The sequence below is a fragment of the Haliotis rufescens genome, unplaced genomic scaffold, assembly GCF_023055435.1.
Source record: "Haliotis rufescens isolate VD_foot unplaced genomic scaffold, xgHalRufe1.0.p SCAF_19, whole genome shotgun sequence".
NCBI lineage: Eukaryota > Metazoa > Mollusca > Gastropoda > Lepetellida > Haliotidae > Haliotis > Haliotis rufescens.
Genome location: NW_025963879.1, coordinates 13,267,737 through 13,399,102, shown reverse-complemented (window position 1 = coordinate 13,399,102; position 131,366 = coordinate 13,267,737). Strand labels below are relative to the sequence as shown.

General features: G+C 40.2%; 10 protein-coding genes across 16 annotated transcripts; all 10 read left to right on the top strand.

Annotated features, from left to right (window-relative positions):
- The first annotated feature begins 3,153 nt into the window (after positions 1-3,153).
- On the top strand, positions 3,154-19,072 carry LOC124138888 (monomeric sarcosine oxidase-like). Of its 2 annotated transcripts, XM_046505777.2 has the most exons (10): positions 3,154-3,381; positions 5,488-5,554; positions 9,720-9,776; positions 11,477-11,608; positions 13,256-13,469; positions 14,553-14,719; positions 16,410-16,596; positions 17,035-17,168; positions 17,766-17,941; positions 17,984-19,072. In XM_046505777.2, exons 1-9 carry the CDS (start codon positions 3,252-3,254, stop codon positions 17,920-17,922), a joined length of 1,245 nt encoding a protein of 414 aa, XP_046361733.2. In that variant the 5' UTR covers positions 3,154-3,251; the 3' UTR covers positions 17,923-17,941; positions 17,984-19,072. The 2 variants fall into 2 exon arrangements, with proteins under 2 accessions (XP_046361733.2, XP_046361732.2); XM_046505776.2 differs by having other exon boundaries at positions 3,155-3,381; positions 17,766-19,072.
- Positions 19,073-19,987: 915 nt separating this feature from the next.
- LOC124138887 (monomeric sarcosine oxidase-like) lies at positions 19,988-30,366 on the top strand. The gene is made up of 9 exons (XM_046505774.2): positions 19,988-20,236; positions 21,568-21,634; positions 22,094-22,150; positions 22,841-22,972; positions 23,086-23,299; positions 25,643-25,809; positions 27,230-27,416; positions 28,432-28,565; positions 29,022-30,366. The coding sequence occupies exons 1-9, from the start codon at positions 20,137-20,139 to the stop codon at positions 29,176-29,178; spliced, it is 1,215 nt and encodes a 404-aa protein (XP_046361730.2). The 5' UTR covers positions 19,988-20,136; the 3' UTR covers positions 29,179-30,366.
- Positions 30,367-33,842: 3,476 nt separating this feature from the next.
- On the top strand, positions 33,843-36,426 carry LOC124138973 (fucolectin-4-like). The gene is made up of 3 exons (XM_046505905.2): positions 33,843-34,083; positions 35,720-35,941; positions 36,124-36,426. Exons 1-3 carry the CDS (start codon positions 33,843-33,845, stop codon positions 36,357-36,359), a joined length of 699 nt encoding a protein of 232 aa, XP_046361861.1. The 3' UTR covers positions 36,360-36,426.
- Positions 36,427-39,998: 3,572 nt separating this feature from the next.
- On the top strand, positions 39,999-55,289 carry LOC124138891 (monomeric sarcosine oxidase-like). 3 transcript variants are annotated; one of them, XM_046505781.2, is made up of 9 exons: positions 39,999-40,293; positions 41,044-41,110; positions 46,556-46,612; positions 47,360-47,491; positions 47,655-47,868; positions 48,229-48,395; positions 50,342-50,528; positions 51,662-51,795; positions 52,536-55,285. In XM_046505781.2, the coding sequence occupies exons 1-9, from the start codon at positions 40,194-40,196 to the stop codon at positions 52,690-52,692; spliced, it is 1,215 nt and encodes a 404-aa protein (XP_046361737.2). In that variant the 5' UTR covers positions 39,999-40,193; the 3' UTR covers positions 52,693-55,285. The 3 variants fall into 3 exon arrangements, with proteins under 3 accessions (XP_046361737.2, XP_048254855.1, XP_048254853.1); XM_048398896.1 differs by lacking the exon at positions 47,360-47,491 and having other exon boundaries at positions 40,000-40,293; positions 52,536-55,286; XM_048398898.1 differs by lacking the exons at positions 46,556-46,612; positions 47,360-47,491 and having other exon boundaries at positions 52,536-55,289.
- Positions 55,290-58,929: 3,640 nt separating this feature from the next.
- On the top strand, positions 58,930-69,943 carry LOC124138889 (monomeric sarcosine oxidase-like). Of its 2 annotated transcripts, XM_046505778.2 has the most exons (10): positions 58,930-59,195; positions 59,348-59,428; positions 59,677-59,743; positions 61,161-61,217; positions 62,324-62,455; positions 62,587-62,800; positions 63,144-63,310; positions 64,917-65,103; positions 66,288-66,421; positions 67,284-69,943. In XM_046505778.2, the coding sequence occupies exons 1-10, from the start codon at positions 59,096-59,098 to the stop codon at positions 67,438-67,440; spliced, it is 1,296 nt and encodes a 431-aa protein (XP_046361734.2). In that variant the 5' UTR covers positions 58,930-59,095; the 3' UTR covers positions 67,441-69,943. The 2 variants fall into 2 exon arrangements, with proteins under 2 accessions (XP_046361734.2, XP_046361735.2); XM_046505779.2 differs by lacking the exon at positions 59,348-59,428 and having other exon boundaries at positions 58,934-59,195.
- Positions 69,944-70,886: 943 nt separating this feature from the next.
- Positions 70,887-79,702, top strand: LOC124130161 (monomeric sarcosine oxidase-like). The gene is made up of 9 exons (XM_046493474.2): positions 70,887-71,388; positions 72,629-72,695; positions 74,138-74,194; positions 74,887-75,018; positions 75,178-75,391; positions 75,781-75,947; positions 77,842-78,028; positions 78,120-78,253; positions 79,270-79,702. Exons 1-9 carry the CDS (start codon positions 71,289-71,291, stop codon positions 79,424-79,426), a joined length of 1,215 nt encoding a protein of 404 aa, XP_046349430.2. The 5' UTR covers positions 70,887-71,288; the 3' UTR covers positions 79,427-79,702.
- Positions 79,703-80,895: 1,193 nt separating this feature from the next.
- LOC124138974 (fucolectin-4-like) lies at positions 80,896-85,682 on the top strand. Its single transcript, XM_046505907.2, has 4 exons — positions 80,896-81,328; positions 81,585-81,818; positions 84,547-84,768; positions 85,154-85,682. Exons 1-4 carry the CDS (start codon positions 81,268-81,270, stop codon positions 85,393-85,395), a joined length of 759 nt encoding a protein of 252 aa, XP_046361863.2. The 5' UTR covers positions 80,896-81,267; the 3' UTR covers positions 85,396-85,682.
- A 2,452-nt stretch (positions 85,683-88,134) lies between these two features.
- LOC124138895 (tripartite motif-containing protein 2-like) lies at positions 88,135-92,852 on the top strand. The gene is made up of 3 exons (XM_046505786.2): positions 88,135-88,156; positions 89,790-90,082; positions 90,976-92,852. The coding sequence occupies exons 2-3, from the start codon at positions 89,791-89,793 to the stop codon at positions 92,622-92,624; spliced, it is 1,941 nt and encodes a 646-aa protein (XP_046361742.2). The 5' UTR covers positions 88,135-88,156; position 89,790; the 3' UTR covers positions 92,625-92,852.
- Positions 92,853-95,270: 2,418 nt separating this feature from the next.
- On the top strand, positions 95,271-99,968 carry LOC124138896 (protein wech-like). Its single transcript, XM_046505788.2, has 3 exons — positions 95,271-95,315; positions 97,759-98,050; positions 98,203-99,968. The coding sequence occupies exons 2-3, from the start codon at positions 97,759-97,761 to the stop codon at positions 99,849-99,851; spliced, it is 1,941 nt and encodes a 646-aa protein (XP_046361744.2). The 5' UTR covers positions 95,271-95,315; the 3' UTR covers positions 99,852-99,968.
- A 4,425-nt stretch (positions 99,969-104,393) lies between these two features.
- On the top strand, positions 104,394-121,088 carry LOC124138892 (tripartite motif-containing protein 2-like). Of its 3 annotated transcripts, XM_046505782.2 has the most exons (6): positions 104,394-104,892; positions 114,115-114,406; positions 114,966-115,097; positions 116,482-116,637; positions 116,931-117,047; positions 119,006-121,088. In XM_046505782.2, exons 1-6 carry the CDS (start codon positions 104,749-104,751, stop codon positions 120,649-120,651), a joined length of 2,487 nt encoding a protein of 828 aa, XP_046361738.2. In that variant the 5' UTR covers positions 104,394-104,748; the 3' UTR covers positions 120,652-121,088. The 3 variants fall into 3 exon arrangements, with proteins under 3 accessions (XP_046361738.2, XP_046361739.1, XP_046361740.1); XM_046505783.2 differs by lacking the exon at positions 116,482-116,637; XM_046505784.2 differs by lacking the exons at positions 116,482-116,637; positions 116,931-117,047.
- The last annotated feature ends 10,278 nt before the right edge of the window (positions 121,089-131,366 follow it).

Genomic DNA, 131,366 nt, shown 5'->3' with positions numbered 1-131,366 from the left:
GTTGTCCGCTTAGGATCCGCTTATAGCGAGTTATAACTATGATCCTTTGACTCAGTATTATCCACATCAAAGGGCAAACACCTACGGCTTTCCTTCCACGTTAAATTGACACGCCATGAAATAACGAAAATACTACCTAAAGTGGCTTTGAGCGAAACACACACACAATCACTTATTCACTCTTCGCACGTATGATTTTTTCTAAATTGATTTGCATTAGCTTATGCCCACATTATGCACGCTCATATAACCTGCAGAATGCCTGCCAGAGCACAGCCGTGACAGCATAAGTTAAAATGTATTATTGCGTTAGATACGAAACCAGTTCAGCCTGCTTGTAGTTAAAGGGAGGCTACACTTGATATAATCCCCGGACGTTGTCCATTTCCAGACAAGGTGTTTGCGTGTTGCGATTGGAGACCTAGTTCTTAATTTATCTTAGCCGGTCCACCCTTATACTAATAGCGCACGTGGTATGTGCCATATGAGAGGTACTACCGTAACACATATTGACGGTTAACCAGTACAGCTTTCACCTTAATCGGTAACGGCCACGCTGGTGTATAGGTGATATATATTTTCGCCTAAACAATGATGTATCTATTGTCATCTCCTGAAATATATGTTATTGTCATCTCCTGAAAGATATGTTCCCGGATTCTGTGATACATCTGGGATGCCAACGACTGCTTATATTGTAATGATAAACCATTCGATAGTCGTCCGAAGCGCGGCTGTGAGATAACCTCGTTCAATCTAGGGCGCTTTATTTAAAGTGTTTCCTTGACGATTAAATAAAATGAGTTTGTCAACGATGCGATGTTACACTGGGTCGAGACTCGTAGAATATCTCATCGTTGTGTTCTGACGTAGACATTATCGAACAGGCAGTTTTTCGTGGCTTTCTTCCCGTCACCTTTCATGGTGAAGAAATGTTGATATCCTAAACTAACAATACCTATGTGAAGTTGCTATCAGACACGCACTTTTGCTTATATTATCTTCGGCAGTTTCTGACTGAAACATTCCTGATTAAGAAGTATTTTTGTATGTCACATTAATGGAACTATATCTTTTTAAGATTTGTTGACATGCCGAGAGACACTGAAAATCCCAAGAGTCCCAAGGAGATGACTAAAATGGCTGACGAGCTGGCGTAGCTTCGAACAAGTTTAAAGGACCAAGATGTCTGGATTTAGAATCAGGAAAAGGAAGCTCCAAAATCTGTCATGATGGTTTCAGGCAGACGTCTGGGCAGATTTAGGGGGCGGCTAGAGAAAGCAAGCGATCCGTCGGTCTCAGACTGGATTGCAGATGTCAGAAGCCATGCCGACGCCAGAAAAAAAGACCAAGCAAGAGATGGGAGCACATATTGTGGATAATTTGGCAGGAAAGGCCAAACAGGAGATCCTTGGTAGAGGAGATGACCCGAATGACAACCCTGAGGAAATCCTGAAATTCCTGCTTAAGGTACTTGGAGATGATGATCAACTTCCCTATCCCCTGCACGAAGGGGCTGATGACATCGTCATCTGTTCTTTTAACATGGTTGAACTGGTCGATCGCATGGTTGAGTTGGATCAAACACTCAAAGCAACAACAGACACCCTAAAGGGTCGCTTTGCAGAGACTGTTAAACAAAGGAGGACAAAAGAGGGTACTGAGAAGATTAAACATCGAGATCCCAAGTTTGACCTTCTTCGATTTAGTTAGGGACCCAAAGGATGAAAGCAAAAGATTGAGAAAGCAAGAAGTTACAGGAGTTTTGGGTTCTAATGTCCTCAGGGATATGAAATTAAGCACTCCTACAGAAAACTTCCCTAAAGACTGGCAGACCGTTTTGCCCCTCTACGAAGACGTCTGTGCAGGGAGAAAGAACAATGATGTAGGTAGAGTCAGGGAAGGGGGCAGAGCACCTGTACTACTCCGCGCACAATCCATCATTGAGGGGAGCTGTAGGCAGATCAAAGAGTCTTGTAAGCTATTGTGGATGAACTTGATGCGGACTCATTGCTAAAGGTTTAGCCATCGGCCCATCATTTGTGAAAGTATCAAGTTTAGGTTGCATCCCAGTACAAGTCACCAACTTCAGCAACAGCATCTTGTATCTCAAGCCAAGAACCCAAGCCAAGCCACACTTAAGCATGCTTCCTTGGAGCCACAGTTCGAAATTGTCAACATCAGCAACAATGAAATTTAAGTCAGGAATGTCAAGGAGGACCTGGTAAAAAAGGAAATATCAAAAATCTTATTGAAAAGATGGATCTAGGAAAGAACATCAGTGACCACCAGTGTCATGAAAAGTTGTCTGAAGTTATTTTCAAACATCACAACACCTTTAGCTCAAGTGATGAAGACATTGGATTTTGCGATGCAGTTCAGCAAAGATCGTAACCCTGGATGAAATCCCAGTCAAGGCCATAGACGGATTCCTCCCCAGCAATGGGAAGAAGTCCGGAAATATATCGCAAAAGCACTAGTTAATGGCATCACAAGGGTATCTTCAAGTCCTTATGCATCACCAGTGGTCCTGGTTCGCGAGAGAAATGGAAAGCTGAGGAATTGCTGTGACTACCGCGCTTTAAATGCGAAGACACGCAAAGATGCCTATCCTCTGCCCGGGATTGATGAAGCATTAGATGTTTTGAAGGGTGCTGAGAACCTGACTGCAGACTGGATCTGGCGCGTGGTTTCAACTAGATTCCAGTTGCTGAGGGAGACATCGAAAAGACTGCCCTCAGGATAGGTACTAGCGGACTATATGAAAATACCAGGATGCCCTTTGGACTAACCGGTGCACCAGCAACATTCATTCGCCTCGTGGACAAGATCTTCAGTATTAATATAATACATGGACCCAGAGAACGACTTTGTCCAGCTTTTACACCTACAAAACATGTGTTAGTTTCGGATATTCAGAAGTATACGACTGTGTTTGAATGAGGGTGCAACAGGGAAGCCCTTTCAAAAGGAGAGTTATCGCACTTCAGGACACAAATACCACCCATTAATGCCTTCAGTGAGATTGAAACATTCTGACTATTTGTGGCTGAAACAAAGATTGTTTAAATGGCTGGAATTATATTTGGCTGGACTGTCAGTTTGCTCGAGTCTAGTGTCCCTTTAAGCGCTCGCTTTCCGCTACCTAACATACCAGGCCAGATCAATGATGCCTTCATTACGTTAACGGGTCATTGCAGCTCGCGCAGGTCCGTGGCTATGACTTGACCCCGAGGCAACATACTTATCATATGTTTGTGTCGGCCTACATTGTGTCCAGCATGGCGGACAAGACAACTCCTTACTTTGACACTATCGTCGTCGGATGCGGAGGAATCGGTAGCGCAGCAGTATTTTGGTTGTCAAAGACATCCTCCTCAGGTATGCATCCTATAGAATGCTGTGCACATTTTACCTGTGACGCCAAACATATATGTACTCTAACAGTAGGTATTAATATAGTAGAGGTTGCTATCTAGGTCAAGACGAGTCATTCCTGTATAGGTCGATAAAATACCTGGAATACTTTGCACAGCAATGGCAGGAATCATTCTTCGTGTGGATATCTAGTGTGTAGCCGAGAGCCGCGATGGGGTCAAACAGTCTTACATGACCTCACATTACGGCCGAGAACACAACCTTCATAAATCATATTCAGACTGTGGGGGATGATTACCGTCGTATTTTTCTGAGATTTAAAAAAAAAAAAAAAATTCCGTAGGTTTGTGACTGAACAGTTTATATCGATGTACTCCGTGATAATTTCCCGAGCTATACACGTACTAGTCATAATTTTATTACAACAACTTGAGTTAATAACAGGCCGGTAACCAGTTCACTTCATGTTTCCACGGTATGGAGCTGACATGTTGACATGGTGTGTGCATGGGCTATATTTCTATATGCACATGCACTTTTAATCCGGAACAGAGCGTGAAATGTAATCGGTGAGATGGCCCGAGTGAGATGTGCAGACATCCGGCAAACCATACTGACTGCGGATAATCATACATCGAGGAAAGAAATGTGTGTATCTCTGTATAGATTTCGCGAATGGCTTTGTTATCATGTTGCGTCCTAGATATTCGGTATTCTATTCTCAACGTCGTCACTGCCATAACTGAGTCGTAATTACCTCTGTGAAGACTGGCATGTGGACACAGTAGGGTGGGTTCAAGTAGCTAGGTATATGACTAAGGGTGCAGAATAATTGCCAGTTGGGGGAGCGCCTATTCAGGTCAGGTTAACCAGCTGGCTGTCGGGGGCGGTCGGGTAGCCTAGTGGTTAAAACGTTGGCTCATCACGCCGAAGAACCGGGTTCTATTCCCGACATGGGTACAATGTGTGAAGCCAATTTCTGGTGTCCCCCACCGTGTTATTGCGTCAATATTGCTAAAAGCGGCGTAAAATCAAACTCACTCACTCCAAGTTCACTAACTCACTCCAAGTCCAGGGCAAAGACATTGCCTCTTCGTCTGCCCTTTGTTGTCAGTTACTATGATAATATCTATACTGTACATGTCTGGTATTCAGACTGCACCTGTGTGTACATCCGCGTGTAGGATACACCTGCTTGCTGGTCATGACTTACTTGCAGAGTTGGAATCACGGCTCGACTTATTACCATTATTGATTGTATTTGTTGATGTCGAAGTTCGTCTTAACTCTGAGCTGATTGCCGTCGACATACAGTCTGACAATTATATGCCGGTTTCTGTTAATATATTTTATATTCAAGTCGTTGCTTGACGAAACTAAACTAAAGATGACGTTATTGTCTCAATATCGGTGCAGAACAGTCAACATGATTGTATCTGAAAGAAATCGCCCTTCAATTGCCAGCAATATAGTGACTATACTGTCGATACAACCTCTAATAGTAGTGGGGGGCACGGGTGGCGCCGCATTTCACTGTGCAGAGTTACGTCCCTTGGGAACGCCAGGAACCTTTGGTTGTGGGTTCGAATTCCGGTTCGCCCCAATGATGTTTCTAGGTTTGTCAGTACCATACCCGTTTTCGTTGGTTTATCCAAACTGATGAACGCCTGAGACCTGCATCATTTCTGGCTTGCCTCCCAAATTAAACTTACAACAGTGATACAACTGCAATACTGTCTACGGCGTTAAACCAAACTCACTCACTCATTCGTTCTAACAGTGTTAGCAGCATTGCATTATTCCCCTACACGCAGACATACATTTTTAAGTTGCCCCAGTGATCACTCAATGTGTTTACGAAAAGGGTAAGCATGTCGTATTCTATCGGTAGCACCCGCCACTGGCATAATATGCATAAATGGTAAGCGTTTGTTTGTTGCCACCGCAAGAACATCTTGCATGTTTCTACCTACCTTGTCCAATATATATTGAGACATCTGTCAGGTCGTTTTGAAATTAGAATAAAAACTTGGAGTGGATTTATGATGGATTAAGATTTTGAAGTTTGGATTGGGAGGTTAAAACATTTGCATTCCGATTGTATTTCAGTTTTGGGTTTGGAACAGTTTGAACTTGGACATGAGAGAGGCGGTTCACAGGATGTTTCTCGAGTTATGTGAGTACAAGATCTCTAACTTATTTCAGCTCTGTATTGCTTTACTTCATATGTACTCTCTCCCAAAAATATAGGGGATAAAGAAATATAAATGCAATGATCAGTCGTCGGAAGAAAGATCAGCTTTGAAAAATGACTGAAAGAGATAGAACGGTTTCGGAACCAAAACCTAATGCCCCAACACGCCCCGGATATTGCAATGTTGACCATGCAATTCCTCTGGGCACGTAGGCAGAGTGTCATTCTCGATTTTGACACGTCAGTCAAAGATCTTCAAATCGCTATGATTTTCATAATCAACAGAATCGCGTAAGCTCTTGCTTCACGGACAGACAGTTTATTCAGTAATTTTGCCATCAGGGCCCATAGTACAATGCAGATTGGATATTAAGATTTGTCACGTTACATACATGATTAGATTTTAAATCAATATACATATTCCTTGTTATAAAGACATGTTTTAAGAATACAGAAACAGCATGAATCCTATCAGGATTTTCAGAGGTTAGTAGATTTATCATTAACTGACGGTCGTTAAAAATACCTTGCAACATGGGGAGAAATTTGTACCTTAAATTAGAATACGTTTCACATATTAGTAAGACATGGTATTTATCCTCTACTTCTCCGGATGAACAGTTTGTACAAATAGAGTTCACAATATCACTGTCTTTGGACCTGCGACATATATTTACATTAAAATTTACTATAAGCTCTGATTAAACTTTTATCATTTAAACAAGTTAAATATCTTTCAGTTTGTAACAATGATTTTATTGGTAATTGCTAAGATAAAGTGATTCAGAAATACTTTGGTGCCACTGTTGAAAAAAAATAACTGTGGATCTCCCACATCTTTGGAAATCCGTACATATTAAAAGCCACTAACAAATAATAGATATCTCACATCTGAAACCTAATTATTTTTTTCCATTATCATCAAGCACCTTTAACATTTTGTAACACTGATATGGGTATCTATCAGGCATAATTCAGGCATCATTCTAAGTAACTTAATCCAATACTTAATTACCCTTAATTGGCTGGCCACAAAAATTATTACTACGGCCTGTTTCACCAAGGATTGACAAACTTACCAACACCTAGAAAACATTTGAAATATGAAGTGTAAACTTTTTCAACTGCAGCATAATACTTAGCACCCCATATTCCAGAACCACACAAAAGTATAGGCATAATTTTGCCTCCTTAAATGGTACATGCGGTGAAAAAAGATACACGACTATTTTTCCTGAATAAATTATAAAGAGGCATACTGGTTTTCAACGCTCATTGCTTACATGCCATAGACCATGACAAGCTAGAAAACATAAGTCCTAAGTATGTATAGTAAGTGACTACACTCAAGGCAGACGAACCAAGAAACCACTTTTCATGTTTTGCAACAATACCACCTTTCCTAAAAACTACAACTACTGGTTTTATTCAGATTTACTTCAAGGCTCCATTTTGAACAGTAACTCTGACATTTGACTGTTTTTGCAAACCGTTTACAGAATAGGAAAAAAGTACAACATCATCAGCAAAGAGAAGGAGCATAATGTCCATTATTTCTTGTATAACAAATATCCCATGTTGAGAACTATTTTGCAGCTCTTAAGCAAGTTCATTTATGAAAAAATATAACAACAACGGACTTAAAACACAACCTTGTCGTACACCGGAGGATGTTGTAAAGCAGTCCGTACGTTCATTATGGACCTTTATACATGCGCTGACTGATGCATACAAGTACAGACATTTTACCATGACCTTGCTTTACTGCAGTATTTGTGATCAGATTGGGGATGCGTCGACTACAAGGTGATGGACGCCTACGAGCAACTGGCATGCTTGAAATTGGTAGAATTCATCGAGAAGTAGCAAACATGTTCAATGTGTCTCAGTCTGTAATTTGCAGACTTTGGATCGGGCTTCTGCAAAAACAAACTGAATGATTGGCCTCGCACAGGGCGCCATAGGTCCCTTAAACAAGGCTTACAAAATCGAGCCCAAAATCAAATCGCTTTTCACTTGTGCCAGACCACCGCTGATCAAGCTACTGACCAGACGATTAGAAAATGTCAGCATGAAACCAATATATCCGCATGCTCGACGACCACTCGTTGTACCTTTTAACACATCGACAAATCCTAACCAGACGCCAATGGTGTTTAGAGCGTAGACACAGGGGGAACTAGCGATGGTCTCGTGTAATAAGAAAGAAAATATATGGATGTCAACTTCTTTATTATGAGGAACAAAACGTTTCGGAGTATATGTTTACTCCTTCATATATTCTCACTTCTAAATGCCCTTCAAACACCTGTCTCGTGTAATGTTCACAGTTGATTCACTCTGCACTTTCTGGAGGCGTGCTAACGAACGTCATGTGAAGTCAACGCAGGGCAGCAAATTTGGGACTGTGCTGATATGGGACGGGATCACTATGACGGACAGAACGCCACTGCATATTGTCCATGGAAGGGTCACTCAGCGAGAGATAGCCAGTATGCTCAATGTGTCTTCTGGAACAGATTTCTGCAGAAAGAACATGCAATGATCGGCCCCGCACAAGGCCATCAAAAGTCAGCAACAAGTCCAGGATGGATTAATCAGAAACCAGGCTTTAAGAAATCGAGCCCAATCAGCCAATCAAATAGCTGTTCACTTGCGCTAAGCCACCAGAGTTCAAGTAGCAGACCAGACAATTAGAAATGATTTGCATGCACCTAATCAACAGCTCGTCAACGTAAGACAACAAGAGAGAATTGGGGGTGTATCTGTAATGATATGGGGCAGGATCACTATGACTGCCAGAACGCCACTGCATACTGTCCATGGATGGGTCGCTTGACAGTTCTACTGAGGCAACATACTGTCGCCAAAAGTGGTGCCGTTTGCGCGATAAACAGGTCCACCTTTTGTCTTCCAATACGACAATGATCGTGCCCACCGTGCAATATCGTAACTGACTATCTCCAGCAGCAAAACATCACCAGAATGCAAAGGCCAGATCTCCCAGTCCTGACTTTTCCCAAACAGAGCACATCTGGGACATCCGCTCCGAACTGGAGTGGATAAGACTCCCTCTAATTTTCATTGGGAGATTGATTCGGACCTTGCCACGCCCTACAAACGAATTTGTGACCAATCATTGGACATTACCCATAACTGATCAAGTCATCTCAAACGTTCTTTTTTTACTATACCCCTGTCGTCTTTCTTGGTTGTTTGCACCCTCACAACACACCGCCAACATCCATTATCATCACTCGAGACGTCTTTGTATTTCTGTAACCATCTGTTATTCTCGAACATACCCTACTTATTTGATAGTAAGTTCCGGGGAAAGCAACCAATGCGAGTGGGTATGCTTGAAGGCAAACAACTAGAACCAAACCAGGTCAATTTGACTATAACAAAATGGAGCCAAGGTGAGTTTGACAGTCAGCGAATCGGAATCGAGAAAAAGTGATATGATTTGAAAGAAACAAATCAGAGCCAGTATGCACATATAACTTAAACGAACTCAGTCAAATTATGACCATAACTAAAGGTAGTCATCAAGTTGTACGAAATAGCTGCAAGATCTGAAGTAAGACGGGCATTAATGAGCGACATTGTTCACTTTCCAACACAAGTCAGTACAAAATCTTGATTGGAGGCATGTAGCAAAAACATTTTGAGTAGGCAGTGTAGTACCCTGTGTTTTTCTTATTCCTTCAACCTAATCGTTTGTAGAAGGAGCTCTCGATGTTTACCATTCAGACCTCTTCACAGTGGACGTCGCGGTTCCTGATTGGGAGTTAAAACTGTTATTTGGTGTATATCCTTTATCTACATTTATTGTAATGCACCTCCCTGAAAATCAATACAGCAGACTTAACGGCTAATTTGACACTCCTTTCCACCCGGAGCAGAAAATATACCTAGTCGTAACAGTCGAACAGTAGAAAATCATGATTCATTCCGTAAACCTATTCAGACGACCATGAAATGCGAATATATCAGCATAACAATGTACAGCTGTCACAAACCACATTGTTCCACAAATAAAATACATATTTTACCATGAATCAGTACAAAGGTATTTATGTGCGAACAGATGTTTCACTGTAAATGCAATGTTGTGACTAATTGGTTTATTATGTTTTATTTATAGTCGCCATGGTTACCACGATGAAACATACAGTCGCCTCATCCCTCATGCCTACAGCGCGTAAGTTACATGTGTTATTTAATTCAATAATCACAGGTTTGTGGAGATTGTATACAAAACAAGCATGGACCAATTATCTGGAATTGAAACTTGCAACAAGAAGGATTTCGCAACACACACGAGTGAGTCAGAATTTAGGGTCACATATGAACTATTGCAGCAATATCCTTGTTCAAAGAAGTCACGTCGGCATCATTTCGAATTCAAAGAAAATGTGACCAATAAATGTATTATGGTTGTGTTAGATTAAAAACTGTGGTCAAAGGAAACAAAATAACGTGTAACATATCACATATTTGTATTTAAATGTAGTATGAAAACATTAAAACAACAAACTATTTTACCACGATACAAGACAAACCCGCCTTTCAAAATAGAGATTTATGACGATGCTGAGTATGAATCTGAGGCCACACATTTGTAAATGTAGATTTTGTGAAAATGAATTTTCCTTTCTGAATTTTCTTTTTTCATCCCGCCGATATACTGATAGCATCGTGCAACAAGATACTATTTTTAAAACAAGTACCTTTTATTAATAGTCTTGCATTAATGTTTAAAAAACAAACAAGATTTGCGTTTAGAAACGACAAAAGGCTCTATTTGTTTGCAAGGATAATTGTTTTTAGCGATCCGATCAATACATTATTGACACTCCCTGTACCCTGACATCAAGTGATGAACTATTGTATACATTATTGTTATGAGAGAAGGGATGTTTGTCACTCTTCTGACATATTTTTTCGACCTCGAATCTAAACTTCAAACTACTGGCACATGGGCAGGCACAAAGCACTTCAACTGGTAGTTGTGTAAGTACCTTCATTGCCCGTGACATAAACAATGTACAACATCAAGACACGACTGGATTTCGGTTTGCGAGGGATATGAGAGATATGTGTACACGTTGCTTACGAACTTGAATATTTAGCAAGTAATGTTAAGCTCTAAAGTAAGTCCACAATGCAAGTATACGATTTCTTCTTTGAACATTTATAATATGGATTAGATCTTAAAATGGAAATATGATCTGTTGTTTAGTGATTGGCTTGAAAACCTGCTTGACTAGGCGTTGTTATGGTTCAAAATTAACCTGGAACTGATGATGGATAAAAAGATCTGAGAGAGACATCCTCCAAGACAGGCTATTCCTGAATGGTTGTGAACGTCATTTGTGTATTATTAAATAGTTTGAGGTAGTGGTCCATCACAATATGCAATGATATTTGGATCATTTCATTTAGTATCATATCAGGTCAAGACTTTTTCTTGTTCAGCCTTGTGACTTTGTACTCCTGAAATACTGAAGTTGTCATAAATGTAACATGGGAGTTTTGTTGTTTCTTTACTTGATATGATGTATAGCTGCAGTGTTTCGCTTGATTCTTCAGGTTCGCATTGCTTAAAGCAACAGCTGTGTTGCAGGCTCTCCTCCCTCAAAATCATTTTAATTTTTTTAATACCCCGACCTCTAGTGGAGGAGAATTCTAAAATAAATCCCACATATTTTCCTGTACAAAATCCGTAATGTAAGTTAAGAAAGTGTGGCCTTAAGCACAGAAAAATAAATTGGATTATGGTGGTAATTTGAAAATAATACATAACTACATCACTTGACAAACCTGACAATAGTGTAAAACCACTTTCACACACTCACTCAGTATAGGGGCACAAACATGTAACCATGATGCTCACTTCAGATGGGAAGACCTGGAAAGAGAAAGTGGGCTGAACATCATCCATAAAACAGGAGGCTTGCAGCTGGCGAGGAGAGGAGAAGGCGATCACGTGCTACAGACGTATATGGCCGCCATGACCCGAGATAACATCAAGTATGACATCAGATATCAGGAAAAAACATGTAAACACGTGTATTAGAGGAACAAGTACATTTGTCTATCCGGGGGTATCATTATGTAAAAGTATATAATTCTCAGACGCTACCTTGTGCGATGGCAAGTTTGGTAGTGCAGTAGAAAGTGTGTACACTCGTCATGCCTTAGACCTGTGTTTGATCCCACATACTAGCATACGATTGATGTGTATAATTATCAGATACATATCTTGGATTACTATACTTATCAGATACATATCTTAGATTACTATACGTATCAGATACATACCTTTGGTTACAATCCTTATGAGAAACATTTTTTTATATTATTGTTGGGCGGTTAAGGGAGGATTTTATCAAAATTGTGCACCTTGTACTAAAGGCACCAAACATGGCAAACTTATACATTAAACCATTCCGAATACTTCTGGATAGGGAGCCCGTTCAGCAGCGCCCCCTGGTGGTAGAAAGTCTACGTCTAGCTAAAATCTCTCAGGATGCCAATCCATATATAATAATTATCTGGTCAATTTGAGTGATTTATTTAGGAATTATTTCAACAATGCGAAATACAATACAAATCTAGTATGCAGCGCCCCCTGACGGTGGCAAAAACCCAAGATGGCCTAAAAAATGAAATTGTCAAATATCAGTATTATTTTTATTGTCACTATTTCATGCCTTCACCGGTTCATTTGCTTCGGATACGTGTAATGGACATGCATTTCCTGAAGTCACCACTGCCTTTCCGTCACTAGCCGACTCCCTGTCAGATATTTCTGAAAGCACAATGCAGGGTTTGTGGTTCTCATGTATGACAGAACTCGTTGGATGACCCATGAAGCAAGAAGATCTCGGCCAAATGAAAAGATTTCATTCAAACAGAAAGTCCTAAAGCAGCACACCGCAAACACATGCATTGAACTGATATTCCAGGTCATATGTAAGTATGAAGTGAGTTGATATCATAGGGTTCGGGTTCATGGCATTAATGTCAGTATTACGTATACATATCTAAAATAATGGATACAGTTCACTTTATTTTATTAATGAGAAGATGCATTTATTAAATTGTTCTCTAAAACACAGCATTTTAAAAATACAAGGTAGAATATTTCTAAGTAAGCCATTTAACATCTTGGATTTTTGTCTCCACCAGGGGAAGCTGCTTATTGAATTTGAATTATATACAGCAATATTGCAATTAATTATGACTAATTTTTCATGATAATATGTATATTGACCCCATTTGTATGAGATATTGAGTATAGATTGATATCATTACAGATTTCAGCCATGTTGACGGCCATCTTGGATTCTCTACTACCAAGGGGCACTGTTGGATCCAGAAATGTTCGGAATGGCACAAACTTTGATAAGTTTGGTGCTTTTCACCCAAAGTTTCGCCTACACCGATCCACGATAACTATACATGTCAGATATATGTTTTGGATCAATATACTTATCAGATGCATGTTTTAACACATCTTGAACTTTAAACCCATAGACCTTTCCCAATGGATAACAACAAAATGAGTGACATATGTATATGTCATCTACATTTAGCTAAATTGCATTACATTTATTTAAATACTACAGCTTCACGGCGAAACTGTAGTTCATGCTCAAACTTTATGGTTATCAGATTTGATCGCCTGACAAATACGGAGTTGATGCGGCGTTTTCCTCAGTTCAATCTGGCGTCAAACGTTGAGGGATTTCACGTGAAGGATTCTGGGATAGTCGACGCCGCTCTGGCAAACGCAGCTCACATTCAGTTAGCCCGGGGTAATGGGGCAACTATCATAGACAGGTGCCCCGTCACGAGACTTCACAGGGCTAATAACGGTAACGTCGTGGTAAGTATCATCATTGTAATTGCTATGGCTCCGTCGTCTAAGGCGCTGCAATTCGCTGTGAAGATCTACGTCACTTAAGCGTGCCAAAAATCTATGATCATGGGTTCGAATCCCTGATATACCCGATTATGTTTATAGGTTTGTCAGCACCATACCCATGCTCGTGGGTTTCACCAAAGTGGTAAATTTCTGACATCTGCAACACTTTGGACATTATTTTCCTCTCACGTCAAGCTGACACGGTCTGATATAACTGAAATACTGTCCAAATGGCGTTAAAACTCACACATTCATTCATTGTAAGTGCGACCTTGACCTTAACGTATCAACGACAGTTTTAAGTTAAACTCAACTCAGTGGTCTGTATATCCTGCGTCACGTGCACGTCACAGTTGACTGTGTTCGCACTTTGAATTAGATGACACCGAAAAGCAAAAGATACTTCATCGAAAATAAATGTGAACTTGCAGTGATAAATTTGTCCTTTCATGACTACAAAACTGAATCAAGATGATTTCTCTGTTGGAATGTGCATCTCGCTTAGTATGATGATTGGTCAGCGTAATTGTCTCTTCAGCTTTTTGTAATAATGTAATTCACACACCCTTGTTATAAAAGTAATGTCATTTTGGAGAGACATTTACATAGGTCAGAGTTGGACTGTTTGCCAATCTACTTCCACAATATTTAGGTCTGCTTATCTTAATCAGCTGTCACAAGCAACGCTTTGGGGAATAAGTATTATTTCATACCAAAACGGTGTCATTGGGTGTACGGGAATTACGAAATGAACGTTCGCGCACACCTTTCGACTGAACATATCAAATTCTATCCATCGAGCGTTCATTCCAGGCGCTGCTTATTCCCCAACGGGGCCTACAGAATCTTACATCACACTATTATTTAGCGTCTCAATGTTTAACTGGACATTTCAAGACTGGTGCCGTATGAAGAATGGAAAATCCCATTGCAACGTATAAGGTCACATGGTATTTTAGATCTTTCAGCCTTAGGGTTATGTTTGATGGCTTCCTTTTAAGCACAGCCATTAGATAAAAGATGACCATGGCACTTGGTTAACAGGTTCACACAACGAAGGGCGTGTTCGAGTGCCGGAAGGTGGTGGTGACGGCAGGGGGGTGGCTCAACTCGGTCGTGGGGACAATCGGCGTCTACGTCCCCGTCACCGTCACACAGGAGCAGGTGACGTACTACGCCACGCCGCATATGAAGGAGTTCACGAAAGACAGGTAGTTACATACCATCACCTACCATCACTGCCATGCTTTAGTTCATGAATTGAATTACGGGTGCTTTTGTTAGATTCATATTATCTTACTTATCTATAAACACACACGGTGGTACATGAGGAATACAAGACATATTCATCACATAATTATAGTTACAGATTAAACTAGGATATATAGGCAATGTGCTATTTCTGTAGAGAACGCTTAACACTTCTCTTCTTAAGATTAACTTAAGATTTCCAAACTTGTAATATATATTAGTTTCTATTAATAGTTGTATGATAATAATGATCGAATTAGGAACACATTATAACCGGTAGTGAAGTATGTAAGTAAATGTGACGACCGCCAACGATCTCGAAGGACGATAGGGACGTTGGGAAACTTAAATTTGACGTTTTGGATCAGTAGTTCGTTGTGCGGCCGGGCGGTCGGGTAGCCAAGTGGTTAAAACGTTCGCTCTTCACGTCGAAGACTCGGGTTCGATTCCCCACAAGGGTACAATGTGTGAAGCCCATTTCTGGTGTCCCCCGGCATGATATTGCTGAAATATTGCGAAAAGCGTAAAACCATAGTCACTCACTCGCAATGCCGCCACGATTTGTAAAAATACATTCATTCTCTCGACGAGGCATTCTGCATGGAGATGTCATCAATGTTATAAAATGTTAAAGCAACTTGATGAAAATGGTAAACATGAATGAGCTTCACAAATTACATACATGTTATTTGCATATGTTTCAGATGAAAAGGTATTTTTATATTTCTTTGAGCAAAGAATTAAGACATTTATTCACACAGCATCCATTATGTATCTCAATTTCTTAGCAATTAGTCTCGTTTAAAATCTTATGAGGCTGAATTATATACCCTCCATGACTGTACAGAAGTCAAACAAAGTCGGATTACAACTCAAATTCAGGAACAACATATTATGTTTTGAATTGTGGAAGTACATAACTCTACTCAGAACCTTATCAGTAACACAATGCTGCCTTCTTAGGGTGAGAGACATAACAGCAATAAGTTTGATTATCTTCCCTAAGAACCTATCAATGCATCCCACACAGTATGTGGCCTTCGCCTCTTGTAGAAATACAAAATACGGGACGTTTTGTGTCTCGGGGCCACCTATCAGTAATGTGAATCATTATTCGCACCTATTGTCACGTTGTTCATATACTTTAGATTTGAATTAAGCTATGGCACAATATCGTGATATATACATGCACTTGTAACTGATCTATATGAACGATGGATCCGAACTAAAAACACCAAAAAGTCAATAACGATACAGCCAAGACTACAGTGACAGTAGCATCAAGATTTGTCAGTTACAGTTCTTGCTACAAGCGTACAACACTTTTAGAGGGTTTTCAGATTTTCTGGTTGTTTGGGATCAGATGACGTATTTTTCCATTATTAGCGATAAAGTAGAATAATTCAATCACCATGAACCAGAATTGTCAAAACACCGAAAATTAAAAAATGCCAGTCACCGTGAAGCAGTATTGTACAATCACGGTGAAGCAGAATTATCCAGTCAACGTAAAACAGAATTATCCCATCAACGTGATTGAAAATTATCCAAAATGTGGGCGCCTACACGGATGTAACGACTGAACACATTTAATACAAATAAATAAGAAACAGGGGAACTGTTCACATCTTTCTTTTTACTTATGTGCAGGTTTCCGGTATGGTGTTTCCACGGGCCCCGTTACGACATTTACGCCCTCCCCATCCATGGCAACACAGGGACAAAGGTCGGCATCGACGCTGGAGGTCACGTGGTCACCGCCGACGCAAGGACGTTTGATCCCGATCCTGTGCGTGAAAAGGCGTGCTCCGATCTCGTCGACGAGATTTGTCCTAAGGTAAATGTATTTTAAATGTCATTTGGGGGATCGAACGTGGCCTTCAGCGTGGCGAGCAAACGCTTTGACAACTGGGCGAACCCACTCGTTCATCATTGATTGCATCTTTCTCTTATACCACCTGTCGTCATTAAGTAGCAGTCCAAATATACATCAACATAAAGGGCGCTGAGTATTGTTATGGTTTAAATGTTTTTCTTTCACAAGGGTGTGCGTGTGCGTGTGCGTGTGCGTGTGCGTGTGCGTGTGCTTATGTATGTATGCGAGTGTAGTGAGGAAATGTACCTTAGTGGTTAAAGCGTTCGCTCGTCAAACCGAAAACCTGGGTTCGCTTCTTGATGGGCTCAATGTGTGAAGACAATTCTATTAATATTGATAAAGGCAAGGTGAAACCAACTCACTTTTGTTGTACTTGACGTTTTAACACATTGTTCATAGTTTGCAGGACCGATCCTAAGCACCAAAACCTGTCTCTACACCATGCCTCCAGACAGACACTTCGTTGTCGACACATGCGCATACAAGGGCTGGTCTGACGTCATCGTTTGTTGTGGAGCTGGACATGCGTACAAGTGAGATATCAACTGTTATCACGTACTATTCATCCGGAGACCTGGGCCATTGTTTTGGGGACACTAATTACTTTATACAAAGAGAAATCAGCATCATCACCATTCTCAATCATCACCACCTCCATCATTCTCAGTCATCACTATCACCATCCTTGTCAATCATCACCATCATCACCATCATTATCGCCATCGCCTTTATCCCAAAACATTTTCTTCTCCTGGTGGATATTTCTGACAATTATTGTCGAATATTTTTTGGAGTTAACTTGTGACATGTATTAACGTTTTATCCAACATTTCCCCCCCTGCGTGAGTGCCTGCGTGTGTGGGCGTGTGTATTTGTGTGTTGTGTGTTTATGTGTGCTTATGTGTGCGTGCATGCGATCGTGCGTGCGTGCATGCTTGCGTGCGTGCGTGCGTGCGTGAGTGTGTGTCGAAAAGCGGTTAAGTTCAAATATCAAATATAATTTTATCAAATTATGTTGGTGCATGTTTATTTCATATTAAAAGCCACTCTGGTGTTTCGTTACGGAGGTATATTTTATATCAATTTCGCAGATGCTTATTTTAATTGTAAATATTGCTTGCTCTTTTCAGATTTGCAAGTATTCTTGGAAAGATCTTGAGCGAACTCGCCGTTGACGGCCGTACCCAGTACGATATCAGTCAGTTCAACATCACCAGAGACGCGATTCAGGATTCCACCTTCAAACCAACGTTTTTCATGGGAGCAGGGGTGGAGGCAAAATTATAATTCTCACCCGATGTGAGGCCAAACTGGGTTTAATGAAATAGGATTCACACAACGAATGGACTTATTAATGAGATGTTCTGATTGATCTTTTTACCTCAAATAGATGGAGCAAATTGTTTTTGATAAATTGATTGGTGATTGTTGTATGAGAATAGGGACGAATAAATCCACAGTCATCTACCTAACACAATCAATACTAAACACGTAGGAGAGAAACACCTCAATGCTGTATATGACGTGGAACTGGTATGGCACTGATAATGACATGATAAAGAAACATCTGTCTGTATCACGTTCCTATGAATGAATAATTATATAGATCTTTCAGTGCGTAGGCAGTGATTGTTTCAGGATGTTCGTGTCTATACAGTGATTGTTTCAGGATGTTCCTGTCTATGCAGTGATTGTTTCAGGATGTTCCTGTTTAAATTGTAATTGCATCAGGGTGTTGCTGTCTAGAACAGTCCAGTAAAAGTTGGGTAAACCCATGAGAGTAAGGATAAGCTGAGAAGGAATTAGTGGAGGTAAATCATTTTATCTGTTGCATAAGATCAAAGATGTTTACGTTTAGAATATGACAATATTTATGCATTGTCCTTAGGAAATGATAAATTGGGCTGACGTGGAAACCATGCATATTTTAGTTCAAGATTTGTTGAAAATTAGTAAACCAATTTATTTGACATGAAACAATTATATTGAGAAGGAAAATGATGTTGAGATGATTAGTTATCTTATTTTTACATAAGGGATGTCAAAGAAAGGGCAAAATATCAACATGGCTTGGGTACAAAATTGTTTAAATTGCAATTTAACAGAGAGTTCACAGCTGATCAAGAAAGTTGAACAGGCAGAGAGGACCAATGGGCAGCAGACGAACTTTGGTGCTGCTCCTTTGAACAGAAAACGAATCTACCGCGAGGTAGAAAATCGCCTCTGTTGGTCAAAGGAACTATTGAACCAGGGACTAAATACTCGCAGCAATTGCTTGGATGCTGTAGGACCATGTCATATGGATAGTGACGTGAAAGAATATACTGTGGATATTTATGTGCTTACTCAGAAACAATAAGTCGAATCTAGGTTCTTGTGACTAAAATGTGTTATTTGTTTTGCCATCCATGTACCTCAATAAATTAGTTTCTCCATACTACTTGGTTCTTTGTTTGGGTAATCCATTTACTTAAGAAGGTCACAGGCAGGACATTAGCAGTGCACTCAACTGTGAACCTTGTTATAAACTGTTGGGGTTATGGGGTTTGGAGAGGATACCGTCCAGACAGTGATTGCAAAATGATGTTCTTGCCTGAACATATTTGTATCAAGATGTTCCTGTCTATAACGTGCTTCCAACAAGATGTTTCAGACAAGGTAATGGTGGCATAGAATGACAATTGTATCCAACAAATGACACCACAGAAGGCTTTAATCCGCTGGAGACAGTTTCGGATTACATTGCACAGTGAAAGAGGCACCAGCACCAGCGACTGAGGTAAGACCGTCCTGGCCCGGTAGTTACACAAGCAAGTCAGTCGTCCCATTATCTGACCCCGACACTACTAAAACCTCTAGGCGTGTTATTAGTTGTGTAAGACAAAATCCATCTGTCCCTTCCCACAATCAGGTTGTCACACGCTAGCCTTGAATGCAGAGGAAGTTTAAATAGCAACACAAACACTACCCAACATACACAGACGCATCCAAAATGCCCCTTAGCCAAGCAAGTAATATATTTACTGACATAACAAGTAAGATTCGTCTGTGAAACGTGAAGCTGCCACACGGCGAAGTACAAGTTCAGAATGTACAACAACCGTAGGTCAAATTAAATTTGGCTTTCGATCTTCAACACAAATCCTGAAATATGTCAGGTATATAGGTCAAGTAACTCCAACCGATGTCAGTGTCTGATCTGTTTTCACACGCTACGCGACATGAATATTCAACCCACCAGCAGAGTTAAAGATAATCTACTCCACTAATAAACATTACAAATTACAAATCCAACTTTCCGCTCTATATTATGCATATTGTGCGTTATATTGCATGGATAGTCACAGAGCTTCAGTTGTCCTATTTGGAGCATTTGACCTAACTGTTGTTGATAATAGAGCTCCATGTAGTCTCACAACAGCACAATTGAGCAGCTGTTGGGTCCGATCACGAGCAGCGTGTACACAGGCTCTCCTCCACTTGTCTCGTATATATTGCACAATGGCTGCATCTAAGCGACAGTATTTTGAGTACATTGTCATTGGCTGTGGAGGGATAGGCAGCGGAGCTCTATACTGGTTGTCAAAGCGTTCCAGCTCAGGTGAGACTTTTTTATTTAGATATTTAGTCGTGCTAGTTTGCTGTATTTGATAGTCAAGCATTTAGTAACTTGACGTTCGTGTACTGCTTTCAAAGTATATTATTACAAGTATTCAAGTATGATATGAATACTTGTTTCTTTGTGTATGTTGGGGGCAAGGGTGGCCCAGTCAACTAAGACTGGGCAGGGTTGCGTCCCTTAGGCTTGTGGAAAACATGAGATCGTGGGTTCGACTAAGTTTCTAGTTATGTCAGCTCCATACCAGTGCTTTTGGCTTTCGATACAGTACAAGACTTGCATCATTTCGGGATTTTCTCCCATGCGAATCTGAAACACAGTGATATAACTGAAATACAGTTCAAAGAGGGGTAAACCAAACCTATCACTCACTGTGATGATACATAGCATTTTTGTACATGAGGTGACATATGAATGACATGACGCTATATTTCTTCACCTTGCCTGATGACACATAAATAAAACTTCGTTTAACAAAATGTAATAAGTTACATCTATACTAAAACGTCAATGCCAGAGAATAATCTGTCTCGATTATCCTCCGAAACGAATTCCAGTGCGCGTCAAAGGCAAAATAGTGGTGAAAAGTATATAAATGTATAACTGAATATCAATAAGTTTTGTTGTGGATTTAGTGATGAAATACTATAATTATTTGAAAATGTAAAACCGAGAAAGTTAAAAAAAACCTTTACGACGGAAAATCTTTCTTTCAGCGATTCTCATTGTTACTGTGGTTTTCAGAGTAAAATCAATCTAAAAATATATAATCCTTAGAATATTTTCTTTTCTTCTCAAATAATATGTTTTATCTCATCTCATTACCTTAAAAAGACCGACAACGGAAGTGCCATTTCAAACAAGTGTGTAAGCTTCCAAACTGATACAAATATAGGTGTACGCCTTCCTTGACTATCGGTCCTGCTGCAATGACAATGACTTCTAACAAGAGGAAGTGATGTATTCTGTTTCAAAATCCTGAGGTAGTACACTGTAAATTTGTCAATGAAAACCTTACAGATCACTAGAGATGACATAACGAACCTTTCATAATTGTTTGCATCTATATTTCTTGGTTGTCTTTTCTCATACTTTTTTGTCTAATATAGAAACGGCAATGATGGCGGGAAACCAAACCAAACCAAAGTATACCCGTTTGGATACACAGGAAAGAACGATCTACTTTAATTCGATGGGAAAACGAAAAACAAAACAGCAAGAATTTATTCAGCTGAAAATGAATTCGAAAAAATGGTTCACTCCTTCACTCACTATTGTAATTATATATTAAGGCGTTGTATTTTTTATTTCAGTCCTTGGTCTCGAGCAGTTTTCTCTCGGTCATGAAAGAGGAGGCTCACAAGACGTATCGAGGATCATGTAAGTTTAGTACATCAGAGAACTGAAATTTACACAAAACTTTACATACATAGATGATGTACTAAATCACAATAATGTTATCATGAGTTACCACTTTGTTTCTAAGCAGTAACTTCAGTAGAGCGAATAATTGAATTTACAATGATAATGTATTCATGCACTGCAATGTCATTATGATTTGCTGCTACGCTTATAATCAATAGCTATAAAATATAGTGTATTCTTCACACTAAACATTAAGTGTTATTATTTTGAATCCCCCACGTCTTATCCCAGAGGCCAGTTGCACGAGGGGATCTCAGTGCAAAGATTATTGTAACTCGATTGACATTGGTTCATATAAGTTTGTATCGCTATTTTGCCTTTTACGCCGAATGGCATCTCTTTCGGCAGATAATCGAGGCGGATTATTCTAGAAATAAAAGGGTCAAAAGGTAAATGTACAGGTTATTGTTACAGCCGCCTGACGTACCATGATGACCGCTACACCCGACTCACCCCCGACACCTTCAAGGCGTAAGTGAGAGCGTGTTGAGTGAGTGAGTGAGTGAGTTAGTTGTGTTTAATGTTGCTTTCAACAGTATTCCAATAAAATCACGGTGTGTTGAAAGAAATCCCAAAGTGACAAAAGTCGCAGACTTATAGATAATTATAATGAACCGCTCAATTATTACTCGCCCGTGAAGAGATCAGCCGTTTAATAACAAGTGGTATTACACAGTGTTCAATACCAACACACCTGCTGATGTACTGTGGGAACATGTTTCACAAACAAATATTGAAAACACCACTTGGCTAATTCAACGACAGTGCGTGTAGAGATGACAGATCAATGAGAGGAGATCATGCACACTCGATGACAAGCAACCCTGTTGCTAGGCTTACGTCACATAGCATTGTTTCGCCGGTGTGTCTTGCAACATTACGTCATAGATATTCTGACGTGACTGTAAACTGTGAGGACAGACGTAAGTCTATGTTAAAGTATGGGAGTTCCAACGTTGTGGAACAGACTCCCGAATTCTAAAGATGGGCCGTTGTATGGTATTAAATTAATACGTGTAAACTTTTCACTCGTTTCATAACATTGGTATTACACGGGAGCAAGTTTATTATTCTATATTTATCAAACTGATCGAATCTGTGATTTCATCAAAGTGTCAGTTGGTCGTGTAAGTAGTAAATGCTGAAATTGTCCAAGAGCAGTTGGCGCCAGATAGAGCGCGAGTCAGGCCAGCAGGTTGTATGGATGACCGGGGGTCTGCAGCTGGCTAGGAAGGGACAGACTGAGGCCATCATGGAGAAGTACGCTGTAGCAATGGACAGGAACAACATCAAGTGAGTTATTATGTGTAGTGGGTGTCATGATAACACTTTCATTTTTGGTTCTATTCCGTCCTTGAGTACGCAGGTGCCTACAATTTGTATAATACTCGTCCTTTCCTCATCAGATACGACAGATTGTCAAACCTGCAACTGATGGCCCGCTACCCCCAGTTCACAATGGGTCCAGATATCGTGGGCTTGTACCAGGAGCAGGCGGGCCTCGTAGATGCTGCTGTGGGGAACGCTGTCCACATTCAGCTGGCCCGGGGAAACGGGGCTACAGTCCTAGAGAACTGCCCTGCTACCAGGCTCACTAGGGCCAACAACGGCAACGTCATTGTACGTACTTTACATGCCAAAAATATCAACGTCATTGAAGTACATTGCATGCTAAACATTAACGTCATTGTACGCACTTTACATGCCCAACATTAACGTCATTGTACGCACTTAACATGCTGAACATCAACGGCATTGTACGTCCTCTACATGCCCAACATCAACGTCATTTTACATTTCTTACATACCCAACACCAATGTCATTGTGCGCACTTTATATGCTCATTATCAACGTCATTGTACGCATTGATATGTCCAACATCAACGTCATTGTACGTCCTTTATATGCCCAACATCAACGCCATTTTACGTTTCTTACATACCCAACATCAACGTTATTGTACACACTTTACATGGTCAATATCAACGTCATTGTACGCACTTTATATGCTCAACATCAACGTCATTGTACGCACTTTATATGCTCAACATCAACGTCATTGTACGCATTGATATGTCCAACATCAACGTCATTGTACGTACTTTACATGCCCAACATCAACGACATTGTACGCACTTTATATGCTCAACATCAACGTCATTGTACGCACTTTATATGCTCAACATCAACGTCATTGTACGCATTGATATGTCCAACATCAACGTCATTGTACGTACTTTACATGCCCAACATCAACGACATTGTACGCACTTTATATGCTCAACATCAACGTTATTGTACGTACTTTACTTTCTCAATAGCAATGCATTGTACGTGCATGCTAAACATTAACGTCATTGTACGCACTTTACATGCCCAACATTAACGTCATTGTACGCACTTAACATGCTGAACATCAACGGCATTGTACGTCCTCTAATGCCCAACATCAACGTCATTATACATTTCTTACATACCCAACACCAATGTCATTGTGCGCACTTTATATGCTCACTATCAACGTCATTGTACGCATTGATATGTCCAACATCAACGTCATTGTACGTACTTTACATGCCCAACATCAACGTCATTGTACGCACTTCACATGCTGCACAGCAACGTCATTGAATTACATTACATGTTGAACATCAACGTTATTATTGTACGTCCTTTATATGCCCAACATCAACGCCATTTTACGTTTCTTACATACCCAACATCAACGTTATTGTACACACTTTACATGGTAAATATCAACGTCATTGTACGCACTTTATATGCTCAACATCAACGTCATTGTACGCACTTTATATGCTCAACATCAACGTCATTGTACGTACTTTACTTTCTCAATAGCAACGTCATTGGACGTACTTTACATGCTCAATAGCAACGTCATTGTACGTACTTTACATGCCAAAATATCAACGTCATTGAAGTACAACATGTGCTCAACATCAACGTCTTTGTACGTACTTTACATGCTCAATAGCAACGTCATTGAAGTACATTGCATGCACAACATCAACTTCATTTAAGTATATTACATGCTAAACATCAATGTCATTGTACCCAGGGTACCTCTTGTCATACAGTCTTGTGGGGAGTGTCTTGTCATTCTGATTCTTTATGCATAGATCTAAATTTGAAACAGAGAAAGCGGCCTCAGTGGTCTCCTTTATTTCTAGTTCAGGTGGGTAAATCAGTGGAACGGAATTAGCTATTTGATGGTTATTGAACGATATTCAGATCATGGGTATACCTGAAGTTAAACTACTTGGCCAAATTACCTTGGTTTGACTTTGCCAATCCGAGCAGAAATTCTGATTCATGTGCATCAAGAAACAGATCAGCAAGAAGGGAGCGCAATCGGTGCCCTTGAGGATGGCAACTTCTTGACTAAATGTCTTTCCCCATATCACATATTGTTTGCTCAGAAAATTTCAGATGGCATTTGCTTTCATTTTTGACAAATTAACCTGAACTCTGAAGATAGATATGTAACTATACCTATGGTCACCACGTTTTGTAAGTAAATAACCATGGATCAAGGAATGAAGTTTTCCCAAAAGTCTGACATGTGGGATAGTGGTGTACGAAGTTGCATGTTGCAAAGTTGTACATGACATGCTCAAAATCAACGCCATTGTACGTACGTTACACGTTGACCGAAAAAGTAATTTCACGTCCTTAACTTGCTAAGCTGTAATGCCATGTATGTACAACTTATCTTGAAGTATACACAGACGAACCGTGACTGACGCCCAAGTGAGCCCTCATATTATAATATCTTCAAACGCATTTGCATATATCATTGTAGACTAAAGCATAAAGACAAACAATTTCAGCTCTTTATCATATAGATATATTTGACCGATATCGGTTGATAAAGTTTCCCATTTCTTGCTGAACAGGAAAATCCAGGTTTTGTGGGTGTTGACTGAGCTTATCATTGTTAGGTTAACACAACGAAGGGCGTATTCGAGTGCCGGAAGGTGATAGTGACGGCAGGGGGGTGGCTCAACTCGGTCCTGGGGACAATCGGCGTCCACGTCCCCGTCACCGTCACACAGGAGCAGGTGACGTACTACGCCACGCCGCACATGAAGGAGTTCACAAAGGAAAAGTGAGTAGAAACACTGAACATGACTTGCTGGATGGTCTCCTTGATATCATTGTCTAGCTTAGAACTCCGAGAGGTAATACTACACTTCTTAATATTGCACAAAACAGAAGCTCTGATTTAAGTAACGAAACGTTATGGGTTTGTAAATTCAGAGCATAAAAAACTAGGAATGAAACATGATCGCTCAAAACTAGGCAGCCCATTCGTTCCTATATGGTCGTATTTAAAAGACAAAATCAAATCCGTCGAGAGTAATGTAGAGGATAAAAAACCCTGTATAAGGGTTATACTCAGGATCTAAAACCCAAGGGGAAGAGGGGCGAGGGACAAAAAGATCTGTGATCGAAGCCTCGAAAAATACTAGAACGCCGATTTTCAATTGTTGTACATTTCCCAACATTTTCTAACATTTCCAAGTGTTCCTTCTGTACGAAAGGCATCAGTGGCTCGGTTGGCAAAAATCAATAATGGTCTGCAATGCGCACATATTGGTTTTGGCACCGAGGATCAGGTAATATACCAAGAAAGCCAATGCAGGTGTGACAGATTACCATGTTGAGGGTAGCAGTAGTGAAGACCTGCCAGAGAAGGAATGTGATCATGATGTTTGCACTACTTCAGCCGAGTGCAGGTTATTAAGATGTTTATACAAATGAACACCAGAGGCGACGAACATAGTTGAACCCTGGAAAAAGCATCATTGGAGATCATTATATGGATATCTTAAATCTCTGAAAACAATAGACGCGATACATTTGGCTTCTAAGTTGTGACACGTACTCAGCATACTGTTATCTTTGCCACCTCTAATTTAAACCTTTCCGAAAATGTCCCCATATTTATTAATTGCACAATGTTTTACACCACACACGACATACATCTTCTCGTTACAATACGCTTGTAGCATGACAACGTATACTTTACGTTCACTTTTAATCCATGTTGATGGTGTTCCAGGAAATTATCACTTTAAAGTATACACTATATCAAGCAAAAATGCGTTTGGTTCTACAAACCAAAGTAAACTATATACATGTGTAACTTATAACCCTAAAGACCACATGCACAAAGTTCTTTTTGTGCTGCAGAAGGTGTAAGAATATGTTAATGTATAGCAGTGACAATTCTGTATATTTGCAGAAAGTATTTGAGTGAAGCCGAATTAATACCAAGTGGATTCTTAAGTATTTGTTTGAATGTTGGCCTTAAATTATTATGCTTAGTTTAACTTTGGTAAACCTTGGGTTTCCCTCAAACTGACATCCTGTTACAATCCACCTCAATGACTCACTCTCAAAAGGATAACGCCTTTGCAACACGCCAGTTTTAAGGAAGTTTGACAAAGTAAATGCATTCGACAAATCCCTCATGGTCCTGATTATGTCATGACTTAACTACAAGTTGAAACACTCTGTGATAGGTACCCCATTTGGATTTTTCACTGCCCCCGTTACGACATCTACGCCCTCCCCATCCACGGAAACACGGGGTCGAAGATCGGGATCGACGCTGGAGGCAACGTGGTAACCGCCGAATCGAGGACATTTGAGCCGAATCCTGCTCGGGAGCGGACCTGTACTGAGCTGTTGGAGGAGATTTGTCCTAAGGTAGATGTCCCACTGCTCAATAACCTTAACTTCAATGATACACTAATGATAACCACATACACAAACATTTCTAAGATGTAATTGCTTGGAACTGGTAATTTAGTTTACATGATTGGGTCCTTTTCACAAGGCGATTGTAGTGTTACGACTATCTATCGCAATTCGAGTATCTCCATGTACTCTTTGCAAAAAGTAGATTATGAAATATAAATGTCAATGCCAAGTATAAGACAAACGCCTCATACATGCGCATGGTGTCATTACTGATTTTGACACTTTCAGGGAAGGTCGATAATCTATGTGGACCCTTTATGTCTGTCAATCTTATTGATTCTGATTCCACACAGTTGTGATTTATCCAATTCATTCAATGTTTGTGTATAAACTAGCGATGCGGCGTCTATAGGCATACTGGAAACAGCGCGCAGTGGCCAATACGTTCTAGTTTCTCAGTCTTTGATTAGCAGACTATGGAACACCCAAAATGGTGACGGTCGACCCCGTTCAGGCATCCCAGGTCAAAGACAAGAGTACAGGATCAATTGATCCGAAACCAGGCTTTACGAAATCGAACCCAAACGGCGAATCAAATTCCTACAAACTTTCATCAGGCTACTGGAGTACGAGCTTTGGGTCAGACGATTAGAAATAGTCTACATGCTGCTCATGTCCATGCTTGACGGCCACGCGTTCTGCTGCACCTTACAAATCGTCTTATTGCCAACAGACGTCAATGGTGTACACAACGTCGAAAGTGGAGTAGTCGTCGCTAGTCTCGTGTTTTCAGATTAGTGCCGATTCACTTTGCCCTTCCTTGATAGGTCAGACTTCTGTATCTGTATGCTTATTGTCATCATTTCTGTATCTCGAAGCCCCGGCATCCCGATGCTGACTCTTTGCACAATGACAGCTGAGTGTATCCAGCTTCCTGCGTTTTCATCATGATTCTGTCTTCAGTTGATAGTTAAACGCATGTATGCTAGTTTGCATGCTGATTTGTGTTTGGTGTTTACAGTTCTTGGGACCAATCCTTCAGACCAAGACCTGCCTCTACACCATGCCTCCAGACAGAAACTTTGTGGTTGACACATGCTCATACAAGGGCTGGTCTGACGTCATCGTTTGTTGTGGAGCTGGACATGCGTACAAGTGAGCACTCCTTGGAATACATCATCTGGCGTGTAGTGACCATATTTAGGATTATATTCAGGCACATTCTGGGTGTAAGACCTGTTCCATATTATTTGTAACTACATTCATAGACTGGCACAGAAAGTTTGATCCACGTGTGTATGACCATAGATAGGAGCGTGAGAAGATGTCAGGATGTTGGATTATTCAATATGGGCTGTCTTTTCTCTTATCCATAGAAGATAAATGCAGTCGGACCCCCTTATCTCGAGATCCTTTATCTATAATGTACCAGATCCCGAACATATTTACGATCCGACTGCCTTTTTATATAAATACATACAATACAATTTCATAACTCGAATTCGAGATAAAACCACATAGCTCTATCTTGAAACTTGGAATCCGTCTTAAAACATGTCCGTCTCCCCTCGTTCATCTTAACCATAACTTCCATGAATGTTCATTTTTCAGATTTGCAAGTCTGCTTGGAAAAGTCCTGAGCGAGCTCGCCGTTGACGGCCGTACCCAGTACGACATCAGTCAATTCAACATCACCAGAGACGCAATTCAGGATCCCACTTTCAAACCAACGTTTTTCATGGGGAGTGGTATGGAGGCGAAACTATAGAGAAGAGGCTGCTTATTTTCCGTTCTTCTCCCACCAGGCTTTCCCGTATAGAGACAGTTAACACGCCCATGTAATTGTAAATAAAATATATAGCGTGTGAATCATATTTTATGGAACGGAACCATCATTCAATAATGGAAACATTCTTGTTGGTCTTTGTTCATAATACGAACATATCATATTTTCAAGCAAAGTATAATGTCTTATGTTTACTTCAGTAGTAATAAATTTTGTAAAATCTTAACTTGTTTGGTATGGATTCAAATGTAAAACATATTGGAACTCATATTTTAGTGAATGCGAAGTCACCTATTCATGTATTCATGGGAAATTTGGTGTGTGTCTGTAATCAGGCAATTCATATTTTGACGTTGACCCTTTGACCTATAAGCATTGATTACTCAGTCATCCCTCTTGTCATTGAGACTGCTGTATATTTCTTTGTCACTCAGATGAGGTGGTATCACAGGTCTCTTATATTTCAAAATGGGATGGGTAAATCAGTGGGAGGGAATGTATTGGCTGTTCGACTAGTATTGAACAATGTCAAACGAATCTGATTCTTATTAAACTTCTTGGACAAATCTCCTTCTTTTGACTTTGCCAATCTGAGCAGAAATTCTGATTAGCAAGGAGGGGAGCACATCTGATGCCCATGGGGATGACTACTTCTGGCCTAAATGACCTCATAGATGTTGTCTACGATGAAGTCCACCATTTCAAATATTGTTTCCTCAGTAAACTCCAGATGACGTTTGCTTTCATTTTTGACAAACAGTCCTGAACCTTTGAGATAGATGTGTAAATGGATATATCGCATTTGGTGACAAATGCCACATGGATCAGGGGGTTAAGTTTTCCTCAAGGTTGCCGTGTCGGAGAGTGGTGTACAAATTCCCATGGGAATTCACATGGTATTAATTCAATTTATTTTAAGTACTTTCTGTTGATATGAAAAAAGTCCTTCCTTGGTGGTACTAAAGATTATGGTTAATCTTTGAGACAAGGATTAGGTGATAGATTTTCTGTCCCAGCGATATATCTCTTTGTTCACATTTGTATGAAGCTTTTGAATCCAGTACAAAAGAGAAACGGACATGCTGTAAGGTTTGAGAGTCAGGCAAAGTGTTGATAATTAAGCAACCGAAAAAAACCTGATGATATTAAAATGTATATTTTTTGTCAGCCTGAAATAGTTTTGTTCTGTATTGTTGAGTTTGCAGAGTATAGATGTATCGTGGCTGTTGCACTACATAGTAATCACATGACAGAGATACACCTATTGGCACGTCTTTGAAGTAGGGATGCGCACCCCACGCCACCTACTCCCATCTGGATCCATCAGTGCCTCGATCAATGAGGGTTTAGGAAACAGTTCAAAAATACTATGTCCGACAAAAACATAATCCTTTAAGTTTTGAGACATGCCTTCAAACACCCGTTTGCTTTCGAGAAACCATTAAAATTTGAATAACATATACTTTCATTTGTCTTTTATGATATAAAATTAGGAATATTTCAAAGGTAAGAGGGATTTCTTTCAAGCGGCAGACAAATTTATATCATGACATTGGCCGGACTTCAGAAGTGTAAGGGGGCACGGGTGGCCCAGTCGTCTAAGGCGCCGCGATTCGCTGTGCAGAGTTGCGTCCATTGGGCACGCCAGAAACCTATGATTGTGGGTTCGAATCCCGGTTCGCCCCGATTATGTTTCTAGGTTTGTCAGCACCATACCCGTGCTCGTGGGTTTCACCGAAGTGGTAAACGTCTTAGACCTGCATCACTTCGGGCTTTCCTTCCACATTCCTCACTCACTCACTCACTCAGAAGTGTAGTCATAGACTTTGTTTCTGAATAGAACAAATTTTAAATTTTGCAAATAGCTTGTAGGTCCACATGTGTGTGAATTAAAATTTATAATGACATCGCAATCATGGTCACGTCTCTTCCGAAAAGAAGCCATCTCAATTTCTCATATCATCCAAAGAGTGTTTATGAAGAAGATGTCACCAGTGATGAAATGCATTACAGTATGGGGGCTTCTTGCAGTAAGTTTGAACGGGTATTAATGTGAAAAGCATATTCAAAAGGATTTTACATTTACATGACACGAATCAAGGATATTCGTTCGCCAATACATGTTTTATTTATCAACAGTTTTGGCCATTTTATAAGAAAAACTGTATACAAATGAAAATTAACAGTGCTTAAGTTGGGTAGGGTTAGGTGAGTCTGTGACGGGTTGGTTATTGTAGAACTAGGGCCAGATTGCTGCGGTAGTTGTATATATGTGCTTCTCTGTATACTCAGTGCTTTGTGTTTAGAATAACGATAGAAGTAAAAACAATTCTTTTTCTACACTCATTTATTTCTGTCAATTCATCAGCCTTCTGCCATGTTAATCGTACCCTGGGACCCCCGTCGAGATTGCAAATCCTTCAACATTAGCTGTGCCCCCAAATCTTTCCAGGAGCCTTAATTAAGCAAAAAGCAGTGCAAAAACTCACAACCAATGGAGTTACAAATACTCAGGAGTTCTAGGAGTGTCATCTGCCACACTAGCGCTTCATATAAAGTGGTGTAATGTTATGCTATTGAAAATAATAACATAATATTTGGCCGTTCGCTTGATCAATCATTACAAATGTATTGACAAAACCCATACCTAGCCACAGGAGACAGGGCGACACGCCCTAAAAGGGTCAAGTAACAATGCCAATATCGGGAGTGACCACCATTTGCACAGGCGAGGCCGCGGCGACGCATTGAAAACAAATGTCAACCAAAGAATAGCCCAACTGAGCATCTGGCCCTGTCGTAGGCGCCGGTCCATCTCATCCCAGACATGCTCTATGGAGTAGAGGTCTAAGGTAACGTACGCCATTCAAACTGCCATACTCCCCTGAGTTGTGATGTCATCCCATACCATTCTAAACTGACGATGTTGAGTAACGCAAGCCTCTCTCAAAAGTTCTCCTGGACATCTGTAGACCCTTGCACGACCATCAGAGATTTCCAGGTGAAACCTGGGCTCATCTGTGAACAGTATACTGTCCCAGTCTCATCTTCTGAACCCGAGATGCTGTCGACACGAAGCCATCCATGCCTGGCCGTGACGTGGAAGCAAAACTGGGCGTATTGCTGGAAGTAGGGGCCGGAAATTGTGCTCCCTGAACCAGTTGCATACGGTTCTGTCATTAATCAACCCAGGAGCTGTCCCAGTTGTTAAAGTGGCAGTTTGGCATCGATTCCATAGATGTACCAAGCGAATATGGTTTTCTTCTTGACGTGACGTGACGTGACACGTGGGCGACCGGCATAAAGCAGGTCGTGAGTGCTGAGATGCTAAAGATAACGTTTCCAAAGAGACTGTGTGTTTTTATGAACTTCGTTTTGCTCCATTCGTGTTTACAGCATACCCACTGCACGCAGTTGTTGATTATAAGCTTTGCGTTGCGAGAGCATTATTCAAGGTTAAACCAAACTGTCTGAGTATCATGCTCCCAACAAACATGCAAACATCCAAATTGTGTGCTGTGCATTAATCACGACCTTAAAGTCGAGCAGATGTATTCATGAATATGAATTGAAAGATGTATTATATGATTTCAGAATAAATTTATTTTTATTGAACTTTATATGAAGCACAGTTACTTTTCCCTGAAGTGTAATAAAGTCATTAGATGTTAAACGAAGCGTGTGTGTATTCTTTGGTACTGTACCGACAATCAACAGTCAGTTGGTCTCCTGCGATGTGTCAGGAAACAAAAACATAAATAGCCTTGATGCAATTATCGTTTATACGAGCCAACACACAGACACTGTTCACAATAGTTCTTCAGAATATACTGAAAATCGAAGAGTAATAACTAGTGCCATTATGTAGCACCGCCAATCATTAGTTCCAGTCATATCAAATCAGTCTATAGTTCTGCTGTCACTAGTTTCTTAATTACATTTTCTATATTGGAAATGTGACATCAGCAAATATCACAAAGGTGCGGCTTCAGACACTGCATTCACAGCAACTCCACCCTCAGAGTATTGCTCCATGGTTAGGAATAACGCTTTTCACAATTCCAGGCAAGCTTTTTTTTCACAGATAGTCACCATACATACGTCGGGTGAGCAGAGTACAAAGTACCATGTATATGAAGTCGTTTGTTTCTGAATCTCTTAAGATGAGAAAATTTACTCAATATTCAGCTTCGGTACTTTTAGGATGGCGATTCATTCACATGGGTAAGTATGACATCATGCTGCAATGGCCTCCCCTTCCTTACCCACAAACTCCTTTTTCAGATACCCCTACGTATCACCATGTGCCAGTCCCTCGTGTTTTTTATGTGTTCACTTGTGACTTGTGTGATGTGCATGCCAATATCCTTCTTTTACAAAACCAGGGGCGGTCGGGTAGCCTAGTGGTTAAAGCGTTCGCTCGTTAACGCCGAAGACCCGGGTTCGATTCCCGACATGGATACAATGTATGGAGCCCATTTCTGGTGTCCCCCGCCGTGATATTGCTGGAATATTGCTAAAAGCGGCGTTAAACCATACTCACTCTCACTCACTCACTTTTACAAAACCACGGATCCTTCGCTGTGCAATGAAAATCTTTCTCCACTTCCACCTGCCTAAGGAATTTATTTTTCATAACGTTTTCAATGGCAGTTTCAGGGGTAGGTATCAACCTGGCTCTGAACAAACCAAGCACACAAATCAGCACTTGGGAGTCCGCTAACGCCAGCCGGGCAGTGGATGGGAACAGCGACCCACACTACCCGAACGGGTCCTGCACTGGCACTAGGCATCAGACACCGTCAGAACCTTATCTGTGGTGGCAAGTGGACCTTGGCTGCTCTCTCTTTGTTTCAGAGGTAGTCATCACAAACAGAAACTTTGCTGGTTGGTCAATTTTCTCACAACTTTTTAAGTTTTCATTTTTATGTTAGTATTCCTGCTATATAAGAGCGTAACCCCTCAATTTATATACTACTAAAAAGAACTTAAGGAACATCCTATTCTCTCATATTACTTTATATAATGTGTCATGGCATAATATATTAACTATAGTAATAGGAAAAAATCCGGTGGTGCTTAACCTTTGATTTATCCAGATTCCTTTCTGTTCCTCTCAAGGTTAACAAAACTTCGCACTGCAGAGAGAACATAGCCCCTCATGAAACTTGCGTTCTTACTAGCATATGTTTTTAATGTGGTGTATACAGTTAAATTCTGTTTCCACAAATACTAAGGAAAAAGGATTTCTTTTCATGGTCAACGCTTCCTTGTCAATAGGCATTCCTTATAACTCAACCACTCAATTTAACAGGAGGGTTTTCGAAATACAGACAATGTCCTCACACAGCTTTGTCTATATCATGAACATGTGTTCATGAATCACTATCAAAAAGTTTTGTTACCAGTTTTTCGCGAAGAGGTGAGCGTAACTGCCCCTCCTGTGGCACCCACCACAAACACATGTAAAAACAGTTCATTGTTAACCTGAGGGAATTGCATCGGACATCATTATTGTCACTGATGCGACAAATTTGGATATATCTGGATACTCCACATGACTAGTTTTTGAAGCTTTACTTGTAAACCTGAACAGACAACTTTTGAGCAAGAATCGTATGGCACTCTTTTAAACCTTCATAGCAAACCCATGCTCGATTGAGCCTCAAAGGCTGTGAAATTTAGACACCAAAGACTGGAGCAGCTGGACAATTTCTTGACTTAAAGGGAAAGTTGAAGTCATCCCCTCTTGTCATACAATTTGTCACGCTGAATCTTTATGCATAGATCTATAGATGAAAAAGAATGAGGTCTCTTTTATTTTATTACTGGTTCAGGTGTTTAAGTCAGAGGAGGGGAATTGGCAAAAGTCAATCAAGTTTATAACAGAAGTAAGTCAGACGGTTTAGTGCGCGAATGAAGTCACGAGTTCCAACCTCTCATATCATCCGAGGAATTCGAATTATATTCAAAGTGCAAGATAATATTTGCATTTGTTCGTATGTGTTGGGAATGTCTGCTTTCTTTTGCTATCCAACGCTAAATACATCACTGATGCACCGAAACACATCATCAGTAGTAATATGGCTGTCTCAATATCGATATTTGTGTTGGTAAATGTAAATTTAAATTTAAATGTAAATTTTGGTAAATGTTGAGCACAGCACATTGAATTCACACCAGGGCGGCAGAGTTACAGAGGGCATAATATAAGCATTATAAGTTAAGCAGATGTTTCTAAACCTTTGTGCATATTAGTTTTAGTTTTAGAGTTTTTTAGAAATTTGATCATAAATCCTATAGGTAATGTCAGAAAATGACATTTATATATCGGAAGTTCTTTGCGAGCCAACACACACAGTTTACGGGCAAACTGCTTCAATAATGTTATTAAAATAGAAATTTATGGGACTGTTTATGCACTCATGTATGAGTAAGTGATCTTAGGAAGTATTAAAGGGTGCTCAGTCTTTGTACTTGCACATTGCATCATTGACATTGAAATCTTTTTTGTCAAACCAAGGTGAACGTCTTCATGATTTCGACATCCTCCTGGCTGACAACGTAACGATGAACGAGGCCCTCGTCTGTCGCCACTACCCGGGCCCGCTGGGGACGGGCCTGACAGAGACTCTACCCTGTCGCTCCCCCCTCAGTGGACGCTACCTGCGGGTACAGATCCCCTGGAATAACAATACAGACATGCTCACGCTGTGCGAAGTCCAAGTCATAGGGGTTCCAAACAGTATGTTGTTGTTTGTTCTTCTAAAGTGAATATGCATTGCGTTTTTGATGTTGTTTTTCTACAGATATGTCCAATGTAACTGTTGTTTTATCTTGCACTTATACGTCATATTGTATCATGTAATTCATTTATGTGTCGATCAAAGGTGATTTCTATAGCAGTGGTTTAATTTCGTCTTCCAGGTATGACATTTAGTCGTAACATCAACACACGAGTCACCTCTAACAAGCTGAGAATGATGACGTCATCGCTCAAAATGTGCGCCCGGGCATGCCAGGAGGGGCTTCAGTGTGTGGGTTTTAATTTCTCCCCCTTGGCTGCCAACATTTCCAACTGCGAGCTGCTGGCCTCGACCATTAATGTCGTCACCGACGCCGACTGGAATCTCTATGTCGCCAACGACTTTTGCAACTGCTGAGGCTGACACTTTTGGAAAAGGATTATCTAATATTTTCGGAAAGCCTTTCTGTCACTACTTGGTTGAGATTGAGACTATTTGAATAATATCCAAATGTCTCTATGCTATACCTGATTTATGTAGCTATCATCATACAAAATAAATGAATGTGATGCCAATACTATTTGTATGACTCAACATACTGCTCCATGACATACAATTCATTGCTACTGATGGAACCACAACAATTGTTTCAGAACACCCAACATGTCCAGTGAACAATTGTTTTTAACTATTTGATATGACAATCGGATGTAGCTAATGTATTTTATTGACCTAAATGACAAAATATATATGTACAAAAGTACATTGATAAATCGAACTGAAAATATGTGAACATGAAAAAAATCAAAAGAGTGATTCGAACAGTTTCCTCAACAGGTAGGTAGTGATGAATAAAATAATTAAATGAAAGAAATGTGCTTTTAAAACGTGTCCTTTAATGATACGTCAAAGGGTAACTTCTTTGTCAACACTCAACTGAAAGTTTGAGTGGCTTTGACACTCGCATCAGACTCTGTGCCGAGAACACACATGTATGTTATTCCAGGGGCATTAATATTCGAGGTACAGTTCTAATCTGAAGTATCTTCATATACAAGATTTACAATATTACTGGTGGGGATACGGAATGCTGGGAGGCCTTTCCACAGAAAATAATTGGCATAATATTTGCTTTTACCGACAGATATCCGTGAAAAGCATGACATCTGAAATATAATTCATTACGCCAGGGAACCAGGAATGTAACAATTACTGCTTTGAAATTTCATATTTTTGCCGTTGACCTTTGTTTAGTTTTCCCATTGTTTCCATTTAGTTTCTTGTCGTCCGTTTGTATGGGGGTTTGATAATGCATACACAATTTAAATTGTTGCACAAAATAACTTCACGTACGAAAACTCCTTGAACGAACGCTATTTATATATTGGCTTGGTTTAAACAAACACTGGATCAACGGACGCACTGAAAGAAAACCAAAAGAACAACGTAGGTTGAAAAAGAAACATCAAAAGAAAATGTGAAAATAGTTTCAAATGCCTTCAAACCCAAATAAAGAAATGCCGAAATAAAATCACGGAGTTTATTGAGGAATTACTGTACTTCTCGACTCTCGACAATCCATCAGCCGGAACAATAGATATTGTTATACAATACTCCTGTTTTGGTAACATGATGTGGAGTCTTCCTACAGGCGAATGTGTACCAGTGATAGTAGATGTATCCTTCTTTAACAACTGTCACGGGACTCTGAGTGAAGAACTTTCACGAAACTTTAAATAAACAACCAGAGCAACTAATAGTATTGACTTTACCTCGTGCCCGGCTATTTGTACTGAGACTAGTTATTTCTAGCCTTTTACTGACTCTCGAGGAAATATTGAATAAAACATTTACCCTAATTTTACACTCACGTCCCATTCTCAGCTCTCGGCTGTCCCTTGTGGATTCTGGGGAAGAATAGGTCCTCAGTAATCAAGGTTTGTCATAAAAGCTGAATGAAGACGGTTGGGGAGGGGCAGGCTCGTTGACTTGGCGTTTCTTCGTGACGTAAAGAAATGGGCTTTCTTAATTATAATCATAACCCACAGACCGCCTTTAATCCCAACCGTACACTGCTTTCTCTGTAAAAATATGTTTTGATGTGCACAACTTCATTCAATCTGATCATGCATTGCAAAGCATTAACACAAATATATGCACAGCTCGACGTGTCATGTCAGACTCATCGTGATCATGAAAATGCCCACCTATATAGGATTCCGGCAGGTGTAAAAATGTTCTCTGGTAGTCACCATGCAGGAATTATTCATACTCGGCAACTATGGTGAACACCCTATCCCCTTCTCTATATTCCTCCATATTTCAATTAGGAACAGGGTCGGGCCCACACTTCAACACAGGTTACATGAGGTGTCTCCTTTCGCTACTGACTTTTTTCGAAATATGACTCACCAAGCAGTAGATGGCTGAAAGCCTTCTAGCGCATAACGTGGCAACCTTAAGTTTGTATTCTCCCCACGGGTCTGAGAATGAGTGGGAACTGATCCATTGAAGGGGTATCAATAATGTACCATTCGAAGCATTAAATTGGTAAATTGAAGCTGATGCGTTATATAAATAGACTTTATACATTGTTGTTATTATTATTTATAGATTAAAATAAAAAATACAGCAAAGGGGGTTTGGGTGATCCTGGCACAGTCAGGCTCATCATCAGCTCAGGTCCCTCTCTACGCAGCCCAGACAGCGAATGGGACTTCTACCAGGAAGTGCTGCCTTGTCAAACACACCCAGAGAATGTGAAGACTCCCCAACACTGCAGCCTTCTGCATTACACAGATTGTCAGAAGGGCTGTATCCCTGGAACAATGGGGAGTAGGACAACTTGGTATTTGGAATGCAAGCGTGAGATTTCGAAAGTGAGGTCTGAATATTTGCCATGTTTTTCCTGAATCTTGTCAATCACATTAGGGTCAAAAGGGACAGAATATTCAATAATATATATGATTTCATTGGACTTATAAAAAAGGACAAGGTTAGGTTTATTAGCCTGGATAGGTCTAATGCTGTATACGGGCCTATTTCAAAGTAATTTTGTATTTATCATTTTCCATGACTCCCTCTACATATTTGGGGTCGTACCATGGGTGGACCTATGTGTCAAAACCACAAACATAGAGAAGACGGTAATAAAATGATCGAGCCATTCCATCATATTGCTTAAGATACTGTGTTTGTGCCAAAGCTGGGCATCCAATGACAATGTGTTGGGCAGTCTCATTTCATTTCTACATTTCACATTTACATTTTGATGCAAAATCACACATTCATGGTTTCGAGTGGGAAGTGATTGGTCTTGACCAGCAAACAGAAAGCCTTTTGTTTCACTTTTCAGGCCACCCGAATCCATAAAAACGATTATCTTTCACGCATTCAAGAAGTAGACTTCAGTTGTTGCGTCCAGTATATTCTTGGGCGTATTCTGTGCCTCCCCCTGGGGCAAGTCCCATCTCCAGTTGGTTGGTTTGTATACCGGAGGGAGGCTGACTGGGCTGTGGAGTTGTAAGATGAATTTCTTCTTGGCGTTCTGTAACCCAGTTTTGAACCAGGGAGGTAAGCCCTAACTGGGTGATGTACGTTTAGCTCAGGGAATAGATCTCCTTAACTAGGCCCACCACCGAGAGGCATACATCATCAGGCCCTTAGTAGTAGTAGTAGAATTAGTAGTAGAAATATTGAGTACCAGGACACCGGAGGTTTAATAACAGCACATACATACACAGAAGAATGCAAAATGCCCTTGTAGCCAAGCATATGATATATTTACTGAGCTAACATTCTCCAGTAAAAAGTGAAGCTTTCACACGGCAAAGTACTCACATTCAGAATTACAACAAGGGTATGCCAAATTATATTTTGCATTAGCTCAACACAAATCCTGAAAAAAAGTCTGCTATGTAGGTCAGGTCAGGTATCTGTAACGATGTCAGGGTTATATATTAAGTTTTCACATATGCTACATGACATGCATGGTCAACGCATTAGCAGAGTTAAAGATAATATATTCCACAAGAAACATTAGCAATCAGAAAAAACAACTTTCCGCTTGACAGTATTGTGCGTCAAATTGCCTGGATAATCAGAGAGCTTTAATTGTCCTATTAGGATCATTTGGCCTGTTCTAATACAGCTCCATGTAGGCTCACTACAGTACAATTGAGCAGCTGTTGGGTCCGACCACGAGAAGCCTGTATACAGGGTCTCCTCCACTTGTCTCGTATATATTGCACAATGGCTGCATCTAAGCGACAGTATTTTGAATACATTGTCATTGGCTGTGGAGGGATAGGCAGCGGAGCTCTATACTGGTTGTCAAAGCGTTCCAGCTCAGGTCAGGGTTTTTCCTTTGAATATTTAGTCTTGCTAGTTTGCCATATTTAATATGCAAGTAACTTGACGTACATGTACTGCTAAGTATATCTTTACATTGTTCAAATGTATTATATAAATAGTTGTTTGTTTTGTGTATGTTTGGGGCAAGGGTGGCACAGCAGCCTAAGACTGTGCAGAGTTGCGTCCCTTAGGCGTACCAGAAACCTATGATCGTGGGTTCGACTTAGGTTCCAGTTTTATCAGCACCATACCCGTGCTCTTGGGTTTCACCACAGTAAAAGACGAGCATCAGTTCGGAATTTTCTCCTGCGCAATCTAACACACCATGACATAAAGAGAAACAGTTCAAAGGCATGTAAACCCAAGTTCTCGCTCATTGTGATCATACAGACTATGATTTTTTTTAAAAAGGAAGTGACATGCATAATTTGAAAATCGTGAGGTAGTAAACTTTTAATGTGTCAATGAAAACCGTGCCAATAACTAGAGATAACGCAACATCTATATTTCTGGGTTGTATTTTCTGAATCCTTATTTTTTTTGTCTAACGTAGAAACAGCAGCAGTGACAGCAAAAAATCTAAAGTATTTCCAATGGGATAGGAAAAATATAGCATTAAATTCGGTGGGAATACAGAAACAAAAACAGCAAGAATACAGTCAGCTGAAAACGGAGACCCACATTGAATTAAAATTCACGCATCTACTCACAATTTTAACATATTAAGGCATTGTATCTTATATTTCAGTCCTTGGTCTCGAGCAGTTTTCTCTCGGTCATGAAAGAGGAGGCTCACAAGACGTATCAAGGATCATGTAAGTTTAGTACATCGGAGCACTGAAATTTACACGAAAACTTTACATACATAGATAATGTACTAAATCACAATAATGTTATCATGAGTTACTACTGTGTTTCCAAGCAGTAACTTAGAAGATACTGCATTCATCATGCTGAACGTCAAATGTTATTATGATCCCCACACCTCCTTCCCCAGATGGCAGTTGTCCAAGGCGGTCTCAGCGTAAATATTATTGTGACTCTTATAACTTGACAATGCACAACTGGGCTATGCACTTTTGGTCGTTTTTTAAGTTATGATTAAATTTAAATTATCAATTTACGTAAAGTAGCAGAGGTTCATGTAATGGCGACAACCACTGACACACATAGAATACATAACGGTAGAACTCTGTCGTGGGTCTCTTTTTAACGTATCACGTTGCTGGGATGAAATCAAAGCTACCCTTTTTATTTGCTGATTATTCTCGGTTTCCCAGTTCCTTAAATTGAAAACACTTACACTACTCACCGTCTTGCTTTCTATAGTAACTCTAATTTGTTAACTGTTAGATATGAGGACACACCCATATATAGTAAACGTCTGAGAGTCTGCCACGCAGTAGTGGAGTCCTGACATAGATGTGAGTATGCGCCACTGAGGAGGCATACCATAGATCTGAGTCCTACGTATGCCCTCCAAAACAGTAGGGGATATTCGAAAATAACAAATTATTACAGAAATACAAAGAGGTGTCGAGTGATGGTAATGGATTGATAAGAAAAAGGAAGAACTAGGCGTAATATGACCATCAACAGAACATGGTTGTTGTGTATCTGGACGACTCATCTGAAAACATTACACAGGCCATCGGCTATTTCCCGAGTTTCTACGCCCGAAAAACCATTTGCGTCTAGCTAGAATGTGTCGATTTGTTAAATGTTGGTGCACACGTGGATGTATTGTAAGTACCTTGAACCCCGGTGGCCTGGCGCAAGTGAACAGTGATTTGATTGGCTGTTTAGGCTTCTTCAAGCCTGGTTAAATGGACCAAGGGCGCCCTGTGAGGGGACGACCATTAACATTTTGTATCAGCAGAAATCTGTTCAAAGGTCTGCAAATCACGTACTGAGACACATTAAACATATTGCCTACCTATCGCTGAGTTCTACCAATTTGAAGCATGCCAAAAACCCTTTGGCGTTCAACACGTTGAAGACGACGCATTCCCAATCTGATCACGAACACTGCATTTAACCAAGAGTAGGGAGTTGAGGTGTTACTGTGGATAATGACAATCTGCATTACTCGTGGCTCAGATGGATCTGACGACCTTCCACTGAAGTGTCAAAATCAAGAAAGAGCCCCAACCCACTTGGAATTGCATGTTTGGTGTGTTTCGGTTGTGTTGGGGCGTTAGGGTTTGGTTTCGAAATCGTTATATCTCTGGCAGTGAGATTTATAAGCTGATATGTCTTCTGACGACCTATCACAACATTTATATGTCACGATCCCAAACGTTTTGCTGAGAGTACATAAGAAGTAATCTTCTGACTGTTTTAGTTAGAGGTCAATATTATGGTTTTATCATTTCGCTTGACCATTATTCATATTTTCACCTCTATTTTTCCTTTTGCGCCCATGGTATCAATCAATCAATCTTTATTGTATGAAAGGCCATTGGCCCATATACACATACAGATAAACAATATCATTTACAGCTGTACAGCGCATTATATAATTATTGGATAACTAATATGAGGTATTGTAATAACAGTGGTAATAACCACAGTGGCAGTAGTAGTATAAAATACAAAAGGAATGGAATAGCATAGCACGACGTTCAATACAAAATAATCTATCAGTAATATACTCATCATGTCATGACAATTTGACAATTTAAATGTATATGCATTTCTAGTAGAAACAAACAGACAAAAATGAAATGTAGATACTCCTGATCTAGATGCGAAAGTTTCAAAACAACTATTTTTTTCTGGACATATCGGATTCACTAAGTAATTTACTACGCACTCGTAGACTTTGATAGATGTATTGTAATATCTTAGTTAATTTTTGACTAGGGATACCATTAAAAGATAGTATTTTGTTCATGGAATAGTGGTTCTTAGTGATATCAGGCATATATTTCAATCTTAGGTTGTCGTAAATTGGACATATAAACAAAAAGTGTAATTCGTTTTCAATATGGTTTTCGCAGAATGGACAAAAACGCATATCCTTAGGAATAGAGGAGAAGCAAACCCTGTTGTACATCAAATCATTTAACCCTAGCCTAAGTTTAATAAATGTGTCTCTAATTTTTCTCTCTGTTATAGTATGCAGGTAAACCTCTGGTGTTAGACAATATTTATATGTATTATAGACGTCGTAGCGTGTACTGTTATCTAGTGACGACCTCCAGTTTTGAGTAAACATATCAATTGCTACCTGCTTAAAAGAGCTAAGAAAATACATTTTGTCTCCAACGCTTTGATTTAGCCAAACATATCCAAATCCGTGAGAGAAGAGTAAATGCTTAATGTTTGATGCCCAGGTTACGTAACCAACACTATCACGATAGACAAGCATTTCGTAGCATTAGGGCCTTTTTGGCTCGTAGGGCGAGATCGTTAACTAGATGTTTAAGATTAAGGTTAAACGGTAAAACAACACCGAGGTATTTATACATGTTTGTAACATTTATAGGGTGGTTATTGAAGAACCATTTATCTCTCGATGCAAGAGGACCGCCTCTCCTAAATACGATAATATTAGTTTTTTCCAAGTTAACAGATAGCTTCCATGTAACAGTGTAACTGTATAGTATATCAATTTGTTTCTGGAGTCCGATAATAGAGTCAGAGACTAGAATCACGTCATCGGCAAAAAGTAATATAAGTAATTCATAAAGGTCAGGGTATAATTGCACTCCGTGTTTACCGTTTTGTTGAACATCGAAGGAAAGCTCATTAATGAAGAATGAAAATAGGAGAGGACTCAAGATACAACCTTGTTTAACTCCCATGGGGCAGTCAAAATAATCGGTGACTCCACTATTATGTCGTACACAAGATTTTACATTTTCATACATTGATTTTAAAATAGTAAACATTTTCCCACCAACACCAGCTGCCCTAAGACAATCCCAAAGTTTACATCGGTCAACAGTGTCGAAAGCTTTTTTAAAATCTACAAACGCAATATAGAGTTTTCGTTTTCGGCATCCGAGATATCTCTGAACAATAGCATAAAGTGAGAAAATATTATCAGCAGGTGAATATGATTTTCTAAAGCCAGCTTGAGTTGGTGGGATTTTGTCAAAAACATTAGCCCAGGTAGTAAGACGACTGTTAAGAATTATAGCATACAGTTTAATCGACAGATAATCGAGACTGGTTACTCTCTGGCTTTGACGTGTACTATGTTATGAAATAAATTAACGTATGACATTAACACCGTACGCGTTTTGCTTATTGCTGCGTTATGGTGATCACAGTGCCACTTGATACAGTACCTGGCATGGTGTCTAGTATAGTTTGAAACCAGTGAAATAACGACATCAACATGCCCCTAAAAAACAGTTTAGAAGAAAATTCATTAAACATTCCTTAACTCGTTTTAAATAGACACTATGTTTATGTGGCGTTTCATCGTATGTACCCTGCTAGATTGACAATATACTGGACCAATGGTTACAAGAAAATTTATAATGACCCTTGTATAATATATCGGCCACCTGGCGGTGACTGTTTTAACGTTGTGACGGTGCATTACTCCAACATATTTCCACACATGAAAGTTTTCAATTTCTAACTGCGACACATTGAGTCAGAAGTCAGTATTGTCAGTGACGAACGATCTCAGTTAAGAGGGAAATAATGACCGATGACTGAGGGATAATTACATATAGCTGTGATAAATTGTCGAGCGCTTGCGAGGTCGAGTTAGAGGTCGAGGTTATATTTCATATGTACTATGTGGTGTAAGTATATGTATCAGTGGAAAAATTATTTCATCATATGTAAGGAGTCGTATCAGGAAATTTTATCATAAATTCTAAGTGTGAAAACTAATTGAATCACTGTCACAATCACCTTAACCATGGTTCTATACACCGTTTTCACGTCGCTTAAGCGCAACAGTTTTTTATATAATGCTAAAATTTCCCGTGCACGCCCGTGTTCTCGATATCTGAGCAGATGACATGTTCAATATGATTGTTGCTCCGCAGGAAGTTGACATATTAGTGATGGAGAAAATAATCGAAAAACCAAAAGTCCAACGGTTATATTGGCTATCTGTTATCTAAATGTGTCTGTGAGGTTCGCAAATTTGACGGCACTGAATATCCACCAAGATCATAGTGAAGCCTGTGTATGGGTTTTCTGGTTAATATAACAACCAGGTAGTTATATGATAACCAACCTCTTGATAACCACCCTCTTGTCCTCCTTGGTCGGTTAGCAAAAGAAAACAACCTGATTACCCAACCATTTATATACTGGCGGAAATGAATAAGGAAACACTCAATTTTGGACACAGTAACATGATATGCTATCATGGGTTCCCAGCCCTGTCTACCAAATACGCGTTGGAAACAATGCACACCAACACATCTTCACATTTAATTCTGACATTTGTTGAATTTAAAACGTACTGACAGTAAAGCTTATTTCCTGATAGTTTTCATTGTTCTCTTATTTGTTTCCATCAGTATACACACAGATAAACTGTCTCTCATTTAACAGAGCAATGTTGGTGCAAAATATAATCGCTTGAGGTCAGACAAAAACTTAAATTGATGAAAATATCTATCTCAGTCATTACGAAATACGAGCTTAAAACGAGCAGCGATAAGTACGATATACCCATTCAAAAAATAAAACCATGTAGAAGTATTCATTGAGTTCTGACTAAGCGCCATTACAGTTCTTTTATTTATATATAATATCGCTGATGTATGTGCTTTTTTAATTGAAAATCAAACGTGATAAAACCAACTACTATGTATAGCTTCTCTTGCTCCTCAGTGTTTATGATTCTTACTAAAAAGAAAGACAAATTCTTGAAAATTGCTTGCTTACTTGATAAAGGTGTTAGGATCTACACAGAAACGTCGCACAAATTGTAATAAAGAAGAACTTGTCTTTTGTCATCACACCAACTTCTAAATGCCACTGAATGAAGTCTTGCTAAAAAGTCATATTCTATAGGAATCCTCGACCAAATAGACTAATTGTTCCTATTGAAGTTACATGAGTTTCTTATCATACAAGTCGGGCTCCAAGGGCTAGACAGCGTGTGTAATTGCATATGTTGAAGTGTTTTCTGACATTGTATGCGCGTACATATCTTTACGTCGTCGACTGGACATACAAGTATACGCTGACGAAATTGCGAATGAATAAGTAGCCACTTCAAGTGCGAGGTGTTAGGAACCTATATAATATATATACAGGTTACTATTGTGTTACAGCCGCCTGACGTACCATGATGACCGCTACACTAGACTCACACCCGACACCTTCAAGGCGTAAGTGAGAGTGTGTTGAGTGAGTGAGAACAGTATTCTGGTTATATCACGGCGTGTTGAAGGAAAGCCCAATGTGATGAAGGTCGCAGAGTTTATAAACTATCGGGTAAAAGACGTGTACACTTTAAATTTGGATTTGATCAAATAACTACAAACGTTATCAAGACGTTACTAGGCTGAAAACAGTCACTGAAAGACTGCAAAATTAAGGTCCACAAACACAACTATGTCCCCGTATCGAATACATCCCCTTGTTTGTTTCATTTTAGCAACCATCAAACATCAGTGTATGGGTTTTTTTGCCCAGCAGTTTAGATCAGTTTAATGAACAAGGCGTCAGTTGCCTCTGCAAGAAGTAATGCTGAATATTGAAATGCTTTAGGCAAAACGTACATAATTAATTTAAGTCAGTGATACACATACACGCAAGCACTGTTGAACAATTAATAAATATACCGTACATATACTGAAAAAACCGTAAGGGATCATGAATATTTTGTGAAATCTGAGCACAAAATTAAAAAAACAACCAAGATATACATGGCCTTTTCTTCTTCAGCATATGTTATATATACAGAGATACACATCCCTAAGTGTATAAAGACACCAACGACTTATAACTTCTCTTTTAAATGTACGACATAATTAGTGCAAATATGTTAGCCACGTTTTAGGATTAGACAGGACCTGGAATGAGCACTCGGTGACTACTTTTAACAACAATACATTTGTATTGTCCAAGTACAGTTGGGACCAGATAGAGCGTGAGTCAGGCCAGCAGATTGTATGGATGACCGGGGGTTTGCAGCTGGCCAGGAAGGGACAAAGCGAGTTCGTCATGGAGAAGTACGCTGCAGCAATGGACAGGAACAACATCAAGTGAGTTATTATGTGTAGTGGATGTCATGATAACACTTATATCTCAAATTTATTTTTGATTTTATTCCGATTTTTTTCTAGTTCTTTTAAATAGAGCAATCTAGCGATTCCCATAAGTACGCCGTGCACAAACTGAATTATATACATTTCATTTCCTCATCAGATACGACAGGTTGTCAAACCTGCAACTGATGGCCCGCTACCCCCAGTTCACTGTGGGTCCAGACATCGTGGGCTTGTACCAGGAGCAGGCAGGCCTCGTAGATGCCGCTGTGGGGAACGCTGTCCACATCCAGCTGGCCCGGGGAAACGGGGCTACAGTCCTGGAGAACTGCCCCGCTACCAGGCTCACTAGGGCCAACAACGGCAACGTCATTGTACGTAATTTACATACCCAACATCAACTTCATTATGATGAGCCGAAAAGTCGTTTCACCTTCTGAACTTGCTCAACTCCAATGAGATTGCATGTACGTTTCAACTTACCTTGAAGTATACGAGAAACTATCTACACAGGCGAACCGTGACTGACGTCCAAGTGGACTTTCATATCATCTTCAATCTTCATATGTCAATTTATGACACATTATACTAAAGCATCGAAACAAACAAATTTCAACTCTTTATCTTACATACATGTTGAAAGTTATCACTGGATTAAGTTTGCCATGTCTATGTTGATCAAGAAAATCCAGGATTTAGTGTTTGTGTATTCTGACTTAACATTTCGTTGTCAGGTTCACACAACGAAGGGCGTATTCGAGTGCCGGAAGGTGGTGGTGACGGCAGGGGGGTGGCTCAACACGATCCTGGGGACAATCGGCGTCCACGTCCCCGTCACCGTCACACAGGAGCAGGTGACGTACTACGCCACGCCGCACATGAAGGAGTTCACCAAGGAAAAGTGAGTAGAAACACTGAACATGACTCCCTGCTATCATTGTCAACCTTAGCACTTCGAGAGGTAATACTACACTTCCTAATATTGCACAAAACAGAAGCTCTGATTTCAGTAACAAACCGTTTTGGATGTTTTACATTATTGTAATAAAAATTATGAATGAATCACTATCGCCCAAATGTAGGCATACCATTCGTATCCGTATGGTCGTATTTCAAAGACAAAATCAAATCTGTCGGCAGTTATGTGGAGTATAAAACACGTCTTCGAGATTATGCTTTGGATAAAAAATCCGAGGGGAAGAGTGGTGAGGGGCAAAAGACCTGAGACCGAAACCTCCTGAAAAACGACAAAAACAAGCGCACGACGAATTTTTGCCAAAAATGGCAGAACATGAAATCACTCAGAAGAGACTGCACATTTACAATTTTCCAGGACAAAAAACCCCAAACCATTACTTATTTAAAATAATACTTTCTGTCATTTCCAAGGCATGTCTCCAAAACCGCTTCATTCTCAAAGTAAGACAGCCGTGGCCGAAATAGCAGAGTCAACAAGAAAACAGTTATAGCACTGCCCCCTGCCATTGGGCACACACGAATATTGTGTGTTCATGTAGCAGAAAATACTATGGAAGTTATTGTTAAATATGATAAAACCTCTCATATAGCCTTAAGAAGAGATATGCACTTGTGTCGCTTTATGTCATCAGAAAAATTATCAAATGTGAAACAAACATTCACAAAAGGCACCAATTTTCGAACTCCATCTCGTGAAGCATCTCTTAGATTAGCTTGCACAGTTTCATTCATGAAACTTCAATAGTTACTGGGGAAAACGTGTCCCCATTGCAGACACTATGCACTATGTAAAATAACATGAATCAAGGGCCGTAACTGTGCATGCTCAAGATCTTCAAACATTTATCAAGGGAGGTAGCTCAGGCAAACAAAACATGTATGGCACCGATTTTCGTCCCCAATGTCGATAAGTATATCTTTGCTAAGCATGCACATTTTCATTCTTGTAACTTCAGTGGTTAGTTTCATCAGTCGTTTCCTTCCATGTTGTGTGCACTAAGTTGAAAAGCATGGAGCAAGGGCCATAACTCCGTAAAAAATAATTTAAAACACCAAATTTTGAACTCATTTGAGATCGCGACGAGTAACATCAGTGTGAAAAATGTCATTTCTCCTACTTAAATACTGTTTGAGAAATATGTCCCAATTGAGAAGCGGACGGAAGGACGGACGAAGGGACACCATTCATTTATTCTCCTCCCCACTTTGTGGCGGGGAATAATAACGGTCTGCAATGCGCACATTTGGGATTTTGCACCGAGGGTCAGGTAATATATTCAGAAAGTTAATGAACCGTATTGAGGGTAGCAGCAGTGAAGACCTGCCAGAGAAGGAATATGATCATGATATTTGCCCTACAAAGATTCTTAAACGGTATATGAAAGAAAACACCAGAGGCAACATCAAAGTTGAACCTGCAAAAAAGGATAATTGGAAATCATTATACAAATATCTGAAATCTTCGAAAATAATAGATGATGTACATTGGGTTTCTGAACAGTGATGCATACTCAGCATAGTGTTTACTTTCCACCGCTAATTCCAACTCTCCAAAATGCCCACAGTTATTCATTGCACGATGTTGCACACCATACAACCATACCTTTTCTCATTACAGTACACCTGTAGCATGACAACGAAAACTTTTATTAACTTTAATCTATGTCGATGATGTTACAGGAAATTATCATCATAAATAATAATAAATAATTATAATAATAACACCAAACCTTAATGTGTTTCGTTCCACCAACCAATGTAAACTATACACAAACGTAACTTATAATCGCTCTCTGCGCTGCAGTTGTTGCATGTCTATGTTAAGGTATATTCGCAAAACGTATTTGGAATTAAATCGTTCTGTGATAGGCACCCGATCTGGCTTTTTCACTGCCCCCGTTACGACATCTACGCCCTCCCCATCCACGGCAACACGGGGTCGAAGATCGGGGTCGACGCTGGAAGCAACGTGGTTACCGCCGACACGAGGACCTTTGAGCCGGATCCTGTTCGAGAGCGAACCTGCACTGAGCTGCTGCAGGAGATTTGTCCGAAGGTAGATGTCCCACTGTACAATAACCTTAACATCAGTGACAAACTAATGATAAACCACACACACAAACATTCCCCAAATGTAACAGCCTGAAACTTGTCATTTAGTTTCCATGCTAGGGACAAGGTAATTGCAGTGCAACGTAAGTCGTGTATCTTCTAACAGCGGTCCGATCGCTTTATTAAATGGGTTCAGCAGTTATGTTGCAACAATCGGAAAGGACAACAAATGACATTTACTACTGACTAAAACATCAATACAAAAATCGTTAATGAAACGGGTCCAGCTGCAGCGCTACTGCTAAACGAACGTCCCTAACTGACACTGAACCGCGGACCTGAAACATCGGTCATGCAGCAGGGTGGAAGGTTTGCAGTCATTACTGCACATTGATGAATGCTCGAATTGATGAACCCCACGTGCACTGCGTCATCTCGGTGTTTTTACTTCAAGTTTCAAGTTCTCTTAGCAGTACAACTATCATAACATTTCCGGCCGGCAAGTATGTCCGTGTCAGCAGAAAGATTGATTTGTGGAACGCGCTCCAAGTACAATTGACTTAACCTACATTTACATTTGGAGATGATACGATATCTGATTTCACAAACTCAGTTACCGCCATGTAATATTCGGCATAAAAGGTAACCATCTCTGTATATAGAATATCCGTAGAGCTTCGAGGAAAGGCGCATTATATGTTTGAGAAGAATATGAATTAATGTTTATAGTGGTCGTTAAAGAGATTATGCCTTAAAAACAAAACAAACACACACTCATGGTTTGTTGTTGTTGTTGTTGTTGTTGTGTGTTGTTTGTTTGTTGTTTAACGCCGCACTCAGCAGTATTCCAGCTATATGACGGCGGTCTGTAAATAATCGAGTCTGGACCAGACAATCCAGTGATTGACAATATGAGCATCTATCCACGCAATTGGGATACGGTGACATGCATCAACCAAGTCTGCGAGCCTGACCACCCGATCCCGTTAGTCGCCTTCTACGACAAGCATAGTCGCCTTTTATGACAAGCATGGGTTGCTGAAGGCCTATTCTACCCCGGATCTTCACGGGTTCTTCAGTTGGTAGTGATACGCCTGTATAATAGTTTTCATGCTGATTTGTTCTTGGTGTTTACAGTTCTTGGGACCAATCCTTCAGACCAAGACCTGTCTGTATGCCATGACTCCAGACAGACACTTCGTGGTCGACACATGCGCATACAAAGGCTGGTCTGACGTCATCGTTTGTTGTGGAGCTGGACATGCGTACAAGTGAGCACTCCTTGAAATGCATCATCTAGCGTGTAGTAACCGACTTATATTCACGCACTCTCTGGGTGTAAGACCTGTTCTGTTTGATTTGTAACCAACTTCATAGACTAGAAGAGCAAGTGTGATCCATGTATAATTATGTGAACTTTGATTGGAGTGTGAAAACATGCATCAATCAATAGCCATCCAATATGTGATAAACGTGATGATATATGTGATTTAGTTTTCAGACAGGTTATAGTACTGCATTTTTTGTATTCATACTTCCTTGTTGGCACACGCCATTTGCAATGCTACAATAGAGGTTATTGTAATTAACGCTGCATCAGCACTCTTGCAGCTATTTGCATGTATATTTACGCGTGTGCGTGTGTGTATGCGCTCATAAATTTAACAGCTTATCTCGAATTCAAGAAACGAATAGCTAGGGCTCACTCGTACGTATACCTTGGAATCGGTCTCAAGAGAAATTCATACATTGTTGTTGTTGTTGTTGTTGTTGTTGTTGTTTAACGCATTCAGCAATATTGCAATTAGGTTTTGAATTTACTTATAAATGATCTACAGCAGTAGGCGTTAGGGAGATCAAGCAGACTTGCATTATCATATATATAGCATTCACAAGTATACAAGAAATGATATGCATCACGAGATCCGATTGGACAAATTCGCAATGACAGATCAGTTACGTTCCCCTCGTTTATCTTTCCCCATTACTTCTGTGGTTGTTCATACTTCAGATTTGCAAGTCTGCTTGGAAAAGTCCTGAGCGACCTCGCCGTTGACGGCCGTACCCAGTACGACATCAGTCAATTCAACATCACCAGAGACGCGATTCAGGATCCCACTTTCAAACTAACGTTTTTCCTGGGACGTGGCACAGAGGCGAAACTATAGACAGAAGGCTGCTCATATCCCGGTCATAACCCACCAGACTTTACCGAACAGGAATAGTTACCACAACCATGTAATTGGGCTCCGTTCCACAAAACTTCCCTTCATTTATTGATAATACATAGCGTTTACATTATATTTTTTAGAACGCAACCTTGACTCAATAACGGAAATGTTGAATTTACTACTTGTTCGTGATATGAACATGTCACATTTTCAAGCAAATGTATAATGCCTAATTTATCTGCAGTAGTAATAAATTCTGAAAAATCGGAACTTGTTTTGTGTGGAATCAAATCTAAAACACGTTGCAACATACTGAAACTCACATTTTGGGAACTATTATTCATGTATCTACGTACAATTTGGTGTGTGTCTGTAGTCGGGGTATTCGGATTTTTATTTTGACCCTGTTGGCCTATAAACTTAGATTACTCTATCATCACTCTTGGCATACAGACTTGTGGATAACTTTGTTTCGCTCATACGAGGCGGTATCACTGGTCTCTTTTATTTCTACCCCATGTGGGAAAACCACGGAAGGTAATGTATTGGCTATTTGACCATTATTGAACGATATCAGATGTACCTGAAGCTTGTTACTAAATTTCTCGGCCCAGTTCCCTTGTTTTGATTTTGCCAATCCGTACATAAAGACATATATAAACAATGAGAGGAACACAAGTTGTGTCCATGGCGATGCCTACCTCTTGCCCAAATGCCCTATCCCCATATTTCTCTTGAAGAGGAAGTCCAGAAATTCAATGTTATTTTCTCGATAGACTTCAGATGACATTTCCTTTCATTATTGACATATTGTTCTGAACCTTTGAACACAGAAATGTAAGTAGCAAAACCCAATGGATCAAGGGATTAAGGTTTTCCTCAAGTACGATGTACATAACTGAAATATCAATTGCTTTGACATGATTTCATTTGGTCCTTTACTGACTTTGCAAACATTCAAGCAAATGATTTTGAAATTTTGATACTTTCGATGAAAATAAGGAATGTCTTACCTTGATTTGGTTTAGGATTATGGTTAATCTTTGAGACAGGACTTAGGTGGTAGATGATCTGGCCCTATCAACATATCTCTTTGTATACATTTGTATGGGGCTTTAGAACCCAATACCAAAGAAGAATGGGCATGTCTCCAGGTTTTAGAGTCAGGCCAAAAGTAGATAGTTAAGCGACCGAATAAAAACCGATAATACTAAAATTGCGTTTTTGGTGAGTCTGAAGTATTATTGTCTAATGTTGCTGAGATTGCAGTGTATAAATGTATCGAGAGTGTTGCTGTCACTATCCAATGACAGGAACACACTACGTAGTAAACAAATGATAGAGAGACACATATTGGCACGTTTTTGAAGTGGGGATGCGCACTTCTCGCCACCTACTCCAATCTGGATTAATCAGTGCCTCGATCAATGAGGTATGAGGAAACAGTTAAAACATACTTCAGTAAACTACGGTTATAACGAACACGCTTATAACGAACTGACGGATATAACGAACTAACTTTTTAGTCCCGACTATTTGCTGTAGTTATGCTGTAAATATGCTTATAACGATATACGGTTATAACGAACTATAATTAGTAGTATCTTTTAGTTCGTTATAACCGTAATTTACTAGCTGCTGCCATTGTCCAAAAAAACATAATTCCTTGGGTTGTGAGGCATACTCCCAAACACCTTCTGGATTTCTAGAATCAATTACGATTTAAATCACTGGCGTTTTGATTTAACTTTTATAATATAACATAAGGCCTATTTGAAAGGAAGAAAAGATTTATTTCATGGGGGAGAGATGATGTCACCCACCAGATGTAAGAAGTGCAGGGTCCTAGCATATTTTATGGATCACTTCAGCAGGCACTGTTAGACTTTGTACATGACAAATGTAGTGAACTGGCTTTTGAACCATCTGATCAGTTCCGGTCTTTGACCGATCTGCTTTTTAATTGAATGAGTTTTCACTTGAAATTGTTTATTTGCGGGTTTAATTAATATAATTAAAGAATGTTTGTTACTCATGTCATTTACATTATTCACTGAATCAGCTGTTTACATGTATAATCCATTCACCAGGAAGCCCACCTTCAAACACTGTGATCCGTGCCATCTGTGGAACTGAGACATTCTCTTACAATGACACATATTTGATACTCCTGATATGTGTGACAAAGCAGTGTTGAGAGACGTTAATCAGACTGGTAATTTGCTTGAGAGTAGTCCTTCTTTATGAGTTCGGGTATTTCGCTTGGACAACAATCTGTGCCCTTATTACATGACAAATGGCATGCAACACATAGCAAGGACCGTAAAAATGATATTCTCTTCTCTAATAGTGCAAGACAAAGCAAATTGTCCTATGTTTTTAACAATACTTTCTTCACTGGAAATGCTAGTTGTTTTGAAATATGCTGTTGAAAAAGGTTTCTTTTTAAAATGTGCATCGGGTTTCATATATTGAATATGAAGTGCTGAATATTTCGTATGTTTGTACACCTACATTTACGAATGTAAGAAAACATGCCAATGTTGAAAAGAAACATACATACAGGATTTGTTGTGTTATTAAACGAGTGACCAAATGATTACCCAGTGTATGATCATTTATGTTACCATGAATTCCCCTATCCATATGCATTGGCCACCTTGTGACGTTTCTCAAATCTTCAAGGGTTAATGAAGAAGATGTCGGCAGTGATGAAATGCATTGCAGTGTGGGGCTTCTTGCAGTTAGTTTAAACGCGGTATTATTGTCAACAAGCATATTCAAAAGGATTTTACAAGTAATTACATGAATTATGTTTTCAAGGATATGTGTATGTCAATTCATGAACTGTCATATTAGAAAAACCTGTATACCTGAAAATAAACTCGGTTGACATAATGGCTGAAGAATTCACTGAAGCAAATAAGTGCAGAAAAAGAAAACCATTTACCTCTATCGATATTCTAAATACAGTGGAACAGCCCGCAGCTCTGTGTGTAGCAGCACAGTGATACAAATACCTTAACTACACGGCACTAGTTCTACAATAACCAGCCCGTCAGACTTTCTAGCTCTGACCCTAGCTTTCTCATGTGGCCCGAGACCCCGTCTAATCGAGACGGCTAATCTATGAACATCAACAGTGCCCTCGTTTCAGTAGCCTTAATTGAGCAGACAGCGGTTTAAAACGTCACAACCAAATGGAGTAAAAAGTATTAAACGCAGTATCTAGCCAAGGAAACCTAAATTTAAAAAGGCCATAGCGACGGGGGAAAGTAACCGTGCTTCATATAAAGTGGTGTTATGTCATTGAAAATAACAACGTAAAATTTGGTCGTTCGTCTCATCAATGCTTTAACATAACATATTCACTGACAAAACCCATACCTGGTATCAGGAGACAGAGCGACATGCCCTGAAAGAGTTGTGGTGTAACGACTCAAACTAACAATGTGAATACCATTTGCATTGATTCAGGTGAGACAACGGCGGCGCATTGAAGACACCAGACGTCTGCCGGGCGCTGTCCTCCTGCAACGTAAAAGTTACGTCTCTGCATTTGCACAAAGAAAATTATCTCGAAGAAAATGAAGCTAAAACATTCTTCTGAACGCCCGTAGACCCTTTCATGACCTTGATATTGTGTTTTGTTTGAACTGTTTGGCAACTTTGTTTGGGGATTTTATCGAAAAAGAAAAAATTGGGTACGAATATTCTTGAAAAAAAAGAAGGAGAAATTACCTGCCACCAAAATGACATTGTTGTGTGGAAGTAAAAAAAATATCTGGTTTTGTAGCTGTAGCTGGAGAAAATATCTAATCTCGATACAAAATCCCAGCAGCCCCAAACCCCTCCCCACCCCCCCACCCCCCTAGCCAAATTGTCGGTCGTATGTACAACAGTTAAGTAACACTTGTTATATATTTCCATATTTCAACAAGTTGTATTCTGTGTTCTTTTTGTGATGAAGCACTGTTTTGTTTACAAAGTGATAGGGCTTATATTGAAATAAAGACACCTAGATCTTGTGACTGTTCGAATACCATGACATACATATTTGTCTGCCATTTAATTGCTTTGTCTGCTTCTTTGCATCATATGACGTGACTTGGTACGTCCAACCACTGGGTAAAACAAACGAACTTATCAACATGTGGATATTTGTCCAATTTAATGTCTAATTTATTAAAATGAGATCAACGTCATGTAGATAGCTAAAAGATATATATGTTAGTTAATAAAAACAGTAGGGCTAACCTTAATTTTGGTATATATAGCTAATATTCCATCTGAGCTTTTGAAGTGTACGTAACTCCCAGGGAGCTGAAAGTGTCCTTGACCGACGTAAAGCCATGGGCATGCACACATCGCAAACTCATGCAAAACCTCATTATAATCATAAACCACAGACTACCTTTAATCTCAACCATACACTATACATTTCTCTATAAAAGTCTGCTTTGATGTGCACAACTTCATTCAATCTGATCATGCGTTGAAACACATTAACATATATAATAGATGCACAGCTCGATACGTCCTGTCAGATTCATCGTGATCATGAAATTGTTCACCTCCATAGGATTCTGGCAGGGTTATGAGACACGATTCGTTAGAAAGACAGCGGTTGGTCGTTTCTTTAGTAGACGGTAATAAAATGATCGAGCCACTCCATCATGTCACTTAAGATACTGTGTTTGTGCCCAAACTTGGCATCCACTGACAATGTGTTGGACACATAATCTACATTTCATATTTACATTTTAATGCAAAATCACACATTGACGGTTTCGAGTGGGAAGTGACTGGTCCTGAGCAGCAAACAGAAAGCCTCCTGTTTCCCTTTTCAGGCAAGCCAACATCATCCAAGCGAAGGACTCTGCAGGGTTGCTTACCTTCTCAACACACTGCACATAAACTCGATGTGGTCGTTCAGATAGCCTTGAGTCTGGGCCGATTTGATATGGCACTTCGCTTGTCTCACATCCTTGGCTCGTTTTAGAAAAATGAGGAATGCCTTGTTTTCATCATGAGTGTTGACATGCTTCACAAGAGGATCATCAGACAAATAAATGTGTACAAAAGTGCACAAAACAATTCTATCATGAAGAGCCTCCACATTTATCAAACCACGCCCTCCCATCATAATTAGTAAAATTAAGCGATTGAGGGAAGAGCGAGGTTGGTGGGATCTATTGTCTGACATGATTCTTCGTGTGAGGGTGTCAAAACACTGAATTTCTTGTTTCGTCCAATCAACAACACCAAGGGAATACGAAAGGGTGGACACGGCATAAGTATTTGTTGCTTTGACTTTATTGCGAGCGTTCAGCTCTGAACTCCAGAAGTCTACATTTGTACTCCGCCCGAAGTTTCCGTTGATATGATCATTATGGAGTTTGTCCCTGATCTGCATCCCTAAGTACGTTTTGGCCTGACCTTCCAGGAGATGGTCAATAACTCCTACCCAAAGCAAAGTGACTGATCCTCCCTCTTCTACCTTGCCACGTTGCAAATCAAGAATGTTGCATTTGTCGAGTCAAAAGGACATGCCGATATAATTAGAAAAGGACTCGACAAGCAGAATCTGTTTTTTTAGTGCAGATCTTCCATTGGCAATAAGTTGAAGGTCATCCTTGTAAAGGGGTGTTGGGGATCTGTGATGAGGAGGTCCCGGGTGATAACCTTCCTCTTTGCTGAGCAAAAAGCTGAAAGGATTCAGTGATAAACAGAAAAGCAAATGACTAAAAGAATCGCCCTGAAATATTCCTCTTCTAATAGAAATGGAATTATTGTTATTCTTCTTATTCTTCTTCTTATTATTATTGTTACTATTATTATTGAGTACAAGAAAACAAGTTTGAATACAACACAAATACTTTACACAACATACTAAGAAGCCTGCAAAATGCCTCTTTCGATAAGCCTAAAATATAATCACTGAGGTAACAAGTAAAATTTTACTGTAAAACGTGGTACCACACGGCGAAGTACTCAAAAATCAAATTCAGAATGTGCAACAAACGTACAATATCAAAACGTCAAATATATTTTGTGTTAGATCTTTCAAAAGAAATCCTGACAAAATTCAGGTAAGGTCAGGTAATTGTAACAGATGTATGGGTTACCTATCTGTTTTCACATGTCGCCACACGACATGCATATTCAGTGCATCAGTAATACATTTACCAATCACAAAGCCAGCTTTCCGCTCGACAGTATTATGCAGTAACTTGCATGGGTAGTCATAGAGCTTCAGTTGTCCTATTTGGAGCATTTGACCTATTTGTTATTGACAGCTCCATGAAGTCTTACAACAGTACAAGAGAGCAGCTGTTGGGTCCGATCACGATCAGCGTGTACACAGGCTCTCCTCCACTTGTCTCGTATATATTGCACAATGGCTGCATCTAAGCGACAGTATTTTGAGTACATTGTCATTGGCTGCGGAGGGATAGGCAGCGGAGCTCTATACTGGTTGTCAAAGCGTTCTAGCTCAGGTGAGTTTTTTTTTTTTTTTTTTAATATTTAGTCTAACTAGTTCGCCATATTTAATATGCCAGTATTTGGTAACTTGACATACATGTAGAGCTCTCCAAATTTATTCTTACATTGTTCAAAATTATGATTTAAATAGTTGTTGTGTTAGCAGGTTTGCATCACTTAGGCGTGCCAGAAACCTATGATCCGCTGACTGAAGATAAAGTAACGAGCTCTTCATCTATATGTTTTGGTTGTTTTTTTTTCTCAAAATTTAAGATTTAATTCAAATGTAGAACAGCAGTGATTACAGCAAAACTACAACAACGTAATTCCATTGGGATAGACAGCAAAAAAAGATTTAATTAAGTTCGATGGAAAAAAACGAAAACCAAAGCAGCAAGAAAATGAATCGGCTGAAAATGACCACCAACATTGAATTAAATAAAATCCTTCACGCACTTAAATATTACGGTTTGGTACATGTATCATATATTTCAGTCCTTGGTCTCGAGCAGTTTTCCCTCGGTCATGAAAGAGGAGGCTCACAAGACGTATCAAGGATCATGTAAGTTTATTACAACGGAGAAGTGAAATTTACACGAAACAAAATATATACGTTGATATTGTACTTCTGCACAACAATGTTATCATGAGTTACTACTATGCCTATAAGCAATAACTTAGAAGATATTGCATTCGTCATGCTGAACGTCAAATGGTATTATGCATACCACACTTCCTTTCCCGGAGACCAGTTGCACAAGGCGGTCTTAGCATAAAGTCTATTGGAGCTCCTATAACTTGACAATACACTGCTGGACCGAGTACCTGTATTTTAAAAAAAAATACATTTACAATTCTATTTTCAATCTAAGTAAAGGAGCAGCGGGTTTATGTAATGGTGACACTGACACACATGAAACACATATCGGTAGAACTCAGTCATGGGTCTACTATCCGCATGATGTCATGTTGCTGGCATGAAATCAAAGCTACCCTACTTATTTGTCATCTGAGAATCCGTCATGCAGCAGGAGTCCTGAAACAGATCTGAGAAAGCACCGTGGAGACGGCCTACCATACATCTGAGTCCTACATAAACTCTCCAAAAAATAATGTATGATTACCGAATACAAAATAGTGTCGAGTGATAGTGATGAATTGATAAGCATAAAGAAGAACTAGGTGTAACATGACAATCACTTAACGTTTGAGAAATGGTTCACTGGCGCATGTGAACAGCGATTTGATTGGCTGTTTATACTCGATTTCATAAAACCTGCTTTAAGGGACCTAGGGCGCCCAGGTAGGGTTACAACCATCTTTAAACGTCTTTGGGCATGACGCAGCCGGGAATCAAACCCAGGACTTGCTGCTATACGGGCGGACGCTCTATCACTAGACCATTTTGTGTAAAACTAAATTGGTTCAATGAAGACTGGAGTAAGAAATGAATTTGCAACCACATGACCCCAACCATATTTGAAATGTTGCAAATTTGTACAGAAAAAACTTTCTTTGATTTTCAAAGATAAGATGTCTAAGATACCCATAAGCAGTTGAGTATTATGCGAATTTTTAAGTAATATTTCAAATTATATTTTTTTAAATAAAACCATGTTGAATAACCTTTGAGGGCTGATTAACTTATGATACTTTCAATTGAAAATCAAACATATGATAAAAACAACTGAGATGTATCGTTTCTTTTCATCCCCAGTTCTAGCTTACTAATTGTTCTTAATAAGTTCTATGAGACAATTTTATGGATGAGTTTCATTACGTTTATTAAAACATGAGGTGGGCTCAAAGGGTTAGACCACGTGTCCAGATTACTTTTTCTGACACGATATACGAATACGTATCTTAAACGGATCAGATTTTGTTTGTTATATCGTCGTCAATTGACAGACATAAATACATTGACGAATTACAAATGAATAAGTATCTACTTAAAATGGGAGGTAATTATTGTGTTTCAGCCGCCTGACGTACGATGATGATCGCTACACCAGACTCATCCCCGACACATTCAAGGCGTAAGTCCGTGCGAGTTGAGTGAGTTTAACATAACTTTGAACAGTATACACATTATATCACAGCATGTTGAAGGAAAACACAAAGTGATGAAGGTCACAGACTTAAAAAAACGCCGGGCAAATGAAAGTACACACTTTAAATATGATTTGACAAAATCATTACAAATCGCTACCGTACTGCATACAGTCGCTGAAAGACTGCAAACTTCAGTTAAAAAAACACATCTACGACACTTGTACCAAATACATCCTCTTGTTTGTTTCATTTTAGAAGCCATCAAAGCTGGATATATACTGTCTTTTGTCCGGCAGTTTAGATCAATGAACCTTCAGTGAAACTCTCAGTGATCAAACTGATCTATCAACGATATAACCCAGGCGTCAGTTGGTAGTGTAAGACGTAATGCTGAAATACTGAAATGCGCTGGAGAAAATGTTGTCCGATAAAAGTCAATGATAAACATATAAGCAAGCACTGTTGACAAATTAACAAATATACTATACAGTTGCATATATAGAGAATACTACACTCATTCTCGTTAGATACCATAGAAAGTTCACGAGTTACGTAAAAATGGTATCTAACGAGAATGAGTGTGGTATTTTATTTATTACCCACGTTAAATATGTATGTAAGTGTAAATGCGTAACAACTTTTGTCCGTTGACAGACCAAACTGAAACCGGTTGCAAAATCTGGTTGCGCATGAATATTGATATATGCCAAATATGGGCATTGTTTACATTCCTATGCATACGCATTAACAACATGCGTCTGCAGTTGTATTCGAAAACATAACAGCACCGCCTTGTAGTTGCAAAATGAATGACGTCTCGCGATTTTTTATGAATGAAATAAAGTAGTCCCGGTGTGACAGAGGTCACGGTTATCCAACCAACAAGGATAAAACAAGGTCAACCTCGTACGACACACGTGTGACGTACGAATTTAGTATCTTACCACCTGTATCTTCACCACGTGGGTAATAAAACACAAATACACATGCCTAGCAATAAAGGGACAGCAATGAGTTATCACTTCTATTAAAACGGTGAGCACTCGATGACTACCTTTAACAACAATATATTTGTATTGTCCAAGAGCAGTTGGCGCCAGATTGAGCGCGAGTCAGGCCTGCAGGTTGTATGGATGACCGGGGGTCTGCGCCTGGCCAGGAAGGGACAGACTGAGGACATCATGGAGAAGTTCGCTGAATCAATGGACAGGAACAACATCAAGTGAGTTATTATGTGTATTGGATGTCATGATAACACTTATGTCTCAAATTTATTTTTAAGGGAGCCGTCTAGCGATACCCATAAGTACGCCGTGCACAAACTGAATTATATACATTTCATTTCCTCATCAGATACGACAGATTGTCAAACCTGCAACTGATGGCCCGCTACCCCCAGTTCACAGTGGGTCCAGACATCGTGGGCTTGTACCAGGAGCAGGCGGGCCTCGTAGATGCTGTTGTGGGGAACGCTGTCCACATTCAGCTGGCCCGGGGAAACGGGGCTACCGTCCTGGAGAACTGCCCCGCTACCAGGCTCACTAGGGCCAACAACGGCAACGTCATTGTACGTACTTTACGTCACTTACATCAAAGTCATTTTATGCACTTTACATGCTTAATAACAAATTGATTTACGGACTTTACATATTGAAGGGAAAAGTCATTTCACATTTTGACTAGCTAAACTACAATGTCATTGTATGTACTTTTCAACTATTAAAGTATCTTAAAACGCCTTTGCATATATCACTGTAGACACATTACACAAAATCATCGAAACAAACAAATTACAAGTCTATCATATAGCATGTTGAGTGATATCGCTGGATAAAGTCTACAATTACTTTACTGAACAAGAACATGCAGGAGGTTTTTTTTATGATTCTGACTAAACAATTCATTGTTAGGTTCACACAACGAAGGGCGTGTTCGAGTGCCGGAAGGTGGTGGTGACGGCAGGGGGGTGGCTCAACTCGGTCCTGGGGACAATCGGCGTCCACGTCCCCGTCACCGTCACACAGGAGCAGGTGACGTACTACGCCACGCCGCACATGAAGGAGTTCACCAAGGAAAAGTGAGTAGAAACAGTGAACATGACTTGCTGGATGGTCTCCCTGATATCATTGTCAGCCTTAGCACTTTGGGAGGTAAGAATACTCTTCTTAATATTACAGGAATGCAAGGTTCTGATTTGAGTAAAGGACAGTTATGGATTTCTTTCTTTATAGTCTTATAAACTAGGAATGAAACGTGATCACCCGAAAGTAGGCAGACAACTCGTTTCAAAGACAAAATCAAAGCCGTCTGGAGTTATGTGGAGTATATCAGTGATCTAACATCGTTCAATAAAGTAAAATAGCTAATTCCCTTTCAATTATTTACCCACCTGCGCTAGAAAAAAAAAGGAGAAACCAGTGAAACTGCCTATGTTTCATATTTAAAAATGTGCATACAAATTCAGATTATCCACAAGTCTGTGGATGAGACATGACTTCAACTTTCCGTTTTGTCAAGCAATATTCCAGCAACGCCAGGCTTTGGTGGTCACATTTAACAACTTTTGGGGTACAATCGAACATGGACTTTCTGTAAAGATTAGAATAAAGCATAAAAGCGTAAAAATATTTTGTAGAAAACACTTTTGACTCAAAAGTTGTTTGATCAGGGTTACAACATTCAAGCCCTAAGTATAACCTTCAAAAAGTGTTATGGTGGACATGTGGAGAACAATTATGAATTTGATGCATCAATGACAAAAATTATGTCTGATGTTATATTCTGTTTTGACTTGTACCATATGTTCCCGTTTTGTTGGTTTTCTTTCAGGGGAACAATTGACTTGGCACAGGTGATCATGACACGCTCAGCTTTTTGCGAGCACCGGGTATCATCACTCAATGACAGTGATTCAAAAACACATGTTCATGATATAGTCAGAATCGTACAATGGACTGAGCTTTTAGCAGAGATCTGGGTTAATATCACTGTCACATATCAAAAGTACAACTGAGGATATTCAGCACACATTATTACAAATGAACTCTTAAGGTCGATTACATTTATAACAGTATATTCACATAAGGTTAAATGGAATATTAATACCATAAATCAAACGGTTTGCGAGAACTTCATTGTTGCTCAATGTCAAGTTCAGCCACGTTTCCTATGTGGCCAAATAACATTGAATATAGCCTTGTTCTACACAAAAGTTGAGGTCATCTTCAGAACATCACTGAAATGTCCTCGTTACACATGTTCTGATGTCCAGAGAGATGTCCGGTTTGATAAAAGTTGGTGATGGACTATGGCCGAGTTGGGAATCACAAGTAGTAGCAATCACACTTCTTCCCGTCAACTACAAATCGCTATGGCATGGCCTAAAGTCAAAATGGTGTGTTTGGGCGGCTCGTTCCAGTATTATAAGGATGACAGTTATCCCTACCATAAGAGTAGCCCCCTTGATAAAAGAGCTGGCTAAAAGAGCACATGATGTGACCATCCCAATGATTCACTTTCTACATTAAAACACCTTTGCAACGATTAACAGTCACCTCATGTGCCCAAGACACGCAAGTTTTAGGAATGTTTGACATCGCCAATAAAACTGACAAATTTCTCATAGTCCTGATCATGTCCAGACTTGACTACAAGATGGAACACTCAAAACTTTTCTATGATAGGTTCCCGATCTGGATTTTTCACTGCCCCCGTTACAGCATCTATGCCCTCCCAATTCACGGCAACACAGGGTCGAAGATCGGGGTCGACGTTGGAGGCAACGTAGTCACGGCCGACTCGAGGACCTTTGAGCCAGATCCTGCTCAAGAGCGGACCTGTACTGAGCTGCTGCAGGAGATTTGTCCTGAGGTAGATGTCCCACTGTTCAATAACCTTAACTTCAGTGATAAACAGATGATAAATGCCACAGCCTAGAATGGTCATTAAATTAACATGCTAGGGTCCCATTCACAAGGCGATTGTGGTGCTCTGTCTATCTTTTGTTTGTGAGCTTGTTAGTTTGCAATATTACAATTCGCTTTGTGGCACGCGCCCCAGATCAAAATCACAAGACCTAAGTACATTAATACAGAACAGGTTGCTCGGGAGATGAAACGTTCACTGTATACGATATCGGATATCACAGTTTCCGCCACGTATACATTCGGCATATAAAGTCACCATATACATGTATGTATGAAAACATGATATCTGAGGAGCTTCGAGAATATGAATTAAGTTATACATATCACTTGTTTGTTAAAGAGATTATGCTTAATTAAAACCCCAAAATCCCTCTTTAAGGATAAACTTTCAAAGTGAATCAGTTATGTACGAGGGGCAGGTGATCAGTCAGTCGTAGTCATGATTTTTGTCGTGTGTTTGTTTGTTGTTTAACGCCGCACTCAGCAATATTCCCGTTATATGATGACGGTCATGATAATCGAGTCTGGACCAGACAATCCTGTGTCTGAGGTCATGAGCATCGATCTACGCAATTGGGATACGATGACATGCATCAACAAAGTCAGCGAGTCTGATCACCCGATCCCGCCTATTACGGCAAGCATAGGTTGCTGTAGGCCAGTTCTAACCCCAGATCTTCACTGGGAGCAGTCATGGTTTGTTTGAATACCAATAGGTATATATAATAGGTTGTTAGGTTGTTAAAAGATATCGTCCAAGTACCCCGTTGTTACTCAGATGGCATAAACTTTTTTTTGGTCCTGAGAAGAAAATACTGAATATGTATTCCGAGATACTTATCTGATGATATGTCGAGTCTTTTCGGTACTGTATACAACTATGATTCTGGCATTCAAACGATTGATTCAGATTCCTTCAAACCTTGGAATATATTATTGATATCTTCAAATTAGTCATCGTCCCTGTATCTCGAAGACTTGATATCCCGAGGTTGACCCTTTGCACAGGGACAATTAAGTGTATACAACTTCGTCGTTTTCATGTTGATTGTCTAATTGCATGTCTTCAGTTTGTGGTTGAACGCCTGTATGCTAGTTTACATGATGATTTGTACTTGGTGTTTACAGTTCTTGGGACCAATCCTTCAGACCAAGACCTGCCTCTACACCATGCCTCCAGACAGACACTTTGTGGTCGACACATGTGCATACAAGGGATGGTCTGACGTCATCGTTTGTTGTGGAGCTGGGCATGCGTACAAGTGAGCACTCCTTGGAATGCACAATCTAGCGTGTAGTGACCATATTTAGGATTATATTTGGGCTCATTCTGGGTGTAAGACCTGTTCTTTTTTATGTGGAACCGAATTCATGGACTGGCATGGAGAGTGTGATCCATGTACATGTGACCTTGGATTGGAGTGTGAGAACAAACATCATGCGTCATCGCATAAGGATAGCGTAATGATATATGTGATTTAGTTTTCAGCCAGGTTATAGTACTGACATTCAGTGTATTCAAAGTTCCCTGTAGGTACATGTCATTTATAATGCCACACTATTGGTTGGTTGAGTAAGTTTGTAATTATTGCTTTACACTGCATCAGCAATCTTGCAGCTATTTAGTGCTACACTTTATTGGTTAATCATATCCTTAATTGTTTTCCCCGTATTCATAGAAGCTAACTACAGTCGGACCCAGTTATCTCAAGATACGTTATGTCGAACCTATCCCATCAGCCTCACTATATAAATACATATAAATCTGACCGCTTATCTCGAATTCAAGGTAAATATACATATCACTATCTTAAGCCTTAGAATCGGTCCCAAGGTGAACACTTGTATACCTAAATATCTTGGGCTAGATATACTTTTGAATTTCAAAATGGTTTTGTTTTTTTGTTTGTTTGTTTTTTAACGCTTTGCTCAGCAATATTCACTCCTTACTGAATTACAGCAGTATGTGTTTGGGAGATGGTGCACACTTAAATTATCATAGCATGCACATATTCATAAGAAATGTTACAACAACAGATCGGAAAATTCGTAATGACAGTCCATTGTTTACTCAACTCCCCTCGTTCATCTTAACCATAACTTCCATGAATGTTCATTTTTCAGATTTGCAAGTCTGCTTGGAAAAGTCCTGAGCGAGCTCGCTGTTGACGGTCGTACCCAGTACGACATTAGTCAATTCAACATCACCAGAGACGCGATTCAGGATCCCACTTTCAAACCAACGTTTTTCCTGGGACGTGGCACTGGGGCAAAACTGTAGACAGAAGGCTGCTTATTTCCCGTCCATACGTTTCCCGTACAGAAACAGTTAACACGTCCATGTAATTGGGCCTCGTTCCACAAAAGCCCCATTCTTTTATATAAAATAGATAGCGTTTGCATTATAGTTTATGGAACGGAACCATGATTCAATAACGAAAACATTTGTACTTGTTCCTAATATGAACATTTTACATTTTCAAGCAAATGTAAAATGCCTAATTTTCCTGCAGTAGTTATATATTTTGTAAAACTTGTTTTGTGTGGATTCAAATCTAAAAACATACTGACATACTGATACTCAGTACACTTCAGATAACATTTCCTTTCATTTATGACACATTGTCCTCAACCTTAGAACACAGATATGTAAGTATATATATGGTTACTACGTTCAGTAACAAAACCCAATGGATCAGGGGATAAAGTTTTTCCTCAAGGTCAGTGGTGTACAAAGTTGAAATATCAAACACTTTGACATAATTCCATTTGCTTCTTTTCTGACATTGCAAACATTCAAGCAAATGCTTTTGAAATCTTGATACTTTCTGTGAATATAAGGAATGACTTTCCTTGATTGTGTTAAGGGTTATGGTTAATCTTTGAAACAGGAATTAGGTGGTAAATGTTCTGGCCGCATCAATATATATCTTTGTATGTATTTGTATGGGTTTTAGAGTCAAGCCAAAAGTATATTGGGACAGAATAAAAACCGATAATACTCAAATGTGCATTGGCACGTCATTGAAGTGGGGATGCGCACCTCACGCCACCTACTCCCAACTGGATCAGTCAGTGCCTCGATCAATGAGGGTTGAGGAAACAGTTAGAACATACTATGTCCGAAAAAAACATAATTCCTTGGGTTGTGAGGCATACTCCCAAACACCTTTTGAATTTCTAGAATCAATTACAAGCTGAATCACTGGGATGCATTGTTACTAAACTTCTTGGCCCAGTTACCTTGTTTTGATTTCTCCAAACCGAGCAGAAATTCTGACTCGCAAGCAAAAAAAACAGATAAGCATTAGGAAGAACACAAGTGGTGTCCAGGGAGATGCATACTTCTTGACTTATTGTGCTGAATATTTCAATGTTTGTACACCTACAATGTTCAAACTTAAGAAAACACATGCCATTGTTGAAAAGAAACATACATTTAAGATTTGTTATGTTATTAAGCAAGTTCATTTCTCCCTGAACAACTGATTTACCAGTGTATGATCCTTTTTGTTACGATAAATTCCCTGATCCATGTTCATTGGCCACCATGGCGACGTCACTTCCGAACAGAAGCCATCTTAATTTCGCATCTCTTCAAGATTAAAATCGTGAAGAATATGTCAGCAGGGGTGAAATGCACTGCAGTGGGGGGCTTCATTCAGTTAGTTTATACGAGGTATTAACATGTACAAGCATATTTAAAAGGATTTAACAAGTAATTACATGAATTAAGTTTTCAGTGATATGCGTACGTCAATTCATGTTTTTTCATCAGCAGTGTGAACTGTCATATAAGAAGATCCTGTATACAAATGAAAATGAACTTGATTAACATGACACCATAGCTGATGAAGTCACTGAAACAAATAAGTGCAGAAAAAGAAAAACAATTTACTTCTATCGGTATTCTAAATACAGTGGAACAGCCCGCAGCTGTGTATAGCACCACATGGGTACGATTACCTCAACCACCCAGCCCTAGTTCTAAAATAACCAGCCCGGCACAGACCTACAAGACCCCACCCTACACATGTACCCCGGGAACCCCATCTAATCGAGATGTCTAACCCATAAACATCAACAGTGCGCTCAGGGTTTTTTCGTTAGCCTAAATTAAGCAAAAAGCGGTGGAAAACGCCACAACCAATGGAGTAAAAAAACAAACGCAGGAGCTAGCCAAGTAAACTCAAATTTTAATAAGACCACAGTGACGGTGGAAAGGTAACTATGCTTAATATAAAGTGATGTAAATGTTGACAATAACAACATAAGGTTTGGTCGTTCGTCTCATCAACGTTTTAACATAACAAATGAACTGACAAAACCTATACCCGGTAACAGGAGACACAGCGACATGAAAAGAGTTGTGTAACGACTCAATTAACAATGTGAATACCATTTGCGCTGATACAGGCGAGACAGCGGCAGCGCATTGAAGACACAAGATGATTGAAAACAATTGTCAACCAAAGATTGGCCCAACTGAGCTAGCGTTAGGTCCTGTCGTGGGCGTTGCTCCATCTCATTTCAGAAATTTTCAATGGAGGAGAGGTCTGGAGAAACAGCTGATCATAGCAGTACAGCACCGTTAAGTTGTCTCAAAAAATCGTGTTGTTTTGAACACGTTGAACGTGTCCCTGCATTTGTACAAAGGGTAGAAAATGATCTCGACGAAAATGAAGCTATAATATTCCTCTGAACGCCTGTCGACACTTTCACGACCATCATAGCTGTCCAGATAAAACCTGGATATTGTCTTCTAATAAACATTAAATGTTTGGCAACATCGTTTTGGGATTTTGTCGAAAAAATGAAGTGTGTACGAAAATTCTTTAAAAGACCATTAAAAAAAGATATTCCCTTTCACAAAAATGACATTGTTGCGCGTCTTTCTAAAAATACAATTCAGTCTCAAAGTAAAAATTATCTAGTTCTGCAGAAAATCCCAACCCCTCCCCATGACATGACTTAGTACATGCAGGGTAAAACCAACAAACGTATCAACATGTGGATATTTTACACATTTATTAAAACCAGATCAACGTCATGTTGATATTACCAAAAATATATGTTAGTTTATAAAAACAATAGTGCTTACCTTTATTTCATGTGTATATTGCTAATATTCTGTCTGAGCTTTTTGAAGCGTTCATACCTCCCAGGGAGCTGAAACTGTCCTTGACTGACGTAAAGCCATGGGCTTGCACACATCGCAAACTCATGCAACATCTCATTATGATCAAAACCAACAGACCACCTTTAATCTCAACCATACACTTTACATTTCATTTAATCTGATCATGCGTTAAAATGTAAAAATGAATGTAGATTATGTAAGATGGTAATAAAAGGATCGAGCCACCTCTTCATATTGCTTAAGATACTATGTTTGTGCCAAAGCTGGGCATCAACTGACAATGTGTTGGACAGTCTCAATAAATTCATTACATAATCTACATTTCATATCAATATTAACTTTTCACTTTTCAGGCCAGCCGACTTCTATATCTACATTTAATAATTACATAATCTACATTTAATAATTACATAATCTACATTAATATTAATATTAATATTAATGAGTACAAGAAAACGGAAGGTTAAATTACAACACAAACACTTTACACAACATACACAGAAGCATGTAAAATGCCTCTTTCGCTAAGCCTAAAATATATTCACTGAGGTAACAAGTGAAATTCTACTTTAAAAAATGGTACCACACGTCTAAGTAGTCAAAAACAAAATTCAGAATGTTCAACAAACGTACGTCAAATATATATTCTGTGTAAGATCATTTAACAAAAATCCTGACAAAAGTCAGGTAAGGTCAGGTAACTGTAACAGATGTATGGGTTATCTAATCTGTTTTCACATGTCGCCACACGACATGCAAATTCAATGCATCAGTAGAGTTAAACATTACCAATAACAAAGCCAGCTTTCCACTCGACAGTATTATGCAGTAAATTGCATGGATAGTCATAGAGCTTCAGTTGCCCTATTTGGAGCATTTGACCTATTTTTTATTGACAGCTCCATAAAGTCTTACAACAGTACAAGTGAGCAGCTGTTAGGTCGGATAACGAGGAGGTTCTCCTCCACTTGTCTCGTATATATTGCACAATGGCTGCATCTAAGCGACAGTATTTTGAGTACATTGTCATCGGCTGTGGAGGGATAGGCAGCGGAGCTCTATACTGGTTGTCAAAGCGTTCCAGCTCAGGTGAGGTGCCAGTTTGCCATATTTGATATGCAAGTACTTCGTAGCTACGGGTACATGTAGTGCTTTCCAAGTATATTCTTACCGTGCTCAAAATTATGATATAAATAGTTGTTGTGTTTGCATAGTTGCTTCCCGTAGGCGTGCCAGAAACCTATGATCGTTGGTTTGACTAAGTTTCTAGGTTTTGTCAGCACCATACGTGTGCCCGTGGGTTTCACCACAGTACAAGACGTGCATCACTTCGGGATCTTCCCCTGCGCCAATCTGGCACACCGTGATAAAACTAAAATACTGTTCAAATACTGTTCTCACTCATTGTGATAATTTAAACCATTTTATTGCTATACATGAGGTGTTGTTTTGACTCTAGAATATCTTCACCTTGGTTCATAACACATAAATATGGTTCAGTTCAACGACAAATAATAAATGACATATATAATAAAAAGCCAATACTAATGAAAAATCTCTCTCGACTCTCCACCACAGGGCGTAAAAAGCACAATACTCGTAGTGGTGACAATTATATGAATGGATAACTGGAAATCAGTGAATAAGTTGTATTTATGTATTTAGTGATGAAATACTATCATTATTTAAAAATGTAAACCCGAGAAAGAGAAAATGCACTTCATGATGTAACTACTTTCCTTTAGTTTGCCTAATCGTTACTGTGGTTTTCAGGGTATAATCTGCCTAAGAATATATCATTAGAACATTTTCTTTTCTTCTCAAATAACATATTATTTCATCTCTTAACCATCTCTTAACCGACAATGGAAATGCCATTTCAAACAAGTATGAACAGCTTCCAAACCGAGACAAATTTTGGTGTGAGATTTCCTTGATTAACGGTCCTGCTGCAATGAAAATGTTTTTTTAAAATGGAAATAACATATTTTCTGTTTCAAAATCGTAATACAACGTAAACGTGTTCCATGAAAACCTTACGGATAACAAGAGATAACGTAACGAGCCCTTCATAATGGTTTGGATAAATATTATTTTGTTGTTTTTTCTGAAAATTTAAGATTTTATTCTAATGTAGAACGGCAGTGATTACAGCAAAATTACATCAAAGTATTTCCTTTTGGATAGACAGTAAAGAAAAAGAAAGTTCGATGGAATAACGAAAACCAGAACAGCAAGAAAATGAATCGGCTGAAAATGACGACCCACGTTGAATTAAATAAAATCCTTCACGCACTTCCATATTTAGGCATTATATCATACATTTCAGTCCTTGGTCTCGAGCAGTTTTCCCTCGGTCATGAAAGAGGAGGCTCACAAGACGTATCAAGGATCATGTAAGTTTATTACAACGGAGAAGTGAAATTTACACGAAACAAAATATATACGTTGATATTGTACTTCTGCACAACAATGTTATCATGAGTTACTACTATGCTTATAAGCAATAACTTAGAAGATACTGCATTCGTCATGCTGAACGTCAAATGTTATTATGCATACCACACTTCCTTCCCCGGAGACCAGTTGCACAAGGCGGTCTTAGCATAAAGTCTATTGGAGCTCCTATAACTTGACAATACACTGCTGGACCGAGCACCTGTATTTTTAAAAATAATACATTTACAATTCCATTTTCAATCTAAGTAAAGGAGCAGCGTGTTTATGTAATGGTGATGGCCACTGACACACATGAAACACATATCGGTAGAACTCTGTGGGGGTCTACTATCCGCATGATCAAAGCTACCCTACGTATTTGTCATCTGAGAGTCCGTCATGCAGCAGGAGTCCTGACACAGATCTGAGAATGCACCGTGGAGACGGCCTACCATACATCTGAGTCCTACATAAACTCTCACAAAACGTAGGGGATATTCGATAATAATGTATGATTAGCGAATACAAAATAGTGTCGAGTGATAGTGATGAATGGATAAGCATAAAGAAGAACTAGGTGTAACATGACAATCACTTAACGTTTGAGAAATGGTTCACTGGCGCATGTGAACAGCGATTTGATTGGCTGTTTATACTCGATTTCATAAAACCTGCTTTAAGGGACCTCGGGCGCCCAGGCAGGGTTACAACCATCTTTAAACGTCTTTGGGCATGACGCAGCCGGGAATCAAACCCAGGACTTGCTGCTATACGGGCGGACGCTCTATCACTAGACCATTTGTGTAAAACTAAATTGGTTCAATTGAGACTGGAGTAAGAAATGAATTTGCAACCACCAACCATATTTGGTGTTTGGTATTTGACACCAACCATATTTGAAATGTTGCAAATTTGTACAAAAAAAAGCTTTCTTTGATTTTCAAAGATAAGATGTTTAAGATACCCATAAGCAGTTGTGTATTATGCGAATTTTTAAGTAATATTTCAAATTATATTTTTTTTAAATAAAACCATGTTGAATATTCTTTGAGTGCTGATTAACTTATGATACTTTCAATTGAAAGTCAAACATATGATAAAAACAACTGAGATGTATCGTTTCTTTTCATCCCCAGTTCTAGCTTACTAATTGTTCTTAATAAGTTCTATGAGACAATTTTATGGATGAGTTTCATTACGCTTATTAAAACATGAGGTGGGATCAAAGGGTTAGACCACGTGTCCAGATTACTTTTTCTGACACGATATACGAATACGTATCTTAAATGGATCAGATTTTATTTATTATATCGTCGTCAATTGACAGACATAAATACATTGACGAAACTACGGATGAATAAGTATCTACTTAAAATGGGAGGTAATTATTGTGTTTCAGCCGCCTGACGTACGATGATGATCGCTACACCAGACTCATCCCCGACACATTCAAGGCGTAAGTCCGTGCGAGTTGAGTGAGTTTAACATCACTTTGAACAGTATACACATTTTATCACAGCATGTTGAAGGAAAACACAAAGTGATGAAGGTCACAGGCTTTAAAAAACGCCGGGCAAATGAAAGCACACACTATAAATAGGATTTGACAAAATCATTACAAATCGCTACCGTACTGAAAACAGTCGCTGAAAGACTACAAACTTAAGTTCCAAAAAACACAACTACGACACTTGTACCAAATACATCCTATCTTTGTTTCATTTTAGCATCCATAAAAGATAGATGAATACTGTCTTTTGTCCTGCAGTTTTGATCAATGAATGTTTTATGAACGTCTCAATGATCTGACTGATCAATCTAGGGTTGATCCAGGCGTCAGTTGGTAGTGTAAGACGTAATGCTGAAATACTGAAATGCGCTGGAGAAAATGTTTTCCGATAAAAGTCAATGATAAACATATAAGCAAGCACTGTTGACAAATTAACAAATATACCATACAGTTGTTATAGAAACAAACACACGCACATGTCTAACAATAAGGGGACAGCAATGAGTTATCACTCCTATTGAAAAGTGTACGCCAAAATTAATGCAAATATGTGAGCCACGTTTTGGGATTAAACAGAACTTTTAGTGAGCACTCGATGACTACTTTAACAACAATTCATTTGTATTGTCCAAGAGCAGATGGCGCCAGATTGAGCGCGAGTCCGGCCTGCAGGTTGTATGGATGACCGGGGGTCTGCGCCTGGCCAGGAAGGGACCGACTGAGGCCATCATGGAGAAGTTCGCTGAATCAATGGACAGGAGCAACATCAAGTGAGTTATTATGTGTATTGGATGTCATGTCATGATTTTATCTCAAATTTATTTGAATTGGAGTCCGTTCTTGAGTTCTTTTAAATGGAGCCATCTGGTGATACCCATAAGTCAGCCGTGTATACTAACTAAATTATATACATTTCATTTCCTCATCAGATACGACAGGTTGTCAAACCTGCAACTAATGGCCCGCTACCCCCAGTTCACAGTGGGTCCAGATATCGTGGGCTTGTACCAGGAGCAAGCGGGCCTCGTAGATGCTGCTGTGGGGAACGCTGTCCACATTCAGCTGGCCCGGGGAAACGGGGTTAAAGTCCTGGAGAACTGCCCCGCTACCAGGCTCACTAGGGCCAACAACGGCAACGTCATTGTACGTACTTTACATGCTCAATAAACACTGATTGTGCGGACTTTACATCTTGAAGGGAAAAGTCATTTCACATTCTTGACTTGCTCAACTGCAATGCAATATTTTATGTACATCTCAACTTACCTTGAAAAGAACGAGAAACAATCCACACAGACGAACCGTGACTGACGTGCAAGTGAACCCTCATATCAAAGTATCTTTAAACGCCTTGCATACATCATTGTAGACACATGACACATTTCAAAATCATTGAAACAAACACATTTCAACTCTTTATCATTCAGACATGTTGAGAGATATCGCTGGATAAAGTGTACCATTTGTTTATTGAACAAGAAAAGCCAGGAGATAGTTTGTTTGTGGATACTGACTAAACATATCATTGTTAGGTTCACACAACGAAGGGCGTGTTCGAGTGCCGGAAGGTGGTGGTGACGGCAGGGGGGTGGCTCAACTCGGTCCTGGGGACAATCGGCGTCCACGTCCCCGTCACCGTCACACAGGAGCAGGTGACGTACTACGCCACGCCGCACATGAAGGAGTTCACCAAGGAAAAGTAAGTACAAACACTGAACATGACTTGGTCTCTTTGCTATTTTTGTCAGCCACACTACCAAACATTAATGCGTTTGGTTCCACCAACCGAAGTAAACTCTATACATATGTAACCTATAACCCTAAAGACCACATGCACAAAGTGATCTTCATCAGAAGGTTATGTATGTGTTAAAGTATAGCAGTGAGTATTTGCAGAAAGTATTTGAGTGAAGTGGACAGGTGGATTCTTAAGTATTTGTCTGAATGTTTGCGAATATCAGAAAAGTACCAAGTTCAATTATGTCACACGACAAACTTACGAAAATACTTCATTCCTTTATCCATGGGTACTAATAAATGATGTATCAATGATCTAACATGATCCAATAAAGGTAAAATAGCCAATTCCCTTTCAATGATTTACTCACCTGAGCTAGAAATAAAGGAGAAAACCAGTGAAACCGCCCATGTTTCATATTTAGACATGTGCATAAAAAATCAGAGAGATTAAAAAACAAGTCAGTGGATGAGGGATGAATTCAACTATCCCTTTATGTCAAGCAATATTTAAGCAGCTCCAGGCTTTGGTGGACACATTTCACAACTTTAGAGGTACAATCGAAAATGGAATTTCTACAAAGATTTAAACAAAGCGCACTATAATTTGTAGAAAACAATTATGACTCAAATGTTTTTATCAGGGTTACAACATTCAAGGCCTAAGCATAACCTTCATAAAGAGGTTATGGTGGACATGTGGCGAACAATTATGAATTCGACGCATCAGTGACAAAAATGATGTCCGATGCAATATTCTGTTTTGACTCGTACTTTATGTTTCCGTGTTGCTATTTCAGGGAAACAATTGACTTACCATAGGTGGTCTTGAAGCGTTCACCTTTTGCGAACATTTGGTATGATATCGTCGGAATCGTACAATGGACTCAGCTTTTAGCAGATATTTGGGTTAATATCCCTGTCACACATCAAAAGCTGAACTAAGGATATTCAGCACACATTATTACAAATGAAAAAGAAACCCTTAAGGTTGAATACACGTATTGAAGTCAACAGTATTTTCACATGTGATTTAATACAAAAGATCAAATGGTATTGCGGGTACTTCATTGTTGAGTGCACCCACGTTTCCTATATGGCCAAATAACATTGAATATAGCATTGTTCTACACAAAAGTTGAGGTCATCTTCAGAACATCACTGAAATGTCCTCTTTTGATATGTTCTCATGTCCAGAGAGATGTCCGGTTTGATTAAAGTTGGTGATGAATATGGCCGAGTTGGGAATCAAAAGTAGGAGCAATCACACCAAGGCCCGAAATCATGAAAATTACTAACCACTTGTTACATCTATCATGTATTATGATACAAGAATTCAATTCAACATTCTCATTTAAAGGGAATATATAATAACCTACATTTAAACAATGAACAATATTTTTAGCAAAACAAACCTTATTTACAATTAAACACAAAATTATCATTCTACATATCTATCCTCATAATAACACAATATTATACTCACAAAGGCCTTCTCCCTGTCCAGGTCTCACGAGAGAGAAGATCAACTATAAATCGCTATGCAATGGCTTTATGAATTAGGACCAGAAACAAAATGCATGCTTTTCACAAGTGAAAATGTGTTTGGGCGACCCGTTCCAATCTTAAGGATGACAGTTTTCCCTGACCCCCTTGATAAAAGAGCATGACAATCCCAAATGACTCACTTTCTATATGATAACACATTTAAAACGGTTATCAGTCACCTCATGTGCCCAAGACACGCCAGTTTTAGGGAAGTTTGACAGAGCCAATGAATTTGACAAATTTCACATGGTCCTGATTATGAAACAACTTGACTACAAGTTGAAACACTCAAAACCGTTCTGTGTTAGGTGTCCAATCTGGATTTTTCACTGCCCCCGTTACCGCATCTACGCCCTTCCCATCCACGGCAACACGGGGTCGAAGATCGGGGTTAACGCTGGAGGCAACGTAGTCACCGCCGACACGAGGACCTTTGAGCCAGATCCTGCCCGAGAGCGGACCTGTACTGAGCTGCTGCAGGAGATTTGTCCCAAGGTAGATGTCCCACTGTACAATAACCTTAACATCAGTGACAAACTGATGATAAACTACAAACTGAATGTTGATTTGTACTTGGTCTTTACAGTTCTTGGGACCAATCCTTCAGACCAAGACCTGCCTCTACACCATGCCTCCAGACAGACACTTCGTGGTCGACACATGCGCATACAAGGGCTGGTCTGACGTCATCGTTTGTTGTGGAGCTGGACATGCGTACAAGTGAGCACTCCTTGGAATGCATCATCTAACATGTAGTGACCATTATTAGGATTTTAATTGGGCATATTCTGGCTGTAGAACCTGTTCTATTTAATGTTTAAGCGAATTAATGGACTGGCATGGATCCATATTCATGAACTTTGATTTGAGTGTGAGACCATGCATTATGTGCCATCGAATACTAGTATATGAATAACGTGAAGATGTATAGTTTTCCGGAAGGTTATCGTACTGCATTCAGTGTATTCAAAGTTCCCTGAAGGTACATATCATTTAAATGCCACAACATTGGTTGGTTGAATGAGTGTGTAATATTTGCTTTACACTGCATCAGCAATCTTACAGCTGTTCAGCGCGACACTTTGTTGGTAAAATCATATCCTAAATTCAATTTACACTGACATGAATGCCGACGATGTGGTATTATGCTTTTGGGTAAATGCAATACATCGTATATCAACCGTAATGTCAAAATCAGGGACTTCTGTATCGATCATTGACAAACGCGAACTCCTCTGTGTGTGTGTGTGTGTGTGTGTGTGTGTGTGTCTGTCTGTCTGTCTGTCTGTCTGTGTGTGTGTGTGTGTGTGTGTGTGTGTGTGTGTGTGTGTGTGTATGTGTGTGTGTGTGTGTGTGTGTGTGTGTGTGTGTGTGTGTGTGTGCAAATCGGACATATACGTAATGACAGATCAATGTTTAATCATCTCCCCTCGTTTATCGGACCCGTGAAGAATAGGCCGTCAGCAACCCATGCTTGCCACAAAAGGTGACTATGCTTGTCGTAAAAGGCGACTAACGGGATCGGGTGGTCAGGCTCGCTGACTTGGTTGATGTATGTCATCGATCCCAATTGCGTGGATCGATGCTCATGATATCAATCACTGGATTGTCTGGTCCAGACTCGATTATTTACAGACCGCCTTCGTATAGCTGGAATATTGCTGAGTGCGGCGTTAAACAACAAACCAACCCTCGTTCATCGTTAACAATTACTTCTGTGGTTGTTCATATTTCAGATTTGCAAGTCTGCTTGGAAAAGTCCTGAGCGAGCTCGCCGTTGACGGCCGTACCCAGTACAACATCAGTCAATTCAACATCACCAGAGACGCGATTCAGGATCCCACTTTCAAACCAACGTTTTTCCTGGGACATGGCACAGAGGCAAAACTGTAGACAGAAGCGAAACTATAGACAGAAGGCTGCTTATTTCCCGTCCATACGTTTCCCGTACAGAAACTGTTAACACGTTCATGTAATCGGGCCCCGTGCCACAGAACTCCCATTCTTTTATATAAAATACACAGCTTTTACGTCATATTTTATGGAACCATAATTCAATAACGAAAACATTGCAGTTGGTACTTTTCGTGATATGAGCATGTCACATTTTCAAGCAAATGTATAATGCCTAATTTACCTGCAGTAGTAATAAATTCTGTAAAATCGGAACTTGTTTTGTGTGGATTCAAATCTAAAGCGTCTTATAACATACTAACACTCACATTATGGGAGACATTATTCATGTATCCATGCGCAGTTTGGTGTGTGTCTGTAGTCGGGCTATTCGTAGTTTTACTTTGACCATTTTTTTTGTTAACTTCGATTACTTAGTCATCCATCTTGTCTTTTATATGTGTTAACACATTCAATGATACAGCTGTGGCATTAAAGTCGGTCCATGGATAAAGAGAGATCAGTTTGAAAAATGACTGCGAGAACGGTTTCAAGGCCACAACCTAACGCCCCAACACACCAGAAACATTGCACGTGGATCACGCAATTCAACCGTGCATGTGGGTTGGGGTTCATTCTTGATTTTGTCACTTCAGTGAATGGTCGTCAAATCGCTCTGAGGCATAAGTAACACGTGAGCTCTCTACTCTTGCTTTAATGGAGTATTTGTGATCATTTAGGAATAGTGCCGCCTACAACGCATTGAAGGAAAAATGGCTATTGAAAGTCTTCTAGCTGGCAGACCTCACCGAGAGGAAGCCTGTATGTTCAATGTGACTCAGTCTGTGATTTGCAGACTTTGAGGGTTTCTGCAGACACAAAATGTAAATGAGGGTCCCGCAGAGTACGCCCTTCATGTAGGTCAACAACACAAGTTCAGCTTTGATTAATCCTAAACCAGGATCTGGGAAATCGAACCCAAACAGCCAATCAAATTGCTGGTGACTTGCGCCATGCCACCTACACTTGACCAACAAAGGGACGTATGCCTCATTCAAATCTGTCGATTGGCCTACTAAAGCATGCTTTGGACGTCAGAGAGGTTAATGGGGGTTCAATTTCATATTATTCAAAATAATAGACATGGTAGCGATGAAATATAGGATGTGAAAAAATCAATGCAATTATTTATTACTATATATTGAGTTCCCATTTACCCTGGGGAAATAAGAATATGCTTTGCTGTCACTGAAGTTTAATATAGTCATTAGATAACAAGAAAAGAAGCGTGTACACTCCTTCGTCTCTACCGACAACCAGCATTCAGTAGGTCTGTGATGCGTCAGGAAACGAAAATAGCAATAGCATTGATGCAAATATCGCTTTATGCACAAAAACACCTAAAGATTACTGTTTACAGCAGTTCTTCATCATATACTGAGCATACAAAAGTAATAACTAGTGCCATTATGTAGCACAAATCGGTAGTTCCAGGCATATCAAATCAGACCATGGTTCTGCTGATTACTAGTTTCTCAATTGCATTTTCTATATTGGAAATGTAACATTAGCAAATATCACAAAGGGATGACATTCACAGCAACTCCACCCTCAGAGTTTTGCTCAAAGGTTAGAAGTACCGCAGTTCATACATCACCCCACAGTCGGGTGGCAAGGATTCCAGGGCTTGGCTTGGCTGGGCAAGCAAATGGCAGGAGCGGTGTAAAAGTCCCAAGCAAGCGTGTTGTCACAGATAGTCACCATACGTCACACCTGTCATATTTGGTCGTGTGAGCAGAGTACTAAGTATTGACGTGTGTGCAGTCGTTTGTTTCTGAATCATGAGAAACATGACTCAATATTCAGCATCAGTACTTATTGGATGGCAATTCATTCACATAGGTAAGTATAACATCATGCTGCAATGGCATCCCCTACCCACTCACCCCTCCTTTTTCAGATAACTCTCCTATCTCCAGTCCCTCGTTTGTTTTTTGTTCACTTGTGACTTGTGATGTGCATGCCAATATACTTCCTCAACAAAACCACGGATCTTTCGATAGGCTAAGAAAAGCATATTCCACTTCAGCAGGCCTAAGTTATCCACAACATAATCTAAATATAAGATCCGCTGCTTCCATAACGTTTTCAATTGCAGTTTCAGGGATAGGTATCAACCTGGCTCTGAACAAACCAAGCACACAAATCAGCACTTCGGATTCCGCTAACGCCAGCCGGGCAGTGGATGGGAACAGCGACCCACACTACCCGAACGGGTCCTGCACTGCCACTAGGCATCAGACACCGTCAGAACCTTATCTGTGGTGGCAAGTGGACCTTGGCTGCTCTCTCTTTGTTTCAGAGGTAGTCATCACAAACAGAAACTATGCTGGTTGGTCAATTTTCTTTTTAAGTTAGTAAATCCTTGGTTGGTAAATTTTCTCTCTATGTATTGGTTTTTCTTTCCTTTATGTCAGTATTCCAGCTTTTAAGGCGTATTCCGTCAATTTATATACTACTCAAAAGACGGTAAGGACCACCCAAATCTCTCGTATTACTAGGGATAATGTGTCATGGCATGATGTACAGTGATTATAAACCAACCCTCAAACGTTATAATGCAAAATAGGTGGCACACCCAGGAATCAATAATCGAAAAGTGTATCCCTTGTGATGAAAGGTTCACCTTCAAGCATATATTGCCTGACTGTGTGGTCTTGGGAATTGCAAGGCATTCACATTATCAAAAAGATAAAATTCTGAGAGATCTCTTTTCCCGTGTAAGCTGGCATTTGGTCTGTATAATAAATTTTAAATATGTAAGAGAATCATTATTTGCTTTTTTGAAATTTGGTGTGATGATTTTATCAACTTAGATTGTCTGTCCAGGAGGTTAACGAATCGTAAAATAATGGCCCTCCTGTGTGACACGTAATTCCTATCATAACCGATGTAACTATCATCAACCAGTCTTTTGAGCCAACTCATTCCTGATTAGTTTTAAATATTTGTTAGTACTGGGCACAACCACCAGAGACTAAGGTGATGACGTAAATCCTGCTGAAGTATCGTGCAGGAAGCAGAGGTACCGTAAGTCCCCATGACCCCGGCGAGGTGGACCAGCTTTGGTTACTGGTGGCCTATAGCCCGTGTTTTAAACTGTATGAATGATATAGTTATGCCGAAACGTGTTTGATAAAATGTGTGTTTAAATATAACTTTGCATTCATGACTCAATTGTGAATATATGAACTTGGTCTCGTCGCCGTATGGCTGAAATAATGCCGATGCGACGTTAAATTTTAATTCACTCACTCATGACATGATATAGAAACTATAGTAATATATAAAGAATCGGTTGGTCCTCAACCTTGTCTTTTGGTAGTATGTATGGATTTTGAGGTATCCAGATTCCCTTCTAAGCTAACAAGCCTTCTTACAACACACAGAACATAGTCCCTTATGAAACCTCTAACTAGGATGTGTTGTTGTATGTTGAGTTCATGGTTAATTCCGTTTCCACAAATTCTAAGTAATAAGGATATGTTTTGTTGGCCAACGTTTTCCTGTCAGTTGACGTTCCTTACAACTCAACGTCTCAATTTAACGTGAGGGTTTTTCCGAAAACAATTAATTAACTTCATCATGAACAGTGTTCAGGAATCACTATCAAATAGTGATGTTATATGTTTGCGAAAAGGTGCGCGTATCCTGCGCCTCAACTCAAGGTGAGCGTTACCCGTCACAAACACATGCAGCGGCAAGTCAAATGTTAACCTGAAGAAACATACAAATAAAAAATAGGGAATTGCATGGGACATCATTGTTGTGACTGATGCGTCATATTTGGCAATACCATCCACATGTCTACATTTGAATGTTGTAAACCTGAACAGATAACTTGATCAGTCGCATTGTGCTCTTTTAAATCTTCGAAGAAAATGTTTGCCAAAATGCACCTAAAAATTTGTGAAAATTAAGACAGGACTGGTGCTGCTAAATATTGCAGCAGGAATATTGCTTGACATAACGGTAAAGTTGTCTATTGGAAAGTTGACATCACTCACGTGTCATACATATGAAACAGATGAGGCGGTTTCAATGGGTACTTTTATTCTGAACCCGTGAATATCAGGGGTAGGATAGGTATTCAGCAACCCATGCTTGTCGTAAAAGGCGACTATGCTTGTCGTAAGAGACGACTAATGGGATCCGTTGGTCAGGCTCGCTGACTTGGTTGATGCATGTCATCGTATCCCAATTGTGTGGATTGATTCTCATGATGTCAATCACTGGATTGTCTGGTTTAAATCAGTGGAAGGGAATTGGTTACACAATCAATTAAATTTATTACAGAAGTGAGTCAGAAATTTGAGTGTGCGAGCAAAGTTAACTAGTTCCCTACCTCTCTAAAGTGTGAGTTCTAACCTCTCATTTCACCCGAGGAATTCGAATTATATTCAAAGTGCAAGATCCTTTTTGAATTTGTTTTTATTTGTTTGGAGATTCTGCTTATGTCTGCTATTCAACGTTAAATACAACATTGATACACCAAACACACAAGTAAACTAGTCATTTGTTTGTATCCCCTGCTTTGATATTGCTGGAATATTGCCAAAAGCGGCGTAAAAGCATATTTACTGACTCAATAAACTAGTGGACACATTCTGAAACATCGTCCTGTATCGTTCAATATCAATGTCGATATTTATGTAGCAATATTTTGGTACATCGTGAACACAGCATATTCACACCAGGACAGCAGAGTATCAGAGGCCTATTATACGCATTAAGAGTTTAGCATAATTGAGATATGCCCCTTCTCCTTTGAGCATGCATACCCCACTTTGCCATGTGCTTTAGACCAAATTCTATTGTATACCCTATACGTAATGGTATAGAATGACATGTGTGTATGCTGTTCAGAAAGTGTAACCGTTCACTCCCAGTTTGAGGGCAACTGCACCAACTATGTTATTGAAATATCAAATAATGGTACAATTTATGCACCCATGTACGATTAAGTGTGGCTAAAATGATTCGTCATCCAGGTATTAAAGGATGCTCAGTCTTTCTATTTGCACATTGCATCATGACGTAGGAATTTTTGTCAAACCAAGGTGAACGTCTTCATGATTTCGACATCCTCCTGGCTGATAACGTAACGATGAATGAGGCCCTCGTCTGTCGCCACTACCCGGGCCCGCTGGGGACGGGCCTGACAGAGACTCTCCCCTGTCACTCCCCCCTCAGCGGACGCTACCTGCGGGTACAGATCCCCTGGAATAACGATACAGACTTGCTGACGCTGTGTGAAGTCCAAGTCATGGGGGTTCCAAACAGTATGTTGTTGTTTGTTCTTCTAAAGTGAATGTGCAGAGCGTTTTTGATGTATTTTTCTGCTGTTATGTCCAACTGTTGTTTTATACGTCCTATTGTATAATGTAAGGTCATTAATACATGTCTGGTTCGCCCTGGTTATGTGTCCAGATTTGTCATCACCATACCCATGATCCCGGGTTTCACCCAAGTGGTAAACGTTTTAGAGCTGTAGGCTTTCCTTCCACACGAAGCTAACACGCCATGTTATAACTGGAATTATGTTTAAAGAGACGTTAAACCCAACACACTCACTGACTTATCCATACAGGTATTGATCAAAGAAGTCGACAATACACACGTGTCATGCATTAAGATTTCTGTACCACTTCATTTTTTCTTTACCAGAGATGGCCCTAACTCGTCAGACCAACAAACGAGTCACCTCCAACAAGCTGAGAATGATGACGTCATCGCTCGAAATGTGCGCCCGGGCGTGCCAGGAGGGGCTTCAGTGTGTGGGTTTTAATTTCTCCCCCTTGGCTGCCAACATGTCCAACTGTGAGCTGCTGGCTTCCACCATAAATGTCGTCACCGACGCCGACTGGAGTCTCTATGTCGCCAACTCATACGACGTTTGCAGCTGCTGAGGCTGAGGCTACTTTGTGACTTTTCAAATGGTTCATCCGAGTTCTTAAAATATGATGTCAATAATATGATTCAACAATTTAGATTTTCTGTCCCTACTTCAAGACATCACATTTGGATGAGATTGAGACTATTTGAATAATATCCAAATGTCTCTAAGCTATACCTGATGTATGTAGATAGTTGTCATCATACAAAATAAATGAATGTGATGCCAATACTATTTGTATGACTCAACATATTGGGAGCATACTGCTCCATGGCCTACAATTCATTGCCACTGATGGAACCATAATAATTGTTTCAGAACACCAAACATGTCCAGTGAACAATTGTTTTTAACTATTTGACTTCGGATGTCGCTAATGTATTTTATTTTAATGACACATACACGTACAGAAATGTCGAACTGAAGATATGTGAATATGAAATAAAATTCAAAAGAATTATTCGAAAAGGCTCATAAACAGCGTGGTACGTGGAGTGGCATAAACTAATTACATGTAAGAAATGTGCTGCTAAAAGCGTGTTTTATAATGATATGACAAGGATGTACTCCTATCTCAACACTGAATTAAAATTTTAAGTCACTTTAACACTCACATCAGACGCGACGACAAGAACAGAAGTTTTTTTGCACAGGTATTATTTTCGAGGAACAGTTCTAATATGCGAAAGTTTCTACACAAACTAGATTTACAATATTACTGGTGGATACGGAAGGCCCCAAATGAGCATCCTGCAATATAATGTACATTCAGGGGCAGATCCAGGTTTTAAACAAGGGCCATTCCACTTGAGCCACTTGTACCTTCAGTGGGACTGAAGGGGTCGTTGTCGGCACGGGTACTACAGACAGTCTACCTTCGAACACAAACACGATATATTAAACACGATATATTAACCATTATTATGGCGTTTACTGATTTCTGAGCAAATGCACGAGAGCGAAAGGAGGCTGCTGTCAGGTGAAATAAACGTCAGCCTGGTTCCCTGGGTATGATGCGCAGGCGCTGCAGCTGTAGCTGAATAAACGTCTGCTCCGTGTGACGTATTTCCTGACATGTCGCGGGGATTGTTTATAGATTTAATATTTTTCAGAAAAAAGTACTTTATTTGAGGTGAAATTATAATAACAGGAAAGATAAGTGAAAAATTACGAAATTTAATAAGAGAATGAATAATTAAAAGATGTAAACTATCGGAATGTGCCGAACATTAGCGATGTTTACCGAGCTATTTTAGGTATTTCATTCTCTCTCCACACACTTTTCAACATATTGCCATATTTCACAACGCTCCCTAGAAGGGAGGCGACTCTTGCTTTGACGCATTTGTGTACCGCAGGTATCCATGTAGGGGTATTTGCTCAAATGCGGTTTTATAGTTGTTCCCCGACCAGTGTGTCCAATTGCACTCCCTGGGGAGTATACAACCCAAACTGCCTAGGGGCGCTAGAAGGTTTTAAGATCCACCTGACATATCGGGTACCAATTCCCTGCTGGGTGAACGGAGACACATTTGAACTAAGTCGCTTGCCCAGGTTGACACCACACGTTTTGACACTTGTGTTTCGGGTGTATGTACGTATTCGTGTTTCCACCATCTGGTCATATACCATCGGACGAGTCGGTTCTTTTGAGTGCACAGAGTGTATGTACTGTACACTAGGGCTAGTGACAACACTGTAAAGACCTGTAAACATTGTTGGTCCAAAGGCTGAATAACAACCCGGTCACTTGCACGATCTCATACGATCTCAGCATCTGGCGCTTGCTAGCCTGGCGCTTTTCACCGCTTTCCCACTCCGCCCATCCCATTGATTATGCATGCCTTATACTGGCTACGAACGAAAGCCTTATGATGCCACTTTGGTAACATAATAAAAAACATACATAAAAAAATAATTTTGCTTCAATCATTTGTTTATTTTTTCGAAATTTTGAGTTTAAAGTTATAGCTTCGTACTTTCAATTATTTTCCCATGGCTTCGAGTTATTCTCGTAACTTCGACTATTTTCTCGTTATTCAAGTATATTTCACAAACTCGAAATTACGAATTTTTCTCGTTGCTTCGAATATTTTCTCGTTATTTAATTATTTTCTCAAATTACGATTTTCTTCAAACTCGAAATCTCCATTATTTTAACGTCATTTCAATAATTTCATCGTGATTTGAACTGGTGATCTTAAAAATTCGAAATTACAACTTTTTAAACATACTTGAAATAACGAGTGAAAGACTCATAATGTCGGGTTTTAAAAAAACAACAACTTGAAATAAGGTGAAATAAAAAAAAACTCGAAGCAACGAGAGAAAAATCGAAATTTCGAGAAAAGTATTGAAATAACGAGAGAAAAATCGAAATTTTGATTTTTTAAATAGATTTAAAATAACGAGAAAACCCCGAAACAACGACAAACTATTCGAAATAACGAGAAAATAATCAACATTTCAAGAAAATAATTGAAATAACGAGAAATTCGGATTTGAAAAATAAATCTGATTAAGCTACCAAGTATTACAAAATAGTACAAGTGATTTCCAGCTTTGTTGCGCACTTTACTAATCATATGACTGTAAATAACGGCATAGGTCTGACGTCTTTAAGTAAGCTATAAGTTATATGTGGTTCAATAAAAAAAAGGTATCGTAGATATCAAACCAGTAATATAGTTCACGTTATCAGTTTCAATTAGCATCCGGTGGGAAGGGAGGCGACTCTTTCTTTCATCTCGACAGGGACGTCAGGTGACACCGAGGTATGTTAACAGATACTTTACCTTAAAGAGTTACAGCCACACACAGAGCTCATACATAATACCATAACAAACATGTTATACACACATAGGTTTGACTAAAGAAGCAGAATGCTCTTGTTCTCACATTTACACATATACGACTTAATTTCATTTCATTTCCGTGGTCTAGTGGTAGAGCGTCCGCCCGGAGAGCAGAAGGTCCGGGGTTCGATCCCCGGCTGCGTCATACCAAAAGACGTTAAAAGATGGTACTTGTTGTTACCCTGTCTGGCGCTCGGCATTAAGGAGCTAAAACAAGGACTGGTCGGCTCGGAGTCAGTATACTGTGTCTGGTTGGGGTATTCATGTTAAACTGCGGCATGGTATCTCAGTGTGCTAGCACTATAAATCGGCATCAGTCCGAACTAGTAGAAGCAGCCACACATACACGTGCATGCTCGTCGCTATATAAGTGTAATAATAATCTTGGACGCGACGTTAAAACCATTTCACCTCACCCTACCTTAGTTCATTACATCAATACCTCTGGTTTAACATCTGGACGTTGGGATCAGATGGATTAAATAAAAGGTAATTAAGTCTATGTCGTCACAAGACGACACATCAACTGGCATCTTTCAAGTTGTTAATGATTTATATGACCTGCTTTGACAAAATCTATGCCCATACTCGTGTAACATCTACTTCAGCTTGATAATAAGGAGGCGTAGTCCGTGTGTAAACCACGTGGTATACACATGATTCAGCAACAATCTGTGTTCAAACCTGATAAGGTAATAAACTGAGCACGTTTAACCTTTGTATCAACACTGGATGTTTAATAAATATAGACTGTCTTCTAGTTGTAGAATTTCAGACATTATCGTAAAATCTGAACTCACTGGTGGGGAGTTTCGCGTGACAAAATTTAGCACCACCTGTTGTGTTCGATAATCGACGACTCCTTTAATATCGCCAGGACAGAATCTTCTATCAAAATTCTTAAACAAACGATAGTTGTAATACATAATACCCCTGTCAGCAGTTGTTTTTTTAAATAAGTGTTTTGGTACCTGGAGGTCACCGTCGGCGTCTCCAACGTCACTCATAATTTGTATCAGGTGGCGTATACATGTTAATTATTATATCTATATTATCTTTACACTCCTATTAAACTGTTAAGAAAATTCGTTCATCGTTTGTTATCTACTTTCCCGGCGTTTTTAAGAGTTCGTTGTTAGGCTGGGACGGGTAACTCAGGTACTCGGGTCGGTTGGGTCCTGATAAGGACCCGGGTACCCACAGGACTACCCGGACCCGTGGTCACGTGATATATTGTGTAATGACATAAATTATCTAAAACTTTATGGTTACACTATAAGTCACTAATTACCTTATTCCTTCTGACTTTTATATGTTGGAATAAAGATAAAACGCCATGCAGTAATCTTCAGTGCATGCATGACCAGATCGTTTTACACGCGTACCTTAATACATTTTATCAGGGCTACGGTCATACTTTTCCAAATCGGACAGTTTGTACTTATCTCTAAATATCTACAGCGAATACCCGGGTATTGACTTTAGACTCGTCCCAGCCCAAGTTCGTTGGTACTTAAATATTTATGCATTTTGCAGTGTGTTACTGTTTCAGGATGGCGACCTCCCAGAAGCTGAGAGAACACTTCCTGACATGTACAATCTGTACAGAGGTGTTTGTCAATCCCTGTACACTTGTGTGTTATCACACCTTCTGTCGGAAATGTGTCGTCAACTACACCAAAACAAGACCAGAAGCCATTAGCGCCAAGTCTCTCATCTGCCCATTCTGCAGCAAGTTGACGAAAGTACCTGAGCCTGAGAGACCAGTGGAGGAGTGGGCGCATGACGTCAAGCCTAGCTTTGTCATGCAGGGTCTCTTGGATTCGTTTGGTCCAGCATCTAAAGGTAAAATCATCTTATTCTTGAACGTTGGTGAGCAGTCGTATTTACTTATTAAATATACTTATATATATTGTATATTTATACTTATATCTGTCAATATTCAACAATGTATTGTGTGGCTGAACATTCTATTCCTTTATGCTTTCCCGGTAGAAATGGTCCTTAGAAAAAAATCAGAAGGATCCTTCTCTTCACATCAAAAAGCGTGATGCAACGCAAAAATACAAAAGGACAGATTTTTAGAAGGGCTTTATTTTAACACCCTATGCATTCGTTAAAGGGTCGGTAGGAAGTGATCTATTAGGCAGTCTACATTCATGTATATTCATTTTGTTTTTGTTGTTTTTGTTTTACGCCGCACTCCAGCTTTATGACGGCGGTCTGTAAATATTCATTTCATTTCTGATCGAATCAAACTATATGGCTATGCTTTGCTTTGTATATGTTTGTTTTAGAAATCAGTGTATAAACGATGTCATATGCAACATCACTGAGTGAGTGAATTGGAGTGTATGGCTTTTATCAAGTCGGACGAAAGCAAAAGAGGAATCTGAAACTAGCTGTGTATTATGAAAAGCTAACGAGAACAACTGTGCATGTGTCCCCTCGTTATCCAGAGAATATTTGAAAGAAACGTTCCTTGTGGAATAGGTTTGGAATATTTATTGTATTGTTTGATAGACATTTTTCAAAGTTGACGGATGACAAAGTAGGCACAATCTATAGATAACTTCTTTGTTTACTTTATGTTGCTTTTAATACAACGGTATAAAGATAAATATCCAATTACGTTGGTTTATTCGTATAACGTTTTCTTCATTCCATTGAGGTCTCTTCATGTTTGATTTAAGTTCAGATAGTAAGAAATAGTTCCTTTATCTGTCAATGCATTTCAGATACAACCTACTGTGCGTACTGTAAAGAGGACGGGGAGACAACTCCAGCTGCTGTTTGGTGCTCGGTCTGTGATGACGCACTCTGTGAGAAATGTGTCAGGGTACACAGTCGCATCCCATCTACTCGTCACCATGACGTCACTGACCTGTGTGGGGAGGTCAAGGTCCAAAGAATGCGTAAAGTGATGTGTGACGAACACAAACAGGAATGCATAGAATTTGTATGTAAGGATTGCAGGAAGGCGGTGTGTCACAAATGTTGCACCTTACATCACAGAAAATGTGATTTAGTTGTCACAATCGAATCAGAGATATTGCCAATGAAAACAGAACTGACGAAGAAGAAAGAGACTTTATCAAAGAAGCAAGAAGACACGAAAGCCAAAACGGATGAATTGAAATCGATATTAAATAAAGAAGCATCTCGATATGCACAAATGGAGGAAGACATCATGTCTATAACACAGAAAGCCATAGAGCAGATCAAGCTTAAGGAAAGAAAACTTCTGGATGATCTGAAAGAAATGTCAGACAGACACATTGGACAATTGAAAGCACACATTAAGTCAAGAGAGTTGTCACAGGAGATGTGCCAACAAGAGGCTGAGTTAATAGACCAGGCTCTACAATCTGAGTGTGACATGGATGTGTATGAGATGCATCGGGGATATGAGGCAGGTGATGTGGAGGCTGTCGGAGAGTTGGGTCTGGCAGAAAGAGATAGAATAGCCAGAGTCACATTCAGACATGACATGGAGAAGCTGAGTAAAACACTGGGCGAGCTACAGCTGGGCGAGTTAGACGTCCTGTATGAAGGTGTAGTGGACCTGAAGGGTGATCCTGTGTTACAAGACACCATTAACGTAAGAATAGCAGGAGACAGATATGCAGCATGGGTCGGTGACGTGACAGTGATTGAAGTGGATGGTACAGATACAGTAGTAGTCACAGACATCAACAACAACAGTGTGAAGTCCTTCTACACCAGGAACAATCAGCTTTGTCACAGTAGGCTCAGTCTGAGCAGAAGCCCCCACAGTTTGTCCAAGCTGATACAAAATCAGCTGGCTGTCACCGTGCCAGGTATGAAACAGATTGTAACAGTGGAAGCCAACCCTGACCTGGAGCTGCTGTCAACCATCACAACCAGCAAACAGTACTGGGGTTTAACATATCTGACTCCGTCAACACTAGCAGCAAGTTCTCAGTCTCCTCCCTGTGTAGATATCCTAGATGTGACAGGAACCGTGTTGAGGTCATTCAGTCCACTCCACAATGGTAACAACATGTTAAAGTATCCCACCTACCTTTGTACCACGAGAACAGGAAACATTTTGGTGACTGACCAGGGATCCAAGTGTGTGGTGTGTGTGACCCCCGGAGGAGATGTGGTGTTCACCTTCAGACCTACTGGAGTCAAAGCACCGGAGAATCCACGTGGTGTCACGAGTACCAGCACAGGTGACATCCTGGTTACAGACGTCTCTCTACACAGAGTCATCCATTTGACTGAGTCAGGACAGTTTGTTAGAAACATACTGACTTCTGAGGACGGTATTGAAGAACCAATAGGGGTTGATGTAGATGGTCGTCGGCGGATGTATGTTGGTCTGTATTATCAAGGTGTTGTGATGACGTACATGAGTTGACAGTGAACATGGCAAATGCTTATCAACCTTGAATCGTGCGGATGGACTAAATGCAAACTAAACATGAGTGTAATGAGAATTATAAAACATTGCTCCATCATTAAAAAAACATAAAACCTTCCACACGTAGGTGTTGTTTGATTGCCATTGCTTCTGTAATTGTTCTCTACTGAAATTCCGGGATACAATTTATTTCCGGCAACATATGTTTGTCCTCATAGGCAGCTGAAATGCATCTGGTGGTCAGGCTCTGTGACTTGGCGTGTCACCTCACCCTGACCACGTGGGACGCTGTTCATAATATCAGTCACAAGTTACACTGGCCCGGACCGCGGAGTTACTCTGGTCCGGTCATACAGCTTGGCTATTTCTGACAGAGGAAACAACATTTACATATTGACTGTTCACTAAAACAAATATGTCTGCAATTCTTGGTGCATTATATGTCTGATCATCATTCGCCTTTGTAATTATGTAATTGTCTAGTGTAGAGGCTAGCGAAGTTGAATCCGACAAATACGTGCAGACAGTGACACGTGTTTTATCCCGGAACCCCGCCTGCAGGACAATAACTGGTGGGAACGCCTATTTTAAAAAAAAAATGAACACTACTCCCTACCAACGATTCATAAATCGTCATATTTATTAATTCAGATTTCACACAAAGCGGTACGGGTTTCACTCTCCACCATAAAGGATGTTTATGCCCCTTGTCAGATGACTGCTATACGCGAAAAGGTACATAAATAACCTACTGAACGAATTATGCTTAATCAATGTTTACAGTTGAAAACAACCGTAATGCCTTCGTGATAATAGTCCAAGAAAAATAGTAATATTCTCTCAATTTGAGGATTCTATCCCTATTGAGTTCACGGGAGGAAACCATTGAAACAGCAGTGCAGTCATTCGTGCCGAATTTAGAGTAAGAAACTCTTCTATTACCAATGACTATTCGGTCTGTTGATATAAACGGCATCGGTCACTTTGTTGATGGTAATTATTCTCAAAGTGGAACATTAAATGAGGAAACGATTTAATTATTGGATGAATAAAGAACTATATTACTCCAAACTAGCAACGCACACGGCGCATTTAGATCAGAGACGTGTGTGACGTTGGTTATGAATATGTGTATATTCCAATATGCAAGGTGGCGTGTGCGGATCTAGGTAGGGAGTGACATGGAGTCGACAGCTTGCGGTATATACAAGTTTGCTTTATACGAGTAGATATACAAGATGCACTGTGTACGCAGGTCGGCACATAGTGGTAGTGACTGTTGCGTCCCGGAGCACGTCGTCTGAACCCTTGCTAGGCTAAGGTAATTTATGATACGTGGTGATGAGGATTCCCACCTTATAATTAAGTGATTCTAGACATATACATGTCACGGCTACATCCTAACTAACCTTTGGAATTGAACGTTCATTCAGAAACATGTTTTCCTGAATCAGTCGATAAGACAGAACTAATAATATCGAACAACTAGTGGTGATACATGCACGTGATTCTTATGTCTCAGACAGCTTTCCAGATTTGGACTTAACATGTGTTCATGTTCCAATTTTAAAAAAAATAAAAGCGACAAAACCATAATCATTAAAATGTTCTTCTAAAAGTAGAGTCCAATGGCACATGTTTACTGATAGGTATTACAGCTAAAATTGATAGAATTATCATTAAACCAACCGCATGTTATCAGAAATGAGCGGGTCACTGTAACTCGATAATGCTCTCATATTGCTTGACGTCACGTTCAATAGTGACGTGGACCGCCTCCGTGGTCTTGTGGTAGAGCGTCCGCCCGGAGAGCGGAAGGTCCGGGGTTCGATCCTCGTCTGCGTCATACAAAAATACGTTAAAAGATTGTACTTGTTGTTACCCTGTCTGGCGCTCGGCATCAAGGGCCTAAAACAAGGACTGGTCGGCTCGGAGTCAGTATACTGTGTCTGAGTTGGGTATTCATGTTAAACTGCGGCATGGTATCTCAGTGTGCTAGCACTATAAATCGGCATCAGTCCGGACTAGTACAAGCAGCCACACATACACGTGCATGCACGTCGCTATATGAGTGCAATAATCTTGGACGCGACGTTAAACCCAATTTTACCTCACCTCACCAATAGTGACGTCATCAGGTTTGGTCTATGACGTTTCCATATTTGTAAAAGTGGGTCAGTGACATTCGTATTGATTGCAGTAAATGTTTCAAAACCGATGTTGTTGTTTCTTTTTATTTGATAACAAATTCCATCCATTTTATTATCTATTATAAGGGTAACGCTATTTTTCAGGGCATTATCATTTGCAGGAGAACGAGGTCTTCTATTACCTGCCCGACGAAGTAATATGATCCTTATGCACACATCAGTAAGTACATAAACTTGTATATGAAAAGGACATACAAAACAAGTAATAACTGAATATAATCATGTTTCTGACACTCTGTTAATAGTCAGAACAACAATATCAAACACTTTTAAAGCAAACTTCAATGGCATATAAATATTATAAGTCCCACGCATTCCTGAAATGTTAATAAAATATGAAGGGTTTCTGTGAATAATTGTTCTCGCGCATAACAACGCAGTTCCCTATTTCACGTTATCCGTTTCCTCCTATCGCGCTAGAAGGGAGGCAACTCTTTCTTCAACCCCGGCGCGGAAGTCAGGTGACCCCGAGGTGGAGGTAGGTTGTATGCAGACGCTCTAGCTGTGACAGTAATAACCACACGCATGTACAGCTTTTATGTTACACCATAACATACCAGGGATACTATACAAAGACTATAGACTGCCTGATCATACACACATAGATCTGACTAACTACTCTAAATGTATGTATGTTTGCGCTCGCTGGGAATAGTTACATATATTCCATTTTACATAAGCATAATACCAAAACAAGATACATTCATATTCTTGTCATGTAATAGGTGAATTTGTGTGTCAGAGGCATCAAATGAAATGTCAGACGGTCTATGTCGTATCTTTAAGTTGTTAAAGATTAATATGATAAATGTATATGACTTGCGTCGAGAAAACCTGAACCCGCAAGTGTAGAACACTTTGGTTACGTCTACTTTCGTTATGATAATGAGATGACGTAGTCTGTGTGTAAGTCACGTGGTACACACATGCTCACACATGATTCAGGTACACCATGCAATTAGTGTACAAGCATGATACAAAGACACTTTGATGCAAGGCATCAATACGGCCACAAAGCAAGTCTTTGTTCGTCACATATATTGCTGCCTCCATATGAGCATGAGAGAAGTGAAACACGCGATTCCCGATGAATAAACATTAGGCGGGAAACAGATCAACGAACAAATTGTTTTGAAGAAAAAAATATTTATTGAACCAAAATATGGCAGTCAAGAAATATGGAAAAATAATACAAATTGTTTGACATATGATTATGATTGACATATATTAGCAAGAAATATACATTGATAATGCAATAGAAAAGTTAATTTTAAATTTTACTGGGAGACTCCAAATGAAGCCAAATTGTGTCTCTTTCTGGAGTGCAACTCGAAATTACATGTTATGTACATTGCTAATTTTATAAAGGAAAATATGTATTGACATTGTGTTCAACCTCCATACTCTATACTATGATTTACAAGTCCTATCTTCTTTTCTGTTCTGATAAGAAAAAAATATAGTGACATCGATACGATTGGGTCGACAAAAGAAATGTCTCAAACATTTTCCCAACACAGGCCTGTTTAAAACAATATGTTTGGCCTCTATGCTATTATCTTCCTAAAATACTGAATAATACACTATTTCGACAGTAAATAACTGAACAGCTAATAACATGTCCGGCATTTTAAATACAAGTACGCCAAATGTGACGTGTTACAAACATCCATATAAAACCATGTATGTGCGTGCACTTTCTATTCACTAACCCAGTAGACCCATCAGCTCTTCAGAAAACTATTACAAGTAGACCACGGTGGCATGGCTGATAAGATTAGTCCATATCAACAGGGGATGTCTGAAAGATACCAATATTGTTCTTGTTATTCTATTTAAGGCTGTATCGTAAATGACGTCTTCGTGGTGAGGGGTTAACCCGACGACATGTATCACTATTAGAAGGGCGACACTTAGACCTCGCCGAGAAAGACTATTCTATCAGAATTCCTGATGCAATGTTCAACCCATACATTTTCTGAAACAAACGATTATTCTGAATAAAATCACCTTCCAACAGTTACCTTGGTAATAAATGTTTGGTACCTGAACGTAACTGTTGGCGACTTCAACAGATAATAAGTGTTTGGCAGCGTCTTGCTAGTTCACCATAAATAACGTATACTTCTGCGTTCTTCTGATAAAGAAACAAACGACTCGTGGTCGTTGTTCAATGAAACGATAATAACGAGTCGTTTACTTCTTATATGAGTTTCAACATTATGTACAGCCTCTTTAAGGATGATGATATAATTACAAGCTTTAAAAATATTTCTTCATTGTTCTATGCGATACCTCAATATAAGACAGCCACATAATAAAGAACAATGAAGAACGAAGCGTGGTTTATTGCACGATAAAACATTGTTCTACCGTGACGTCATTTGTGGAGATTCGAAGATGCGCTGGCACGTCGTACATATTGGACGACGTTAATTTTAAGATGGGAATATCCAGTGATATTTCCTGGGCTAGGCAGATATATGCAATGGCCGAACGTTCGTATCCAAAAGCGGGAGAGATATGACAATCGGTACTGGGAGAAAAGGTACAGATAATCGACGTGAGGATTGTGAGAATATGCGCGAAATACCAACTTGGGCCTAAACTGGACATGTCCGACATTGCTGAGGTCGGATTCAATAGAGGGAGTCATCATTATTAAAATACGGGCAAAAAAAATTAAAGCCTGTGCATTTGATCATCATCCTTAAAGAGGCTTCTCATATAAGGAATAAACGACTCTTGGTCATTGTGTATCCTAAAATAAAACACTGCGGTCAGAATAGAGCATATAGGGTGCACCCCTCGTGGTTTATTCTCCCTGCAGTGTTTCATTGTACGATAAACAACTCCTACCTGTCATTTATTTCTTATTACGACTACATTACTCAGTATATTGTATTGTCATCTCCTTCCAGATGGCGACCTCCCAGAAGCTGACAGAGCACTTCCTGACATGTACAATCTGTACAGGTGTCTTTGACAATCCCTGCACACTTGTGTGTTATCACACCTTCTGTCGGAAATGTGTCACCAACTACACCAAAACCAGACCAGAAGCCATCAGTGCCAAGTCTCTCCTGTGTCCATTCTGCAGCAAGATGACGAAAGTGACTGACCCTGAGAGACCAGTGGAGGAGTGGGCGGATGACGTCAAGCCAAGCTTTGTCATGCAGGGACTCTTAGACTCGTTTGGTCCAGCATCTAAAGGTGAAAATCTTTTTCTTGAAGGCGTTGGTGTTCAGTTCATCAAATATAACTACATATACATAAATCATCAGAATAAAATCTCAAAAATCCTCTTCCACACATGAAAAACATGATGCATCGCAAAAATACCAGGATTGATTACTACATTTCAGATACAACCTACTGTGCCTTCTGTAAAGAGGACGGGGAGACAACTCCAGCTGATGTTTGGTGCACGGTCTGTGATGACGCACTCTGTGAGAAATGTGTCAGAGTACACAGTCGCATCCCATCTACTCGTCACCATGACGTCACTGACCTGTGTGGGGAGGTCAAGATCCAAAGAAGGCGTAAAGTGATGTGTGACGAACACAAACAGGAATGCATAGAATTTGTATGTAAGGATTGCAGGAAGGTGGTATGTCAAAAATGTTGCATCATATATCACAGGAAATGTGATTCAGTTGTCACGATCGAATCAGAGATATTGCCCATGAAAACAAATCTCATGAAGATGAAAGAGGCATTATCAAAGAAACAGGAAGACATAAAAACCCAAACTGATGACCTGAAATCGACGGTTAATAAAGAAGCATCTCGATATGCACAAATAGAAGAAGACATTATGTCTATAACACAGAAAGCCATAGAGCAGATCAAGCTTAAGGAAAGAAAACTTCTGGATGATCTGAAAGAAATGTCAGACCTACACATTGGACAATTGAAAGCACACATCAAGTCAAGAGAGTTGACAGTTCAGATGTACCAACAACAGACTGAGCTGATGGACCAGGCTCTCCAATCTGAGTGTGACATGGATGTATATGAGATGTATCAGGGGTGTGAAGCGGGGGATGTAGGGGCTGTCGGAGACGTGGGCCTGGCTGAAAGAGGAAGAGTAGTCAAGGTCTTATTCAGGCATGACATTGAGAAGCTAAGTAAAGCACTAGGGGATCTACAACTGGGGGAAATATGCACGCTGTATGAAGGTGTTTTGGACCTGAAGGTTGATCCTGTGTTACAAGACACCATTAACATCAGAATAGCAGGAGACAGATGTGCACCATCGGTCGCCGACGTGGCAGTGATTGTAGTGGATGGTACAGATACAGTTGTCGTAACAGACAGGAACAACAAAAGTGTGAAATCCTTCTACACCAGGAACAATCTGCCTAGTCACAGTATGCTCAGTCTGGGCAATGCTCCGTGGAGTCTGACAAAACTCACACACAATCAGGTGGCTGTTATAGTTACAGATATGAAACAGATTGTAACAGTGGAAGTCAACCCCGGCCTGGTGCTGCTGTCAACCATAACAACCAGCAAACAGTACTGGGGTTTAACATATCTGACTCCGTCAACACTAGCAGCAAGTTATCTGTCTCCTCCCTGTGTCGATATCCTGGATATGACAGGAAACGTGCTTAAGTCAATCAGCCCACTCCAAAATGGTAACAACATCTTACAAAGTCCCTACTTCCTCTGTACCACGAGAACAGGAAACATCCTGGTGTCTGACCAGGGATCCAAGTGTGTGGTGTGTCTGACCCCTGAGGGAGATGTGGTGTTCACCTTCAGACCTACAGGAGACACAGCACTGACGTGGCCACGTGGTATCACAAGTACCAGCACAGGTGACATCCTGGTTACAGACTTCACTCAGCACAAAGTCATCCATCTGACTGAGTCAGGACAGTTTGTTAGAAACATATTGAGAGATCAGGGCGGTATTGTAAAACCGTCAGGAGTTGAAGTAGATGGCTGTGGCCGGATGTATGTTTGTATGTATGATCAAGCTGTTGTAAAGATTTTCATGTTTTGACAATAGACATGGCCGCAATCCCTATCAACGTCGAATTGTGTGGATGGACGAAGTAAATTCGTATGTCCGTCTATGTATAGATATTTCGTGGACAAAAATGCATATTACTAATTCAAAAGAATAATTAAATCGCCCATATGTTGCCTTGTATGATTGCAATCACTTTTGTAATTATTACACGCTGAAATTCAGGGACATAGTTTGTTTCCGGCAACACATGTTTATCGTAATAGGCGACTTATATGCATCTGGCGGTCAGGCTCTTGACTTGCTTGATTGCGTGTCATTGCACCCTGAAGTTGCTCATAATATCAATCACTGGTTATTTGATGATACAGCTTATATATGTCTGACTGTGACCTCTAACAACATTCACTTATTCACTGCTCAATAAAACAAATATGTCTGCAACTCTTGGTACATTGTATGTCTAATTATCAGTCGTCTGTGTCATTTCTTAATCGCCATGTGTCGACTCAAACGTGCAGACAGCGGCATGTCTACAAAAATGTAACTGTCGTCGTAGAATGTCTCCATCAATGACAGATGCACTGATATAGGTGCGGTAGAAGGAAGTGACAGAGACTTATGCTTGATTAACTATTGCAATTGAAAACAACATCAATACCTTCCTAATAACAATCCAAATAAAACAAGTCACGTTGACGTCTCAATTTGTGGGTTCGATCCCGATTGTGCGAGAGGAGGAGAACCATTGAAACAGCAATGCAATAAGTGCTGAGTTAGCTCCGTTGCACGTGTCCTTTACACGCATTGACTTTGGGTTTGATGACTTTAATCACTTTGTTCATGAGTAGATAATGTTTATCTAAGTGAGCATTAAATGAGAATGCGTTTTAATTATTTGATGAATGGAAAACGTGTATTCCTCCGAACTAACAACACACAGCGAGGCGTTTGTGATGTTGGTTGTGAGTATTTGCATATTCCTATATGCAAGGGGACTGCGTACGGATCTCGGAAGGAAGTTACAAAATCAAGTTTGCTGTATGCAAGCCGATATATACACAATGAAAAAAGTTAAGCACACTCTTATTTCTGAAACATGACAAATGGCAAAAATCATGGCATGGGATGACTGACCACAGGAGCTGGGCGATACCAATGTCATCGGATAGAACAAACATTTGACAACAAATTAAGAAGATATTGGTGAGTTGTGATTGAAATTTACTGACAAAAACATCATGGTAACACAGGTACTGTTTTTTACCTTAGACTATACCTCAAAAACGTATGGAGCTGCAGGATTAAGTAAACGAGTTACGTTTGATGTTTCATGTCAAAATGTTCCTTAAAGTCTCTACTTGTGGGTTCGATCCCGATTGTGCGAGAGGAGGGGAACCATTGAAACAGCAATGCAATAAGTGCTGAGTTAGCTCCGTTGCACGTGTCCTTTACACGCATTGACTATGGGTTTGATGACTTTAATCACTTTGTTCATGAGTAGATAATGTTTATCTAAGTGAGCATTAAATGAGAAAGCGTGTTAATTATTTGATGAATGAAAAACGTGTATTCCTCCGAACTAACAACACAGCGAGGCGTTTGTGACGTTGGTTGTGAGTATTTGCATATCCCTATATGCAAGGGGACTGCGTACGGGTCTCGGAAGGAAGTTACAACATTGAGTTTGCTTTATGCAAGCCGGTATATAAAAGAAGCACTATGTGCCATGTCAGCAAATAGTGGGTGTATTGTTTGTGCCCCCGGAACACCTACTCTAACCCTAGCTTGGCTTAGGGTGAGAGCTCCCTTTCTTTGTCTCTGAACCAAGGCTTAGATAGCCATGGTCACCCACCGGAAAACGGATTAAGTCATCAAATATAAACAACAGTTATTAATTATTGGTAATTAATATTCCATATCTTCTTGAACGTCTGACGGCTTTTTCTACATGAATCTTCTTCATTTTCTTTACGAACAGTGAAAACCTTCAGGATGATTGTTAGAACGGGGACCTGTGTGCTGGTTCCAGATGTGGCAGGGAAATTTGGCGTTCATGCATTCCCGCATGCTCTAGACCCATGTCTGTCACTTGACGCCACAGGGGCTGTGAATAGTGGAATAGACAACCTCTCGGTGGTAGCAAACACAAGCAGTCGGTCATCTTCCCCGTCCTCTACACACAGAAAACCTCTTCCATCATATGTCTGGGCCCATGTTCTTTCTAAGATGACAGGATCTCTGGTTCCTGGAACTGATGCTTGCATGAAGTACTCCCTGGCCGTCCAAGATTATTGTACTTATATAGCGACGTGCATGCACGTGTGTGTGTGTGGCTGCTTGTACTAGTCCGGACTGATGCCGATTTATAGTTCTAGCACACTGAGATACCATGTCGCAGTTTAACATGAATACCCCACTCAGACACAGTATACTTACTCCGAGCCGACCAGTCCTTGTTTTAGCCCCTTAATGACGAGCGCCAGACATGGTAACAACAAGTACCATTTTTTAACGTCTTTTGGTATGACGCGGCCGGGGATCGAAACCCGGACCTTCCGCTCTCCGGGCGGACGCTCTACCACAAGACCACGGAGGCGGTCTAACAAACAAAGAAGCATGTGAGAAGAGTCCATAGTCTCCTGTGAACATCTAGCTTAGGTCCATTTGTCAACAAGATGAACAACTCTTGTTTATGCAATCAGAAAACGACGAAAGGAGCTGTCTTCGTTAACAGCCTGGGGCAGACAATGCCAATTAACGTGATAGGGGTGATGCAGTTTGCCATCATATTTATAGTAGGTCATATGAGGTGTAGGTCATAAGAAGGCAAGCCATCTGCACAGCTCAGTTGGTTGAGAGTAAAATGTTCAATAAAATGGTGATTCTCGACATTTACTACACTATGGCTACACGGCAATTAGCCTTTGCAAATCGTTCATTCAGAACTAAAATTATATTAAAACATGGAGCGATACATTAGCCGTGGTTTACCTTTTTTTGTCGGGTTTCTAAATTTGGAATTTAAGTGAAACAGGAATATGTTCCCATTTTTCAATATGTAAGCAACAAAACCCTTTCATAATCATAAGAAATCCATTGGCACATGCGAACAACAGGTAATATTGACTTGTGAATTTTACTGGAACAATATAATAACAAATATGATACAGCATCATATAATTGTATTATTATACTTTTCTCATTGTGAGCGGTGGGGGTAACAATCAGGTAATGTTATGATGGTGAGACTGGACAGTGATGATACGTTGCTGATGTCAACGTTGGGCGATATTGACAACGATGGTAGTTTGTGTTATGATACTGGCTAGCGATGTATCTCCGAAATAGACAACCCTGCAATCGCCCCAAACCCTTCACATACTTTTACATACTACACATTACATACTTTTCGGTGTATTCTTTTCTATATTTAACTAAATTAAGGCTAACAGTAACGAGTTTTGATGTAACAGTAAAAGGTCGTCATTTCATTGTAATGTTACACATTGAGGAAATGTCAAAAAAGAAACATGATCAAAACTTGAAAAACAAAGGATATGAAAATTGAGTCACTTTTCCAAATAAGCTGAATAGATATTGGATTAGTCCATACATACATGTTTGTAACAAACCCGAATTCCCTAATGCTGGTCAGCATTACAATATCTGACTGATGTCCTCAAGTACCGTTCAGGAAATGAATAGTAAAAGGGCGCTTGCGTGTGTGTTCGTGCGATTGGGTAGGGAGGGTACACATAAAACTTGCAGTAAACAATATTTTGTTCCACGTGTATACAAGTTCCAGCGGATCTTTTACTCTTTTACAGCGGATCTTTTACTTTTACCTGGAGGTAAATATCGCGTCAAGTTTGTGTCGTTTTTGCTTTGTTTTGTTGTTGTTTTGTTTGTTGTTGGGTTTGTTTGTTTGTTTGTTTTTTGTTTTTTGGGGGTGGGGGGTTTGTTTTGTTGTTGTTTTGTTTGTGTTTTGTTCTTTGTTTATTGTATTTTGTGTGTTTTGTTTTGTTGTTGTTTTGTTTGTTGTTGTTGTTTTGTTTTTGTTTTGTTTTGGTTTTTTGGTGTGTTTTTTTTTTTTTGTGGGGGGGGGGGGCACAATGTATTTGTTCTGGTCACAATGCCTTAATTGGTTATCACCTAATTCTCTGAAGAGATACGATATAGTTTTCTGCTGGGCATGATATGATGTTGACCGATAGCAATAATTTGTATCCGTTGTTATTATATCTGGTTTCCCGTTCCTCCGATCGGAACACAGCGAGTTTAGCACAGAACACAAGTCAAACGGTGATAATCAGTAATAAGCAAATGTTAAATCTGCGAAGAAGCAGTCGAACCATACTTCAATCCTTTCAAAGCCGTTTGGGTGTTGTTTCGCTTTTATGATTAAAATTATATACGTTGCATTTCCTGCTTTGACAAACCCCCAACCCGAAGTTATATTTCACAACGTTCGTGTTACATCTACTTTTGTTATGTTGTATTGAAAGCATTTGAGATCAAATTACATTGAAAGCTACAGACTGTAACTTAAAACATAAAGGGAGGTAACTCTGAAACTGTTGGAAAGGTTATTCAGGATCATCAATGTCAGCCTTCCTTTCCTGTCTAACATTCAAGCGAGGGGTTAGACGGGTTCCCCGCCCTTCGATAACAGCTGCACAAAACATTCCGTAGCGTACGCAACAGAGGCAGGGGCAACTCCGGCGATGGGTCGACTCCAGTATTTGGGTAAAATCCCCTCGTTTTAGACTGGTTCCCCTCGTTTCAACTGTAAATAAAGTAGTGCGCATGCGTGGAACGTTTTTGATTCGTAAACTTCCGTAACGTTACTTCCGGTTTGGGGACTCTGCAGTCTTTCCCAAGCATTTTCGCTCGCAGAACAGACAATATCGCTCGTAACAGGAGCAGCATGACCGGGAAAAGGAAGAATAAGGGCCAGAATAAGGGATGGTTCGTGAAGGCAGAACCTAAAAGGGCAAGGTGTGATGGTGACCAGGAACCGCAGGAAACCAGTACCAGCCGTCCGCTCTCGTCCAAGATGGCGTCAAATGAGGTGAGGGTAATCAGAACATTCATTTAGTCCCCGCGTCCATGGTCGCTCTCAAACCCTCGGTTTTGTCCATCTCGCAACCAACAAGCCGTTCTCTAAGCATGGTAGGTGCATGTTGCGTTCCCGTTCCAGGCATGTCAAACGGGGTACATAGCTAAAACGAGGCACAGGTGGCCCTAGTCGTCTAACTCTAAGGCCTAGAGTTGAGTTCTTGGGCACGCCAGAAACCTACGCTTGTGGGTTCGAATCCCGTTTCGTCCCGATAATGTTTCTAGGTTTGTCAGCACCATACCTGTGCTCGTGGGTTTCACTGAAGTGGCTAATATCTGAGACCTGAATCACTTTGGGCTTTCCTCCCACATTAAGCTAATAAGCCGTGATATAACTGTAACACTGTTAAAAGCGGCGTTACACCAAACTCACACTATAGCTAAAACGGCACCGATGGAGAAAAGGTCACCCCGCCTAAAGGGAAAACGGCTACTTTTGCATGATGAAAAACAGAACCTTATTTATTTTTTTTACCTTGGTACTGAAATAAATTCAATTGAATTCACATGGTCACGTGCAAACACCAATAATTGTGAAATGTAAAAACATGTTTACATTAGAAGTGAGCCTCTACTCCAGTTTATTTGCCGTTTCTGACTGTGAGGCGCAACTAAACTTATTGTCAAAACATCACATGCTTTGAAGTAAAATAAATGAAATTATTATTAAACTTACAGGGTCACTTGCAAACACAAATAATTGTGAAATGTTAATCGTTGAAATCGTTGCTCTTCTGATCTCACTGCAAAACTACTGATGAGTAAGACTTCAAATCGTCAGGGCAATCACAGCTATTCGGAGCATGATACTATACCGGCTCTGCAGATTGCTTGTCACGGTATCACTCTACTACGAGTTATTTGGATCAGTGATGTCTTCAGAATTAACCCTTATCGATATGACTATAAGACATCCTCCAGAGATCAACTTTGGCATTGCGAATGCATGGATTATCGACACAGTTGGGATAAGTACCCTCCGCCTATGTTTCGCTATGGTCATGTTTCGCTTTTGCATCACCTGTCCGTTACCCAACCTATCACAGCTCGAATCGATACCCCTCCCCCTGGGATCGATACCATTGAACATGCTTCTACCCTTATGCATCACTTGCCTGTTAAACATTGGTACCCATCGTATATGGATCATAGATCTATGTCTGATTACTATTGTTATACGCCACCCAGGGATTGACATCAGGATTGATTTTGATAAGCTGAACGGTCACACAAGTATGTCCTCTATTTCTGCTAAACAGGCGACGGAACCAGGATCACTTTTGTACCGCTGACAATCGTCATGCTTCCTTGAGCGACACAGGGTGCAGGGTGACATCAGGTTTGACATCAACTTTCATCTCATCCTGTGGGGGGGGGGCACAGGTGGCCCAGTCGTCTAAAGTGCCGCGATTCGCTGTGCAGAGTTGCGTCTCTTGGACACGCCAGAAACCTATGGTTGTGGGTTCGAATCCCGGTTCGCCCCGATTATGTTTCTAGGTTTGTCAGCACCATACCCATGCTCGTGGGTTTCACCGAAGTGGTAAACGTCTGAGACCTGCATCAGTTCGGGCTTTCCTCCCACATTAAGCTGACAGGCCGTGATATAACTGGATACTGTTAAAAGCGGCGTTAAACCCAACTCACTCACTCACTCATCCTCTGGGTTCGTTCCTGGTCAACAATCATTCAGATTGACAGTTCTGCAGTTGATCGATATCGCTTCTACCCATATCTCTCTTCTGGCCGTTTAGTAGATCAACATTGATACCAATCTTCTATATTAAGTTCTAAGGATCGAAATTGATTCTCATCGCCTACGGATCAACTAGGGGGTCAACATCAATACTCTCCGCTTATGAAGTGACGTAAGTGGACATCGATATTGGGGCACATGTTCTATCTATAAACAATGTCACCAATGCTCCAAGATTCCAAGATGGATTTATAACCTGTCTTTGCAATTGTCCCCACTAATTTTTGTCAGTCCCTTTCAACAAATACAAAAATGTATGAAAATTACATGGTTTTAATACTTTTGACATCATGTTCAATACCATGACATCATTTCTGAAGTAACTTAGTTCAATCTACACATCATTCACACAAAGTTCAGTCACAATTTTCTCTTTTTTTAGATATATATACTGAATCAAATTAAAAACTTCACAATTTTAACATTTTGACCAGATATCATTGTGGGCCCTTATTGTGTATTTAAACAGTAATGGCCGTGTATTGTCTTCAGATAACACCCTTTTTCATGCAGGTGAATCGATCAAAATCATGTGCACAGCACTATAGTGACAAAAGTGGTTTTTCACGTGCAACTGGTCACGTGGCCAAAATACTGCACATGTTTTCAGCCAAACTTGTTAGCAGTCATTAACAAAAAAAAAGAAAAACACAAGAAAACAAAAGTCTTTATGGCCATTTGTCATGCCACGCATGTTGCAGACCGGAACGTCCATAGCTGGAGTCGCAAGGACGATGGGTTGTAGTTGACTGACTGTTTATGATTTACAGACGCGTCTACAGCAAGTGGGTACCACCGCTGATCGCCCTCGGCCAAGTCGACCACATGTGACGTCACATGCAGAGGATCGTCAGATTGTCTAACGTCACCTCCGTAACCGATTTTTGACGCCTACATCAACCAGAAATGAACTGTACAGTGCGCAAACTGTTTGAAACCGTCAGAGAACTGCTCACCTTCAAGCACGACGGCCATACTGCGGGCCGATTCTGACTCAATTACACAGACGTCAACGTCAATTGTGGGCACAGCGACACTTACGATGTACTCAGAGGAATTGGAATCAAGTTGTCTTCAGTGTTGTGTACAGGAAGTTGACAGATTTCGAGGCAGGAGTGTCATGTGGCAATGTGCTTTCTGTGGCAATGCACGTTCCAGGCTTCTTGTCATCCATGGCAACCTCAACGCTGCTGCTTTCCGCGACCAGATACTGGCACCAGAACTTCTGCCTTTTATGGCAGCACATGGACCCGGTTTGATCTTCCAACACGACAATGCCAGACCCCACACAGCAATTTTGACAAGGAATTTCCTTCAGAATGCGGGAGTCAACGTCATGGACTGGTCGTCAAGGTCTCCACACCTCAATCCCATCGAACACGTCTGGGATGCTCTTGGCAGAAGTCTGCGCACTCTCCAGAACCAACCACAGAATTTGCAAGGCCTTGGCACCATTTTTCAGCAACAATGTGTGGCAGTTGTCACCGCACATGGTGGCCATACACGCTACTGAACTTGTGTGCCATCAGATTCTCGTGCTTGGGACTTATGATTTAAACTGTTGATGTTATTACCGAATACCGTAGGTGCTTGGAACAAATTATGGTTACCACCGTTAATTAAAATCCTTCTTTGGACATTAATGATTAAAAATTACCTTCTCTGATGCATTTGTCCGTTGTATATCATATATGGGATTACTTTTATATGTGAAGTTTTTAATTAAGACAAGGTCGTTACAAATATATATTTAACCTTGAAGCAAAGCGAAATGTTAGTCATGTGACAGTCACATGAACTACAAATCCGAGCCTAACTCTACCGGTGAAAAACTGGTAATTAACAGTAAACGGGAAAACTGTGTCAAGTATTTGACGGATCAGAGTTTCAAGGCTTCATTCAAGAATTCTGTAATATCATCAACCAAGAAACCTGATCTCCATTGTTATAGTGCCTCCATTGTTATAGTGCCTCCCTCGTCTCTTTTTTTTCAATACCACATCATCGACCATCACATGAAGGAGGACACATGCACACTATCTGTTTCCTTCCTCACAGTCCATTTTCCCGCCTTTATGATGACCCCTGCCAGTGTGCGTGAAGATACATGACCGCCTTTTACAGTCCCGCATTCAGCTGACCACCCACTCTACTGTATGATCAAGACTGGTTAACATGGTTAACTCTATTGCATTGACATTTATAGAAGAGTCAATGTCAATGAATCAATGTCATCCTGTTGGAATCTTGCAACAATCATACTCTGTCACTCACTCATTCACCTACACATTGCCTCGATCAGATTAACTATGTCGGGTTGGAGACATTACGGAATCACTGGGCTCTATCCTCGATGTTCGTTCTATCTGTTGCTCTAGAAGATTGCTAACTTATTCATTTTATTAACTTACAAGATCGAAATATTACCCTCTTAAGATAGATGTTATCAAGGTAATGAAAATAGACTGGATCTTGCTCCACAGTTTTACTAGTGCAATCAACAGAAATTTGACTTTTCCAACTTATTTACATGCATCAGATGTCACGTTGATCGACGGACTAATGCACTGGTGGTCATGTCACTCATTCTACAGGAAACTGGCTGCATGTACACCGTTATCTTTTTGAAACCCAGGACGCCAAATTTTAGCTCACCGGGTCCAAAGGACCAAGTTGAGCTTATGCCATACGGTGGCGTATGTTGTTCGTACGACAACAATTTTTTCAAATGACTTCTTCTTCTGTACCACTAATTGGAAATTAACGAAATTTGCCTGGGAGCATCCCCGGGTGGTGGGGATTTAAAATTGTACAAATGGTAGCACTGACCCTCCCACGTGACGTGTCCCCCGTCCTGATATTGCTGGAATATTGCTAAAAGCGGCGTAAAACCATACTCACTCACTCACTCCCACGTGACTGCGGGGCAGGGCTAAATAGCGGTAATTTGGCTATGTTGCTATAAATGACTACTTTGGAACTAAGAGTTAGAAATAAACCTTATTCGCCATTGGTGGGGATTCAAATTGGAGAAATGGTAGGGCTGACTCCCCAAGGGGCTGAGGGGTGGGGCCAAATAGGGGTAATTTGGCGTTATTGCTTTTAACGACTTCTTCTCTGAAACTAAGAGATAGATATCAACCATAGAGAGTTGGGAGCATTCTCCAGTGGTGAGAACTCAAAACTGTACAAATGGAAGGGCTGATCACACCCTGAGGGGGAAGGCTAAATAGAGGTCATTTGGCGTTGTTATTTTAAACAACTTCTTCTCTCTGGAACAAAGAGATAGATATCAACCATATTTGGTTGGGAGCATTATCCAATGGTGGGGATTCAAATTGAAGAAATTGAGAGGCATAGAATGTGTAAACAAACCAACTTACAAGGATTCAGTACAGATGGACCTATCATGAGTCTTTCAGCACACTTTTATAACTGTCGTAGGCGTGACAGAGGGTAGATCTATATTGATTTATTCATCGAAATGACAAAATCGCTATTTTAGTTTGACCTCAAAGTTGTGACAGCACTTAGCTCCCGAGACTGGGTAGCCGACAGATTCTGCACTGATCACATTCCCTCCGTACCAGTACAAAAACCCAGTTAGTTCGGGTCCATGTCTACGTTGGCGCAACCAGCAGCTTCAGACATCCACATGGTTCTCTCTAAGGACGTTTTGTCCAAGCCAACTTTGACAGCGCCTGCTGTTCACAATCCTAGAGCTTCACAATGATCATCCAACAGTCGCTCCTTGTCCCCTGTCTTTACACATGTTGTTCTAGACGGCGTCGAACCAACCAACCAGGACACAGTTGTTCCCAATCAACAGTATCAATTCCAACCTTGCCCCGGATCAATCATCAAGTTTGTCATCTACCGCTAACAAGGATTGACTTAGTTGGGATCAGTCCATCGCCTCTGTCAGATCGACGTGCCTTTTCAAATATTCCAGAGATTGACACTCTAAGAATCACTTTTCTAGGGATCGACATTCCTACTATCAACTTTTGAGTTCTGTAAGTCGACACATTCGAGATCAACACTCTCTTAATTGACCTTCCCAAGATGACTTTCAACTGATTGATCTTGCACGTAGTGCTGGCTAAAAAGTTCTAAGCCTAACTGTGAAAGACCCGTACCAAGTCGATGGTTTTCCTTTATTTCTCCACATAGTCCCCTTCCAGGTTTACACACTTTTGCCAGTGATGCTGCAAGGCCCGGATGCTGGTCAAGAAGAAATTTTCTTCAGCCATCCTAAAAAAGTCATTCACAGCGGAAATGATGTCATCATTACTAGGAAAATGGTGACCGGCTAGTTCATTTTTCATTTGGGGAAACAGGTGGAAGTCTGACGGGTGAATAAGGGGGATGGTCAGTGAGTTTGAAGCCACAATCATGGATCGCTGACATGGCAACCACCGATTTGTGAACAGAAGCATTGTTTGGTGGAACAGGACTCCTTTAGTGAGCATTCCCCGTCGCTTAGCTTTGATAGCTTCACGCAACTCTCTCAGTAGGTCAGCATAATATCTTCCATTGATAGTCTGGCCTTTTTCAAGATAGTCAATCAGCAGAATACCCTTGGAATCCCAAAAGACTGAAGCCATTACCTTTCCAGCAGAAGGGACCGACTTGGCTTTTTGGGGGGGCTGGTGATTCCGGATGCTTCCATTGTTTAGACTGAATTTTGGTTTCTGGCTGAAAGTGATGAATCCAGGTCTCATCCATGGTTACAAATTGGGCCACAAAATCATCGGGATCTGCTTCAAAACGGCATGTATTGTCACAGGACGTCAGGAATCTGAAAGGGTTTCTGATCCGCTGTCAAGAGCTTTGGCACCCATCTTGCAGAAACTTTTGTCATTCCCAAATAATAATAATAATGTGCTCAACCCTGTCATGAGAGATGCCCACAACACTGGCAATATGTCGAGTGGTCAATCGTCGATCAGCCATCACCATGTCATGCACCCGGGTAATGTTTTCCGGAATGGTTGCTGTTGAAGGCCTTCCTGGACACGGGTCATCATCAAGGCTCTCTCTGCCACGCTTGGATTCTGCAGCCCACTTCTTACAGTGGAAAAGGAAGGGGCATCATCCCCATAAGTGGAGACCATGTCAGCATGTATCTGTGTTGGAGTTAGCCCTTTCAGTTGCAGGTACTTGATGACTGCCCTATAGCCAGTTTTGTCCATTTCTGGTGATTTCAATGGGTAGGTTCACAAGATGGTCTGGTACAAAGACAATAATAACACTACAGTTGCAGTTCTTATGTCTATGATTCATTAAATGATTGTACTTGTTGGTCGCAAAAGTTGGTTCAATCCAATTGAGATATCCCACTTAGGCTTAGAACTTTTCAGCCAGCCCTCGTATCAATGCATCAAAGACCACCCCTGCTTGTCATGTTGATCGCTGTCTTTCGGAAGAAGATTATTGTACAGATTTAGCGGTTCGATCGTTGACTTGGTATCGCTCCCCGTTTACAAGCTATGCAGATCGCTGATGTCACCAGGATCTCTCCTGCTCCGGCTACTCCCACCCTCAAAACCAAGACTGCTGACTGGTATGAGCATGTGCTGTCTGCTATTGGCTTGAAGATCCTTCTGGACATTATCTTTCCTCTTCCTCTTAAATCCCTCAGGCTTGATTGACTTCAACTATGTGTTAAAAAAGATGCCAAGCAGGTGCACCCTTTTCTCCACCAGAGTCTTGTAGAATCGATTGACTGAAGACGCCTTCTGGATCGATTATTAGTTGTAAGCTGTAAAATATGTTCAGCTATGCAATCATTCATAAAATGATGTCATACGTGAAAACGTGTACCGCAGGGTATTCCCGATTTCATGCTGTTACATCTGTCTAACATATAGAGATCATATCACCTGTTTTGGTGTGTTTTCAGGCTCACAGGTTCTTGTCTTTACTACACTAGGCAGTGTTATGGAGTGTTATTTATCTCCCTGTTAAGCACCAGCCCTTGTGTCTGTTTCACGGTTATAGTCTATTACAGGGTAGGGTATCTGCGGCTCATTTTCCAATGTGGGATAAATGTGAGATAGGATGAGTTTCTAAAATTTTATTTTTTTTACAATAAATTGTATATTTCTATACTTATCCTATATCACACACTATATGCCCTCCCAATCATCCCCACATTACAGCTCCTCTATCCTGTCAGCTCTAAAGAAAGAGAATGATGTGGTAGGGGTAGTCTGGATTGTCTTGTCCAGACTCGATTAATTACAGACCGCTGTCATATGGCTGGAATATTGCTGGAATATTGCTGAGTGCAGTGTTAAACAACAATCAAACAAACAAATAAATACTGAATATGAAAAACATGGTCTTTCTACAGTAAATAACTGAACAACTAACAACATACAGGAATCAGGAACTTTAGGAACAAGTAGGCCAAATATGACATATGATCAGCTTATAATGTTGTTGAATAAATAATAATAGAAATGCACGGACTTTCTATTCAATTACCCACAAGCCCCATTTACTATATCCTCCAGTAGTCTGAATTTGCTTGTATCTGAGCAGAGATGGAGTTTCAAGTTATCAAATTACTTTCCATTTACAGGCCATGGCCTGGTCCTTGTGCAGAGAGGGCTTTGTATATCTTGATGACAAATAACGGAGATCATATTATTACTAACAGTGTTCCTGCTGGCTTTAGAAACTGCTAGTCCTTGCGGACCAGTCCCCACTAATTTTTGCCAGTCCCAACTTTCAACAAATAACAAAAATGCATGAAAATTATTAGGTTTTAACTCTTTCAACATCATGTTCAGTGCAAAGATGTCATCTCTGAAGGAACTTAGTTAGATTTTTACGTCATTCACACAAACTTCAGTCACAATTTTCTCTCATTTTTTTAAATATTTCTAGACAAAAGTCGCTACGAATGGATATTTAACCTAGAAATAGACAAGGGGAAGCCCCGATGGACAAGTTGACTTTGTTCGAAAAATATACTTATATGTATATCACCTATGTTTCGTTCACCAACAAAGATTTATAAGGTACTTTATTTGCCGATCCACAGGGACTGGCAGTCAGTCACATGAATTACCGGCCCAAGCCTAATTTTACCGGGGAAAAACTGGTAATTACCGGTAAACGGGAATGCTGACTAATAAAAAAACTGTTACAAAAAGACCACGGTGGCATGAATCATTGAATGTCTTGGAACAATGATTCAGATCATTGATGGTACTGTAATTGAAAAAATATATTGTCCCAGAATTCTGCCACCAAAGTTACGCTGTTGCAGGTGTATTTCTAAATAAAATATTCAAGCCCACGGGTTTGAGTAAATAAATATTTGGTTTTGCAGCTTTTGCTGAACAAAATATCTCATCTCCATCCAAAATCACAGGTGTTAAACCCAACTATCTCACTCACTCCTTCCAGATGGCGACCTCCCAGAAGCCGACAGAGCACTTCCAGACATGTACACTATGTACAGAGGTATTTGTCAATCCCTGTACACTTGTGTGTAATCACACCTTCTGTCGTAATTGTGTCGTCAACTACACCAAAACAAGACCAGAAGCCATCAGCGCCAAGTCTCTCATCTGCCCATTCTGCAGCAAGTTGACGAAAGTACCTGAGCCTGAGAGACCAGTGGAGGCACTGGAGAATGATGTTAAGCCAGTCGTTGTCTTGCAGGAACTTGGGGGTTCATTTAATCCAGAATCTAAGGGTAAAATCATCTTTTTCTTGAACACCAGTGTGCAGTTACATTTCCTCATTATTACAGGGGGGACGAATGGCCCAGTCATCGGGAGCCGCAATTCGCGGTGCAGAGTTGTGTCCCTTTGGCACGCCAGAAACCCATGATTGTGGTTTCGAATCCCGGTTCACCCTGATTATGTTTCTAAGTTTGTCAGCCCCATACGCGTGCTAATGGGTTTTACCGAAGTGGTAAACGTCTGAGACTTGCACCACTTTGGGCTTTCCTCCCACATTAAGCTGACACGCTAACTGGAATACCGTCAAAAGCGATGTTAAACTCAATCCTCATTATTACATAAAGCTATTATATTTTATGATGTAAAGAGGAGAGATTGCCTATTGTACAGTAGAAGAGTATGAAGAAGTTTTACACAGTAATGGCACAACACAATTTGGCCTCCAACATGTTTTAATGGTTCAACATGTTTAATGGTTTCACATTATTTGCTGTACTGTCACTATGCGCAGTGTTATATGTAATTTGACAATGTCCTTTGGGCTTGACGTCATCAAATGAATCTTGTCAGGTCAATCTGATGATGATGATGATGATGATGAACCTGAACCTGAACCTGAGAGTACAGTGGAGGAGTTGGCCGATGTCAAGCCATGCAGTGTCATGCTGGAGCCTGTGGATTTGCCTGGCTCAGAACCTAGTGGTAAATTCCTCTTCTTCTTAAACATCAGTGTTCAATTATTTTCTTATTATTGTATAACAATGTCTGTATAATTGTATAATAAAGATATTATGTTTTTTAATATAAAGAGGTGAGATTGACAAGTGTACAGTAGAATCGTATAAAGACATTTATCACAGTAATTAGGGCTGCAACGATACAGGAAGGTCACGATACGATACGCATCTCGATATTCTGGTCGCAATGATACAAAAACAAGACTTAAAGCATGTCAAGATTGAACCTTTCATGATTTTGGAACATTCAACATTATTTTATAATACTGAATACAGATTACTGAATTTGTTAAGCTTCAAAGTGGAACTTTCTCTAACTTTCCTTCAAAACAATTCAAAGTTCAAACACCAGAAAATAATTAATGTACTTCACCTGTTATACAACTTCAAAGAATTTGTATGCAGTGGTCGAAGAAATTGTATCTGAAATAATTGTTTTATCAGGAATAATATATTCCAATATCGTGTTACTTTAGTTGCAGCTTTTACTCTATGTATTTAAAATTATAAAAACCACAAGCGTGGCATTTTTATGTATGGAACAATTTGACCAGTCACCGTAGGGACTTCCCCACGACAGGTATTTCGATTGCGAAAATGTTTTGTTGAAAGATATTTGCCAAATTTCCACAAACATGACTTTTAACGAGTCAAAGTATGTCATTTTTAACATATGTATCCATTCTTTAGCTACTAAAGATCGTTTCAATGCGTCAAAAGCTGTTATCTGACCGTGGTTGCTGTATCTCTTCACACACGATTTCACCTAACTTTATTAAAACAATATTAAATGAAAGTTTGAATAAAATTAATAAAATATATTATAAACACATGTCCAGATATACAATGAACACGTTTTAATAACAATATAGTATGATGATGGTATTGAATTGTGTACTTCAGTTCGGTTTTGCTGACTGGTATTTCCGGTGTAATGTGTTTGCGGTGATCAGCTGATAATGTTTTTTGAGATGGGGAAAAACATCTGTCAGTGTAAAACCTGAGCTTATTAAATATGTAAGTACGTTTTGGGGAGCCATGCGTTACCGCGCGCTATAACCAAGTTAGCGGTTTATTGAAAGGCACAATAGCTGTACTTGAGATTTGCGTTCCGTATCGTGGCGCATCAATAAATGGGCCCACATTTATCGTATATCGTACCGTGGGTCAAGTATTGCGATGCATCGGAATATCGGTGTATCGTTTCACCCTTAACAGTAATGTCACTACACAAATTGGTCTCCAACATGTTTTAATGGTTTCACATTATTTGCTGTACTGTCACCTCAGTGTTATATTTAATTTGACAATGTCCTTTGGACTTGACGTTATCAAATGAATCTTGTCAGGTCAATCTGAAGATGATGATGATGATGATGATGATGATGATGAACCTGAACCTGAACCTGAACCTGAACCTGAGAGTCCAGTGGAGGAATTGGCCGATGTCAAGCCATGCAGTGTCATGCTTGAGCCTGTGGATTCACCTGGCTCAGAACCTAGTGGTAAATTCCTCTTCTTCTTAAACATCAGTGTTCAATTATTTTCTTATTATTGTATAACGATGTCTGTATAATTGTATAATAAAGATGTTATGTTTTTTAATATAAAGAGGTGAGATTGACAAGTGTACAGTAGAATCATATAAAGACATTTATCACAGTAATGGCACAACACAGTTTGGCCTCCAACATGTTTTAATGGTTTCACATTATTTGCTGTACTGTCACTAAGCGCAGTGTTATATGTAATTTGACAATGTCTTTTGGGCTTGACGTCATCAAATGAATCTTGTCAGGTCAATCTGATGATGATGATGAACCTGAACCTGAGAGTCCAGTGGAGGAATCAGCCGATGTCAAGCCATGCAATGTCATTCTGGAGCCTGTGGATTCGCCTGACTCAGAACCTAGTGGTAAATTCCTCTTCCTCTTAAACATCAGTGTGCAGTCGCATTTCCTTATTATTGTATAATGATGTATAATTATCCCCCGCCCAACAAAGTTGGCGGGGGATATAGAAACGGGCTCCGACCGTCCGTCACTTTTCCTTTCCGGAGCATTACTCATAAACTGTTCAATATTTTTTCATCAAACTTTGCAGGTTTGTCAGGTACATGCTGAACTGGTGCCTTTTGCTATTTAGAAATTTTATTTTTTTAATTTTTTTTTACGTTTCCATGGCAGCAAGATGGACTTAGGTTCCAAACTCTTCTATTTTTTACAATTTCCATGACAAGTTCAACCTCGGTTAAAAAAGGTTAGGGTTTGTTTAGATGTAATTATGTCATAAATTCTGCAACAGGGGCAGGGAATATAGCCATGTAAGTGGCAAACTCTTGTTGTGTTATTTTTAACTTATCCTGCATTACTCCTTAATGCATTCACTGCTTGCCTTAAGACAACAAGAAGTACCGCGCAATGGTGATAGTCTCGTGTGAAGAAATAAAGTTGTTTTTCTGAAGTCCCACTTTTACTGACAACCGCTGCTGTCATGTGACCTTGAATATGGGCAAGGTCACCTTCTTCACATCACTGCCTGTCGCGCTACAGCTTGGACGTGTCCCAGCAGAGCTCTCCATTTACAAATGATTTAGATTAATTTAGACCTTCCGTTTTCCACTCTAATTCTTAAATTGATCTGCGATGGGTGATGTATTCCTTTAGTATTACTTTCACCATGTTGTGTAGATTAATGTGGATCATTTAGGCGTAAAAAGACCTATTTTCATGTCAGATACTCATGGTCCGCCATTTTGAATTTGTGTTACAATTGTTTGCCTGCCAAGGTCGACAAATTCTTTACAATTTTCAGCTACGTATACATGTATAACATATTCATGTGTTTTTAAATACTACTAGATTTGGCGTCAGATGGAGTTGCGTATATCAATATTGTATACACTCTTAAAAGAAGACTTTTCCAGATAGACTATTTTCAATTCTGGAGGGACAGATGGCACAAAATCCTACATTTCTTGTCACCTGCGCTACACCAACCATGCACACTTTGCTTATGGCAAGCGTTGCTAGGGTTACTCACCTCGGCACAGCGCCAATGCTGGTGCTGTTTTGCCCACTGGAAACGGTCCCCGTGATGATGTGGTGTCAGAATGAGTCCTGTGTGGCCTGTGACAGTGGAGGTGTCTGCTCGTCAATTGTCAACGAATTGTCAAGCAGTTTCCACAGCAGTAACAAACCAATCTTGAAGATACTGTCGCACAATCTGACGGTCCTGACGTCAGGTGGTGACCCTGGGTCTTCCACTACATGGTCGGTCATCTGTAGTTGGTGGTCTGGTACCGTTGATGGAGCCTGTATATGGTCCTTACATGAACTTGAAATGCACTGGCTACTTGCCGGGCGGTTTGTCCAGCTTGCAATCGTCGCTGATTTCATGTCAATCTTGGCATATGGTAGCAATTAAATGACGAATGAATGTTATCCGATCTGCGTGGATTTTTATTGGGCAAGAAATTGGGGAAGGCATGTGCATTTCAATTTGCACGGAACTCACTTGCTTCGGGTTACCATGGCCGTTGCAATGATGTGTTTCGGCGATCAGTTTTATTGTCATCTGCTTTTTTTTTCATCATCAAATTTTATTTTTCCGGACAAGGTAATGTTTAATTTGGGAACTTTGACAAAAATTACCCATATATTTAAATGACAACTTTTCATGCAATGTTACTTGGGGTGAAGTTTCTTTTGCGGTTCAGTTTATTATGAGGTCACATGCTAAAAATCCATGTTTAGTCCTGGCAATGATTTGCAACAATCAGTATCAGGTTATGGCATTAGTAAAATTCTATTCAGGTTTTTGTTTGAGTTGAAATGTTAAGAAACAGTTCATATTTTTATCAATGCATTCCAGATACAACCAACTGTGCATATTGTAAAGGCAGAGGGGAGACAACTCCAGCTGCTGTTTGGTGCCGGGCCTGTGATGACGCACTCTGCGAGAAATGTGTCAGAGTACACAGTCGCTTCCCTTCTACTCATTACCATGACGTTACTAACCTGTATGGAGAGATCCAAAAAAGGCGAAAAGCCATGTGTAATATACACGAAAGATATTGCATAGAATTAGTATGTAAGGATTGCAAGAAGACAATATGTCGCAAATGTCGCATCTTATATCACAATGAATGTGATTCAGTTGTCAGGATAGAGTCAGACCTGTTCACCATGTTAACAGAACTCATAAAGAAAAAAGAGGCTTTATCAAAGAGGCAAGAAGACCTGAAACCCAAAACTGATGAATTGAAATCGACATTAAGTAGAGAAGCATGTCGATATGCACAAATGGAAGAAGACATAATGCTAGTTACACAGAATGCCATAGAACAGATCAAATCAAACGAAAGAAAACTTCTTGATGAACTTAAAGAGATGTCCAACAAACACATTGGACAACTGAGAGAACAAATAAAGTCAAAAGAGTTGAAAGCACACATGTGCCAAATACATGCTAAGGTGATAGACCAGGCTCTACAATCTGAGTGTGACTCGGAAGTGTATGAGGTGTATCTGCGGTGTGGAGCAGAGGAGGTGGAAGCTCCTCGAGAGATGGAAGTGACGGAAAGAGGAAGAATCGCCAAGATCACATTCCACCATGACATTAAGAGACTGAAACAGGAAGTAAGGGATCTAAAGATGGGTGAACTAGAGGTCCTGTATGAGGGTGTTGTGAATCTGGAGGACAATCCTTTGTTACTAGACACCATAGATGTCCAAGTAGCTGGAGCCAGAAATAAAGGATGGGTTGCTGATGTGACTGTGTTGATTGTGGATGGTATGAATACAGTTATAGTCACGGACAGGATCAACAACAAGCTGAGTTCCTTCTACACCAGGAACAACAAACATTGTCGCAGCAGGCTCTGTCTTAGTAGTGCCCCGTGGAGTCTGACTAAGTTGACAAACAAACCACTACTGGCTGTCACTGTGCCAGGCATGAAACAGATTATAACAGTGAAAGTCACCCCCGACCTGGAGCTTGTGTCAACCATCAAAACCAACAAACAGTACTGGGGTATAACATATCTGACCCCGTATACAGTAGCAGTAGGTTCCAAGTCTCCTCCCTGTGTGGATATTGTGGATATGTGTGGAAATGTGCTGTTTTCATTCAATCCACTCCTCAGTTGTAAAAGGACATTACAGTGTCCCAACTACCTTTGTACCACCAGGAAAGGAAACATCCTGGTGTCTGACGGGGCAACCAAATGTGTTGTTTGTCTGACCCCCAGGGGAAAGGTGGTGTTCACTTACAGGCCTGCTGGAGACAACGCACTGAAGTGTCCTCAGGGTATCACAAGTACCTGCACAGGTGACATCCTGGTTACAGACTTCTCTCTAAACTGTGTCATCCATCTCAATGAGTCAGGAGAATTTGTAAGAAACATACTGACAAAAGAGGACGGTATTGAGAAACCGTTAGGAGTTGATGTAGATGGGCGCAGTCGGATATATGTTTCTCTGCAGTTTCAAGAAGTTGTAAAGGTGTATTTATGTTGACAATGGATTTGGCAGTAATGCCTTTCCTAGTGGTATTGTGTAGATCAATCAAGGTAATATAGCTATGTATAGGTATAACAAGAACTAAAGACAGCAGACCTTGTAATCTGTCAATGCTAAGACTGTGGAAAATATCAGATTTGACAGATGTCGGATTTGAAGAATTTCATGGCTAAATGCACCTTCAATTCCTGATCAAGTGTTGATTGAGTGTATAGAGAAGTGAAGGTTGTATACTAAACACATATGAACTTCAGAATACAGAAACCATACAACTACAATTAAGTGTATTGAAGGTTTTTCATGTGTTGAGGGGGCATGGGTGGCCCAGTCGTCTAAGGCGCTGTGATTTGCATCCCTTGGGCACACCAGAAACCTATGATTGTCAGTTCAAATCCTGGTTCACCCAGATTATGCTTCTAGGTTTGTCAGCACCATAGCTGTGCACTTGGGTTTCACCGAAGTAGTAAACATCTGACTCCTGCATCACTTAGGGCTTTCCTCCCACATTAAGCTGACACACTGTGATATAACTGGAATACTGTTAAAAGCGGCGTTAAACCAAACTCACTCACTCACTATTTTCATGTGTTGATGTCAGATTACAATGGATTTGCTCATGGGACCACAAAACATTAGACATGTTTTTATATGATAATTGATTGGCTGTGCTTGAACCAAAACATTTTGTCCAAAAGGACAGAATGTTACTTTAAACATGTTAAACAGCCTGATGTACAAAATAAAATGAGTATAATGACAATTCTAAAACATTACTTCATTTTATAAATTAAGGTGTCTATATTGATGTGTTGTGTGGTGAACCTTTGTGACCCAAATGTTTTCAAATATAGATGCAAGCAGTGATGTCAGGCTCAAGAACACTTCTCCTTACTGCATTGTCTAGGTCAACCCACATGGGTGGCCATTCCCATGGTCTAGCCTTTGGTTAATCGGAAAAGAAAAACAATGAACCAATTTTCTTCATTGTCTTAGCTCACTTAACCTATAATGGTGGTGGATGGTACAAATACAGTTGTCACAGACAGGAACGACTGTCTAAATTCCTTCTACACCTGGAACAAGCAGCCTTATCACGGCAGGCTCAGTCTGAGAAGTGCCCATTGGAGTCTTGGCAGTTGACACACAATCCACTGGCTGTCACAGTACCAGGTATGCAACTGATTGTAACAGTAGAAGTCGGCCCCAACTTTGCACTGCGACCAGTGAGACAAATATATTCCTGTATCTATACTGAACAACAAAAGTTCCTGTGACATTGCATAAGATTTAATGCAAAGTTATGTTTTTATGTTTTATAATCCTGAACAAGTCGAGCAATATAAGGCTGGGCGTTGACATGTTGAAAGGTAATGCATGGGCCATGACGATGCAAAAACGGTAGAACAACAGGGCCGATGATCTCATCGTGGTAGCGCTGTCCATTGAGATTACCCTCTACCACTATCAAACGGGTCCCCTGTCTTGCTGTAATCCCACCCCATACCATAACGCTGCAACTCCCAAACCGATCTTCTTCCATGACACAATGATTGACCAGAGACCATATACCATATCGGTATATGGTCTCTGGATTGACGTAACGTTCACCTCGACGTCGGTACACTCGAATCTGTCCATCGCTGTGGCTGAGGTGAAAACGAGACTCGTCAGTGACTAGAACTATTCCCCACTGCATGGCCGTCCAACGTAGTTGCTGTCTGCACCACTGTAGACGTGTTTGATGGTCAAAATGGGACGCCTGGCGGGTCTTCTGGCGACAATCCCTACACATCTTGTGCGACGACATACGTTTCGTCGAAGGTATGGGATGCTTCTTGCAGTCACTGTTGCTGGCTGGAATCGATTTCGTAGGTGTGTTGTTCGAATCCATTTGTTTTGTCAATTATTGGTTACGCGTGGCCTGCCACTGCAAGGATGGTCTCTGACTGCATACATCTGTTGCCAACGTTGCCATAAACACCAAATGGTGTTACATTGTCTTACAACATCATGTTGACTCGATCCTGCTTCAAGCATACCAATGGCTCGCAGACGCTAATTTTCGGACAGGCGTGGCATTTCGTAATGTTGAATAAATGCGTAATTTTGTTTTTTTCTGAGTGGTTGTCAGCAAAATGCTAAACAATGCATACGGAATCCTGTTTACGCACATCTTTTTATAACCATGGGGCTTGCATAAAAGTCAACTTTTGCATGGAATGCATACTTTTTTATAGCAGTTGCGTTTTAGTGACTTGATTCCCTACATGTACTACAATATTGAAAACCAAACTTTACTTGTTTGAAAAATACACTAAAATATTGGTTTCACAGGAACTTTTGTTGTTGAGTATATATAGCTGGAATATTGCTGAGTGCGGCTTAAAACAACCAACCCTCCAACCCACCCAACTTCGTGTTTAACATGAGGACAGAAATCATCCTGGTCTCTTACAGGCCTAAAGGTACAAGTTGTTTGGTCATATGAAGGCAAGTGAACAGAAATCTTCTGCCAATGACGTTTGAACCCGGAAAAAGTAAATGCTATAGCTTAGTTTGTTAATGACATAAGCACCTCTGGTTTAAATAGAAATGTTTACTTTATTGGAACCTGTACCCAAAAGATTCAATGGTTCTAGTTCAGTTTATAACAATGCCATTTGTTCTTTCACGTTTTGTATTTCTCAAAACACTTTCTTGCTGCATACGTACCTACTATTGCAACAAGGTTACTCAAATTCCAGTTTAGATTGTGTATCTTCTGGTTTTAGAAAACCCATTATTCCTGCATTAAGAACCTTACTTCTCAAAGTCCATGGTTCCATCTCAATTTATAACATGGGTATAAAGTGTGAAAGCCATTTCTGCTGTCTCCCGCCGTAATATTGCTGGAATATTGCTAAAATGGCGTAAAACCATACTCACTAACACAGTTTATAACTGTCACTGGTTCTTCCAGTTTGTGCTATGCCATTTCTAGTTATGGAAAACAGAAACTGACTACTTTACATAAGACCTTCAACGAGAATGCATTATGGTTGTTGTAAAGGAAGTTTACGTTATTTGGACAATATTTGTCAATACTTCTCTTTCATGTCGAAAGAAGTCATTAAATGTGTTAGTTGGATTTCTTGTTCGTGGATCACTTGATCGTCTAGTTTGTTGTACTGCTGTGTGGCGTCAAGAAAGAAATACTTACTTTTTTATGTGAATGACGAGTGCTACTGGTTGGGCAGGACATGCTTACCTTTTTGGAATACCTGTGTCATCACTGAATTTCAGTGGTCCATTCATATAATTTTCACAGATGATTTGTTTCGGCAGACAATCTTCACAGGTTATTCTTTTGCATTGACAATTTATAATTATTAACACCGTTCACTGCCTTCACTGGGGGCACGGGGGGCCCAGTCGTCTAACGCGCCGCGATTCGCTGTGCAGAGTTGCGTCCCTTGGGCATGCCAGAAACCTATGATTGTGGGTTCGAATCCGGTTCGCCCCGATTATGTTTCTAGGTTTGTCAGCACCATACCCGTGCTCCTGGGTTTCACCGAACTGGTAAACGTCTGAGACCTGCATCACTTCGGGCTTTCCTCTGGCTGACACGCCGTGATATAACTGGAATACTGTTAAAGCGGCGTTAAACCCAACTCACTCACTCACACTGCCTTCACTACATTTACAAAGGGCCCGGTCAAACAGAAACCTTGTCTGTGACATAGATAAGTACAATTCAATTTGTTGGTCTCCAAATGACATTTTGAAACAATGTCTGATCACAGTTTGGTCTAGACATATGATAATCATATACCACAAAGTCTGCTAGGGATCACCATTTTGAAAGGTAATACGTCATATTTTGTGCATCTGTTGAAGAAGCCAAAGACAATATTGCGTGAAGACATTTAATGAACAAAGGTCTGTTGTTATGTGCGACACAATGCCAACAAACAACATGTGGCCAATAATCGATCGGATCATCCGTCAAAATGAGAGTATCTGAACAAAACTGAAACGTAAATTCATTATCCAAAAACAACTCAGTGCTGCGTATGTGATGCAAGGAAAATGTTTCCACTCTTTAGTAAAAGCATATCCGAGTTCTTGATTGAGATTGAGTTCGTCACGCCATGTACACAGACGAATTGAGGTTTTGCACATAGTGCTCAAGTCTCCGACGAGAAAGCATATGGACATTGGACTGGTCCACTAAGTCCCCTGTCATGTCCCAAATAGAACATCTGTGGGATGTTCTCGGGCCGAGAGTGCACGCCAGAGACCCATCAATCGCCAACCTAGCCCAGCTTTGGGTTGCTCTTCAGGGGAAATGGTTGGCAATACCAAGGGCAACCATATGCAATTTAATCAACAATATGCCATCAAGGTGTCGTGGATATATCGACCAACATGGACACAACAAATATTCATCTACACGTTCCAGGGTTAAGCTTCTGTAAGTACTTTACCTGATAAGTATTTACATGCAATATAAATCATAAAGAAGTCATGCAACAAAGATAACTTTGGCCCAGAAAACGTCCTATGTGGAGGTGATCGAAGACATCAGCAATAGGTGCGTGTTTTCTGATAAGTTTGTAGTTGGGTACATGGACACAAAGTATTGACGTTTGGAAGCTTTTAAGCGGAGGAGCATTTGGCAGCTATGTACTGAGACAAATGGTAAAATACATGGCCAAATCCGTCACTCTGCCTTTTTGCGTCATGGGGCGTCGAGGCAGAATTGATGGGCATCTGATTTCGCTGCAGCGTACGTAATTTGGAAGCCACCAGACTTGGTTTCTGATGTAATTGCTGGTAAACGTTGCTTTCAGTGAATTAGCTTTTAATTATCAGCATGTAGACCAGAGCCTTGAATTTTTTGGTCTTGAGGCGGAATAATAATGAAAGGAATTATCGCAATATTTTAGACACGGAACCCTGATTAATGCGTCTTTTTCATATTTCTTATCAACTGTCGTTATCAGTAATCTTAATTATATTCTGTTGAGTCGAACGTACTTGAATGTGTCACATGTGTTAACACCATGGCATATACAAACACGATAACCGTGTTAGTGACTTAGTCCCAATCCCGTCAAACAAGAAGGTGCCTGCAAGGTTACTTTTGGTGGGAACATCTGTGTAAATACAAAGGGACACTACTCCCGATCCGTGGTTCATCAATCCAGAGAGTGGTTCGGATTGATAGGCCTGGTTTGGTTTGTTGTTTAACGCCGCATTCGGCAATATTCCAGCTATATGACGGCGGTCTGTAAATAATCGAGTCTGGACCAGACAATGCAGTGATTGATATCACGGATTGATAGGGTTTCACTGGAGTGAGTGAGTATGGTTTTACGCCGCTTTTAGCAATATTCCAGCAATATCACGGCGGGGGACACCAGAAATGGGCTTCACACATTGTACCCATGTCGGGAATCGAACCCGGGTCTTCGGCGTGACGAGCGTTCGCTTTAACCACTAGGCTACTCGACCGCCCCGGGTTTCACTGGTGATAATGACAGGTATTCATTTCAAGACCTTGATATGCTCAAACAAACCTGCAATAGACCATACCCAAATTGGGCTGCCACATATTAGAAATCTGCATGATTTTGGTGAGGTATGGATTGCTCAAGATGTCGCTATTTCGTGATCTCTTCAAACAAAGATCGATTGATTCCTATAAACAATACTAGCATTACAAGCTCATAAATTGTCCATCTTTAACATTCTGTTCTTCTTTGAAAAGAGAAGACTATAAATGTCACCTAGAAGTAGTATTTCAAAGTCGGCATAATGCACTCTGAAACATAAAGGTTTAAGTATTGTACACCATACGGATATTCTTTGTATTGAATGCTCTAATATAGAAGATGAAGAACATGGATTTTTGCACTGTCCCCAATATAATGATGTACGTTTTTCATGTTTTTCCCCAAATATTATTAATTGTCATGTCATAAGATCAGTATATATAATAATAAGAAAACAATATGTATGCTTGCTAACTCTGTATATAATATGTTCAAGATTCATGGAAATATATAACAGTAAGTTATAACTATGTACATTATATTAAATAAGTAAATGTATGTGTTATATTGGTCTGTTGGCCTAAAGAACAATTAAAGATTGTCATTGTCATTATAGCTATTCTGTCGCTTGTCACGTGAAAGCTAAATGTGAATAGGTGCAGCAATAGAAAATAACTGAAGATTATATTTAATCAACTATTTCATTTGAGAACAACATTAATGCCTGGTAACAGTCCAACGAAAAAAGCAACGAACCAATAGTGAAATCATTAAAGCCGAGTTAAGAGTTAGCTCCCTTGCACTGTTCCTTTACAAGCTGTGCCGCTTGACCTGTTGATTGACCCGTGAAGATCCGGGCTAGAATAGGTCTTCAGCAACCCATGCTTGCCGTCAAAGGCGACTGTGCTTGTCGTAAGAGGTGACTAACGGGATCGGGATGCCAGGCTCGCTGACTTGTTTGATGCATTTCATCGATCCCAATTGCGTGGATCGATACTCATGATATTAATCACTGGATAGTATGGGCCAGACTCGATTATTTACAGACTGCCGTAATAAAGCTGGAATATTGCTGAGTGCGGTGTTAAACAACAAACCAACCAACCACCCAGCTAACCTGTTGATTAAGATGGATTCCTTCGCTTGTCACGCAACATCTGTGGGTGATTAGGTAAAGTGATATAAAATAACTGATATAATTATATTTGATTAATTATTTCATTTGAAACCACATTAATGCCTCGTAGCAAGAATCCAACGAAAAAAGTAACGATGGGTTTTGAACCCGAAGGTGCTAGAAGAGAGAATAACATTGAAGCAGTACTCCACTTGTGCAATATTTCGAGCTAAAATTAGAGTTAGCTCCCTTGCACCGTTCCTTTCAAAGAAATACAATAATATGCGCTCTGTTGATTTCTATGACAATGATGTCAACTCATGCTCGTTGTACAGCCATATACAGTCATCTCGGGCACCGAGATCCGCTGTGCAGAGTTGCGTCCCTTGGGTACGCCAGAAACCTATGATTGAGGGTTCGAATCACGGTTCGCCCTGATTATGTTTCTAGGTTTGTCAGCACAATACCCGTGATCGTGGGTTTCACGTCTGAGACCTGCATCACTTCGGGCTTTCCTCCCACATTAAGCTGACACGCCGTGACATAACTGTAATACTGTTAAAAACGGCGTTAAACCCAACTCACTCACTCACTCACTCACTCACTCACTCACTCACTCACTCACTATACAGCAATAAAAATTCGTAGCCAAACAAACTGTACTCTGCAAAAAGGAAACGCAAGAGTAGTAAACAATTGGTTAAAGAGCGTTCCCGACAACAAAATTAATACCAAAATGAATGGTCATTTCTGCAAGGATTGGGATTGATTTGTGTGGAACAAGTGAGGTACTGCAGACATTTGGTGAAAAGACACAACCACGTGAGAGCCTTGCGCCGAAAACACAAACATGGCATGCACGTGCAACATCAATTGTTGGGCTATAAAAACGCCGCATGCCATCACAATCTTACAACAAGTGAACTGAGAAAACATGCCACGACTGACGGAAGCCCAACGCAACAACGCCATAGACAGACTGCAAATAGGAGAATCACCTTTGTCCGTAGCCAGGTTTTTCCACGTAGCACCAAGCACCATTACAAGACTGTAGAACCGTGATCAGACACGCTGGACAACACATGGCCTTCCCAGATTCGGTCACCACGTATCAGTACTAGAGCACAGGACAGATTTAAACGGCTACGTCACTTACGTGAAAGAACCATCACGACCACCTCTACAACTACGAGAATGTCACGATTGCGTTGAGTATCAGCCTAGACAGTGAGGAACCGTTTATAATACGCGCTAGACAACCATTTTGAAGTACTGGCATCGTCGGGTGCGACGTCAGTGGTGTCAAGGTCACAGAGTATAGCCACAACTACGATGGAGACAAGTTTGGTTTAGTGACGAGTCACGTTTTATGCTTTGCCGTGCGGATGGGAGACGTCGTGTTTACAGGCGTCGCGGGGAACGTTAGAACAAACTTGTTGCAAGTTCTGGAGAGTTTAATGGCACAACGTTACACGGGTTAGATTTTTCGGCCTCACGTCCTTCACTTTGCACCAAGCTAACGTCATTTTTTCAACAAGACAACTCCCGACCTCACAGGGCAAGACTGACAACACCCATGACCCTCCAGGTCTCCAGATTTAAACCAAGTCGAATACTAGTATTTAATGTATGCACTGGATCCACGACTGCGAACACATCAGCAACAACCACAGAACCGCCGACTGTTCGCGCAGGAAGAGTGGGTGAACATTCCCCTGGCCACAATTCGGGATGTGATTGCTTCCATGGGACGACGGTGCCAGTCAGTCTAGTGGTGGGCATACAAAATATTGAGAACAGATAGCCTTTAACCTAGAAAATCGACTGTTCCATTGTGCCATATGGAACCTGGGTCAATGACAATGATGTATGCCAAGTTTGAACAATCGATGACCATCTGCTGATTATCTATATGATATATAACATTTAATATATTATACTTCTAAAATCACTCTTGCGTTTCTTTTTTTTCTTTTTTGCTGAGTATGCATTGATCTTACGAGAGATATTGATAAAATACTGGACTCGTTATTGTTCGTTATACAATTTATCGTGGTAAAAGTCCGTTTCAAAATACTAGTAGTATTGCGTGGATCGATGCTCATGATGTCAAGAAACTTGATTGTCTGAACCAGTCACGTTTAATATCAGAGCGCCGTCATATTGCTGGAATATTGCAAAGTATGGCTTTAACAACAAACGAACAAACGAGTAGTATATAGGTAAATGTCGAGAAGTAAACCGATCTGTTTTTCGCGTTTTTTTTGTTAACCATCCATCTGCACTATGCAGAAAATATGGAATTGTTGATAATTGGGGTTAGAGCTCAAAGCATATTGTTTACACTAGTCAGTCATACAGCCCATGCAAGTCTATTATAGTTGGCAAGTCGATAGTCTCTGGTTTTTCCTGTAAAATATTTTCATTTCAGAGGCTAGGTGTTAGTATATATTTCCACCTAAACGTAAATAAATCGTTTTGTATGAATCAAAATAACCCAATAACTGTCAAAATATCGACTTTCAACTATTTGCCAAACCTAATTTTCAACGAATTGGAGGAGTTCACGTTTAAAGGTCAGAATGACCTAGAATTAGACGTAGCTTTTGGCAAGAAGCTATGTGATGCTGGAGGCCAGACCATGATGCTGCTTCAACAAGGGGGTAATTGGGTTATGGAGAACTCCGTTCCAACACCAATTCTGATCGCTTGCCCCTTTCCGCTGGAATAGCGAACGCAGTTTATACCCCAGTCAGCAATATTCCAGCTGTGTCACGGGGGCCTGTAAATAATCCGAGTCCAGACCGGACAAACCAGCGTCCCCCGTCGAGGTGCAATGCAATCAGCCTAGTCACAGAATTTCACTACCCGTTCAATTTAATTGAATCTTAGCTAAAGCATAGAATACTGGGAACCAGTTCTACCCGGAATCCCCACAAAGGGGATTTGAAATATCAGGCTAAGTAACAGATGATGGTGACCAAGAAGATGAATGACCCGTGAAGATCCGGGTCACAATAGGTCTTCAGCAACCCATGCTTGCGTGAAAGGCGACTATGTTGTCGTAAGAGGAAGATAACGGGATCGGATGGTCAGGCTCTCTGACTTGGTTGATGCATGTCATCGTATCCCAACTGCGTGGATCGATGCTAATGATGTCAATCACTGGATTGTCTGGCCCAGACTCGATTATTTACAAACTGCCGTAATTAAGCTGGAATATTGCTGAGTGTGGCGTTAAACAACAAACAAACAAAGGGCGATGACGTGTTGTTGATGGGGGAATGTGTTGATGAGGATGGTGGTTTTTAACATGATGTGGCAGATATATTTGACTAAATAGACAGGGATTAATCTCAGCAGCGATAGATTAATTTACGTTCAGGCAAATGACCACGATGACATCAGTTACCCGTCACTGCGACGCTTGCTGATGTCACCTATGTTAGACACCAGTTCAATGTCCGACATATGAGGAATATCGTGTATTTTACACACGGTTGTTGCCAACGAACGTTCCACCTGACGGCTTTCATTCTTTAATCCAGGGAGCAGACGACATCGAATTCCATCGATCTCTATAAATGTAATTGTCATCTAAGATTTTCCTCGATTGATTCACTACGATCGCATTCATTCCATGGCTCGATTACCTCCCTTTGTTCTTTAAAAGTGCCTGTCAACATTTCTTCCTTAAACATGCCTCCGCTATGTGAGTTCCTTGACCTTTGGTCTGAGGTCACCGGGGAACCTGCTTCATCCAATTCGGGCACTTACAAGCAAATCTAGCTGATTACTTCCGTCTTAGAAAAGAGAACCAAATATTTGGAATGGCTAGCAGTATTTGCGACTGCCAAACATGAATCGAAGGATTGTAAAGCTTGTGTCGGCAACATGATCTCATAGGCTGTTCCTGATCGTAACTGTCTGCTTCTTGGGAGATTGGTGTGGTCAGGTATAGACGTGAATGGGATTATTGCTGGAACCACATGTCTCCTTGTATCTAACTCAAGTTTTTCAGTTACGTAGGTGTACAATGTGACCAATTCGGTTTACTC

What these genes read in the sequence shown, in the direction of transcription:
- LOC124138888 (XM_046505777.2), top strand. Translation starts at nt 3,252, where the DNA reads ATGTTTGTGTCGGCCTACATTGTGTCCAGCATGGCGGACAAGACAACT. An exon ending in ATCCCTCATGCCTACAGCGC is followed by an intron (nt 9,777 to 11,476) that starts GTAAGTTACATG and finishes TGCTCACTTCAG; the next exon opens with ATGGGAAGACCTGGAAAGAG. An exon ending in ATGACCCGAGATAACATCAA is followed by an intron (nt 11,609 to 13,255) that starts GTATGACATCAG and finishes TATGGTTATCAG; the next exon opens with ATTTGATCGCCTGACAAATA.
- LOC124138887 (XM_046505774.2), top strand. Translation starts at nt 20,137, where the DNA reads ATGGCTGCATCTAAGCGACAGTATTTTGAGTACATTGTCATTGGCTGT. An exon ending in GTCAAAGCGTTCCAGCTCAG is followed by an intron (nt 20,237 to 21,567) that starts GTGAGACTTTTT and finishes TTTTTATTTCAG; the next exon opens with TCCTTGGTCTCGAGCAGTTT. An exon ending in TGGAGGAGATTTGTCCTAAG is followed by an intron (nt 27,417 to 28,431) that starts GTAGATGTCCCA and finishes TGGTGTTTACAG; the next exon opens with TTCTTGGGACCAATCCTTCA.
- LOC124138973 (XM_046505905.2), top strand. Translation starts at nt 33,843, where the DNA reads ATGGCAGTTTCAGGGGTAGGTATCAACCTGGCTCTGAACAAACCAAGC. An exon ending in CACAAACAGAAACTTTGCTG is followed by an intron (nt 34,084 to 35,719) that starts GTTGGTCAATTT and finishes TGTCAAACCAAG; the next exon opens with GTGAACGTCTTCATGATTTC. An exon ending in AGTCATAGGGGTTCCAAACA is followed by an intron (nt 35,942 to 36,123) that starts GTATGTTGTTGT and finishes TTCGTCTTCCAG; the next exon opens with GTATGACATTTAGTCGTAAC.
- LOC124138891 (XM_046505781.2), top strand. Translation starts at nt 40,194, where the DNA reads ATGGCTGCATCTAAGCGACAGTATTTTGAATACATTGTCATTGGCTGT. An exon ending in CAAGACGTATCAAGGATCAT is followed by an intron (nt 41,111 to 46,555) that starts GTAAGTTTAGTA and finishes ATTGTGTTACAG; the next exon opens with CCGCCTGACGTACCATGATG. An exon ending in TGCAGGAGATTTGTCCGAAG is followed by an intron (nt 50,529 to 51,661) that starts GTAGATGTCCCA and finishes TGGTGTTTACAG; the next exon opens with TTCTTGGGACCAATCCTTCA.
- LOC124138889 (XM_046505778.2), top strand. Translation starts at nt 59,096, where the DNA reads ATGGCTGCATCTAAGCGACAGTATTTTGAGTACATTGTCATTGGCTGC. An exon ending in ATGGACAGGAACAACATCAA is followed by an intron (nt 62,456 to 62,586) that starts GTGAGTTATTAT and finishes TTTCCTCATCAG; the next exon opens with ATACGACAGATTGTCAAACC. An exon ending in GGAGCTGGGCATGCGTACAA is followed by an intron (nt 66,422 to 67,283) that starts GTGAGCACTCCT and finishes TTCATTTTTCAG; the next exon opens with ATTTGCAAGTCTGCTTGGAA.
- LOC124130161 (XM_046493474.2), top strand. Translation starts at nt 71,289, where the DNA reads ATGGCTGCATCTAAGCGACAGTATTTTGAGTACATTGTCATCGGCTGT. An exon ending in CCAACAACGGCAACGTCATT is followed by an intron (nt 75,392 to 75,780) that starts GTACGTACTTTA and finishes TATCATTGTTAG; the next exon opens with GTTCACACAACGAAGGGCGT. An exon ending in AAGGAGTTCACCAAGGAAAA is followed by an intron (nt 75,948 to 77,841) that starts GTAAGTACAAAC and finishes GTTCTGTGTTAG; the next exon opens with GTGTCCAATCTGGATTTTTC.
- LOC124138974 (XM_046505907.2), top strand. Translation starts at nt 81,268, where the DNA reads ATGAGAAACATGACTCAATATTCAGCATCAGTACTTATTGGATGGCAA. An exon ending in ATGGCAATTCATTCACATAG is followed by an intron (nt 81,329 to 81,584) that starts GTAAGTATAACA and finishes TTTCAATTGCAG; the next exon opens with TTTCAGGGATAGGTATCAAC. An exon ending in CACAAACAGAAACTATGCTG is followed by an intron (nt 81,819 to 84,546) that starts GTTGGTCAATTT and finishes TGTCAAACCAAG; the next exon opens with GTGAACGTCTTCATGATTTC.
- LOC124138895 (XM_046505786.2), top strand. Translation starts at nt 89,791, where the DNA reads ATGGCGACCTCCCAGAAGCTGAGAGAACACTTCCTGACATGTACAATC. An exon ending in GTTTGGTCCAGCATCTAAAG is followed by an intron (nt 90,083 to 90,975) that starts GTAAAATCATCT and finishes AATGCATTTCAG; the next exon opens with ATACAACCTACTGTGCGTAC.
- LOC124138896 (XM_046505788.2), top strand. Translation starts at nt 97,759, where the DNA reads ATGGCGACCTCCCAGAAGCTGACAGAGCACTTCCTGACATGTACAATC. An exon ending in GTTTGGTCCAGCATCTAAAG is followed by an intron (nt 98,051 to 98,202) that starts GTGAAAATCTTT and finishes ACTACATTTCAG; the next exon opens with ATACAACCTACTGTGCCTTC.
- LOC124138892 (XM_046505782.2), top strand. Translation starts at nt 104,749, where the DNA reads ATGACCGGGAAAAGGAAGAATAAGGGCCAGAATAAGGGATGGTTCGTG. An exon ending in ATTTAATCCAGAATCTAAGG is followed by an intron (nt 114,407 to 114,965) that starts GTAAAATCATCT and finishes GAATCTTGTCAG; the next exon opens with GTCAATCTGATGATGATGAT. An exon ending in GCCTGGCTCAGAACCTAGTG is followed by an intron (nt 115,098 to 116,481) that starts GTAAATTCCTCT and finishes GAATCTTGTCAG; the next exon opens with GTCAATCTGAAGATGATGAT.